The sequence below is a fragment of the Electrophorus electricus genome, chromosome 17 (assembly GCF_013358815.1).
Source record: "Electrophorus electricus isolate fEleEle1 chromosome 17, fEleEle1.pri, whole genome shotgun sequence".
Lineage (NCBI taxonomy): Eukaryota > Metazoa > Chordata > Actinopteri > Gymnotiformes > Gymnotidae > Electrophorus > Electrophorus electricus.
The window spans coordinates 14148492-14292670 of NC_049551.1; the positions used below are offsets into that span (position 1 = coordinate 14148492).

Genomic DNA, 144179 nt, shown 5'->3' on the forward strand with positions numbered 1-144179 from the left:
TAAAACTACGCTCATAATCTGCTGCACAACCGTGTCTGCGCTGAATGAACGGACGTTATAAAGGTAAAGCGCAATTAGAGATGCGCGCTTGGTGATATTGGAAAGCTGATAAATTGTATAGGGCAATTAGACATGTGGTCACAGGGATGGGGGGGTAGTATAGACCATTCATATTGCATTATCAAAGAAACGTACCGATTCTTTCATTTAAAGTTAAGGACTTGTTTCCACCAAAAGTTATAGTATGAGTTATTGCAAATATTGGACGTCGAGCTCCAAATTGCATTCCACCTCAATAACAAAAGGTGTAAGGTTAGCAAAAACACGCGAGCACAATAAAAAGCATTATTTTCAAACATTCTGTGCATGGTCGTTATCCTAATACCCACATGGAGCGGTCTAATTACAGTGTGTGCGGCGAACCGTTCTCGATTGTCATCTGACCGCGAGCTCTCTCCCGACCAAGGACCGGAGGCATGCAATGGGCGGTAATAGTCCGTTATCATATATGGTAAGTTAGCTGCTTTCTCACTACGGTCTTGTTGCTATAGGCCTAATCGAACCAAAATGTAATCGTGGGCCTCATTAGAAGTCTTTAAAAAAGTGTGCAGTCCAATTCACACACTTGTTATGTGGTGGACTAAACAAGCCAAAATAGACACATATCTGGGTCATTACTGAAGAGTTGAACTGACACATTAGAATTGGAGGTCTCGTCGACCGTGAACAATTAGCTAGCAATGATTTTAAAGCAAGTTCGTAGCGTTAGGTACAGTAAATTATACGCGCTCAGGACGGTTCTAGGTGTCCAACATCGTGGCCCGTCCATTTAACACAAGAGCGTTCAATATCAGCGATAATCGATAGCGTGGAGAGCCGCCTTAGCATTAGCGGAAGCCGTGTGATTAAAGTAGTTATCACGTTGAGAAATGGGGAGGATCAGGCTGCGAGTCCCACTGAGGCCCAGGCGGAAGGAGGAGTGTAGGAGTTTGGTGCGAAAAGCACTCCAAAAGCCAGAAGACTGCAATGGATAAGCGTCTATTGCCTGAGCCGGGCGCAAATATGTTAAAAGACTCGTGTTGTTTTTTATATATATATATATATATATATATATATATATATGATATATATATATATATATATATATTATATATATATATATATATATATATATTTATTTATTTATTATTTATTTATTTTATATTTTTTTTTAACTGATTTTATTTATTTGTTCAATATAATTATTGATTCCAACAATGTAATCAGTTTCACCATGCTGAAATGTATCGATGAGTCTCAAGCAAAAAGTCTTGAAAGCGAATGAAGTTTTTAAAATGTGCAGTTCACAAATACCAATGCGTCCGCTATTTCTCCATTCAGTGGGAGTGGATGTCTCCTGTTTGGTGTGTTACTAGACTGAATCTTTTAAAAACGCTTCCATTATTTTTCTACGTGCAGAATGCGATTGAGACTGAGGAAGAGATCAAAAAACCGTCTCCAGCTCTTAGACGGCGTGTTGACAAAAGCTTGAAGGTCAAATCAAGCCTTATACCTAATCACTCATCTGCTTGCAGCGCATATGTGATTGGTGCCTCTGGAATGAGCACTGGGCTTTTGGACGGAATTAGCACATTACAGAAATACCAGAGCAGAATTATTTATCTTGTTTTGCTGGTGTCACAACCTGAATGGAAAAAAAAAAATTGTATGTAGGACTGGGAGGGGAAAAACTGAATGTCTGCTCTCAGATCATAGGCACACACACACACACACACAAACAACAAACAAACAAACAACAAACAAAAGTACTTGCAACTGCCTTCTCACTGATTCTTATTTCAAAGTATCTAGTAACATTAATACACTTTTTAATGAGCACAATCAGGCTTTTGGTGACTTTTGTCAAGTTAGTTACTTACCGAATTGTTCCTGCTCTGAAAGACGAATCATCAGTATTCCTTTCTGCACTGCCTGATATTTTTTAACCATGTACAACCATATTGTTTAGTTTTATAGATCTGTGTTAACGAGCTGGATCTTAGAACTGCAGGGAACACTGCTAATTCACTGTAGTAACATTTCAGTGGGAGCCTTTAGCTTGTGTATTAGCATTCACCACTGAAACACAAGACCTTTATTAAACACATGATTTCATTTTGTAAATTCCAAATCCTTCAGAACTGATTGTTTGGTTTAATATGTGAATATACATTGTTTGCTTTACAGAGTTCAGTTATGGACCACAGCAGGCCATATATCTTAAAATAACTATTATTTAGTATGAAATAAAAATGGAGTAGTTAAAAGACATTATATGTAGCCAAGAAAACCCACATTCTCTTAAGCTGGACCACTCTTCAACCATGGCCTCTTATCCAGACTGTTTACAAACGCCTCTGGTGCTGTAGCTGTGAAGCATGTCAGATCAAAATCTAGGAACTGCCCTGAAAGATGACATCCCTTGGTTTAATGAATCTATACTTGAATCCATCCATATTTTCCCATACAGGTTTTAAACAGATTTGAATTTGCAGTTAAAGCAAGCTATTTGCTCAGTAAGCTACACTAGGCAGAGGACACAATAGAAGAGATGCCAAATGTTTGTATAGCAATGATTTCAAGGTAAATCAGACATTCACCATGGAGTGGTAACTAAGGACTTGTATCTTTCCCCCCCCCCCCACCCTCACCCTACCCCCATCCTACCCCCCCCCCCCTCATTTTTTTACTGTTTTGTGTTCATTTGACACACCATTGGAAATGTCAGATCACTTCACTGATTTACTTTGAAAGCAGAACACACAATTTATGCGTTTCACAGAACATGCTGACAGGTTTTGATGTTTGGGGTTTGGAACGATTATCTCACTGAGTTTCTTTTACAGCTAGGCCAGAATGAACCTGGATGAATGATGCCTGTATTTAAATTAATCTTCTGAGCCAAAACATTGCAAAAGATTGCCAGTTATATTTTTTTTATATTAACAAATATTATAAATATTTCCTCCCACCTTTAGCTGTGTCCTGAGTATACAGAGTTTACTGAGGGAGCAGTGCCCTGCAGAAATTCTGAGAATTTTAACTCGTCACAAATACAATTTCCTTTATCTTAATTAAAGGCTATATTAACACACATGCTACCTATACTTCATGTAATTTAGAATCAATGAGAAATTTAATAGGTTAAAACCCCGTAGATTGAAATTAGCAAAAGTCAATATGAAAAAGGATTTTTCTTACTGTCTCTTTGAAGTTTTTTTTTTCTTCCAGCCAGTGAAATGCCACTCTTTTATCTTCTCAATCGCTCTCATCTCTGCATTTCAATCACACACAAATCTTAAGGCTGTGCAGGGGGACCTGTAGCACTGTCAAGTCTTTCAACAATTGGATACAATATAACAAATGACTGTGCACTGTCAACGTGGAGTCCCAGCTTACCACATGTAGGCATTTTCCAAAACGCCAATAGGGACACAGTGAATTATCTTCAAATCCTGTTGAGAAGTGGCCTCTGTCAATACAGGCGGCTGATGAATTGTGTGGCTGGGCGCTCTCTCTTAGTGCACTGTAATTTATGTAGAAACCTAGGCATTTAGGCAGAACCTAGGTATCTGCTGATCTGTGGCCCACCAGCATTAGAAGTGCAGGCTCCAAATGTAATTAAACAGAAAACCTGCAGCAGTGAAAATTGCACAGCTCTTGTTTATTTATAACTCTGCTCATATTTGATTGGATTTCTTTTCCTAATTTCAGGCATTGGAACTTTGCGCTGTTTAAATTGGCCCAAAATTCATTTGTCATATGTAGAGGAATACAATCAGTTCTGAAAGGTATAAAGATGAATTTCTTGACTCGGTCTGCTGTTTCTAACTCTGCCCAGAAAGCCTGATAAGTCAGTCCAACTAGTCCATGATGGAGTATGTCATTAATTATTATGGCGCAGGTCAATGTGCACATAATGCAAATGGAAGATTGTCGGGGACAGTGATTGCCACTGTTCAGACGTGATAGAGCAAATTCAGATTACAACTCAACAACAATCCCAATTACAACAATCCCTAAACATCACTATGCAGTGATGTTTCCAGAAAGCACATATACTGACGTACTCGTTAAAAAATAAGTCCTGGATAAGAGCATCTGCCTAATGTTAGAAATGTAAATGTAAACTATGCCCATAACATAGAAACCGCCTTTGAATAACCAGGACAAAGAATGGTTTAACGAACCTAAGTGTTATTAAATTACCTTTCATTGACATATATACCTTCTAAAGGGTATGTTAACCTTTATGTTAAGCAAGACTGTTAATTATGGAGATACTCAATAATTAGCAGCTTTTTGCACTTTCATCAGGAGTTATTATTTTTCTGCCCATAAAATAGGTCAGTTGTTGGCACCTTTTGCGCACCACATATTTAATCTCTTTTTAAACACCTGTTGTTAAAAGTCCAAAATGTGATTTAGAACAACAGAGTGATTATTAATTATAAAGCAGGGTTTAGAGGTCTGCTAAACCTCTGTGTATATTGTTGTTTCTAGTCTCAAGTTTCTTGATATTGTTCTCAAAACCTGTCTGCCAAAGGTCACCACTGGCCTTCATTTTGGCATTCTTATATTTTCCTCATGCAGCAGATTTAAACAACAGTCATAGCATTGGGCAAAAGCCCCACTGGTGAACAGTGCTAGAGGTTAATCATCTCAGATCTTATCCTGAAGTTCTGATATCACTGCCTCTATCTGTAGGCACAAGGATTATTAATCACAAGATCCTTTAAGATCCTTCGGTGCAAAATGTTTAGATGTTTTTATATTAGGCTTGGTAAATATTTTAGAGATGACTTTTAAAAAAGATATAAAAAATAAGTCCCTTTCTCAGTCCACTCATGCAACTCGCGGGAAATGTCCTAATAATTTTGACTATTGAGGCTGCTTGGAACACGAGACCTCATATTGAGTTAACCTGCTTAAAGCCGGAGTAGAGCGCGCTGGTGGGCCAAAGGTGGCGTCGAAGCTGGCGTTCAAGTGTGAGGTGACTTTTTCTTAACACGGTTTTGGATGAAGGTGTCGTTAATACAAAGCCACGGTAGGGGGGGGTGGGGGCAGAAAACTCGCCATTTTCAGCCGGTAGTGGCGTGGCACGCCGCGTTGATGAAAGACGGAGAGGGTGTGTGAGGATCCCGCTGCAGCTTTCTTCTGCACTGTGGTGAGGAGCAGTAGGAATGGACCAACTCCTCCAACATCTGTCGTTCAATAAAGGATTGTGCGGGCGGCAGAACTTTGTTGCAGACCACTTTGAAGTGTCAGCGACAGACACTTTGTGAAGGATGACAAGGTGCAAGCACACCTCAGAGACGGAAATATAGGTGCTTTGAAATGACAGGCGCACTCAATAGCTACTGCAATGAAGCTCATTAGCCAAGCAAGCCAATTAAATTGGGAGCGAAAAAAACACCTGTGTATACATCATTATGGTAATTACCTTTGGATAATGATTAATCTACAGCAGAATGCTTTCCACCGAAAAGAATGACTAATTTATCAACATTATTAAAAATATGGCATGACAGCTAGGGAGATATATATTACTGAGATTTTAGGATATCAGTGAGAGCTGTGTGAAAAAAGGACAGATTTACACCGCTGTGGTTGGTCCACAAGGACTTTAGAGTCAAAATGTCACAGGCACATTTTTCATTTGGCTTATTCCCTTAGGTCTCACATTAATTGCAGAAGGCAAATAGCTAGACCAATCATGTGTGTGTCTATCATTTTAAAGGTCTGTGCTGGGACAAGAGGGCAAAGTCATTAGCCCACATTTTTCTTTTTTTCTTCTGAGTCTGGACCAGACCCAGAGCCACTGGCTTCCCCCGGACTGTCTGGGAAATCGAATTAGAGGGTTCGGTGATTCAGACAACCACGCAATGCCATTGCATTCAATTTATAGTACTTTATCAGGTATGATACTAGCATACTATTGATAGTCTAACACTATGGCATTATAGGCTATGCATTGCCTTTATGCTTGAGAATCTGGACTTAAATTACATTTCTTTACTGTAATATAGAGTTGGAAGTCCTCAGAAAGTCAGTCACCGCTTTCACAGTCCCAACAGACACTTTCTGCTGAACAGAATAATGAACAAGAAATAACTCTACCTTTCCTTGACGGCGCGTGTTTAAGAGCAGTGTGTGTATTTCTGCAGCACGGGCCTGGCACTTCGATCTTGGAAGACGCGAGAGTTTCTTTGAGAATGGTGTGGTGGCGTGATGATCCAGGCAGGAAACGTCAAGCCTACCTCACGCCATATCATCAGCACCTTCGCCCTCCTCTAATGACCTGGCCACGCTTTATCTGGGCTGCGCGTATATGTGTCTAAAGAGGCTGTGCGCACCCACGCCCATTACCACAGAAATGACTCTGAATGGGAGCTACGCTCAGGGAGACACTCCGGCCCAGAAAGCTATGGAAAAAAAAAACCAAACACGTCTTTGTTTTCTTGTTGCTTTCTTTTTTTTCCTGCTCATTAGCTCATTTTATGTACAGCAAAGGAAAAACAACATTGGTTACAGTCAGAGACAAGAAGAAAGAAAACATTTTCATAATTGGATGACTGTTATGTATCTTTTTACTGCTGGAGCAGAATAGTTCATGACGAATAGATTGATGTTTGTACGGTAATAAGTTCATTACACACGATACCAAAAACAAAAGGGACAAAATAATCTACTGTTAGAAAGATAAAGGTGTTTGTTGTCTGCTTCCAGTGAATTGGGGAAGGCAAATGGTAGCTTAAACTATCCAGCCCAAGCTAAGCGGACTGGTTACACCCTGGCGGATAAAGTGCACGGTGCTCGCAGTGAACGTTTTGAATGAAGTTCACTTTGGGGGACATTCATATTTATTACTACCACTGCGGGATGCCGAACACAGACTTCAAACATATCACGCACAGAGTGCCTTGTGTATCATGATCTCATCAGAAGTGCGCAGCTAGAGAAGTCAAATCTACATACTTTTGATTTAATTTGCAGGTGGATCTTATCAGGAAGCCCCTGGTTTTGCAGTTCCTTTGACTTCAAATTCGGGGGCCGTGTTGAAGACTAAAAGCTGCTTACTGAAGTTTGTTTTCTCTTCCCATTGTATGCAATTCTACCCTTTGACCAAATATACCCTCCATTTTAATTATGACCTTTATTTTTAGTGACTACAATTGTGTCATCCCCCCCCCATCATCAATATAAATATCTCCTCATTACAAATAATAGGTTAGGAATAATAGCACACTGTCACTACAGGCTGAGCTGTATAGTTGAATCTCAAGTGCCCTGTTAAATAAGAGATTCAGCCTCTCTGAAATATCTCTCTGGATTGGAGCAAATTTAAGATTCCATCACGACTGCCCTTATGCAAAGGCAGAAAAGGTCTTGGAAGTGTGCGCAGCAGTCATTTACTCACCATTCCCCACACATAAGCTACATCCAGGGGCAGCTCCCGAGCACTCTAGACAACGAGCAAGTCAAGAATGTGCTGATTAAGGCTTTCCCCAATAGATGCGGTTACAGAGTGTGTGACTCGACTTTCAATTAGGATGGCAATGCAAGGTGAGCGGCCCTTTTAAAGAGTTACAGTGGCCCCTGCTGCACAAACACCCTGCCCCCTATCCAGATGCGTCATCTTTTTGAAATCCATTTAGTTTCACGACAAGATCCACCATGGTTGAGCCAACCTTTAAAAGCCAAGATGATAGATTAAAACCATGCCATAATATCTAATTCATATGGGAATGTTATGAAGGTTCATGAAATATCCCTAATGTCCTCTTGGGGATTTAATATCTGAATGCTGAAATGTATCATCCCAAGTCATTAAGTCCCTAATGCAACTCAAATGCTGAACTGGGGGACTGATTGAGTAGAACTTCTCTAGTATGATGTTCTAATGAAACAATGAAATCCAGCTTTGAATCCAAAATTGGTACTCAATATGGATGAATCCTTGATAATGCATGATCTGACATTACTATGCATTATGCATGTTTACTGTCTATTAGAGCAGTATCCATGAACTATTCATGGCATGGCATTAATAAGAGAGTACAGCACAGGGTGAATTCTGCCTTTGTCCTCCACAGACATTTTTTGTTGTTGTTGTTGTCTGTTCACAGCAAATGACTGGAACAGAGAGTTAATTTCATGGCTTTACTGACCACGTAACCTTTTCCACACGCATTCTATGAACAGTTATGTTATAACCAAGCCTGATTGACTGATTAATTCTGTTTGCTGCTAAAAGGAGGCACTTGGCACTCTTACCGAACAGTGTCACATGGATGGTCCAGGCCTTGTGTCTACAGGCACACTTAGAACAGTGGCCTTAAGCACATGTCTGTCTTAGCATGAAAGAAGCTATCAAAAAAGCAGAAGAAAAGTCCCATCACTCCACCCATCACCTGGAGATGAAATCACAGTACACTTGCACGCAATGCAGGATTTACAAGCTCCAGTGTAAACGACACGCCATAAGCCAAAATTGGAGAAAAAAAATCGCTTATCTGGATTCACTAGACACACGTGTTCGATTTCACACTGGTCTGTTTAGAGAGTTCACATTAGGCAGGATATTCCATACGCAGATCACACACACTCCTTCCGCCGACATGTAAACATGAGCCCGGTGTTGCCGAGCTCGGGATGGGGTGTCAGAGGAGCCGCTTCTTCAAGCATGCAATCCGTGTTTTAACAATCTCGCAGGGTGCATTCAGACGCTGTCGCTTTCCAGGAACAGCGAAGCCAAACCTGGAAAAGTCAGGCCAATTTACAATAGTGTGAATGGACCGTTACGAGCAGGGGCCCATCGAACGTGATTTGGGATGTAGCCCTGGTAAGGCTGGAAAGGTGATGTTTGCTTGTTCGGGCCTCGCTCTTCTCTGAGGTCCTGGTGTTTGGGTGAGGGTTTTCTCTGTAGGCCAGGGAGGACCGTGGTTGATGTCCACAGTCACTTTTGTGCTTTGAATTACAGTTGAGTTACACAAGGCCGAGAATTTGGTTCCTCATAAAAAATTTATACAGCCCTCAAGGTTTTCCCAGTTCAACGTGATGGAGAAAAGGAATTGAGAGAGGAAAGTCAAACAGAGAATCAGTGGCAACTGTGAGGATGGAATCCTGATTGTCATGAAACAATGTTTAGGTTACCACATGCTGGCTTTGAATAAAAGTCTCTCTGCGGGGTAACTTACAAAATGCGATGTTCATTAAAAAATACAGGCGCATGTCACCGTCTGAATGGAAGGGGCCGAATTCCTCAGGCGTCGCTGTCAGGAGGGGGCGGGGCCATCGCACGGCACAGTAGGTCTTCCTCTTTCCTTGTGTTCATGGCTAGGTGCTGGCTACAGCACTTACCGCTCGCGCCCTGTCACCCCCTCTGGCTCCCCTCGCGCTTCACTCTCAGACGTGTGTCTGCATGCGCTTGTGCATGGGGCGCATCCCCTCCGAGCCCTGCGAGGACGCCTGTGAGCGCTGAGAAGAGGATGAGGAGGCCGAAGCCTTGCTGGCCTTGTCAAACGGCGCGCAGCCGTCCTGGCGGCCGAACGCCCCACCGCTGCCCTCGCCCTGGGCTTCGGTGAAGGAGACGGAGTCTCCAAGTGGCCCACCTCCTCGCTGAAGCTCGCGTTCGCAAAGCTCGATGGAGCTGCCGCCTGTGCCCAGCACGAAGCGCCCACTGTAGTCGTAGAGGCGGTGGCTGGGGCCAGCGCCCAGGGTGGAGTAGAGGTTGGTGAAAGACATACCCGTGGGCACCCGCTGCTTGCCCAGCGTTGCTGTGCCTGGGTTGCGTGCCTCCACGCTCTGACCCGCCGCCATGGCCACAGAGGGCGCCGCATGTTCCTTAAAGGTGTTGACGCTGTAGTAGCCATTGGTTGGGTCCTGTGGCAATGGAAAGAGGAGCAAAGACATAAGCCTCAGAGAGAGCATCAATGCCAAAGACGCCAATAGATCATTGAGTAGTTACAAGCCGTGTCTGCAGCTATTGAGCTGGTTCAGGATGCACTGGTTTTGTTTTTCTTAATCACAGTCTAATTCTAATTAACGACACCATTCACATTAACATCATCTGGCCAGACAATTACATACAGCGTAATCTTATTACAACAGGTCTGGCTGCTGTTGTGCAAAAAAAAAAAAAAAAAAAACTGTGTGAAAGCATTTTTTTTTTGTCTCATGTTTATCCACACTCAAAGCCAAGGTCAAGTTCAATTATAGTCAGCATGACATAAAAATTAGGGAACAGACTGATAAGTGCTCCATGTTAAGAAGATTACATGGTTTAGTAGTGTGAAATAGTCATCTCCAGCATAAACAGTCAAATCCTGTTATCAGCTAATTAAATGGGCCTTGATGATTTGTGTTCGCATTAGCATATGTAAAATAATCTCTTCAAAAAACTCACTGTTTATTTTTGGTGTGTGTACATATATATATATATATATATATATATATATATATATATATATATATATATATATATATATGTATATATATATATATAAATATTATATATATATATATATATATATATAATATATATATATATATATATATATATATATATATATATATATATATATATATATATATATATATATATATATAAAAAACGATATTGGCGATTACAGGGAAAAAAAAGTAACTGTGGTTTCATCTACACCTTTATACCAGAAGTATGAACATGACCCTATAGGGGCTGACACTTACAAGACCTGTTAAGAATATACAGTTGGGCATATGAAGGTGATTCTAGATTCTAGCAAGTCAGGCCTAGATGACAAATTCCAGATAACCAGAGATATAGAGTATAATAGGCCAAAAAAGTAATATTTCCCTAGACCTAGACCAAAAACATTCCCTAGACCTGTCTGGAATGTGATATAAGTAAAAGTGGAAGTACTTGAATTAATTTTTTAGATATTATTATTCCAGCTAAGTGCAAATGTAGTCTGTCAAATCTGTCATCCAAACCCTGGGGCAAAATGGTAATGAAATGGACACATATCAATATTAATCTTTTCGTTAAACAGACTGCACATACATGGGGCAAAAATGACCCCATTACTTTCCAGTAACCAAAACCTATAATAAAATATGGCATCGGGTAGATTTAACTGCTTATAGCCAGTCACGGTAAGAGCCTGTTCATTCAAAAGGTAACTTTAATCACTCCAAAAAATTCTCTGAAAACAACCAAACACAGGTATTGTTTAAAATGCTGAGGTGGCTGGCAGCTGTTAGCCTTCTCCTAGGCCTCCATTATAAATTATGTGCCTCTACAATTTTTCGATAATTGAATTTTGGATGAGTTTGATAAAGAACAGTCTGGCAAGGGTCCTTAATAAAGACGGACGAATGTGAGTGAGTTCTCCTGGCTGTGCCCGGAAGCCTGTGCCAGTCACCTTAATGTGCTGGAACTCTTGTTCTTCTTCTTGAAGCACCTCCAGCTGCTTCAGAACGGACTCCTGCTGGAACTCACCGCGCTCCATCTCCGGAGGGAGAGACAGGGACAGGGTGGGAGGGGAGGAGAGAGACAAATCGAGAAGGAGAGAGTGTGAGGGAGAGAGATAAAGAGTGCAACAGCTACAGAGCAGCATACCGCAGTAGTACCGATGCCTGTTTCAAAGCGTACAGAATACATATGGTGTGCGTGGTTCCTGAAACAGCACCAGACCACCACACGTACAGGTCTGCTCTGGTCCGGTTTGACTGGCGGACGGAGACCTGCACTGGCAGGACTCACCATCATTTGCTTCATGTTCGTGTGCTCGTCCTGCTCCCGAGTTGCGTTGTGGTCCTTGTGAACAATCTCCACCCGAATGTCATTTTTTGCAGAGACCACCCCTTTGAGACCTGTGAGACATAGCGCTGATTAGCTGGGCCCACAGATTCAGATTCTGTGGAGCTTCAAAAGAGCTGGCCTGCTCTCCTCCCTCTGAGCCGGTCTCGACTGTCCCTGTGCTCTAGTCAGATCACAGCACTCTACTTAGTCTATCAAAGAAACGGGCACTGGCGGTTTTCTCAGAGTCGTGCCGCTAATTTGAAAAAGAGGGAGTTAAAAAGGAAAGAAGAAGAGAAAGGACGTGTCAGAGGACTAGCCGTGTCTTTCATTCAGCCGTAATTGTGCTCGGGAGTTCTCTCTGTCAGGCATGTAACTGCACAGACAGGTGAGCAGGTGCATCTGGGTAGTTGCACACACATGCATCATGCAAACCAGAAAGGAACGTTTGGGGAAAAAAACTTAATGCTGGCTTGTCAAGCCTGCCAGGAGCAAATACAGCCAACATCGGAAAAAAAAGCCACGTTGCATGAAAATGTCTATCACGGGCGAATTTATGTGGAGATAATGTGTGAAAGTTTGATAAATGCAACTTAAAAACCATAAAAGGCAACATTGTTGGAATAATCACAATCACAGAAAGACCAAAATGTTGGTTCTGGCGATCTGACATAATGAATTAAACAGCTTTTGGGATGCAGGGTTGAAAGTAAGCCTTGGAACTTGAGGTTCGCGTCATCTGACATGCGAGACAAAAGTGATAATTGGAATCCCCCCCCCCAAAAAGACACTGTTATATTCATTTAAGAGTACTATCTGTTTTCATGGTGTTATAGAACACAGACCGCTCCGAATACTGTGTCACCATGCCCTGTGGAGTTAGCTTAAAACTCTGATCGTCTCCGAGGACGTGTTCTAAACTCAAGGTGAGGAGCTACTCCAGTGTTATTTTATTCCTTGCCCATTTATCAGTGCCGGAGAGAGTAAGAGAGGACGTGCAAGAGAGAGAGAGAGAGAGAGAGCGAGCAGCAGAGCTTGTGTACTTACTCCTCTGGAGACGAGCACAGCAGAAGGCCCCCAGGGTCCCCATGAGGACCACGAGAGCCAGGAAAGCTCCCACTGCAACCCCAATGATGACGGCCAATCGCAGGGACCCTGTAGAGAACACAGAGTCAGCGGGGGGTTGGGGAGCGGTGCGGTGATCACAGCCACCATGGTAGGAAAAAAAAAAAACCTGCATGCAATCTAGTCCACATGTCCATTTGTCACACGGGAAGATGTAATAAAGCCAGGTGAGAAGCCCTCCTGTGCATCTCGGCGCTGCACAGCGCTACAGGGAGAGCTGGCAAACTGACCCCTTTGAATAAGCCCTCTTTGCTCCTTGGGAGGCAGATCTAATAAATGAAAATGGGGCATCGGTTGAATGAGAAATCACCATCTAATTCCACATAAATATTTCAAAGGGCTCATAAATGCAAGTAAAAGTGATTTAGGGCAATTTAAATTAGATTACAAATTTAGACGTTAGTTCTGAACATCTAAATGCCATTATGGAATTTTGCAGACTTAAATTGTTGACATTTACCCAAGTAAAGGAGCTTATCAGGGACTCACTGACCTTATGCTTGAAATAATCAAGGCAGCCCTTTTAATCACTCTTAAGACAGGGATAAACCAGACTTCACATTCACACACACACATATACACACGTACATACGCACACACACATGTACCAACACACACACGCATACAGCCATACACACATGCGCCCTTGGGCCCGTGAGCATAAAACACAGAACTCCAACCTTGTTCCTTGAGACGGATTATCTCGGTGTCAGAGCCAAAGCTGTTCCATGCCGTGCAGTTGTAGATGGTCTGAAAGTCGGCGGGCACGATGTTGCTCATGGTCAGCGTGGAGATGACTCCCTCCTCTGTACTCACCGTCTCCACAGTGTACCTCCCAGACGTTCCTGACTCTAGCACCGTCTCCTTCCAGGACCAGGCCTTCAAGAAAGTGGAAGGGAATTTTTGGGCTGTGCTGGTCTATAAGAAAAACAATCATCGTCCCTATTCCCTTGGCTCCTCATACAGATGATATGAGGTCCTGGATGAATGCAAACAGCACAGAGGCATAAAACCAGTTTCTAATACACACACACACACACACACACACCCTTAACAGTACTCTAGAGGTACAAAAGAGTGCGGGACAGACATTTCTTTTAGGCACCATTAGTCGAGGGCCATAAAGTTAGCCATGCTTCATAGAATTGTATGTCATATATCATTGCCTATTATTTCCCCTTATTCTGCAGGGCACTGCCCAGCATTCCATATTGGAGGAACTTAGCAAAGGTTTCGTGACGGTGGTGGAGGCTCTTCCTGCTGCAGGCTGGCTGATACTGGGGAGGAGATCCATCTGAACATGAGTACAGACCTCCTGGCTACTGGCCCACCGCTCTATCAATGGCCCATGTTACAGAAGAGAGCCGTTTGTGGCGCAACACAGAGCCAGAGAGAGTGGCAGAGAGGGAGGAGAGGAGCACTTACGATGCGATCCGGAGGTGGCGTGCTGCGGATGAAACACTGGATCTGGCCCTTTTCTCCATACAGGGCTTGCTGGGTCTGGGTGCTGGAGATAGTCGGGGGGCCTGAAAGCACGTGCGACGATCAGTCAGCAAAGTTGGCTCAGATCTGATCTCCGCACACTGCCACACACTCCCACGGGCCCAACACCCTTTCACCCTAACACTCCACTGCCCCACCCTAGCACAACCCACCACCCCGCGGGCCCAACGCCACACCAGCCCCACCACCTACTGCCCCAAGACACCCCACAGTCCCAACACCCCATAGTGCCATGCACTATGGTAGCAAAAGCCAGCCCTCTGCAACGGCCTTTTTATATAAATAAAATGGTGGTTTTAAACTGGTTTTGGTTATTTTAAGATGAGGCCCAGTCTTGTGTCAGTTATTTATTTTTTGAAATGTGTAAATCGCACACAGGAGAGAGATAATGGTGGCAATGATAAGAGCTCAGAATGGCCTTGGCCAGGCACCATTCGAAGGATTGAGGGGTTTTTCCCCTTTACTTTAACCTTTACAAAGCGGGGATGACAGTACCTCCACTCAAGAAACATAATCTCATGAGCTCTCCGCTCTGTGCAAATTCAGGCACCGTTCCCCAGTCCCTTGTTTATAATGTGGATGAAGACTCTTACTTGAAATGATCACAAATGCACAATCACAACAAAGACGTGCATCTTCGTTTCGCCTCTTCCCCGGCAGCAGCTTATTATGTGACCCAAAAAGAAAAACGGATTCTCATTTAACCCGGAAGGCTGAGGTCTCCACGCTGGTCACAGTCCTACCAGTGAAAGCCCGGAACAGCCTGCTATGCTCTCCTGCCCGCTGCAATTTTGCCTCTCCAGAACACGGGGAACAATGTTCGCTTGTCCCCCTCTTAATTACGCATGGCCACAAAGATGCGGATTGGGAAGGGGGAGAGTGTGATAACATCCCACGGCTTTTCAGATAAAGTCCTCCGGGAGAGCCAAACCAATCTGACAGGGGACGGTGGCTGTAAATGAGCACTATAATTAGACAACTTTATCTTACGGCCCCAGCCCTGGCGTGGCCTCTGAACAGGGGAGGGCGAGAGACAGGGAGGCTGTAGAGATTTGTCCGCGCGAATAAGAGGAAAAGGAGGACACAGATCCGGAATCCCAACCATGCGGATATGCACCCCCCCACCCCCCACCCCTTCCCTGTTTCTGGTGCCATGACCCACTAGAACTAATGTTAATTACATGGTCTTTCTGGACTGGGGTTGAATGGGCTGAACAGGGGAGCCTGCTTTCTGAGTGGTTTTTTTTTACTCTTAATACTGCTGGATAATAACTACAGCAGTGAAAACAAAACCACAGATCTGGTGCAGGATCACAGTTCCTTCGTTGTTTTATTGGAATCATTTAGTACGGATGCAGTAATTATCTATACTGTTTTTCATGAGTGGGTATAAAAGGAACTAATTTGGTTATTTGATTAATTTTTCATTATTAGAACTATAATCATATTTTCTTTGCATCCAGATAATCCCTTGGATGTGGGCTATTTAAGCATTAATGTGTCCCTCCGCTCGGCTCTGTATAAAAACTCCATGCAAATATTTGATGAGAGTAATGTTTTCAAAATGACATTAGATACAGTCAAAGAAGCGCGGGCTGTAGCGTTTCGGTACTGTGTCCCCCCCCCAGAGTCACTGGGCAGCAGCCCAGACGGTTGCAGAGACAGTGCCCAGGGAAAGCAATGCAGATGAAGAATTCATACAGCATTAAAGGGACTTATTGCCTCGCCGAAGATGGATTGTGTTACTGCAGTGGCTTAAGGGTGTCAGGCTTTCCATCAGAACAGACAGAATGCATGCCCTGCACGCCTCCTCTCTACTGGTAGCTCGAATAAGTACAGAGAATAAAAGTATGGCATAAGAAATGCTTTCCTTCTTCCACTTGTTAGTATTTGATGCATTTGATAGTATTTTTTAGTATTTGTTTGCATGTTGCCACATGAATTTTATGATTCGGTCACCAAAAGACAATTTCTCCTAAACGGAGGGGTCAGTCAATACATTGAAATCAACTGGACAACCCGGTATATTCCTCAAGGTTCACTGCATAAATACATATGAATCTTGTTTAGGATACATTGATTACTTCGAACAAAATATTTTATTTAACCCAGGCTAAAGGTACCAAAATGTTTAAGCTAAAGCACTATCTGAAAACATCAAGCAAGGCCTAGTGCAGTTTGACTGTAAGAGTACTGGTTAAATAAGTGTTTATGTCAAAGGTGATGTTTTCTAGCAAGCCTATCAAAAAGACCAGTAGACTGCTTCTGGCCTTCGATGACCTCATCTCCCGGTTGCCAGACTAAAATTAGCATGTCATTTTTGAATCGCATAAGGCGTCGATTATGGAATTATGCTCTTGCTGCACTGGCCAATGAACACTCAACACTTTAGTGACCACCTGGGATGAGTTCAAGTGCGTTTACCGTTCACTGTAAGGGTTACTTCCTTCTCCCCAACTCCGACGCGGGGAACCACAGCTCGACACACATATTTCCCAGCGTCCTCTGGTTTCACTGCCTTCAGGGTCAGGGTGTTCTCATTGCTGAGCACCTGCACAAGAGCACGTTGTTTGAGTCACATCTTTGAGACTTTTTAAATATATTTCCTTTTAACTTGCTTGGTTACAGTATTAAGTGAAAATGGACAGATGCAGTGTGCTCTGTAAATGGGACACACATGTGCTGCATGTTTCCACAGTAACACGTGTATCTCCGAACTCTCCCATCTAATGACCACTGCAGTGATCTGCTTAATTACGCTTTAACAGTCAAACTCGGTTCCGTCCCACCATCATGCGTACCACTCCGTGGCCCCGTTTCATCCAAACAATGGTGAGGGAGGGATTCCCTGTCCATGCGCAGTTGAATATGGCGTCTGAGCCCAGGTCCACCTGCAGCGACTGGGGTTCGGCGGCTAGGCGGGGCCCAACTGCAGCGAGAGCAAAGCGCGAGGTCAGTCACTGAAACAGCCAGGCCACATCTACGCCAGTGCTAAAGCTATATCAGCATCACGCATCTATGTCACATCTACGTCAGGGCTGACGCTGTGCACAGAGATGGTGGAGAGGCAAAGTGATCTCACAGTAGACGTCCACGTTGCGGCTGACATTAGTGCTGCCCAGGGCGTTGGCCACCTCGCAGGACACGGGCTCGGTGAAGAAGGAGTGGTCCACCACCACCTCGTAGCTGTCTCCCACCACAGACCTGATCACGCTGCCCCCCTTCGCCCACCTAAGCGGCAACGAAACAATGATGCATCCGCACGCACGCGCACACACACAGAGCGAGAGAGAGAGGGAGGAAAGACAAGCTCCTGAGAACTCTGTGGATCAAAGGCTTTGTGGAAGATGCTTTTTCCCAACCCAATCACTGTGATCATCTCTTATTTACATGGTGTTCTGCAACCACAAAAGGGACATTCAGGATGTCTAATGTAATTTTCGAGACAGCATATACTTTCTTCCCCCCTCATTTGTGTTTTTTTTCCTTGCCATTGCCATCGACAGCACGCGTCTCCTGAAGGAAAGGAATCAAAGATCACATTACAAGATTCTCACATATTACCTCTGCAATTTATCTCCCTTTGATGCCCCTGCTGTTATGCAAAATATGCAAAATATATAAGTTGCCAGTGCAACCGCCAGCAGTAGGCTGGGTAGTGATGGGGAGTTCAGGCACACAGCCGATGGATGATTGGTTGTGTTTTATTAGGGACAAAAAACAATCTAGTGAAATGAAATTCGATTGTGTTTTTGATGTATGTTCAGACTGCAGTTTCAAACAACAGTCCGTTTCTGTACTGGTGCTGTCCAGTGGAGATGGATCCTCGATTAACTCGGAAAAGGAAGGAGAGTGAAAATAGTGAGCTAGTTTCACCTGAAGTAATAGTGTAGATGAGAAAAATGACAGCGTCAGTCTTAAGAGAACAAACACAAAAGACTTATTTTATTTTAAAATCAGGCTGATGGCAAAAATTTGTTTCATCCTTTATCCATATAAAAAATTCTATTTCATCATATCTACATAAGCTGTTTAGAATATTACTGCAAACCTTCGTATCACTGCTAAGAAAAAAGAAAATGTAGCTAACTGATTACTTGGATCTTTGACATTTAAATGTACTGCTGCCTTAGTGTAACTGAATCAAACCCAGAGCAGTATAAGAAATAAAAAAAAATATTCTTGCTCAAAGCCATAGCCGCTTTAAAAGGCTTCGGAAAATACACTCAAACTGTTAACAATAGGCCAATTTTCAATGTTTTCTGAAGCAAGAGGCTTCACACTGAAGAGTTGTGGCAAGCTGATCTCAAGAAAACAAGAAGAGAGGCAATACGTAAACATGGATTCATCTACATCACTAAATGCTGCACGGTGAGCGTGCCATCCAGCGGCGGCGCGACGGAGACGAGATGGGGTTGCTAACGCTGTGATTCAAAATTCAGTAATCTTTTAGTCTGCTCACTGAACCAGCATGGGCGTCTGGCGCGCGCGTCCTCTCTGCCGCGTGAATTATTCAGCGGTGCTCGTGCGTCTACGCGGGAAACGCCGCGACCAGAAGCGGCTGCCTCGGAAAGGAAATCGTTTGGCTTTTTGAGGTAGTGATGGTTCCTGATGAGTCCTGTCTGTCGCGGCATCTCCGTGCCCGGGAATGGGAATGGTGGGTGGCACCTACTGTCTCCGCTAGGACCCCTACACTTTCCCCCATGGGCTGAAACAAACAGCGTGACACAGGGAGGCTGACGCCCGCTGAAGGTGCACCTCGAATCCGTTCGTGTCAAAACCGTTGCACGCGCGCCCCAAACATGCATGACGGAGGAACAGGAGATGACAAATTCGCCTGCAAACAAAGCCTCCAGCGCCAGCGCCAACAGTAATGCATGGAGGAATCTGAAGTGTACTTTATTCGCTGGCAGAGACATAAAAACACACCTTGCCTTCCACCCTTGGGTCCTCTCCTCCATCACCCACACCTTCAACATGGATGAGGGAATCAACAGCAGAAAACCCATATGCTAGGACTGGTTTTCATTCACACAGTTCTCCAGACAAAATATTCTCCACTGGGTTCTGTCTTCTCTGTATAGAGAATCCAGCTGCATGGTTTGAGGGACCTTTTATTATTTTTGTGGTTGAGACTAAAGTGAACCTTCAGACAAAGTACCAACTTTATGGCCTGTCAGGAAAGAAACTCTTGGCCAGATGCATTTGTAGTTGGGCACTTTCCCTGCCCTCCATTCCGAATTCCTTCCTGGTATGTGCTGTTCCTCACTCCCGGAGCAGCGCTGATCCAAGCCTTTGCTTTTCTCTTTAGAACTTAAGCCGCATCTCCAACATGAAGCTAAAAAATTCCATTCCAACTTGCTGTTGGTTTCACATGAGGACGGAACGCCTCACGCAAATGCTATCATGATGAGAGCCATTAATCTCAGCCAGTGCGGCAGAGCAACAGCAAAGAGGACCGCGTAATTTCTTAGAATCAAGATCATATTTTAGTAATGCCCTTGTAAACAGGACAGTAATGGCTTCTGCTGTGACTGCTTCCCTACACGAGGGGCCTAATGCGCACGCCAAGCTGTGTCTCAAAAAACAACTCGTCCCTTAAATGAATGCAAATATTCATGTAAACAAAAATGTGCATGAATATGATATTGGGTAGTGAACAAAATCCTTCCTCTTGTTTTCCTTTCCACAGTCTAATCCCCTTTGAACATGAGTATAATGCCCCAGAGGCTTTCTCCTGCCATCAATAATTAATTTTTTCTTATTGTCATAATTAAATGGGTGGGGGTGGGGGGTGGAGTGGGTGGAGAGAGGGCGGATCAGTTTTATTAACACTGCTCTTGTGCAGCATGCAAATGTGAAGCCGCGCCAACTGTATGCACCCCGTGCTCTAGATCAGCACGGAGCAGAGAGGAGGCCCTGTCCAGCCGCAGGTGACCAGAGGGAAGCAGCCTTGCGGGACGTAGGCAGTCAGGCTAGGGAGAGTCCCGCAGGCCGACATGTCACCCCTGCTTCTCTTTCATTAATAATCAATAACTGCATTGGAAGGGAGAGAGGGAGCTATGAGTTCCTGGGGGGGGGGGGGGTTGAGGCTGTTCTCCTGTTTTAAATGGATCCTGGCTCTGATACCACTGCTTATGATGAAAGAGGAAATGCGTGCTCCCTGGCAAAAATGGTGGAAGACAAAATGTGTGCAGTGAAGGCACTGATAAAAGGTAGTGTAGGAGAGCAAGAGACAGCGAGCGAGAGAGAGAGAGAGAGAGAGAGAGAGAGAGAGAGAGAGAGAGAGAGAGAGACAGCGCACAGATAGTGAGAAAGAGTGAGAGAGAATCCTTGATCACATACCTTACATACCTAGGTGTGTGTGTGTGTGTGTGTGTGTGTGTGTGTGTGTCTGTGTGTGTGAATATACATCTGTGTGCACTCACCTGTAATGAGTGACAGGTGGATTAGCCTTGGCAGAGCAGTGGAACCTGACCAGATTGCCTTCCAAAATAGGCTGTGGCTCCACTGAGAGATTCACCAAAGGGAGGTCTGCATGAGACAGAGGACCATGTCAGCGTTGAGCAACCCCAGCACACAGACAGACAGACACACACACACACACACACACACACACACACACAAAAACAAGCACATCCCCTCTCTCACACACAACTGCTAATGAAACATTCATCAGAAATGTTCTTTGGAGGTAAAAGAACAAAACCTAACAAGTCATTTAAAAAACAGAAATGGCTTGATAATTAATTTTCTCTGTAATAGGAGCTACTCTGCATTAAGATTAACTGGACTTGTTCCTTGCCTGCTAATTGCCAAATTAGAATTTAAATAACTTTTAAAGCCCCTGTGATTAAAGAGAGTGCTTGCTGAAAGTAACAAACACATTGATTATACAATGTAAACAAATGGTGTCTAAATGTACCTGAATCAGGCGAGATATTCAACTGTCAGAACTTTTTCTGATGGCTTTCACAGAAATGAACCAGACCTTAACTAACATTAGCTTGGGACAAGAACATCCAAGCGGAGTGGAAAATGGACAAAGGGGGTATAATGTCTCTATAAATCTTGTTCAAAATTTTGGTGAAGGCTAATGAACGACTAAGTGAAAGGCATGCCTAAGGTGTTTTTTGATAGTGTGGGTCTCCATGTGAGAGGATAAGGCCCACCTGCTAAAGCTATTGAGCTGTCCTTCTGAAACACAGTGAGGTGACTTTAATCATAACCTTCAGACACAACAAAGCAGAGACCCACGGTGAAAGATGAGAACTACCGAAACATTATCATGAAACAGGCAGCGCACCGGTTATTCACAGACCCCACACCAGACTCCATATCTGATCCTACATCAGATGGCCACAGAGGATTCTTTATTCAAGCTTTACTGCCTTTTTTTCTTGCCGATAAAGCTTCTGTTCATTTACCGATTCAGTCAGAGTGATGGTGTCAGACGAGGCCTCTCCACCTGTGGAGCACCTGCCGCAATCACTCAACACTGAAGAGATGAGGGTTGTTGGACAGGCCTGAACAACTCATCACTTTATTAGGCACATCTGCTCTACAGCTTCTCGTAACAGGCTGTGATGCTCCTCAGGACGGACAAGGTGCTTTTCATATGACCTCCAAAGAGAAGACAACTCTTTCACTTGAGTAAGAATCCTGAAATTGATTACGTTTTTATTCCCCCACTGAGCTGGCGAAGAGCACCGAGTCAAGGCTGCCTCGTGTACAGAGTTGTATAAAGTACTAACCACTAGAGAGAAGAGGGAGACATTGTCATTGTATCTGCTGCTTCAGTTTGATTTTCCAATTATATGAGTCTAAACCAGGATAGTGCGCTGACAGGAAACTAATTTCAAGTCTGAGTCGATATTTATTTTACGGGTCTGGGTGTACCATTGACATGAGTGTATTAGTGGGTGTTAAGCGTTATCTAGGGCAGCTACGCCAGTAGCATCTTTCAAGTAAATAGTAAGAAAGGTAGAAGCTAGCAGGCATCTCTGCATTTCTACTTAAATCAGGGATCTCCAGAGTTGCCTTGTGTGTGAGCTGCTCAAGGATGAAACCTTTCAGAAGCTACTCAGTAGTGAGTCATAGGTTCCTTACATCTGGCCTCAGTTATGAGAGTCAGTCCTCACTAAATCAATTTTAAAATGCTTTGGTTGTTGTTTGTCTTCGTGTTCTTCTCAAGTTATTGAGCTGAACGGGCAGTTTCCTTTAAGATATTTTTAAAGAGGGTGAAATGCTATTCACAAAGCAAATTTCTTAAACATAGTAGTTAACCTAACCTGTAAAAAGGAGTAGCATTTTAGCCTGTTCTTTATTATACATATAATATGTTAATATATATAATAAATTATAATTATAATTATTTATACATATATTTATGTCTCATGTTTATTATGTCTCGCAAGCCTTCAGCCTTCTCTAATGACTAATATAAAGCTATCTGATGCCACTACAAGTTGATTAGATGATACAGACTGAAAGTTACAGGAACTGAAACACTGCTTTTTGTACCATGGGAAAAAAAAATATGTTAATAACTTTCACAAATGACTACAATTTTAAATGTTGTGGTTTAGAAGCTACAGGGTGGAGACCCCTCTCATGAAAAATCTTATTTCCTTCTTTCACACTCCTGAAAATATGGCAAGCAGGTCTACCAGCTCCTAAAGGTTTGAATGCGATTAGAGGCCCAATGACAACAGCAGTCGACAGCGTGCGATTTCTCATTAACAATCAACCGCCTTCAGTTGCAGAAAATACGATTGTACCTGAGCCAGCTGCTTCATTCATAGCACCCTGTGGTGAGGGGCTTCATCATTGGAGAACACACCTGCAGGCTTTCTGAATTAGACACTGCAAACTGTAATGTGTGCTGGCAGTGACAGTAATGGAAAGTGTTAAGCATAATACAATGTGATGGGGGGTGGGGGGGGGGGTACTAAAAAACAGCGAAAGGATCAAGTGTACAGGAGCCATTCATTTGTGTCCCCAAGGCGCTTATACACTTTCAATGGATTTTTTGTGATTGTAAGAACAACAAAACTCAGGGGCAATTTATGAGAAATGGAATATATGCCTCTGTTTTCCTGTCCAAATACACAATAAAAGTCATGTTGTTTTCCTTTTTTTTTTTTCATTCTTTTAACAACATTGCTGCAATACTCAGGGAAGATGTTAGGTCTCTGAATCTTCCTCAAGACCAATTACAACTTCTTTTTAGAAACCACTTTATAAGCCAATTTACACAAAGGCAGACAAATAAAGAGTGGAGCAAAGTGTGAACTTGTTAACAGAGTGGTGGCTCTTGTGACCGCGGAGACAGGAGTCTATTTTTGTGAGGGGGTTCTCGGGGGTGGAGGGGCCAGGGGAGCCGTTCCTCTGGCTTGATGAGGCGCCCCTCGTCACCTCCTCTCCATCCGGGAGATGAGGCATGGCGGCTGCCGAGAACGTGCAAGTCGCCCGGGGCTCTGTCATGCTGTGCTTTCGCCTTTGCATTTGGCTGTTAATTACTCCCAGCGAAACCGCAGTGTTCCGATGCTGCTCTCATCCACCACGCAGAGGTACGGGAGCAGAACGTGGCGCTGCCGGCCATCGATCCTGACTGTTTACCTCCCAACCCACACCCACCCCCCTCCACCCCCACCCACGATTAAGTTCGCAGGGGCTGAGAGAATGAGAACGCTCTGGCAGATGACACGTGGGACGAGCGGAACCCGAGGTGCAACAAGAGCATCTATGGGGGTGGGGGAGAGCAGTCTCACAAATCCTCTGAGCGCTGTTGAACAGTCTCCCACAAGCTCTGGAAGAGCGTTCGGTTAACATTCTAATCCTAGAAAATGTGTTCTACTGAAAAAAAAAAAGTAATTTAATAAGGGTTAATGGAGGAAATGTACTGAGTGCAGTTTGGAAGGCAGCGATGACCTTTAGAACACAGAAAATGCAAATGAAGCAAAAAATATTAAAAGCATATGCCAGCATTTTACTGGTTCATTTGTGATGGGTGGTGCTGATATTAAATTGGCTCAGTGAGTGGAAGGTACACCACATTTATCTGTAACGCCCAGCATTCTGTAGAAATAATCAAAAGTGATCTATAACAGTATTTCATCTCAGTGTAGTAGGGGATTATGTGAGTGTAAGCGGTAGGTACTAAAGCAGACAACAGGTAATAAATCTGACCGGAAAGATTCAGCTCACAGTATTAACTTCAGCGTCCATGAGGGTTCTGGTTGCAGTCCCTGAGAGATGAGTACTGTAGATTCTGGGCACTGTCAGGGGAAGAACGGATGAAGGGCTTATAAATGATTGTTTGCTGTCGGTTCCGTGGAGAGAACCAGCCTAGCGTGGGACACAGTACAAAGCAGTGCACCTACGTGGGATGCCCGCGACACGCAACAGAGCTGCACAGTACAACTTTATTTGCTCTTCGTTATTCGGTAGAGCGGTGACAAATATCAGCGTGATCGAATACGTGGTGAATAACAGACTTTGATGCGAACGCAACACATGCAGGAGGGAGGTCTATTACAAAAAGAAAAAGCTATATAAAGGGATCGGTAATGAGGCAGCCGTCGCTGAGAGGCCAGCGCTTCCTCATGTCTGCCTAATGAAGCCCATTAGTTGTTTCATGTTTCTCAATTTGATCATGCCCGCAGGTCTCCTCAGTTTCCCACAATGCAAGAGTGGCGCCCGATCTAGCACCTGCCCACCATTAACAGTGGCATGGAGGTCTGACAGGAATGTGCACACGCATGGGGGGGGAGAACGAGGATCTCGACCAAGGGGGCGGAGGGAGGCCGGGGGCACCTTGCAACACTCCACAGTTACCTATTCACCAAACACCAGTTTTTCTTGCTGGTGCACCCAAACAGGTCTGCCTGAGGTGTCCAGTGTGGTTCCTACTTCAGGACTACACCCTTGTGCACCACCCCAGTCCTCCTGCAACTGAGCCTAAGCATATTTACCCTGTTGCAGTTAAAACTCTGCCAAAAATGTACTTATGTCTCAGAGTTAATGAATCCCAACATCACAAGACACAGCTTCAGGTATTCAGAGAGAGAGAGTGCACACAAGCGGTAATTGGAAAGCTAATCTCAAGATAGCACATGTAGCCAGACTGGCTTTATTTTTCATGATAAGCCTCATTTATCTGCACATGAGTGAATTTAAAACCCAAGGTAAAAATCTGAGTTAAAAAAAAAGCATACTTGAGGATCCATGCACCCTGTTAGAAGGGGAGGGTTTAGAGTTTATTGCAACTCTATTCCAGTGCATGTGCCTCTCATCCAGAGTAACTTACTTATATATATATATATAAGTATATATATATACACACACACACACACACACACACACACTGATATAACAGTATATATCAGTATGACACTTTGGGAATTGAAATTGAATCCAGGATCCTGGTATTCCTAGCACCTGGCCCTACTTGCACTGCCAGGTGAACCACTCTCAGTTTTGGCTCTTACTTACCTGTGACCACACACAACCCTGCAGGACAATAAAGCAGAATTTACAGCCCGGAATACTAGAGCTGTCAAAAGTAATGGCTTCCTAAACACTATTTTATGCTATATTAGACATACTAAACATGTTTGAAAGGTCCATGACAATTGAAACATGCTTTGTTCAAAATGTTTCATTTGGTTATGATTTCCTAATAGAAATCAGGTACATTTTGCCCCACTTATCATATTTAGAGATGAATGTTTACTGACAGCTGAAGTTATATAAATGCAAATGATCCTCCCTCCAACATCAGGTAACGTGTCCTTGGTGAGTGATACATTAATACACTGACTTAACACCCACAATGAGCACGTCAACATTTATAGACAGCATTTGGGTATATGAAACACACACACACACATACACACATACACACACCGGCCACTTTATTTGGTACAGCTGTTCAACTGCATGTTCACACAAATATCTAATCAGCCAATCACATGGCAGCAGCAACTCAATGCCTATAGGAATGTAGATATGGTCAAGATGACCTGCTGAAGTCCAAACCAAGCCTCAGAATGGGAAAAAGGTGCTTTATGTGTCTTTGAATGTGGTGATAGATGGGATAGTTTGGGTATTTCAGAAACTGCTGATCTACTGGAAGTTTTCATGCCATCTCTAGGGTTTACAGAGAGTGGTCCGCAAAAGAGAAAATATCCAATGAGCAGCAGTTCTCTGGGCAAAAAAGCCTTGTTTATGCCAGAGGTCAGAAGAGAATGGGCAGACTGGTTCAAGCTTATAGAAAGATAACTCAAATAACTACTCGTTGCAACTGAGGTATACAGAAGAACTTCTGAAGGCAAATGTGTCAAACCTTGACATAGCTGGGCTACAGCAGCAGAAGGCCACAGCATGTTCCACTCCTGTTAGCTAGAAATGGGCAACTGAGGCTTGAATTGACAAAGGCTCAGCAAAATTTGACAATAGAAAATTGGAAAATTATTGCCTGGTCTTGATATGTCTTGATTTCTGCTTCGGTATTTGGATGGTAGGGTCAGAATTTGGCATAAACAAAATGAAAGCATGGATTCATCCTGCCTTGTATGGTTCAGACTGGTAGTGTAATGGCGTGGGGGACATTTTTTCTTGTCACACTTTGGAGCCCTTGGTAATAATTGAGCATTGTTTAAATGCCACAGCCTACAACCTGAGTGTTGTTGCTGACCATGTCCATCTCTTTATGACAACAGTGTGCCCATCTTCTGATGGCTATTCCAACAGGAAAATGCGCCATGTCACAAAGCTCAAATCATTTCAAACTGTTTTCTTGAACATGACAACCATCGTGTCAATATGGACCAAAGTCTCTGAGTAATGCTTCCAAAATGGGATTCAACCCGGTTCTAGCAAGGTGTACCTAATAAAGTGGCCAGTGAAGTGTATACACACACACACACACACACACACACACACACACACACACACACGCACACGCACACGCACAAACACACACACATACACACACACACACATACACACACACACACATACACACACACACATACACACACACACACACACACAAACACAAGCACAAACACATACACACACACATACATGTATAAATTTGGCTGAGAATGTGGGGCAGTGCACTTCTGAATTATTTATTGAAGAAGAAGTGCGGGAAAAAACAAAGAGCGCTATGCTATGCTAATGTGCTAGCCCAGAGAGCCACTCACGCTGAACATCGATAGTGACGGTGGCCTCTTTGCCATTGGGCGCCGCTTTGTTGGAGGCGCGGCAGGTGATGCGCTGGCCGCTCTCAATGTTCGCCGCCGAGATGAAGAGCGTGCTGACCGTGCTCTCCATCCGCCCATCCTTCTGCAGCATCTGCAGGAGAAACAACAAGAGCTCATTCAAAACAGCACGCGGGCGGGTGAGGCGAGAAAGTGTCAGAACGCATTTGATCTGCCATTCCCTCACGCTCCCCCGGAACAGAGATCAGAGACCCATTGCACAGACGTGTCATCAAATTGCTTCGAGGGAATCAGCCTCCCTGTTACTGGGCTTCCGAAGCACAGTGTGCCAAGGGCACAATGAAGAAGAAAACACCAACAGAGAGTGTGCCCCTCCGCAGACATCTGACTTTCGGCCCCGTGCAATACGCACGAGGCCTTTGGGTATTTACTAGTTTTGGCTGGGCAGATGCACTATGATGTGCAGAACACTAAACTCAGAACAAGAGTACAACCCGGGATCACTGAATCGCTTGCCTTAATCTGATATTAGAACTGTCGAGTTTTAAAATTACACTAAAACATAAGACAAAATTGCAGGCACAATTTAAAGTCATCAGCGATTATAGATGAACAGTGGTTTTTAGTCATGACCCCTTCTTATTGTAAGGAGAGTGGGGAGATACTAGGATTTTCATACCTCATTGGATACCGTCTAATTTAGAGTGAAGTGTCTGTGTGGGAACACTATTGCTCAAGCTCTCAGGGTGACCCAAAAGAAAATAAATAAAGAACAGGGCCGATTCTTCGAGGATATTGACTTCATCTATAACAGCCTGCTTCCCCTAAGCCGCAGCAGTTTCACACCCAGATTTAATCAAATCAAGCAATAAAGTGTGGCTGGGAAAATTTCTATCCTAAAGGAAGAAATACCACTATAAACTCTCCCAATTTTAAATGAGCGCCATTTTTTGTCGTTTGAATGCCGTTTTTCCCACTTTCATGTTTCTTCATTTAGAAGGACAACTGATGAGCAAAGTTACCAAATCATAAAACATTTATCAATTCTCAATTATGTTAAAAAATATCTCCTTAGATGGTTCCAAACCAAAACAGACATTTTGTCATCAAAAGCTTCCATGCTATTTCAGCATTCTGTTTAAAAAAAAAAGGAACGATCCCTTTTATCCCTTCTCCAAGTGCTTACTTGATTTACAAGACACTGCCCAAACTATCATTCAGGCTAATTGCTTTGCCAGGCGTTTCCTCCTCATTAAGGTGCTCCATCATTTCTGAAACGTTTTGAAAGTGGCTCCCGTCTGGCTGATTGGATTGGAAAGCAAATGTTCCCGTTAAGCGGCGGTAACCTGTGGCTAGTTTGCTTATGTCTAAATGAGGGCCGGATAATTAATGAGCAGGCTGTCTCTCTAGTGGGTTTCCGAAGGGTGAGCCTCACCACAAATAAGTAGATTACAACCTCCCATCATCGGGGGAACGCTCGCTCAAACACACCGCCATGCTTCTCTCAATTTCCTACCCAGAGCTGACAAAGTGAGCAAATTGCCCAGGAACACATCCATAATTGAGAGCTCTGGAATGTCTTCTTTTTTTGTCATATTTAAAGCAGAGTATTCGAGCTGCAGTTTGCCCTGAGGATTAAATTAAAAATTACTTGTCATTAAATTGACAGTGCCAACCTTTTTGAAGATGTGCAGGCGTGCGGAGATGGTTGCTTTATAAAATAGTAATGTTTCTCTGCAGTGTGGGTAGTGCATTCTGTATTTACATTACAAGTAGGCAGGCAACTTGTGATGTGATAAAATTTGTAATATATATACACCATATTATTTATATATATATATATATATATATATATATATATATATATATATATATATATATATATATATATATATATATATATATATACACACACACACACACACACACACACACACACACACACACACATATGAGGGAGGGACGGTGCGAATTGCAGTGAAGTACAAAAGGTGTCGGGAGAAATTAGTCATTTCGGACGGAAGTCCCTCATCAGCTATGCACGCCTAGTACGTGTGTATATGTGTGTGCATATTGCACTGACTGCACTTTCACAGCTGATATTTTTTAGATCCATTACCTTACATCAAGTTTTCTTCTATGCAGTTGCAACTTATTGCATAGATTGGAGTGGTGCAAAGCTCAACATGCAGCCAGTTCCATGCTCTGTGTACATAACGTGTTGTTCTTAGCGAAATGTGGGCTGGAGCGGTACCTTCGAGTACATAGCTCCGTTGAGCACTTCTCCGTTCCGGGTCCAGATGATGGAGGCGGCTGGTTTGGCGTTGTCGGCATGGCATGTCAGGTTCAGCGGGTTACCCGCCCTTAGGCTCACCACCGGGGCGCCAGCGATCACGGGGTCATCAGGAGGAACTGCGGAATGGGATGATGTTATATTTATTAGATCGTACTGCGTATGGCAAAAGGAATCTTCAAAGTTCGTGCAGAGAGGATTGCGCGTGCGGTGTACAGGGTGCCGGTCCATTATCTCGCGTGAGACAGAAAAAGAAAAAGAATAAGGAAAAAAAAAAAAGTCAGGCTGAAAGAAAAATAAAGAAAGAGAGAAAGAGAGAAAGAGAGAAAGAGAAAGACCTCAAAGGATGAGCGGGGGGGGGGGGGGGGCAAAATGTAGGTTCCTGAATAGCACTGATTGGGCCCCTCTCTTTAGGCTGCTCTGATCACCCTGGTTTCCATTCAAACGCGGGTGAATTATTGATTGAGCGCTCGGCTCATTAGAGAGCATATCTAGGGCAAGCCTAAATCAAAGGCGGCAAGCAGCTGGCACATCCTGACTACTCAAGAGAGACAGAGAAAGAGGTAGGGGGACAGAGAGGGGTGTCAAGGGCTCCAATGGGAGAGCTATTAAGGAGAGGAGGAGACATACAAAGATTACGAAAGAGTTCATTAGGAGGGGAACTGAGCTCCCCGATACCCAGCTCCCAGTTCTGGGCAAGTTACCGATGAGCAATTAATTGGTGTGTTGCCTGCAACCAATCAAATTGCAAGAACAATTAAGGCTTGGGAGCTAGAAAGAAGCACAAGTGAGGTGTTTACAGCTGGGCCGTAACGAACGACCTCTGTTTGTGTGCGGTGACTTCGGGAATGACGCCGAAAAGTTGAGAAGTGCATTCACAGCGCTGACCTTCGCTCTCATCTCTCTCAGCAGCCCTGCGGCGTTCGGAGGCTCGGCCTTGTTCTACGCGCTCATCTGTGAGCAAAGCCAGAGCTGATTTATTAGCCCAGATTACTTCACCGGAACCAATCAAGTCGCCCTCCAACCCGAGAACCCGTACGGTGCTGAAAGCGAATGAACAGCTCTCCACGCGGCTGCCACCATAAATATCGCAGTGCCGTCTGCGATCTTCCTGTCAAGGCTGCCTTTGGAGCAGAAGAAAGATAGAGAGCAAAGAGCTGAGAGGCAAGCACACCGAGTTATCAGTGTTCTAAAAAACGATTATTTCAAAAGAGGAAAACAAAGTGTACACTAGGAAAAAAGAAAACAGTGTCTCATGGTTACATCGACCGCTGCTGTTGGATGACGCACCAAAACCCCAGCAGGTCAAGACAACATCTATAGTGTGCTTCTTCATATGGTGATAATCCAAGGGAGATCAACCCTCTAAATCCATTTCTCTAAAGCCTGACAGTGCCTTAATCAACTTACCCATCATCATTACAGCCACGTTTGCAAATATGCCTCAGTCTAATGGCTCCAAATTGGTGATTTAACATGCCCAGTCAATAGATCTCTCTCTAGCAGGTCAACGGACTGAATTAATCGCCCCCGATTTAATTGCTGTTCAGAGCTCCAGAAACACTCCGACACTCCCTAACCAAAGCCTGGCTCCATGTCGCCGAATTACTTTTCTCTCTGCCCTCTTGATACATGAGGCCCCTGGGACATTTCCCTCACTCGTTCGAGTCTGTCTGGGGAGGAGGGGGGGCTGGAGCAAGGAGAAAAATGGAGCAATTTCATTTTGGAAAACAGAGAGAAAGGGGCGCTCGGGGAAATGTGACCTATTTTCTAATGTACCTGGATCCGGTCTTAGATCTGGAGATGTCTTTCTCACAGGAATAGGTGGCTGAGAGGATTAATCACTTTGGTCGTGGGCTCAGTTGCCGTGGCCCACAGCATCCTGCAACCCATGATAATTAGCCCTCTCTACCAGCAGGATGAGCTCACGGTAGTCATGACGAGAGCACCCCCCCCCCCCCCCAACAACAACATGCAAGTCCTGCTCAGGTGGGAGGTATGATAAACGCAGTGAGAACCTGTGCAATATACAGAGAGCGCAGAGGAACCAGGCAAATGGAACCAGTCTGTCATGAAGGCCGCTGTTGCCTGGTTAATTGCAGCCTAAACATAATGGCAGTCAGAGAGCTAATGCTTTCAGAGTCCCCACAAAGGGTCAGTTTGTGCCTGCAAATCTTACACCTGAAAATACAAAGCAGCGCTTTTCTGTACAGGAAAAAGGGCATCTTGATGACACAACATTCTAATGAGAGAGGGAGGGAGGGAAAGAGAGAGAGAGAGAGAGAGAGAGAGAGAGAGAGGGAGAGATAGAGAACTGCTTTATAGTAAGAATAATAATCAGAACATGAAACAGACAAGCAGATGCCTGTAACGTATTTGACAGTGTTTCATAATTTATGATATCATTGTTGGTAGCAGCGTCGATGAATGAATTTTTATCTATCTTTCTTTGGTCATTTCAATCACGTTGCCGGAACTTCAAAGAAAACACATCCAGTGAGTTGTGGTGCTTCCTGACTGATTAGTGGCCACTGAAAACTGATACAGCACAATACCAAGACATGAGAAATATGAGTATTTCTGGAACACGATTGCACTCCAGTGCTACTTAAGAGTAGAAATGGCTTCATAGCTTATAAAAGAAAGCAAATTCAAAATCGCAAAGCTTTACAAATGAAATAATGAAATACGGAATATGGGAACCTCCTGACATTGCTGCTGCGAGCGTGGACACATTTGCATGAAGAATAAGATGTGGGGCTTCATAGAGGATGCAGGGCTAAGGCAGAAATAAAGGCATTAGCAAGGACACGTCTCAGAGAGCACACGGCACGTGGTGCCTTTCGTCTTCGTCAAAGAAGGCACGGGCCACTGCAGCTGATGTGCACCAAGTGAGGCGCCACACCTTTGGGCATTTTGGGCCCGCCATAGATATTGCCGTAGATCTTGCAACATTTGCAAGACTGAAAGGTGTAGGATAGGTCTTACTGTTATATCTTAACATAATACAGCAGTTCTAACTATGAAATACAATGTATGGCCAAACAATATGTAGACACCATACTATCGCAGCAATTTGAGCTATATGAATGGGATGCTTCATTTTAGAACAGTAGGCATTAGTATTTCATTGGCTCTATCTTTGGGGCTATAACAGCCTTCACTCATCTACAGAGGCTTTTTACAATAATTTGGAGTGTTTCTGGGAATTCCTGCCTGTTCAGGCAAAAGAGCATTTCTGAGCTCAGGCACGAGAATGTTGGGATAAGCATTCCAGGTCATCCCAAAGGCTCTCTGCAGGTCACTGGAGTTCCTCAACACCAAACTTGTCAACCATGCTTTGTAGCATAACCATGCTGCAAATTTACCACAAAGTTGTAAGCCCAAACCCTGAAAAACAGCCCCAGATGTTGTCCCTTCCCACCAAGCATTAAAGTTATCTCTATACTTTCTGGTAGGTAGCATTCCTCTGGCATCCACCAAATCTAGATTCATCCATCAAACGGCCAGGTAGTGAAGCATGATTCATCAGTCCAGAAAACATTGCTCAAGAGTCCAGTGCTTCACACCACTCTAGCTGATGCTTGGCATTGCACAGAGCGATCTTAGGCTTGTGTGCAGCTACTCAGCCATGGAAACCCATTTCACGAAGCTCTCAATGCAAGGTCGCCGTGTTGATGTTGCTTCCAGCGGCAGTTTGGAATTCTAGTGAGTGATGCAACAGGAGAGGTGATTTTTATGCACCATGTGCTTCAGCGCTTGGAGGCCCTGCTCTGTGAGCTTGCGTGGTCTACTGCTCAGTGGCTCAGCTGTTGTTGCTCCTAGAATCCTTCGATTTCACAATAATCGTGCTTAAAGTTGACCTGGGCAGATGTAGCAGGGCAGAATTTGCACAAACTGACTTGTGGAAAAGGCAGCATCCTGGCAGTGCCGCGTTTAATGTCACTGAGCTCTTCATCTCTATGACCAACTCTACTGCCCATGTTTGTGTTTGGAGATTGCATAGCGGTGTGCTCGATTTTATAAACCTGTTAGCAATGGTTGTGACTGGAACACCTGAACCTGAGGGGTGTCCACATATTTTCGGACATACGGAGTACTCAATTTACCCCGGTCCTAAATAGGAGAAAAAGACATTTCCTTGAAATGATTATGGCTATTTAAGACTGGGGAGTGGATTCAAACACACTATCTTTCATTTTATATTCACTCAGAAGCTGGCAGAGACCTTGGTAACCCACACATTCAATGCCAATACGGCCTTGTTGCGTGTGGGTAAGTCGCGTAACAGCACTCTGTCTGTCGTGTTTTTCTAGGACAAGTCTTAATTGAATGATCCTGCCTCCAAACAGAAGCTTTTCACCACCTCGTTTTAAGGCCAGACTGCTTTAGATACTGTAGCTGGCTAAGTGCAAATGTGAGCCGCAGCATGTGCTCAGACACGGCTAGCAGTTGTGGCCCACTGGCCCCAAAGTCCCTCCGGCATGATCTCACCGGTGAGACACTGTGCTCGGCTCTCATCTGGTTCCTACCCCGCCGCTCGCAACTTACTGTGACAGTGTCGGAATAACAGCGATAGTGGAGGAGAGAGCCTGCTGACAGCTCGCTATCCTCTTCTCCCTCTCCCTACAACCCCCACCACTTCCACCGGCACCTCCAACGCCATATCAACCCCCCCACCTCCCTTGATTCAAATATAATGTTATTTTGCGGCGATACTTTATGATTTCAAAGGAGACAAATATAGACAAACTTGCGATTCGAGGACTGGGAGGAGGGGTTGCCGCCGACCATGAGGGGAGTTATTAAAAGAGGAGAGCCCGGGAACGGGGTCCAACCAAAAGTTGCCGTCACGATGGGCCGATCTGCGACAGCCTGGGTTTGCGTGGGAAAGGAGCGGAGCCGCAGATGTTCCTGCACGCTCGCTGCCTGTCCAACAAAGTGTGGCATTCAAGGAACGTGGACCAGCTGTTCCAGACTGTCATGATTTACGAAAGATTACGATCGCGTGGCGTATGCGCATATGGCCAGGCGCGGCATCTAAAGCAGCTAGCCTTCAAACGCTGGGGTGGCGCGAACAGCTCCTTAAGTAGAGGAAAGCGGTGGAAAAGGGAGCGGTGTCCAGGTTCAGCTCCAACTCCATCTCCGACTCGCTCTGTCTTCCATTTTTGCACTTCACTGTTTGCTCTGTCCAGTCCAATCTCTGTCTGGTGTGCCAAGCTGGAGGCAGTCTAACATTAGTCTAACATTAACATGAGGGAGAATGGGGTGAGAGGATGTTCACTGCTGTAAATATTGGCTTGCTGCAAAGGGGAAAACTCTCCTTCTCTCCTAAAAATTAAAAATGTGAGGGGAAGAAAACTTTCCCGAGTGAGGAGTTCTCACACCTTTGTCATTCTCAGAGGCAGTATTGTGGCCAATCCCAATGACTTTCAGGATTACCAATTTGGCTTTAAAAGAAAAAAATGTGCATTGGGTTCTCTTTTATTAGTGCTGGGTCACCCAAACGTCTGTGCATGTTAACACTTTGTGTTCAACACGTACTTAACCAGATGACATTGCGACCCGATTTAAGGACATACTGGAATTCAGCATACCCAGTATGGGGCTTCACATTTCATACAAATCTTTATTCCCCAAGAGTCTCATGTGCTCAACTCGAGATTAAAGTTTCTTTGTGCCAGTTTAAGTCTTTGTATCTCAGTGTAACTGTGCTAGTGATTGCCAACCTTTGAATATTTTGAAGTCAAACTCTGTTACTGAGGATGACTTTAGACAGTTTTGTTATGGCCAAGATTTGAAGATACCGCCACTGAAACGGTGGGCTTTCATTTTCATCTTTTATTTTTCATTTTCACACAGCAATAATTTGCACCATGGGTCACAGACTGAGGACTGGGATGTCATTGGCTGTTTACAGTACTAGTCATGGGGATACTGCAAAAAACAAAAGTGGAGAGGTTTACAAACTTTTCATAGCTTCTCATTACAGCTTCAGAAGAGACACTCTCTGCTTCTGCTCCGTTGCTCACTCCTTAGACTAAGTTGCAATGCACGACCTCAGCTGGGAGTTGTTCCAAGTTCTGCCTTCTTCCTCTATAGACTCTTTTATACAACAGTGCCCTTTGGCAGTCTGGGGCTGATTCCACTGTTGCCTTACTGGTTCTGCAGCATGGAAGCCAGAAGGGATTTCCCGGGATCTAATTAGCCTCGGGGGCCCAGGTTCTGGATTGGGCTCCCGCGCTGCCTCATGCCTTATTCAGTGGCCGCGCCGGCCGAGCACCTCCGCAGCTCTCCCTAAGAGGTGCGAGGTTCAAATGTCAATCAAGTGGGGTGGCTACGTCCCTCCCCGCCGGGGCCCTGGCTGGCGCAGCTACCTGCTGTTGACTGGATGGAGTGTAAACTGAAGCCTCGCCGTCGTGTTTGGATTCAGGATTGTTCAGGGCTGGTAGTGCAACAGTGCAGTACGGCACTTTGCCTTTCATTAAACGCCCAGAGACGACGAGGGGCAAGAATGCTTCAGCGCTTAGGCCAGGCCAAGCTCCAGCCATGGATGCTTTCAACACTTCAGACCGCAACACTGCTGATTAAACTCATCACTGAATTATCCAGCCAAGGTGCTGGAATATCAGAAGTACCCCAAACCCAGTCCAAAACACAGCCCTTCAAAGTTAGAGAACAGACAGGAAACGAGAAGGAGCAAGAGAGCAGGCTGAGACTTCACCTGCAGTGATCCAATCAGGTTTTAAAAGAATGCTGAGCCTTGAGAGATAGAGATAAAGACAGATAGAGAAAGAATGAGATAGATAGAAAGAGAAGGAGGGAGGAGAGACAGAGAGAGACAGAGAGAGAGACACAGAGAGAGCAAAGATAGTGGTCACAGCCCACTGCCCTCTGGGGTAGGGGAGTGACAGTGGGGGATTGATTGTGACACCACCCATACATTAACTTCATTACTTCACTCTGGAGCCAGATTGTGGCTTTGTATGCAACTTTTAAGAAGTTAGCCAGTTTGCCTGGGATTAAATGTCAGGCTAATGGCTGTGCCCATGGGGGCCTGATGATTTGTCTCTCCTGCCACCAGACCAGAGGAAAAAATAAAAAAATAAAAATAAAAACAAATGGTTGCCCTCTCATCTATAATTAATCATTTTAATGGACCTGAAATTACCAACATCTTCACTTTCCTCTAAGTAACCAGCTTTAGATTACTTGGCCAAAACACTGGTGCTCAGGACCTAGAATAATGAACTGATACCCCTGGAATATATCATGGTTTTAACAAGGAGGAGAGATCAATAATGATAATAAGCCACCATCCTTCGGCCTGCCGAGAGGCACATCTGATGCAGTACATTTGCATCAGAGCATCATTGATTGGGATTCACAGGAGATGGAAAACATATCTGAGGTCTTTTACTACAGCTGATTAGCCCTGATCTGAAAATGTTCCACATTTATCTGAATCAAATGTCTGTTCAGCACTTACCCCATAATTACAACAAAACAGGGAGTGCTTCCTTTATTTGTTCTTGCTGGCTGCCAGGCAGTTGCCATGGCATTTGGCTGTTACTATAAACGTGTGTGTGCATGGGCCAATGGGTTGATAGGTCAGAAGGTTGATAGGAGGTGGCGTGGCGCTTGAGGTTCAGCTCACCCAGCACGGTCAGACGGGCAGGCCGTGACCGGATGGCAGCTTGGATGCCCTGGCACTCAAACGTCCCGTCGTCTGCGAGCTCCGTCCTCTGGATCAGGAGGTGGTATTCGCCTTTGCTGTGGTCGCCAACCACATCGTAGCGCGGATAAACTGTGAGAAGGATGAACTGCTTTACAGGCAACATAGACAACGTCTTAACCTTTCATCTTACCCAAAACAAGTTTTTGGAATTTCTATAAGGACATGTTTACCGATATTTACAGATAATGAACACAACAAACTCAACAGTGCTATAAACACATGAACATAGTTATCAAACCTCAGCTCAGTTGTAAGGCCATTAAATGGTGTTTTCTCATATTATTCAGGATTTATTAAATTACTGAAGAACGACTTCAGTAGTCTGAAAGGTATCATCTGAGGCATTTCTGCTCTAGTGGCATGCCTCAAAGCTTATTTATGGCAATGTTACAGATCAAGACAACACAGCTAACACTTCCCTTAACAAACAGACCCACAAGGTTGTCCTTGGCTGTCTTCAGATACTTCCAATGAGGATAGGAGGTAATGGAGTGAGAAGAGTAAACATTTCTGTTCAAGTAGGTCAACAGTCATAGAGACAAAGTAAAGACACACACACACACACACACACACACACACACACACACACACACACACACACACAGCATATACACGTTTGTACAGGCACTACTGTACATGCATTCTTGCATCTCCCAAGGAAATTGCTGATTTAATACACACTCACTGAGCACTTTATTTGAAACACCTACCTTGTAATCATGCTCAGACAAGGTTCACTTTATAGGACAAGTTTACAGCATTTAGAGACCACAGCCCATCTGTTAGTATGCATGTCAGACGTCCTCTACCCCATTCACCAAGAACACAAAAGAACCTAGACAAATCTTCAGATTCTCCAGTCTCTGATTCTAAACACAGAGGATTAGCGTAAATGTGACACAGGAAATATATAGTGTTGGTGGACTTTGGTTTATGTCTAGTCCAAATCTAAATCCTATCCTTCATATTAGGGCGTTTTCATACGAGAGCCAGGTCCACTTGCTCTGCAAGTTCGATACGTTTGGTTAAGTGTGAAAGCAGTTTTCAAGCCCAGAAGTGTTTCAGGGTACTGATCTCTGGTCCTTCTGAAACCCCGTAGTCTGAGGTTCGCGTTTGTCGAGCTCTAGAGCAGTCACAGCAAGGGTGGAATCCATCCGCACCCGCAGTCATGTGTATACATACAATGCAGCAAAAATCTTCTCATACGAGAACGGCTCCTTGTTCGCAGGTGCGTCTGCATGGTGAAATTCCATCCATCCTGTTCCTTGCCACCTGAGTGTTTGTATCCCAGGAAAATATAACATGCAGAAAAGTGACGTATGGAAAAGTGCCGTACGCAATCGAGCCATAGTTCGGATAAAGTTATTGTGTGTAAAAGCAAACAAGTATAATGAGCCCCTCCTTCAAACAAGCACAAAATCGGTCCTGAGTGCAGACTCAAGTATTCGGGACAAGTGTGAAAACACCCTTACTTTTCAGTATGGTTAATCAAATAGCTACTGCCATATAAAGCTGCCCAGGTGCTTGTGCAGTCTCTTGTAATCACAAAGCTAGACTAGTGCAACTCGCTTCTTCCTCTAAGAGCCATCAGACCTCTACAACTTGTCCAGAAGGCAGCTGCATGACTGGTTTTCAATCTGCTGAAGTTCTCACACGTCACTCCACTGTTGCACTCCCTTCGTTAGCTTCCAGTAGTTGCATGCATCAGATTTAAAACCTTTATGCTCACCCAGCTACAAAGCCAAAAATGGACCAGCCCCTCCATACATGATGTCAACGGACAAAGTACTTAGAACCTCAAGTACAGCTTGGATTGAAACACCACCCTTCAAGTCTCATGGAAGGTAATCATCGAGACTCCCAGATGGCGGAACGAACTTCCTCTAGCTGTCAAGAAAGCAGAGTCCATTACAATTTTCAAGTGCAGACTGAGGACCCATCTATTTGTGGAATATTTAAATGACCACTGATCTTGCACCATTGTCAATTAACTGAAACTCTGGCACTTATTGTAGCGTATCATTTGTTATTGCACTTATCGTTGTCTGAGATAGAGCTTATATGTGTTTTGCACTTCTAGGCATCAGCATTGATCCCTGCAGTTCAGCAGTAATCTAGTTCAATGGTATCTTGAATGCTAACCTGCTGTACTGGCTAGGATACATCCTATTAGTAAATGACACACACTTTTGTAAGTGACTCTGGATAAGAGCATCTGCCAAATGCCATAAATGTAAATGTAAATGCATGAATTCTGGAAATTCTGGGAATTCTCTTTGAAGCATGGCTTGATGTAAGCCTATATAACATTAACAGCAGGTGATTCAGCAGGCCAGCAAAGCCGCTGAGAGATCAGTAATGTCACTCCCACCCCTACCCATTCTGTCTCTGATACTGCTGAGAGATCAGTAGTGTCACTCCCACCGCTACCAATTCTGTCTCTGATACTGCTGAGAGAACAGTGGTGTCACTCCCACCCCTACCCATTCTGCTGACTCCGGCTATGACTGAAGAGGAAAAAGCCCAACACTGCAAAGCCTTCCTGCGGCGTCTTAAGACAGAGCACCTTCAGGTGGCAACAAAATGTAATGGCGGATGGTCGCAGGCTAGCTGTGAGGCTTAACTGGTGCAGTCACTGATGTGTGACAACTGCATCCTCCCTAAACCAGCACTGGTTTAGGGAGGATGCAGTTGTCACACATCAGTGACTGCACCTAACAGGCAGTCTAGCACTTCCCTGATAGCCTCATCTAAAATCAATGGTGTTTCACTTTTATCATTTGATGCACCTTGAGATTTTCTTTCGTTCCTTTTTATTTTTTAAAGGACCCGTTTAATTTAGAAAACTCCTTTTATTAGAACTCCTGATGCAACTCGAGCAACACGGTAATTATTTTCCAATTTTCTTTACCGAAAGTCTTAAGACAATGGGTTATGAAAGGAAGCACACGGAACGAACAACGCGAGTCCTGCGCAAATGGCTTTGGGCTGATGGAGGAGCAGCGGAGCCTGCCCGTGGGCGCAGGGGCGAGGCGGGAGGGGGAGATTTATTTCCACAAGGAGAGTGTGGGCATCTCGTTGGCACATCAATGGAGAGAAACAGGGATGAATCTTGACTGAGTGAAGGCTGATCAAAGCAATAAACAGACGAACGAGGGGGCTGGAAGAATAAGAATGGAATAAAAAGAGACACGCACCGAGCGGCACCCAAATCAGCCCGGGCTGCTTCTGTTTCTGGCACTTTATGAGTGGAACTCGCTGAAGCTTCAAAAACACAAGACTGCAGAGTATGATTTATTTATTTGATTTTCTTGGCATGAGCACTTGTTTTGGATTTTGATAAGCGGGAATTTGCGTTTAAAGGACTACTATGAAACCCTGCCAACTGACTGTGGTGAAATATATAGTAAAGTACATCTGAAAGCCCTAAGATAAGCAATAACCATTTAATAAGTAGAGTAGAAAACAATACAATGCAAATGTTAATAGGAAAACACCATGAATGGCCTTTCACAGCAGTACCTAAACTCATTAGGACCAACACGTATTGAACTGCCAGTAAGCAAATGTACACAGTGGGGAAAGTAATTCTTGTCTCACAACAGCTCAACCACATTAATGCAACAGAGTCCCCCCCCAAAAAAAAACACCCCTCAACCCAGCCTTCACCAACTATAAAACACTGTCTGATGTGTGGTTAAATATCATGATTGTGTCTTCCATACTGCACCAGCTGGCCCCATTACACTACACATTAGCCCCTGACTGCCTGAAAACCTTTGCAGGCCAGGGTGAGACCGGCTGGACGTATGGGGACTGACTGAGACACACTGGACATAAGTAGATAGACTAAACATAAGGGAGAGGACAGCTTTCGAAGACACATTTAAATAGCTCTATCTGCATTTAAATGCTGCCCGAGGCTGGAGCTAAAAAAAAAAAAAAAAACAGCCAAACTTTCCAGGGAAACGAATGCATAAATTGAGACGAAGTCCATTATATGTAGGGCACCATATATCTTACCTGTGAAAGGCTGGACTCCATGGTATTGTTCCAACTGATATGCATCACAGCTGATTCCACTAATTAAAGTACTGGATGATGCCAAGTTATTACTCAATTACATAAGACGGGCTGTGTTAAATGGGTCTCTACACATTTTATTTATTTATTTATTTAAAGCTGTTCTATTAGAAAATATTGAAAATACTAGGTGGAAACCTAAAAAAAAAATAATCCAGATGTAACCTTGCAGTTTTTTTTAGAGGTATACACATGCATGTGCTAAAAAAAGAAGCGTCGGACACCAGTGTATGATTAATTGGATATAATCAAGGAAAACCCCACAGGGAGTTCAGGATCCCGATGTGAGGTGTTGTGTTCTTTCCTCCTCCCTTTGCCTTGTATTTTAGTTTTTTTTTTTGTTGTTTTTTTTTATATTGGGTGTTTTGTATTTTATACCATAATTATTAACCAGCATTTCAACAATTGGGGCCTTATATGTTTTGTGAACTGAATAATGTTAAAATAGCAAGCTCTCTGTCATAGAACTGACTGTTTGTAAAGCGGCAGGATCGGCCAGACGCTTGCGGATAATAAAGATAACATTTTTATTGACAGGCAGATGATCCAAAAACGGAGTCAAATAACAGGCCAAGATCAGAACTGAAGCAGTATGATTACCAGGACAAAAGAGCATCAGGAGGAGGGTCAAAGACAGACTGGGAAAAGCAGAAAAAAAAACAGTCAAAGAATACAAAAACCAGCCAAAACACAGAAGTACTAAACAGACCAAGCCACCACTCAGTATGTGCTAGAAAACAGAGGCAATGCTTCGCAAAATCATAGAAGAAACACATTCCTTATAAGGAGGATTAATGAGAAGCAGGTGAACCTCGATAAGTCCATCTGATTGGATGATTGCTGAATAGGGATGTTAACCTGACTCTGATTCTGGGAAGTGGAATATGGCACGCTAGACCGGTTGGCTTGAGCTACAGGGCCAGAGGGCTGCGTGACACTGTCATAGAAAACTCATTGTAGCAATCATAAGTGATTAAAAAATGCATGAAAAATAAAATAAATGCATAAGAAACATACTTCTGCAAGCATGAAATTGTTTTACCACTCTTATGCTGTCGGTGGTTTTCTACCCAGGCGTTTTCTTTTAACTGCAAGTTTTCATTTAATTGTTCTGTGATATTTGATTAAGTTTCTGCCAATTAATTTGTACCATGTGTCCTACAAGTATAGAACAGAGAAGCACTTTGTAGAGCTCCTCTGGAGAACTCCAGAGCCCTTAAGTGGTTGCATTAATTAATGATCAAACTGCAATTAGTACTTGATTGTTAGTACCTACTTTATAGAACACTTTTGAACACACATCAGATGAGAAGAAAATAGTTACGCCTGTAATTTAACAGCATGTGGCATACAGAGTACCTTGGCAACATACATGAGGATATTTACAAATCTGCATGTGTTTGAATCTGCATTAAGTCCGCAATCTTACGACACATTTCCATCATGCACATCAATGCATTTTGATTGGTGCCAGCGAGTCACTTACCTGACAGGTCCCTGTTCACTCCAAGCGCCAGTCCATCCTTCACCCACAGTACCATGCCATGGTAACCAGTGATGGCGCACGGCAGAGTCACTGGTTGGCCGGCCACCACCACCACGTCATGAGGGTGCTGCACTATCACTGCACAGGTCCCTGAGCCAAGGAGGTGGAGCAAGAGAGAAAGGGCATGAGAAACAGGGCAGTTGATGACTGAAGCTGCTACTAATGGGGCAATTCACTTCAGACACTCATTAGAATACGCTTCTTCAGTTGTAGATCTTCATTATGGGTTGTGCCTAAACAGCTAATGCAGACTGAGGTAGTAAAACAGCGAGGTGTCTGTCACTGTCAGATTATCTCTGACACTCCTACCCCTCTCATGGGAACAGTTACCATGACCGGCGCTCCCCGATACAGCCGGAATGCACAGCAGCGTCCAAACTGTGAACCAGGAGGAGAACAGGCCGGCAAGTCTGAAACAGCCACCCTTACCCAACACGCACACGCAGGACATGCATTTATGCGGAAGGGGTGATTGCAACTGTTTATCGCTTTGTACTAAAATGGGGCTAACAGGATGCATGGCAAATGTAAACTGTGCCCTCAAGGTGTGCACCATTTGTCTGAGAAGTGCTACCTCATTAAATTGCAGAGTAAGGAGCAAGCACAGAAGCTGGAAGCATGTCTAAAAAGAGGTGAGGCTCAGAGACGCATTGTCTCTGCAAATATATTCACTGGCATTGCTGAACAAAATTTTAACATTTTTCCAGGCAGACTCCACTACATGTTTACAAGAGCGGCCTGCCCTTTGCCCTCAGCCTCGATTTTTGTCTTTCAAAGTGAAAATATATGACATATCCAGAAAAAATGGAAGAGCTACCATAGTTCCCTAGGGACTCCCCTGGTCGATTCTGTCTTAAATTCAATAGTGCGATCTCTGAGATGGGCCTTTCATAAATAGTACCGAGCCTTACATTGATTTGAGCGAATGTCCACAGGACAGCGAGATGGAAAACGTGAGGAGAGATTTCCAGAGCCACTGAATTCTGCCCTCATCCTTGTCCTGGCTCTCTGGCTGACAGAAAGCTAGCACACATTTCCTCCGACACTCGATAGTGTAACATCCTCGCGTTTTGTCTCTGAGAGCAGTAGTACAAATGAGCACAAAGGGCTCAGGTGGGGGCTTTCCATTGCCCCTACGCTGAAGAGGAAGATGAGCAGGAGAGCACTACTGAAAAAAAAAAGACAAATGGGAACCAGATATGCGGCTGGGCTCTGAAGCATCTCTCACTTCCCACACCACGCAATAGCGCAGAGAAAACACCCTGACACCTGGCGCTTCATACAATAACAACATGGATTTCAGCCGGTCTGCTTCACTTCATAAAGAACAAAAAGCTGTGACTATGGAAGGAAAAAAATCAGTAGACACCTTTTTTTTTGCTAAAGAATTTCCAATTTGGCTTGGCATTTAAAAAATGAGAGAAACAGATTGCTGAAAGCCAAAAGGCCTAATATGCTCCCACATCACGTAAATGAAAGCCAGAAAACTTAATCAAAAAGTTCACTACAGAGGTGAGGTGATATGAACATAGCACACAATATGTGAAACAGATGGTGATAAATACTATAAGCAAAAGTAGTACCTGGCAGAGGTGAGGAATTTAGTATATGAAATAAGCATTCGAGTTGATGCCAGCAGTTCAGCACAGCAACAGGAGCAAGTGAGCAGCAAGAAATATTGAAATTTCAATTTGTGCTCCAGACGTGGTCCTTGGGTTTACTGCTGTTTTGCCCAAAGACCAAGTGCAATCAGTGGGTGTGCCTGGAAATGCACCACTGATCAGCAATGCATCATGGGGGATCGTGGCAGGCAGAAATCTCTGAAGAACAGTGAAATCATCACCCCTGAGAGGTCTGCATGATGCAGAGGAGCAATTCGATCAGGAGTCACAGAGCACAGGGAACATGACAACTGCCGAGTCTCACAGGATTAACCCCATCTGATAGCCAGTGTCACCGTGCCCCTGGAGAGCCGCTCCAGTGGGGCCAACCCCCAAGCAGAGTCACTGTGGGCCAAAGTTTCAGAAAAATCAATCCACTGATTACAGATGTCTGAGTCGACGCATCAGCACTCCTGATACTGTAGCGGTTTACTGTAACAAACAGCTTGAACCATCACTCACCCTGTTGTTCATATAGAATTAGAAGAAGAAAAAAAAACAACATTAAAATGTTTACTATAAAGGCTTAGTTTGCACAGTGCTTCTGGATTAGACAGACAATGATGAAAAAACTCAATTTTCCCTTTCTTTTCTTTCACGTAGAGATGCTTCTCTTTTTCTTATTTCAGGATTAAAAGTCCTTGTTCGGTTTCACAAAAGCATTCACCTAAGCATTTCAACAGTCAGTAGTCAGGTTTTCTTGAGGATACTAGTTTCATTTAACCAAGTCTCCCAGCTTAGCTCAGCTCATGAAGGCAGGTAGCAATTAGGAATGTCAGTTCAGGCTTTAGCCCTGCATGGTTCTGCTACAGCGCCACATCAAATTCATCAGCTTTTTGCATTTACTGGGCTTAGGCTGCGTAGCTGGAAGGATAGGCTGCACCACGGCTGCCAGACAGCCGGTACACCATAGCTTCCACTAGCTCATGTCATGTCATGAACCAGGGCTCTTCGACTCCAGCCCTGAGCTGAGCTGATTGTCCTGCCCTAGCTTCAGATTTTCCTTTGTACTTAAACACCTCCTCCAACTCAGAAAGGGGTCAGCCATCGGTGAGGACCCCAGGACTGCAATTCAAAAGCCCTACACTGAGTTCTGCTTAAAATAATGTTTAGAAATGAACGTCAGGGTCAAAACGCACTTTGAATCTTCGTGTCATTATACTGAAATCAGAATGGTAAGATGGAGCCCCAAGTACCTGAACGAAAGGAGGATGACTGCTCAAGTATACTTCCTTACAGCCAGGGCCAGCTGACATTTTCTCTCTGACTTGACGTGTTAAGAGACAGATTTTTCTCGCTCACTTTATCTTAAAGACAACATAACCTGCCCTGGGGCGGGTTAGCAGTGAAGAGTAAGTTACCCTGGTGACATGAGCTGATTGGATACTCAGCTATGGTCATGATCCTAGGAAGTCTGACTTCAATGTTAGCTCGCTAATACCAAAGTTCTGCTTCATGCTATACAATGTGGTACTCATTATATAATTATATACTTACCTAGAAAATCTGTTCCTAAGACAATACCTCACAAATGCTCATTTGTAAAAGTGTACAGTGACGTGTATAGTTGACACATTTGATCAAATGATTTCATAAAATGCTTTTCTGAGGAGGAACAACATTGCTTTTTACCCAAAACCCAAATAGTGCCCTTCCAGTGTGCATTGTTTGTGGATAATGGTGTTTCTGTCTCATATAAAGCCTCCAGTCTTGTGGCTTGTGCAAGACGGTTATCTCTAATGAGGACCCCAGTTGGATAGATAAATCTCATCATTGCATTCACACTTCTCGTGCCCGTCTTCTTAGCAGGCTTAGCCACCCCTGGTCAAATACAAACAAGTGGATCTTTCGTTACTGGATCACCGCATCTTTATTTCCTGTACCTAGAGTTAAATATGGGGGGCAGCAAAGAAGGGGGTCTAGTGCACTGGTCAGCGAATTAACCACGGCACAGAGACCTGGGGTTGGGGGGGGGGGGGGGCGCAGTGGGCTTGCCTGGCTAACTGGTGCATGTGTGAAGGATTAGAGGGGTCTATGTGTCTTTGGACACTGAACAAACATCAGAGTAATCACCGCATGATGCTTGCAGCTGAGTTCTGGTGCGCTCGGGAAACAGATCGCCTCCATTCATCTGACTTGATTGTTTGTGATTATTGTTCATGGGTAATTCGTTAGGACAATGCAGATTATTCAGTGTCACCGGTTCCCTTAATCCGTCTGACTAAACCGGACTCCGGGGTTCACAAGGCAGGTCTGCTTTCCAGAAATAAGAAAGACCATCGGAGGGCAGTTAGGCTCTATTGCAGAAGATGGAGCTTCTGTCTCATGTAAAGCCCACAGTATCCGGCACTGGGGCTCACGTCTCTAATGAAGGCCCCAGCTGGATGGGTGAAAGAACAGGTCTGAATCCATTCTGTGGACTGAGTAAGGGCACAGTGTAGTGTTATAGATCTTGCTACAGAATTGGCAGGTTCCCATAGTGAAGTCTGACACCTGTTCCTGTCAGACCAACTCTTTATATTAACCTCAGAACAGCATAGAAGATTCGAGGCTGAAGAAAAGCAGGAAAATTAAAACAAAGAGTATTGAGTGTTTTGCTGCTGGATTCCATAGCGGACACCATTTCTGGGCAGCAGCCAATCAGATTGTAGCTGTATGTTCTGCTGTGTTCTTTCCAAGTGAGCTAACACCAACAACTGTGACTCACAAACACTTTGCATCTTTGCGACAGTCTATATGATCTAATTCCTTCAAGTCTAACTCTGCTTCAGTTAGACAAAACTCTTAGAAAGTATAATTAGCTATTTTGGTATGAAGAAACATTGTACAAAAAAGTCCTATAAACAGCACGAAAATGGGTATGATCCACTTCAAGACCCTTTGTGCTTTGTGCAAGTGTATTTGTGTATTCAGAACTGTTTGCCAATTGAGTGTCGATGACCCGCTGACGTCATTGGACCAGAATAAGTTTTCTAAAAAGGCCACTGTTGAGGGGCACTTGGGCAACTCTGTTTAATTGTCACAGCGGAGGCTGAGAGGTTGACTGGGGAAATGGAAATGCCTGCACTAAACAGCATCAGCAATTTACACTCGAGTGCCTCAGACGGTTCAGCCTCATTAAAAAAATGGCCTTCCTGTATGCTCATCTTGCACTGTTGAGAGGGACTCTTCATCAATAAAAAAAACTTTGAATCCAAAGAGACAGGAAAAGAGAGAGGGAAGAATGTTTAAGTAGACAGCCAGTGTGTTGCCTTGTTGTCAAAGAGCTCCCTCATGCCTTCCCAGACAATTAGAACGTACATGTCCGGCTCTACAGTTACTGTCAAAATCAAACAAAGAAGACTGATTATTGCTGTTATTTTAGATCCCTCTTACTTTTCCACATGATTTAGAAAAGGGCCAAGCAGATGGACACCTGAGGAAAAATAAACAAGCTTTGAGTTAATCTAGCAGGTATAAAGGAATGATTTCCTTTCTTATGAATTCATAGTTGAAAAACATTACAAACCAGCTCATGACTGCAAATTTTATTCATTTTTGGGAAACAGCCAAAGACATAATAAGACTGTCTTCTCCATGGAAAAATAGTGAAGACACTGAAACATATCAAAGGGCGACCAACAAATACTTGATCTATTGGCCTCTTTGGGCCCTCTCTGTCAAGAGTGAGATTGTGACTTGTTAGGTTTAAGGCAGAGCTTGCAAGATAAAGCATATGTTTGGAAAAGGCTGTGGAAAATTGCACCTGCTTTCATGGACTAATAGGGTTCCTGTATCAGAAAATAGACCAATCTCAGCCACTACTCGCCAACTCAAGAGCTGAAGGGAGGAGAGGAGAAAATAGGGTCTGAATCACTTTGATTCCTGGATTGATTCCTTCAGCCTGATGTACAAAACTCTCCAGTACAAGGTCGTCAGCCGAGAGAGACCCAGAAGGGCGAGCCCGTTTCTCCATGTCTTTCTGCGCATCTTGACTCGATCATCTGAAAATGTTTTAAACCTCGCTGCCAAATATCAGTTCAAAGACAGAGACGGTAACACAGCAGACATTCATGACCCAGTGCAGCTTCCTACTTGTCGTCTTTCAAAGGAGCAAGCTTCTGAACTGGGCATTAAGAAAAGACACATTTAAGCCGATCGTTAATTAAACGGTCATAGAAAACCTGCTTGCGCAGCAGTATCAGCTGAAGTCACGGGACGACCTGCACTCTGAAAAGGCTTTCTCATCTGCAGACTTCAAGATGAGACATGTTCTGTTCTATCTGGTTTAAGTGTAGAATGTCATGTAACCTTTAAATATGTATTTTAAAAACGTTGCCATGTTATTGCTTGGTGAAACCCATAAATATGACTTATTAGACATTCTGTGTTTTATATTGATTCAGTTACTTCAGTGTGTTGCTAAATCCAAAATGTACACCACTAGTTTAGCAGTAGTAGTTTAGTGGTAATGGTGATTTTATCAGCAACATCAGTGCTACAAATCCCGTGGTCTACAATGACAGCTAGGAAGCACAGTGTGAATGTACCACAGTAGCAGTGTGGTCTACGCTAGAGCTTTCTGCGGTATTAAAGAACCAAAAGCCACGTCATCAGGTCTCACATTGTACTTTTTAACCAAAGGGTCCTGATAATAGGTTTTGTCAAAAAAAAAAAGACCTAAAAGATCTGACTCAGAAACTGAAAAGACTTTAAAGAATGTCTCTGAAAGCTGAATGGAACTGAAATATATTGTTGTGAATAAAAGCTGCACCCTGCAAAAAGGGAGAAAAAAATTATACCAGATGAGAAAATGGCCTTGAGACTGTACAAAACGTGCTTTTTTACAGTGTCCTACTACCTGAAAAGTTTTAGGTTCCTCTTGTAAAGAGACAAAAAACTTTACACCAGAATTAAACATCTTATTCAAATGCAAATGTTTAACCCTGACCTTGAAACATATCAGTAGATAAAAGCCAGTATAAATGGCATATCATCTTTCATGGCAAGGTCCGTCATGAACAGATGTGAAGGTATTCAGAGGTTTGCTGAAAAAACTATGAAATTTGGCTTAAAAGCTAGCTCAAGGACATCCGTATGGGTTGAATGTTGGTGGGGGCAGAGGGGGTCGAATATTTCTGTAAGAGTTCATTTAAGCCTTTCTTCACGGCACGCAGAGGTCTTCTTAGCAGTGTTGTACTTTCCTCTGTCCCTGAAAGTAGAAAATATTTTTGCCTGCATGCAATCAATAATCAAGAAAATAAAGAGGGAGATTAATAAACAAGTCAGCGAAGAGACTGCATAGCAAGCCACTTGTCTGAAACATGCTTTAAAGTAATGAATAGTAACCAAACAGCCACAGAAATGAAACTAATGCCTAGCCCATGCCACAGGATTTTAAAAATTCTAACTGATATTGAAAACATAAAAGACACTGTAATGGCATTTTTCACAACTTTGTTTTTGTCCTTGATCACTTAGTGATTAAGGTCCACGCATTGTGTTATGTCCCAACCAATCGTTCTCAAAACCTCAAAGGAGTGAAAGGTTCTTATGAACTGTTATATTGCGGGTCTTCTTGCAAACTAATGCGACTTTTGATTTAAACATGCTGGATGACTGTCACAGTTACTGCCCGACTTCTGTTATAGTATGTTTCATGGCACACATGACACAAATCTACGCTGTTGCCACAACCTTTAACTGACAGTTTTTCAGGTATGATGTCACCATTGTATTTCACACCAGAGAATCAGCATTCACCCCACACCACAGGATACTGAGTCAGAAACATTGAACATGTTTAATATTTATGATTCACCACAGAGGCAGTCCCACCTGGACTGGGAATAGATCGGAGGAGTAAAGTTTGGATTATAGACACCCCCACACCACAGGATAATCTGGGAAGATTATCATTAATTTCACCGTGATTTTCAGGAGGAGCAAATGGGCCTTAGGGTTGGCCGTAGTCAGGCTGTGGTGTAGGCTGTGCATAAGACATCAATAATAGTTCAAAACTTACATTTAAAACATGGTTTTGTGTGAGCACATTAAAGGCGATGCAGCATGTCTTAATCATGTCTCTCTTGGCACTACTTTACATGCTAACTTGGTATCAACTCCTACCTCTAGTTAAAATGCAAAGTGATAGAATACAAGGAGAGTCTAAAAGGCAATAGTGTTTAAGATGCAGGAGAAAGCCATTGCTTACCACTGAGGATTACAATGTTATTAACACCTTTAAACTCTGCCGACAGCATCTATTTTTGGACTAACAAGTTGATGGTGGAAGAGAGCAGTTTTAGGTGTTAAATGACTGAATCTAGTTAGTGAGTGAGTGAGAGAGTGAGTAAGAGAGAGCAAGTGAGTGAGGGAGTTAGTGAGAGAGTAAGTGAATGAGTGAGAGTGAGTCAGTGAGTCACAAGTGTAACATGCGGAGCTTCATATCTAAAAACTAGAACTAACAATATGGAATTTTTGCCTCTGAATGAAACATCTATCTTGATCTCGATCAGCAACAACTGAAATTGTGGTAAATGTTTCTTTCCCTATCATGCGCGCCATTGTGAAGCCACTGGTGTAGAAAATGAGGTCAGTGTTGCCCAGCATCCAAGGAGAAGATGACAGCCAGCTGCCAATACCCAACGCACCTTTCCACAGGGGTCTTAGGAGTCGCTCGGAAAAATAAAGCATTCCGCCACAGCGCTCCGGATGAAGCAAAGCTATCTGCAAGGAGGGGCAATATCCTATTTGGGAAACAAGACTAGGCCATGTAGTGGAGATGATGAACTCCGTCACGCCACTGTAGCTGCATCATGAGAGCTGATGGTAAACAGTGGCGTGCCTGTATGACTTCACCCTGGCAGCCGTCCTCCCACTCCGTGGATGCTGTTTACTGGCACAGCACGGAGAGAACCCAACAGATGTGAGAGAGAACCCAACTGTGCGCTGGCTGATGTGATGTGCCACGGGTTTGTGCACTATCAGACCAAGCATGCCGGGTGGGTTTTTTGCTGTTATTTTTTTCGATTACTCACTATAATTTTCTTAATAGCGTGAGTACACCAAAGCAGACGAATCAAGATCAGGTTCAGAATTAATGTTAATCATGTAGGCCTGGCTCATGTTAGCGAATGGAGGGGGGGTTTTTTTGGGGGGGAGGGGGGTTCGGTCCACGTAATAAAGGCAAATTTTCCCACTGATCCGAGAAGAGCCCTTGTTAGCACTTCATGAACAATACAGCTCCAGAAAACAAACCATCTCTGACCCTCTTTTGCCAAACAGGTTAAAGACTCAGTAATTATTACAGCCAGCAGGACAGATTTTCCAACTCCATCATCAGAGGTTTGCAAACAATAACACGGAGCAGGGAATACTAAACGAAGGTGCTCTCCTGACCTCTCAGCTTCCCCGCATCCATATACAGGTAGCGCTGGAATGTTTATGCAGCATTGAGAACCGTGTGATGTCAGCAAGATAACTGCCTGAGTCTGACCTGCCCCATTATGCAATAACACCAGCATGGGAGTAGGCTTTGTGCTGCCACCATAATAATGTACCCATCTGTACATAGAGAGGTTTGAGCAAGAGGCTCCAAATGGTATGCAACTGCAGGCTAATTGTGCTGTCTACAAACCCCCATATTCAAAAGGTTAGTATAAAATCATATATGATTGTATTTATGTATGTTTGTTAGACATGCGTGACAATATCTGAATCATATCCATATGGACAGGTTCCAATTGCAAATGCTTGATGGACAAAAAACTAAAACACTGCATTTGTCTGTCATACTGCTATGGATGGCTCACTTTGTACATTTTAAATATGTCGATGTATTGGCATGAGCAGATATGTAGTTGGAAAATATTGGCATATCGGCATCATCCCAGAATTCCTATGTGGATGCATCCCTAACGCTGATAAAGGAAACATATACTGCATATTACATGATTACAGCCCCTTTGATATATAGAAACACATATTTCATATATGGCCTCTTACATATAGTGAAGGTTTAGTGCCAACACACTAGGAACTTTGTATCTAGAAAACTCAAATAGATTTTTTTACAACATAAATGTTTTTTCTTGGTATGTACGCAGCACTAATTTTAGCATGACATATAGATGCTAGTTCTGTGCCCCATTTTTATGGTATATGGCTGATATGATCCTTTGAGGTTTTCACAGACCTATCACACATGGGACACCCACCAGCTCCACTGCACGATGCAGTTTAGATATCAAGCTTCCTTTCTACTCTTTTCTTCCATTGTGTGCTGCGGATGGTGGGTGGGGGTCATCCGTGGGGCGACAGGAGTTAGCCCAGTACTTGTGCCAGGTCTGGCCTCACTCTCAGTCTCCCACCAGCGCTGGTGCGCCAAGAGAACGATGCCGCAGCTGAACTCCAGGCTTGCTGCTGTCGCTCGCCTCTCTGAACTCTCTCCACCCCACACAGTGCCGCCCGGGGCCACGGCGCTGTTATGAGCCTGCCTTTGCCCCGACACCTCCCACCGAACCAGACGCAAACTCTTATCCCGGCGAAGGTGAGCATGCAAATGCGGGGGGAGGGCGGTAGAGTGCCGTTGCGGTTTTGCTCCGTGCCAACAGGCCTATACATGCAGCTGATAAACGCTCTCAGGTTGCGCAATACGGTTGCCACTCCTGCTGGAAGAATAGAGAGTTTAGCTGAAGAGGAGAATGTCAGCTGTCACACGCGTGCATGACAAGTGTTAATTGCAACCGTCGTACTCCCGTAAAACCCATGCAAAAAAAAGGAAGAAAAAACCCCCCACAGTGTTCCAATCTCATTAACACTGGTGTGCAAGCGTGGGTCTCACACAGTCAGGGCAGACCACACTCCTCTGCAGCTAATTAGAGTGGGGACCTGGGACCGCAAGGTACTGTGGCGGAACTTCGCCAGCAGCTGCAGGGCACCCGGCCCATCTCCCCAGTCCCTGTACAGTTCAAGGTAGACCCGCACCCAAACCACGATATTATTTAATGAGCCATTTCTCACAGTGACAGGCTGCCTGAAATTGCTTGGTTCCCATCATCTGGACCTAAGATCGAATAAACACATGGGTATACAATCAGCAATGGAAGCAAACAGAACGATGCCAAATGTGTTCTGGTGTGCAGACTTCTGCTTTAGAATCACCCTGAGCTGCTTGTGATCCAGCAGCTGCGACTTATCGCGCGAAGCTACATCTGCACGCCGAAATCAAATTTGATGTGTTTGAATTCCACCAGGCAGGTTAATCGCCCCAGCCCCACGCACCACGCGCCCTCGCCATGGCGGCTGATGCACAAGCCAGCGCATGTGTGCTACCTGCAGCCCCTGTAGCTTATGGGAGTCGTGTCCGACGGAATTACCTCTGCTCTGAGAAGCTGGCACCTAAAGGATGAATCCCACCTCATAGTCAGGGTCCGGAATGGGATTTTCCTGAATGGGTGAATTACTGTGCTGACAGGTCGCTCGCGCTGAGGTTCTCCTCACTGAACTAATGGACCTAATCTGTGGTGTAAAGGTCAAGTCAGGGAGGATTACAGTGTACTCTTGAACTGACAGACTGACCTTATCATGACTAATGTCCCTGCAAAGGACTCCGCTATCAGCACCTGACTCGTGCAGCTTTACCTTTAGCTGTCTCATGGTAGATGGGGGGGTGGTTGTGGTGTGTTCTCCAGATCTCCCAAGGAAAAGCTTTCCTGCTGAACACACTCACACAAGCAGGCTCTGGCATTTGTGTGCCCTCCCAGAGGACATTGTAGCTCCATTTGAGAAATCACAGCACCACGTTCCATTTCAAAGTGGGAGGGACACTTAGTGGGGTGCTAAACACAGGTCATCTTTCAGGACCCTTCAGGCTTAACCCAGTAGTCTGAAAGTTAATTCAAGTCCTTTTAATTACTGCTTAGGTTTACCAGGGAATATGGTCTAAATGGTAAGAATTAGACACCTTCTGTTGTCTTCTGTTTTCTCTCTCCTTTTCTCCTCCTCATTCTCCTCCCCAGTCCTGGCACTGCAGAGCCCAGTTTGCACTAGTCTAGCACATCTGATTCATGGAAGCCATGAAACACTTGCTAATTAGCTAACGAGGTCAATTATGCATGTTAGATCCAGAGAAACACTCAGTCGGGCCGTTTCAGAACTCGTCCAAGAAAGGGGCCTCAAATCTGCACATCAAAGGCTTCCTCAGCCAAGGTAACATGCACCTCACCGCAGAGGCACCCAGAGTACTCTCCGCTGCGACGTGGCTTTCATCTGGCCCTGACACCCGTGCATGACAGGAAACGTCAGCGCTGGTGGTTGAGCGCCGGTCATGTGTCCTTCCAGGGCGTGTGCAGTGCTACAGTGAGTGGTATCATAACCACGCTCATCAGAACTCAGGCGATCCATGCTAAGCAGTTCCCTGTCCTGTGCGTCTTTAAACAATCCCCAGGCGACATAGGAGTGGATGCGGAAACCACAACCTCCCACCACCAGGACTGCAGACGGGAAGAATGGAGTAGTCACCTCCAGTGCAGTAACCCTTTCAGTCATTCTCAGGTACTGTAACATTTTAATGATGGAGGTGAAAAACAGCAGCGATAATGAGCCAATGGGCCAAACAAATGTCAAGGACAATGTGTTATAAATATGTGTTCTGAAATGAACGCATCTCAATCCGGCAATACAATACAAAAATGGGAGACCACGTGGATGGACAAATGGTAGGGCTCCACAGGCTGTCTGTATTTTTGATAACACGAGTGAAAATTCTCAATGAAACATTTAAACATTGCCATGTTTGCTGCATTTGAGGAGGTTGGCACAAGTTATTAGCATCTATTTAAATGTAAGTGTAACTGAACAGGGAGCTGTTTTCCTACCGATCCACAGAGATGCCATTAGCCAGCTGCATGGCCACGATTAGCTGGCCAGCCACAGTTGATCTTAGATCGCACACATCCAAATGTGTGTTAAACGCATTCCAGCAGAATGCAAGTCTATACCAGACGGAAATTACACCTCAAATCCTTGATTTGAGCACAGACTGCAATTGCCATCAGGGACGATGAAAGTCAGCAATTAGACACACGCATTTCAGTGATTAGCTGGGGCTCAACAGCCTGGCAATCATGTCACAATGAATTGTGTCAAACTCTGATGTTTTCCCACGTTAAAGAGGCTTTTCCGAAGCAGGCTGAGCCTTGCCGACTGCAGATGCTTCTCCTATACATCTAGCGATTTGTGTCACATTCCTTTCATTAAGTGCAGCTTGGTATTCTTCACGTATCGAGCCGTTTTCATTTATTAATGTTAATTACTTCACATAAGGTTCTGCCCGAGAAAGTAATAAGCTCCATATGTCCCTTGGAGCAAAACCTGGTTCATCGTTACTTGTCATGATGTGGAGACAGTCTTGACAGCTGACTTGAGATTTTGCTCACTTCAAACATGACCAACATCGTGTCCATGCTAATATTAAGCTTCAGATAATATTATTTACTAATTGCATGTAAACCGCTTTAAACATCAATGAGCAAGTACAATACTAAAGTTGAAATAATGTTATTTTCCCAGTAGGAGGCATTTTGTTTGGCATACTGCCTTGGATAACAATCCAGTTATTTCAAGTGCTGGCGTGGTGTTGATAAAATGATCAAGATTCCATTTCTGAAGACTCCCTGTTCCTGCATTCTGGCTTTCATTAATTCTCACATGCCAGGTCTGTCTCCACGAGGGATACGGAGGTGTGAAGGAAATAATAGAGTCTCCCTTTGGCTCCGCCATCGCGCGGATCTGCAGCTTACATTGAATGGATGCAATCCAATTTTTGTGAAACAAAAGGGATTAGGACGTAAAAGATGTAAGTAATGGGCTAATTTGAGATGGGCTCGATTAAGGCGTAAAAAGCTGTGTGTTACATGAACGCCAACTGAAGCCATGCGGAAAGTAACGGCTGGAGGAATGAACTGGCTTGCTTTAGTGCACAACCAGGGACTACTACAAAGCTGGCTTCATTGGTTGGCAAGATAAATGGTTCCATTTAAAGGTGAAGTGAGTGGAAAAGTCACCCAAATGCCATATATACTTTATTGCAATCAGAAACTAGCTGCTTAACTCTTTTTTCATTACAAGAGTGGCTCCGGGAGACAAACTTGCAAAGGAGCTTTAGTCTCTATAAAAGTTACAGCAACAAAAAAACAAAAAAAAGGATCTTCAACGCAACATAACTACAACCCAACGTTCAACGCTGCCTTAAGCTGTATCCAAAGAGTGCAACCTACATTGTCATGTATCAAGAACAGTATAGCCCCCTGGTCTAACAGTGAAAATCCTCTACAATGGAGACCCACAATCCTTCAGCACTGACGGCTCTCCTCTAGGGGGGACTCCAGTGGGACAGACAGTAAGGTGGCATCATAACGGGAACGGTCAGCGGAGGGCGGCGTCCCCTGCAAGCCCCATCAGCATCTGCTCTCGCCCCAACACAGCAAATGAATGAGCTCAAACATGGGCAGCAACAGAAGGGCTCTGCAAAAGACATGCCAACACCACCACCCCACACACACACACACGCGATCGCCCACACACACACACACACACACACACACACACACACACACAGCCCTTCCGAGCTCTCGTTTGAACACAAGAGGAGCATGACTTTAGCCTTTTATGTCTCCTTCTGTGTTCTTATTACTGACAGTCAGGTATGAAAACAATTAAGACCAGTAAAAACATTTACAAAAATGATCAGAGTAATATTTATAGATTATACATTTAGCAAGAGGCAAGCTGCTATTTTCTTGTCTTCACTGTCAATCAGTGAAGGTTTGCTTGATTGAGTAATAAATGGAAAATTCTAAAGTCAAAACAACTTCCCATTACCATAATACAAGTAATTCACAGATATTCCTCTGTATCTACCATAAGCATTTGACACGTATAGGGAAACACGGGCTACCATACTTCCAGACATAATATTTATGAGTGTTTAAGTGAGATTAGAGACTCACACTGATGGATAGTTAATGGTGGCGATTATGTCATTGGCGGTGGCCGTCTAGTTTGCGGCGCCTTTGGTGCTAAAGGTCGGCTCAGACTTGATTATTTCTTATATGTCACAACATGCCGGAGCTTGTGTCCTGACCGACTCGCTGTAATTAGACACCCTGCCTTGCACAGCTGGGGAGGGGTGACAGAAGGCAAGAAGGGGAACGTCACTGGGGCGTCGGGGTGAGTTAAGAACACAGAGGTACCAGGGAAATGGCAGACCTAGCCCCAAACACTCATCACTGCCTGGCACACAACTAATAGTGGCCATTCAAATGGTTAGGCTAAACAACTAGCTAAGGTTTTATAGATTATGGAAGGAAGGGGAGGGGACCCCTAAAAGAGATTTTAAAAAAGAGTATCTGTTCTGTTCTGTTTTCTCAAAAGCTCTGGCAAAGTCAGAGAAGTGATGGTCTCATTTTTCAGTCAGGGCTAAACGAGTCATAATGCTGTGTATTATGAGGGAGGTCTTAGGGATCATCTGTCAGCAGAGCGCCCCATTTATAGGGCAAAACTGACACGTGTCATTCATTTCTCCTCCTGTCACGTCACATCTGAGTGACGGTGTGAACTGCTTCAGACCCGAAGCCTCACCTCATGCCCATCGGACGCGATGGAAAACTTCAGACACAGGATCTTCATTACTGTCCAGCGACAGGAGAGACACCAGCTGGGTGTCATTAGTGTACGTTCAGTATGAACTCTTTTTTATTAAAGTATTCATCACCTTGGCTCACTGTTAGCCTGCGTGCGGCAGACAGCGGCACAGCATTGATCGTGTGGTTTTCCAACCACTAAGTTACTGTTGTTGTTTTTTTTTATTCACTCTGAAGTTGAACTTGAGTCAGCACATTGTTCTTCGACACCTCAATATCCGTATGATCGTTACGGCAACGGGGCCCCTGGTCTCACAGGAGCCGGGCCATTAGCAGCGTTCCGTCCGAGTCGGTCTCACTGTGCAGTTCATTGGAAAGCGTTTGTTATTACCACACAACTAAATTGCAGAAGGACGAATGAAAGCGAGGCGAGGCAATCGGCACAATGTGCTAAATTCCTGCGGAGAGTTTAACATTTCATGTAAAAATGTTTAAAGGTTGGGTTGGGCCAGAGTTTGGAAAACGCATCTGAAATGCTGCAGGTTCGAGTTCCATTATCTGCTTAGTATCATCAGTGTTCTTCTACTCAGCTCAGCTCTAAAAAAAACCCACATATTTTAACACAGTAGATTTATTGTTTATTTCCATGAGATCTATTCTTATTGCAGACTTTATTACTTTACAGCACTTAAATGGTTTCAGTAACTGTACTTACTGTCCTGCTTCCCTGATTGAGGCTGTTAAGTGTAGACATAGGGTGATACAGCTGTAGTTTCGGAACACTAATGGTGCTCTGTAGTTTCAGAACAGTAATGATGCTCTTATTTTGAATGGTCTCACATCCAGCTTTTCTCAGATCGCGGTTTCTCTACATGCATGCCACACTTAAAGCAATTAGGGTTACGAGCCCAGAGAAGCTGTTTGAGGAATTTCTCAATTCACGTCCCCTCGTCTTCTCCAGCCTGCCCATCTATAAGTAAGGCCTGCTGCCACAAGCAGTCCAGTGAAGTGAGTGCTGATTCTCAGTGTGGTCCATGGGCATAGGAGAGGTGAAACCCTCACCCGCGCTCCGACATGAAAACCCAGAAGAGAACCTTCAGTCATGACAGCATGGGGAGAGGGAGGGAGGGAGAGTGACAGAGAAGAATAAACATAAGAAAAAACATGTTGAAAGAAAGAGGACAGTGAGAGAGAGAGAGAGAGAGAGAGAGAGAGAGAGAGAGAGAGAGAGAGAGAGAGAAACAGAAAGAGGATTTGGAGTCTGAACTTTTCTTTACCACTTCCCGGGCATGTACAGCAGTGAAAGTGATGCATGAATGTTTCTTACAAAAGATGAAAATAAATTGCTAAGTTCCTCTTCTCACTTCGCAGAGTTACCCATTAGTGTCTGAGCAGACATGAATCCGTAGCATTTGAGCGTTCCGCAGATGATCTGAAACTGAGAGAGCTGCACTGAAAACTTCCGTCTTCCAAGTGTCAGACAGAACGGCGCATTAATATGAAATTACCCATACACGAAAGGGACTGCAGTGAGCACGTGCCACTTTACATGTGTGTGTGTGTGTGTGTGTGTGTGTACGTGTGTTTGTGGGAGTGAGAGTGTATGGGTGTGGTTGTGTGTATGTGTATGCGGTGGTTGTGCGTATGTGTGTGAGTGTGAATGTGTGGGAGTGTGTGTGTGGGTTTTTACAGGTGCGGTTGCGCATGCGTGTTTGAGTGTGGGTGTGTGTGGTTGTGTGCTTTTGGGGGGTGGTGTGTGTGTGTGTGTGCACACCGTCTCTATGATATTAGAAGGTCTGTGAGCTCATCACGCACGGGTGAGTGCTAGGCGCAGGGTCTGCGGGGTGGGAAATAGCTGGTTGCCGTGCGAGTGTCACGGCGTGATGGATGCGTTTGGACAGAGGACTGCCGAGCCTGCCACATAGCATTAGGCTCAGGGCAGCGGTGCGGAGCGCACCGGAGGCCCCACAGTCAGCCAATCAAACGCGTAATACTACATCACTTTCTCAAATGCACAGCGGGGAAGAGGAGGTCAGCGAGAGGAGCTACAGTGTCAGGACGAATGAGGGCTCAAAGCTGCTGTTTGGGGAGTGCACAAACTGCATGCTGGACACTCACAGAGCCTTTCTAAGATGTAGTCAACTGAACAAACAAACAAACAAACAAACAAATATATATACATATATATATACACACACACACACACACACACACACACACATACACACACCCATATGTATGTATGTATGTATGTATGTATGTATATATAAACATTTCAGGTCCTTTAACAAATCATATCTCTCTATAATCATATATATATAACAATCATATATATAACAATCTCTCTACAATCATATATATATATAATTATTTATATATAAACAAACAAACTAAATCCACTGGATTCAAAATCACAGACTGAACCAATTTGCGTGACTCTCATCACGGCAACTCATAATGTGACTCAGTAGTGTGTGTGGCCCCCATACCTGTGCCTGTATGGGCCTGTATGTATCCTGACGTCTGGGCGTGCTCCTAAGGAGATATCTCCTCCCACAGCTGGATCAGGGCACCAGTGATTCAGGTCCCAGTAGATGACATCGGGCCGGCAGCCCACTGGAGGTCGTTTTGTAAGGCTCTGCCAGTGCTCCTACTGTTCCTCCACACACAAAGGAGCAGATACTGGTCCTGCTGTTAGGTTCATGTCTTTCTATAGCCCTGTCCGGCTCTCCTCGTGTAATGGCCCATGTCCAGGGATCTAGCTGTGCAAACAACCACCTCACGCTACTAGCAAAACGCGAAACTGTAGAGTGCTATAGAGAAGAATCAGGAAGGATAAGGAGAGAGTAACTGTCTGTGGCCACCTCCTGCAAATCCATCCCTTTTGAGGGGTTGCCTTGCTGTTGCCTCGCCAGTGCACCTGGAGTCACTTTCGCTTGCACCAAAGCAGGTGAAATTGATTCACAACCGCTTTTAAATTCAAACTAGACAAATTGATATCTCTGAAGTTTAACTGATTTGGTGTCATACTGTGGTGTTTAAGTGTTCCCTTAATTTTTTGAATATTGTAGATACACCTCATTTCTATGTGCGCTTTAGAAGTGTGCAGTTATAGACTGTAGCCCATCTGTGTCCATATGATGGTTTCGCCGCACCCCATTCATCAATGGTTAGTTTCTGACTATTATTCAAGTGGAGGACTATTTAGTAGAGCATTAACGATGAACTTGTTTTTAGATGCGTCAGTGTTACTTCTGGGTTGAGAGTGGCCTGCCACCCAAATATATCCAATCAGCAGCACTCCTGTGGGCAGAGAAACGACCAGAGATGAAGGGCTCGAAGAGGGATAACCTGAATTGCAGCTGGCAACCAATGGGTCCTAGCCTCTAACTGTACGTCTACAGGATGTAGCCTCAAGGTAGGTGTTTGCTGAAAAGTGCCTGGTGCATGTACGTTTTTTTTTTTTTGTTTTTTTTTTGCTGGGTTCCATATTTTTGCTGCCCCAAAATGTGTTTAGATGTCAACATCTATTTCGTCCGAGAGTAGATCTTGCGCACAGCCCGGGAGCAAAGGAGGGAGGTGAGGAGCGCAGCTAAGCCAAGGACTCGGGAGGACTCAGACGTGCCACAAATCCTATGCCACCCCCAGACACCTACGCCTGCAGCGCTACACACAGGTGGAATGTGCATGAAAGCGGGGGAGGGCTGTTAGTAGCAAACGCGAGTGGCCGCCAAATTTGGATGAGCAAGCCACGCTCGCGGTTTTGCATCATGGGGGGGGGTTGTCGGGTCCGCGATGAGCTGATAAGATGTGCCACCGCCGTGGAACAACGCAAACCAGGTGTGTGTGCCGATAACATGCTGCCGTCAGCGGGAGACAGCAGCGGAGTTTGATGAATCTGATTAAAGGCTTAGCAAGTTTCTATCTGCTCTGACCTAATTTCTTTCTCTTCTTTTTTTTTTTTTATTTAGAGGTAAAAAATATGGCAAACTTGTGATAAGTCACATGTCACATGTGTTTGATCACGCCGTAAAGAAACACACCCAGGTAACAGCGTTTTAAGCACAACTGCATCCCTAATGCTGTATCTCAGCCCAGGACTTGTAGGTTGCGGCGCGGGCCGCAGAATAAAAGGAACGCAGAGAAATGGGCCTGGTTTTTCCACTGTCAGTGCCGTGGGATGAGGGCCACTGTTGAGAGCAATTCGAGCGAGCGCGCTCCACTAAAACATTTACGGCGGTTGATACAGCTCGAGAGTACACACAGCCGTCACACATGCAAATGGGCTGTATTAATGTGCGGCTCTAATGCTAGGGAATAATCATTTGTTATGTGGCGCTGGTTCATTTTTTTTCCCCCTCTTTTCTGCCAGAAGTGAGAAAGCTAAGTGATGAGCTTCTGTGAGGAGTCGTTCTCTGCGAGTGGTCGGAAAGCCATGGGACCTGACAGTGAGTGCAGGGCTTACACAACGTGTTGTGCAAATGTTTTCCCCACTCACTAGGAATGAAGCAGGGGGGTCCACAGATATAAAAGCAGAGCAATGCTGTTTGTCTCCCAGCACTGGCTTACTCTCAGGGCTGTCTGCCTCTCACAGCTGGCTTACTCTCAACAGTTGTGTCTGTCTGTCTCCCAGACAGCTGTTTGAGAGATAGACACAACTCTCTGGGCTGGCTGTCTTTCAGAGCTGTTTTACACTGAGCTGTGTTCTAAGAGCCGTTGTTTACACTCAAGAGATGTCACAACTGTTTGTGTCTCGGGGCTTTCTCAGTCTTATGAAATGTATGTTTCTCACATCTGTCTATCAGAACTGCTGTTTTAAGCTCAGGAGATGCATGTCTCTCACATATATCTGTCCCTCAGAGTTGTCTTACTCTTAAGAGACATATATCAGTCATCTTTCTGTCCAGTTACAGAACTGGACAGTTACTCTCAAGAGATATACGTCTTGGACATCTTGCTGTCTCTCTGAGGTGTCTTGCTCCCATGAAATGTATGTCTCGCAGCTGTCTCAGTGCAATCAGTGATGCTGTCTTACCCTCATGAAATGTATACCTCTCACAATTTCTGCCTCTCTGATCTGCCATCTTTTTCTCTGAGCTGTCTTACTCTCAAGAGCTCTCTCATATGCATCTCCGTATCAGAACTGATGTCTCCTTCTCAGGAGGTACGTGACCCTCTGTCCATCTGCAGCTGTCTTACTCTCAAGAGCTCTCTCATATCTATCTCCGTATCAGAACTGATGTCTCCTTCTCAGGAGGTACGTGACCCTCTGTCCATCTGCAGCTGTCTTACTCTCAAGAGCTCTCTCATATCTATCTCCATATCAGAACTGATGTCTCCTTCTCAGGAGGTACGTGACCCTCTGTCCATCTGCATCTGCCTTACTCTCAAGAAGTGCATGACTGTCACATCTGTCAGACCTATCTTACTTTCAACACTGTCTTACTCTTTGCCACGCCCACACAGATGAGTAGTTGTCAACAGGCTGTGGTAGCAGCAGTTTGGTCATTTATATCAGGACCAAGGAGCAGAAGTCAATTCTCTCTTACCCCAAAGCTTCTGGCTGACATTCTAGCCACGAGTCCAGTTCGCTGGCAAGCACTCTTTCGCCAACACACGGCACATATGGCACCAAGCGCTTCGTTGTGCTGCGAATTCCACCCCTATCCAGCCTGTTCCAAACTTGCACACTGATTCAGATGCACCAGATCTCTCTGAAACCGAGCAGCTGTTGCTGCAGGACCGGCCGACCCAGGCACCCACGATCTACCCGCATTAAAATGCAAACAAGAAACAAATCAGACGGCCTCAGCACACCGAGGCTGTGAACAGGCTAGATTGCCTTGGAGGAGGGAGAACTTCCCCTGGGACCCTTGCTGCTCTACCCAGCCTTCCGTGACCTTGGCTCCGCCCCTACAAGCGCTGCGTCCAGTTCCATTAGTAATCAGGTGCCATGACAGGCACCCATCCACCAGCCCCTGCTGTGCTTGAATACCTTTGACCTTAATTGGTGGTTTGAGGGTTGGCGTTCCCTGAGTGCCCCTTGCCACCACAGTGAGGACAGGCCTGGCCAAGGGAAGCCACGGCACACACTGGCACACGGGCCAATGACGCAGACCTCCTGTGTCTGGCCAACTGAGGAACGCTGTTACAGTCTGCTGCTCAAAGTTGGAGGCTCTAAAAAAATATTCCTGATATGTTGCCAATTTAATCAAATCGACTTAAACAGGAAAAGCCTTAATTTGTACTGTATGTAAGTGCATGGACTGCACTGATCTCTTGATTTCTCCCCAAGTATTCTACAGCAGAGGCTATTTAACAGAAAATGTGGCTTTTGTTCAGGATAAGCAGAAGTTTTAAGCATAGCTTGGAATAACACTAAAGTCACATACAAGCACGTGTAGAGAGAAGAGAGCAGGCTTATGTGACATTTATTTCATTATTTATTTTGGCAGAACATTTAAGGACGCAAATGACTACACGATGAGTTTCCTGTCATTGAAGGCTTAGAGGACTTGGCCCATTGTACTGTGTTTAAATCCCAAGAGAAGATGCAGCACTGGAGAAACTTTCTCACTACTAATGCTATTGGCTAGGTTGTGCTGTACATGATTATAAATGTTAGGGAGAAAAAACATTTTAATAAGGTCTGGGTTTAAAAACAGCAGACCCATCCTTTTAAAAATGCTTAGGGTGGGAAATACTATGCAGACAAAGTCTAATTGTAAGTACTGAATGCCTCAACAACTGTCAGCTTTTTTAATTTTCAACAAATACCTCACTTGTACTTCTGCAGATATAATGCTATCCCAGATGATTTCTGCTAAAAGTTTTATACTGCAAAAAACCAGGGTCATTAAGCGAGTGTGCGTGTGCATGTGTGTGTGTGTGTGTGTGTGTGTGTGTGTGTGTGTGTGTGTGTGTGTGTGTGTGTGTGTGTGTGTGGGGCGGGGGAACGGGGGGACCCATCCACTACTCTCATCTGTGGTGGAATCATTTTCATGGAAAAAGGGGGTACCTCCTGCATCATTACCACACCACGCAAGTTTGTTTGTTAGTGTGTGTGTGTGCGTGCATGTGTGTGTGTGTGTGTGTGCGTGTTTGTGTGTGTGTGTATGTGCGTGCGTGTGTGTGTGTGTGTGTGTGTGTGTGTGTGTATGTATGTGTGTTTGTATGTGTGCATGTATGTGTGTTTGTGTGTGTGTGTGTGTTTGTGTGTGTGTGTGCACATACGTGTGCTTGTGTAAGACACGGAGAAAGAGAGAAAGAGAGGAGGATAAAAAGAAAGAAAGCATAAAAGATGAGGGAGGGAGAGAGAGATTCAGATCGGGAGTGGAGAGGAAAGTGACTACTGCACAAACACACAGCACCTCTCCGATGAAACGCTGTCAGTAGCACTGCCGGTCTGAGCACCATCATTTTCACACTACCCACAACTGGTTTGACGTAAAGCAGAAAAGCAGGTCACACCATGGGTCACATTTACTGAAACCTCCTATACGAGAATGCTGGTCTAGCATCTAGGCCCGGGCTTTGAAATCTTCATAAATATGGCATTTCAGCGGTTACTCCCAGCCACTCTCTCGCCGTTTCATGATAGCAGGCCTATCGGTTGAACGTATCCTCCATCGTTTGCCAGGAGGCGTGGGACGATTAGTGCTCAAGCGGAAAGAGATTTCTTTCAGCAGCCTGCGCTCCGTGGCCATGGCACTGCATGAGCCAGTTTTGTGTGATGACCTTGGTGCAGCTGGACCGCCGGGTATCCCTTTTGTCCGGCTCAGCCTCAGAGAAGAACGGCTCTTTGAAGCGCGCTGACGCTTGGAAAGTCACCTACTCTCAGTGTTTGCTCTTTCCCTCTGCCTCTTTCAGTTAGACGGACAGACGAGCCTCGGCAAGTGGTCGGGCAAGTGGCGGGGAAAAAAAAAAGTGATGCATACGATTTTAAAGATGCAATCCATGTTCTCTCTGTTTTTCATAAACCTTCCGAAGGAATCGTCGGGGTTTTATAAGATGCTTCCTTCAAGATCAATAAAGTGTTATCTTATCTAATCATATCTTATCACAGCATCACTACTCAGCTTCAACATCCGCTTCTTGACAGGGAAACATTGTTTTCAGGAAGGCACATTTCACAAGTCGATCGGACTTAAGAAGTAATCGCAGCGCAATAAAAAATATAAAACTATAATTAATATCAAATAAATATTAATAAAGAATATCTATGAATAGGCTACTTGGGGAATGAGTACTACAGCAATACTAACAGAAAGTTACCAGTGGAAATCATAAAAACTAAAGTGGTATTTGATGGACGCTGATTTTTGTGCTGAATGCTGCTTTGATTTGAATTCATATGTGGCCACACGTAGGTTGTGCAAGTTCTACAACTGCTCATTTAGATAACAGGCCTCCTCTGTGCTGTCCAGTGGAGTGCAGACTGCTGCCTGCTCTCAGACGGTTCTAATCTGTAAGGAGAATCAGGGGAAAGGCTTGGAGTTACTGAGCAAAACACAGCACCCTGTGGTTTTGGGATACTTTCAGGTCAAGTGGCAGCAAAGAGTGTAACTGCTATGACAAAGCGTGTAACTGCTATGACAAAGAGAGTAACTGCTATGACAAAGAGTGTAACTGCTATGACAAAGAGAGTAACTGCTATGACAAAGAGTGTAACTGCTATGACAAAGAGAGTAACTGCTATGACAAAGAGTGTAACTGCTATGACAAAGAGAGTAACTGCTATGACAAATGGCTGTCTGCGTTAAAGCATGAAGCTTTACATTTATGGCAATAAAAGTGCCTGATTTTTTCAGAAACTGTCACGGGAGGGCCCCTCCTCCCACAAACGTCTCCGTGTGTGTGTTCATCTGCTTGAGTCATAACCCCTTGTGTTTCTCACCCGATCCTTGTTATCGTACGTGTATATACGTCTCTTGTCTTACCATGGATGTTTGACCCATTAGACTGTGTGTTACATAGTGTGTGTTAAGTGTGCACATAGATGTACGTTTATGTTCAGCGTGACTCATCCCCGCATCCTGCTGTGCCTCCTCCCGTCACAGAAACATCGACCGCTGAAGGATGCCTGGGACGAAAGGAAAGGAAAGGAAAGGAAGGGGAAGATAGGATGCAAACGCCATCCCACAGCCCCCGCAGGAAACCCCTCCATTCTCTTGGGCCCCCTGCAGACCCCCACGACAGGGGAGAGTCCTGCAGGAGGATTTTGCAGGGGACCTGAGTGTGGTCTGGTACAATGGGGCCCAGTACTCGGAGTCGGACTCCGCAGGGCTCTACGAACCTGCCATGGACTACCACGAGGGATACATGGATTCTGGAAGGAAAGAGGAGTATATAGACGTTATCCTGCGGTCGGACTTTGAGTCTGATCGTGAGGAGGACCCATCTAAGGAGGTGGAGGAGATCCTCCATATGGTCCCGCCCTCTATTAGCGACACTGTAGACTCTAAGAGCGACGAGCCTCCAGCACCCAAGGCTCCACCTAAGTCTCCGCCCAGGGCGCGCCGCTCCAAAGCAAGCAAGCTGCCCCGGGTGACTTGCAAGGAGCGATCGTCGTCGTCAAATAGCCCCAGAGCACATGCGCCTATGCCTAAGCCTCATATAGTCAACAACAAAACAGCTGGTACACTTCCCGACACGCATGCGCCTAAGCCAAAACAGCCGCCGCTACCCAAGCCGGCGAAGGACAATCCCCCCCAGGCTGGTCGGTCTCCGACCCAGCCGACGACTGGGGGACTGGCTGGGGTTCCGTCTCCCTTTCCTGGACTATTTTCCAACCCTCTGTGTGGTGTTCATGGGCCTGTCTCTGTCACCTTGCCTGTCCCTGTTACACTTAATGTACCCCTTTGTGTCTGTGCCTGTCCCCGTTAGTGTGTGCGTCCCTGTGTCCGTCGTCGTCCTGGTCCCTGTCCTTTCCCCGCTGTCCTCTTCGCGCTGGCCCGTGTCGGGTCGCTCGGTCCTCCAGCCTCGCCGTTTGGTGTTGGTTTCGGGGCCGTTAATCAAACGTTAATCCCCCTCTCGACCGGCTGCCTACAAACTCAGTGGTATATGCAGAGAACTGAACGGCGATGTAACGTTTTAAAGCAATGAATTTCTTTTCATTTGCTAATTTCAGTTATCGGTGCCAGAGCGCTAATTGTTTCAGATGAGCAAAGCATGAAATGGAAGACAATAGAAAATCATTATTCTCAAAAAATGAACATGATCTAATGTGAAATGCTTCAGCTGGGGGGAGTCTGCCTGCAGTGCAGGGCAAAAAAACAATCAGTGGGTTTTAGCAAGCCCAGGCATTCAACCGCTAATGCAAAACCATCAAACTTGAGAGGAATCAATACGTATATGCAGGCTTTTGAAACTATGAAAGGAAACACAGTAATTTAATGAAACCAACCTCTTATTGTATTCTGTCAGTTGCACAGAGGTAGAAGACTAATTCCATTATTGAGCAAGCCACTTGTTGCAGTGTGAAACCTTTAAAAGGTAAAGCTAAAATCCTACTACTTTACAATAGCAATTGCCTTTGTGTCAGTACATTTATGGTCTTCCTGTAACCCTACTATGAAAATCCACATATAACACGTGAACTTCAAAATACCAAGTGACATAATATTGGGCTACGAATTTTAGCTAATTATGGAACTTTCTTTAAATGCTGGCGTTAAAGGACTCGACTAGTAATCAGAAGGTTGCCAGTTCAAGCTCCACCCCTTCTAAGTTACCACTGTTGGGCTCCTGAGCAACACCCTTAACCCTTTGTAGCTCAGGTTTTATTCAGTCATAATTCTAAGTTGCTTTGGATAAAAGTGTCAACACACAATACAACCTGATAAGAAAATAAACTGCAATGGATACAGTAAGCTATTAAGTCTGCATGGATGTGCGGCGTGAGATTCCCCGTGGCAACATGCAGTAAAACTATCACTCCTTCTTACTGAAAACTGCTATTCTTTGGTTCTGGCCTCAGGCCGCATGTGGCACAGCTGGGCTTCTATCCCAGCTTTGGGGTGCACCTCAGTACTGCTGATCAGCATTTTACTACGTGGTTGCCACAGGGGATGCCATTCAGTCATTAAACACCCATGCTGGCGATCATTCAGATCAATGCCACTGCACACCGCAGGCTTAATAACTGAGTGTAAGTGCTGAGTCCATGGGAGTTTATTTTCTCATCAGTCTGCACTGTGTGCTAAGACAGTCCTCTGCTTTTAGCAACCAAATGACAGCATGAATATACCGGTGTACTTCTTTTAGGAGAAGGACTCATCATAAGACCAGCAGAACAAAGTACCTCTCTGAGATCATAATACCTCTATGTGGGATGTTTTAGCAGTAATGTGTCCTTCAAGCACAAGCACTGCATTTTAGACATGAAAGCATTCCATTTTCTTTCATCATATGAAAGTAAGGTCCAGTGAACTATGTCAGGGACAAGAATAAAAAGATGCATATGGAATACACACTCATACACACTTTGCTGTTCAGAGCATTGGCTAGTGGCAGCAAGCTAAGAGTGAGAAAGCTGGATGCAAACGGGGCATGACAAAGGAGCATGCGACTTGCTTCCACTCTGCAGAACGTAACTGACACACACACCCACACCCACACATGTGCACAGGCCCAGTCACATGTCTCAGACAAACTGCACCTTTCTTTATACAGTACAACTGAAGCGACTACACCAAACCCCACACCACCTTTACCCCCACATCTACCCCCACCCCAGGCAGTAAGGAGCTGATGGAGCTCTCTGTACTGTTAATGGAGGTCTCCTGGCGCAGACCTGGACCCTGGCGTGCCTGGTCCCTGATGAGCACCAGAGTGCATGCAACTGGGGCCCACAAGCCACAGGGACTCGGGCTCGGCACAGTGCCACTTCCCGCTCAGACACATTTCCATTCCCACTCATCTCCCAGCTCCCAGACAGGCTCAGCGGGGAAAACCTAGAGTCCTTTGGCCATGGTGCCTTCGCTCTTCTGTAAAATCCCTCCAGGCCCTGAATAAAGGATCTTTGTGTCCCGCTGATCCCATGCTACAATGAGCTGTACTCTGACAGTAACTTAACTGAGGAGCATCAGTTTCCATAGTAACCTTAAATTTCCTTGGATAAGTAAACCTCCATGGATTCTACCGTGACTCATTAATGTCCAATGGGACAGACAACACTACTGAAACCCTTCCAAGTTAGACGCAGTTGTACTTTTTGTGTGTGTGAGTGTGTGTCTGAGTGTTTTGCGTGTAGCCAAAAGTCACCCAGTAGTGCTCGTTTGGATTACCAGCCACACATGGCTGTGTTGTCACTGGGATTCAAACCCTGGTCACAGAGATATAACACAGCTCTCTCAGCCAACCCATTCCTGAAAACACTGTTCCTAAAGAAACACACACACACACACACACACACACACACACACAAAAAATATTTCACCTGCTTCTGTTGGTCCCACACTGAGACCCCTGCCTCCGGTGAGATCACTCTCAGGCATTCCCACCTACACCGGCACTTTCACACTCGCCGGCTGTCATCTGTAACACTGGGGCTCCAGATGCTATAACAGGTATCTCTCCCTTCTATACACCACTACAACCCGGTCCTTAGAAATCACTTACTGACAAGTCGTTGTTAAGGGGCAAGGGAGGGCAATATGGAGAAGTGCACAGCCGCACAAATCGAATAACCTGGCATCTCAATGCAGCTTAAATTTCATTACTCCTCATTTGCATAATGACCACATCATTGGGCAATATTAAGATACCTGCTGTTAGGGAGGTGCAGCTTTCCTCTGTGTATAAATATTTCAGCTAAATCATGTTAGTTTTACTGTTGCTTTCATAACATTTAAATATAAAACGGAAAGTTAGCTTTTTAAATGAGAATTAGGATAAAACTGAATTTTTTAAGGTGACAAATGTTGCTGATTTCTGAATGTGCAATAAATACCAGAATTAAAGAAAAAAAAAAAAAACACAGCTACTTAGCTTCATATAGTTGCAGCATCTGCTGCCTGACACATTTGCACTGTCTCAGTTATGTCAATCTTCCCTCTGTAACAAGTTCCCTCTCTGCCTTTCCCCATGTAAATGGCACTGAGAACTCTGGAGCTGTATTGCACCATAATCTTATAAATTTATTGGTGAATAGGACATTTCAATTATCTCATAATTACTTGAGTCAGATATAATGTTGTTCAGCCCCATATTTATCTATTTATTTTAGCCTCATCTAGCATAAGCCTTCAATCTCAGAAACTAGAATAACCTGCACATAGGTCAGATCCTTTGTCCTTTAATGAGGTCATTGTACATTTATTGGCCAGTCACATCAAGTTGTGGAAGCTAAACGAGTGTGTAAAGGACCTCCCTTAACCCTCACCGGTGATCCAATCAGGATTGCCATTACAGGAGCCCGCCACTGGTCCGTCTAGCTTTGCTTTACGGCCCATTGCTTGTGACCGGCCTTCACACCACTCACCATGGTGCTTGGAATATTTGTTTGGGAATTATGACTAAGCCATAATTAAGACAATAACAAAACTAAGAAGAAGAGGCATATCAGTACATCACCTGCTGAACAGAAATAAGTGAGAAATATATTTGTCACAAGCACCACACCACACAGCTTAAGAGTCCACAGACACTGTGTTGCAGTATTCTGGTTTGATTTTGACTGCAGGGTCTTAGCTAGCTGTAGTTTTCTGGGTGGCTGGCCGAGCTCAGCAGCGGCACTGACACCTTTTGTTTAAAAAAAGGAAAGAACCTGTACTATCCCTGATAAACTTGTACCAGTGCGACACCCACAGTCATGCCACAACCGTGTCAGTGGCAGTACAGAGAAGAGCATGCTCTGCTACCCAGGTAACATCCAGCTGGCGGTGGAGTTCGGGTCAGAATCACTGACCAGCGCTGAGTGTGACAGAAGAATTGTACAGCGCAGCGAGATGGCTTGCAGCCTACTGTGGCAGGCTTCTAAATCCTTCAGCATGGCCGTCGGGTGTAGGTATGCAGTGGGTGCCTCTGATGAACTGTGCGATGGTGTATATTTATTGGCGACCGACCATGAGCTGAATTCGATGGGCAGGTGAAGACCCTCCCTGATCCTCGCGAAGGGAAAGGGTGAGGACCAGGTCCACAGATGCCAGCCAGCAATTTTGCCAGTTCTGCTGGCATCTGGTTTCATCACTTCTTGCATTCCTCTCACCAAGTCTGCGTTTCGGCACTTAACTATCACTGGAGCATTACTGAAGAAACGCGGCTCATCTGCGTGGAGTACGTATGCTCTACGCGAATATAAAAGCCTTCAAAGAAGAGGAGAAAATTGAAACCCAGGCTGCTGCCCAGGTTCTGCGAGCAGAGAGCAACACGGTGGACAGCACTGGCTCCTTAGCTCGTTACGATTCCATTACACACTGCATCAAGACTCCATCATTTACGAAGACAAAAAAGCCCAAAAAGCAAGAAAAGCCATTAGCGCCTCCCTTCCATTCGTCCGGCATGCATGGCTGTGAGCTTTTGTTTTTGAATACCCCGGTGAGTGGCTACGAGTACAGCCTGCTGAAAGGCGGCTGGAAGGCTCGGTTCCCTTCTCTTCGTTATGGCCGCTGCAGTGGTGTTCCGCGCCAAACCTCGCCTCATTACACACCGCTGCCACACGCTCGACTTTACTGGGGCATCTCCAGCTCAGCCATACGCCCATTAACATACCCGCTGCTTGTTTTCTATTTTCGTTTGAGATAATGACTCATTAGTTTGCACTCCTTACAGTTCACCTAGAATTCACCAAAAAATAACCCCCTTCTCTCTGCTGCTTCATTTCACTAACTGAACACTACTTGTTCAAATGTTCGAATGTTTAATTTGATTAAAATATTTTATTTAATAAACGATTTTAATAAGTACAATTATGTACTTGAAACGCTTGCCCACACGTTTGTGCTGTAGCTGTGCAGGTCACCTGTCAACACGGCCGCTCATTGTGACGACACAGACCTTTCAGCCTGGACCCTAGCACGTCTACCGCAGCAGTCCAGGAAAACCCTTTGATATGTGAGGGATTTTAAGGTCAACTTGAACTTTAGCGGGGATTAGCTTGGAATTCAGCACATCCATTTTGGGTCAGTGGTGCCAGACCACTAATTAGCATCCCACGGCTGCCAACAGGCGTTAAGACTGCTGCTGCATTCGGCGGTATTGTGCAACCTGCCCGTCTGTCTTTGTGTGTGTTGTGCTTCATTTTGTTGCTGGGGTATTTTTTTTGTTGTTGTTCTTTGTTTGGATGCACCTGCTCAGGCATTGTGGTGCGAAAGGAAAGCCGCGGTTGGCACGGGGTGCCTGTGGCCCCCTTCGTGGGGCTGGGGTAGAGCCAGGGCGCGGGCTAGCTACAAGGTAGCGGCAGGGTAGCGGCAGGCCCACTGGCTCCGTGCAGCTGTTCTATCAGCCCGGAGCAGGAGTGAAACGCGGACCCCTGCCTGCCGAGCCTTCGAGGGCTCTCACCTCCGAGACAGCTGAATCCTGGCATGGGCGGCAAGCCTAGAATTACCTCAGCAGCTGGGTCCATGAATGGGTTGGAATTACAGCCATTAGGTTGCTTAATTAACAGATTGCTGTCAGCCTGAGGAAGAAAAAAAAAAAAGGAGACCGGGCAAAACACCCTGCGCTCTCCTCCCCCGGCGGCTGCGCTTTTAGGAGGCTCCACACGCTCCCAGCAAATTAACGAACTCTCGACTCGTTCGCAGGCCTTCATTATAGTTGCTGTAAAGGCGCGTGGAGTTCTTTGGTCTGAAAGGGCAAGAAAGTTTCACGGATCAGAAAAAAATCTTGACCCAAATGTGAGGAGAGATCAGCTCCACGTCGTGGTCACTCGAAATCGCCCGTGACTCTGCCCACAGGGGAGAGGGGCAATACATAGACTTCATGCACTTTCTCAAATACCTACAAACAGTGGCCAAAAATGAAGCCTTTGGCTCTGGATATTTAAAAGAATGTTGAAAGCATGTAGGCATTTGATAACCCTTCACCATTATGACTGAGCTTCCTTGAGCTGGTTACGACCCCTGAGAAAGCTCGTCCAAGGCACTCAAAAATAGCACAATTATCAATAAAATTATAAATAATAATAAAAATTCTCTCTTTGAGACTCTCCCTCTGCTGCCATTTATGACACACCAGTCAACATAGTTAAAAGCTCTTCAGAGCTACTGCCATCATTCTCCACGCTCGGAGAACGGCTCGCACTACACCTGAGGAGAGGGGGAACAGCTCGTCCCGCACGTGTGGGGAGGGGGAACGGCTCATCCCGCACGTGTGGGGAGGGGGAACGGCTCGTCCCGCACGTGTGGGGAGGAGGAACGGCTCGCCATTTAACTGAACCTGGACTTTGGAATTAGTGTGACACGTTACGTCAGTAGCTGGGCAGGGGGTGTAGCTTAACTGTGATTACACAGCTGGACACCTTGGCTCCACCTGCTGAGACCTCCTGCATCACTCCACCCACTGACCCCCTGACTCCCCCTCATCCCAGTCCACTGCACCCACACACACAACACGTTTTGACAGTGAGCTGCATCTCAGAGTGGCCAGCAGTCTCCCCTGTCAATAGCGTTATAACACATCTCCAACTCCTCTCTAATTAATTACAATACGCAAAGGCTATTTATGTCAATACTAGTAGGCTGGCAACATGGCCAATTACTTCAAGAAGCGGAAATCCAGGAGCGCAGGGACAGAGATGCTGGGGGTTGTTTTCTCTGGGACCTGCCATTGGATGAAGGTGAATTCTGGGTTCTTTTCGTCCTGGATTGACATCCGATTCCAGCGGAACGCCGAGCACCCCACCCCTCGGATGATCCCCTATCATGCACGGAGCTCTGTAGCACTGCAGGCAAATTGCACCAAAAGCTCAGACAGAGCCTAGCTAGTGTGTAACCCAGACAGAGCCTAGATAGTGTGTAACCCAGACAGAGCCTAGCTAGTGAGCGACCCAGACAGAGCCTAGCTAGTGAGCGAGCCAGACAGAGCCTAGATAGTGTGTAACCCAGACAGAGCCTAGATAGTGTGTAACCCAGACAGAGCCTAGATAGTGTGTAACCCAGACAGAGCCTAGCTAGTGAGCGACCCAGACAGAGCCTAGCTAGTGCGCGACCCAGACAGAGCCTAGCTAGTGAGCGACCCAGACAGAGCCTAGATAGTGTGCAACCCAGACAGAGCCTAGCTAGTGAGCGACCCAGACAAAGCCTAGCTAGTGTGCAACCCAGACAGATCCTAGGTAGTGTGCAACCCAGAGAGGGCTTAGCTAGTGTGCATCCATTTCTAGTCACCAAAAGTAAAACGAATTTAAAAAATGTAAATAAGTTTTTTCTAACAAGCTGTAGGTTGTGTTCACACCTCAGCCCACACTGGTTACCAAGACTCTGCGGGATATGTCTATTACGTCTATTATTGGGAGTTTGGAGTGAATGGGAGATGTGGCTTATGAGCTAAACAAAGTACTTGACAACTCACATCTGTTGCCTCTGCAGAGCCTGCCAGCAGCCGCACAGGAGCAACCGGGAGTCGAGCTGTGGGGTCAGCCCGCGGGCCAGGAGCAGAGCAACACCCTGGCCACCGTCAGCTCTACTCACATCAGACCGCCCACCCACACGCCACGGATGCAGGCAGACTTGCGTGGTGTGGTAATAACGCAGGAGGTGCCCCCTTTTTCCTGTCGCATATCCAATAGTGAAAGGCGAGAAATGAGGACCAAAAAGCCCCACATCATGAATGATTCCACCGCAGATGAGAGCAGTGGATGGGTCCCCCCGTTCCCCACACACACCCACACCCACACACACACACACACACACACACACACACACACACACACACACACACACACACACACACCAGTATTCCAGAATTTCCACAGTGTTTATATATATGCACATGGGGCTTCACCACATGAGTGACAGAGATCTCTCCCACTCATTTTGGTTTTAATGAGGAGAGAGAGAAGAATACAGACAGAGTTGCACAAATGGCGCTGTCCTGTCAGTCAGGAGACCATCACTGTGACAACATCACATGCCTTCTCGGTGACAGCTGACTGGGGGGGAGGTCATGTTAGCCCTCTCACAGCTGTCCCGGGGAGAAGGTTGTCTATGCCTGGGTCATGCACCCCCCCCCCCCCCCCCCCCCATCCCATCCATGCTCCCTCATTAGAGAGCCGGATTCCTGGCTTCCTGGCTGGCTTTGCCCGGGCAGCACAGCCATCGCCGAGCTTCATGGATGCGGTGAGCTTCTAAACATCCCTGGCCCTGTGACATGAGACGGCATCTGTCAGAATCGAGATCCCTCAGCGTGCTCCCGTGGTGGAGGAATGCGTCACCTGGAGTTTCAGCGAGGTGTTAAGAGCAAAGCGTAAACTTTTGTAGCCCCATTTTAATTGAACCTGCATTTATATAACTATCAGGTTCACATGACAGCTGCCTTAGCTAAATGTTAGAAGATTTCATTCAACATAAGGAACTTTAACGTGTGTATGTAATCGATGCAGATTTGCAGACATAATTGTTTATATTTATTTGTTTATTTATAGTGTAATTATGGTTCGCTAATTCCTGCTGGCCAGCACCAAACTGCAAATGAACATTTCAACAAGAACGTGGCGCACACACCTGCCACACTTTGCAATTTTAGCTCTAAATATTTAAAAGCTCTTCTCACATCCAGTATAAAACATGTTGGAAGAGGTTTACTGTACCTAGGATCAACATACACCCAAGAAGGCATCAAATGATTGCGAATTAATTTGTCATGAGGACCAGGCACGCTCATTGAGTGGCACTACGTGACGTCTTCCGCCTCCCGCCGTGCAAGACTACGGCACTCCATCACCCAGCGGCATCATATGGACATGTGACAGTAAAGTTCTCTCCTGTGAGAACACCTTTTTTTTAAAAAGCCACGTTGTTAGGATGTCACTTGTGCTCTGCGCATTAGGAGACACTCAGCTGTGCGTTATAGCCAGCCACCTGGGAGCACCGGTACCTGGGAGCTTCCTCCCTCACTGGGAGAACTGCACAGCGACCCACCCCTCCCCCATCCCCCACAGGAGCGTCGTCAGATTCTCCCACGAGTGAGAATCCCCAGCTCCCCACCCCTCCCTCTGCGTGGCTGTCCTTCATCGGCCTGGAGAGGCGCGTGCACCTGCATGGGCTCCAGGCTGTCCCTCTCCGCTCCGCATCTGGGTGTAACTAAAAACAGACCAGGTCTGTCTGCACGTCCCTGATCACCCAGGAGCACGCTGCCGATAAAGACTGCGATTTAAAAAAAAAAAAAAAAAAACCTTCTGAAATCCACTTTGGAAAGCATGTAGAAAGTAAAAGGATACACTGGTTAAGCAGCAGAAGGGCATGGGTTTGGCAAAGAGGGGAGCTGGGAGAAATCCGAGCTGGCCAGACCTTCAGCGGGCCTGGCAAAAATAGCACTTTTCTCCGCCTTTGTTTGTGTAGTAATCTACATTCTAGGGAGAGACTCTTATTAAGTGCATCGGATGCAAATGAGGAGGCAGTGAGACCCACTGCTATGGAGCTCCCCGCTATCCAATCAAAAGAGCCTTGGCTGCCGTTCCTGTTCGTTTAACCCGCTTCAGTGCGTTTTTTCATTAGCAGCCCGTACTTCTGCCACAGCCTCCCGCTGCTGTCATCAACACAAAAAATGGAATTGGCAGACTCTGCAATGCCCCTGCTACTTTTGTTTGTCAATGGAGAGGACAAAAACAGGGTTTAGGAATGGCAGGTTGGACGTAAAAAGTAACAGAGCTGAGTTTTCCCCAATGCTCTGCAACTATCCTGCTTTTTCCTTAATTACACAAGAAACTATTGCTCTCTATACTCTGAACTTCTGTTTCAATGTTTGGCTTTTCTAGCATGTTAACCATCTAAGAACTTTGCAAATTTGGATGGCATACTTCTGAGGCTACATGACTTTATTTTCAAATTCCTAATAAGTAATTGCTTCAATAGGAATAGGAATATCTTCACATCATGTAATCACATCAGCGTGTGCTTCAGGGTCTAACGCAATACCGCTGAGTACGAGAGGTCCGTTCTTTTCAGAAAAAATCCTTCAACCACGGGTTCACACATTCGGTTATGAAATTCATCGCTGGCATCGTCAGCAAAACGTGCCGATTTCAAACGTCACTCTCATCCGAACTGACATATCGAATGGTCACGTTTGTGGCACGTTAGACTACAGTTCAAAGGGTTGGGGATGTCTAGGCAAACATCCAATGTGCAATCGCAATGTGTGCTCGAGTGGACACAATGTGTATGTAAAGGCAACCCTCTAAGGACACGTTGCCCGCTGCGCAGTAAGAGTTTATCAGCCTGACAGGTAACTGATGCTCACCTGAGAGGGGTTTGCAGGGCTCCACTCAGTCGCTTCTGTGCACCACTGGGCCGGAGACGAGAGGAGACGCTATTGGCCGCGAGCTGACATCAACTTTCGTGCAGAAGCACCTGGCCCGCCTGGCCCTCTGCCAGATTTGGAGATCAGCGCTCAAAGCACAACAGGAAGATGGCTTTCCTAGATTTCCCGTACGAGGAGTGGGAAGGACATGAGGGGCCCAGGGAGTGGGGTTGAGGAAAAATATGCCTCAAGAAAACCTGTAGGGCCAAGAAAGCAGGGGAGCAGAACGGGCAATAAGAGATTGAATTGTCCTGGGAGAAACAGCTGTAATTCAGCTCAAAAGTGTTCAGGCTCTGCAGTAAAATGAATGCAAAGCAAATACTTAAGGAAATTACCCGCAGATCGACAGATCACATTTTTTGTTGTTGTTGTTCCTGAAAAGCGCAGTCGGATTTGCACAACAGCACGATTGTGCTAACCCCAGAGCCAGTTAACCGGTGGTTCATTCCGCCCATACACACAAAACTAGCGGCACAATAGTCCCGCTTTAAGTCACTGCTAGTGCAAGGTCTTTTCATATGCAAAGCGAGAAGTGGAAGACCCGAAGTGCAAGATTGCGCAAATTACTGCAATTCTCTCCGAGCTTTCTTTTGATGATGTGGCGGATGATGTGGCAGCCAGACAGATCGTAATTATCTCAAAATAATCACCCCTTTCTCGTCGACGAGTTAAGCTGTGCAGCAGAGGATCAGCTAAAACAATACTTCAGATTGGGGAACACGCAAAAAGAAGACCCAACTGATTTTAGTTCTGGAACGCAGAGCGAGAGATGAAGTCATTTAGTAAACGTCATTTAGTAAAGGGCAGAAAGCCACTCACTGTGCCTTGCGTATCCTTAGACACTTTGACACCCTGGGCTTCATTGAGAGTTCCATAACGGGGGTGGTGAGAGGCAGGTCTTGTACCTAAGGCCGCTTAACTATCACAGACCCGCTCGGCAAAGAGCCTGTCTTTCTGCTTTCTTTTCCAGCCAGGATTCGGACAGCTTTTTTAAAAGGGGGGGGGGGGGGGTTGGTTAGGGGGAGCTTAATTATGCTGGAGAGTGCGGACATCTAAATCACCTGCTGTGATATGCTCGTGGAAGCAAAAATCGCTGGGCTGCCTCCAGAGATCTGAGCCCGAGGAAGAGAGGAGCAAGGTAGGCCAATTCAGAAGATTCAGATTCAGTTAAAATAGCTTTAGCATGTCCTGGGTTTTACAGGCATGACCACAGCCCGCCTACACGGTCCTTAACACTTGCATTCTGTGAAGTGTTAACATGCGCGGGCTTCTGAAGACAGGACGAGAGAGGGAGACTCAGCCTGGCCTCTGTGTGTGTGTGTGTGTGTGTGTGTGTGTGTGTGTGTGTGTGTGTGTGTGTGTGTGTAATACACACATCTGGCACTGCCGAAGGTTTGCTCTGGATTTCCCTTTCATCTGCTGACCTTAGCATGTCAGATCCCAAACCTTCCTGCAGCAGGAAGCTTGCCTTCAAACGCAGGCGCTCCGGGTCGACATTTGGCAGTGCTTTCTGCAGAGGAGCCAAAGGGGCATGTGGCAGGAACTGCCGTTCTGAGGAGCCGCCGAGGTCCTGTCAGCTGCCAGCCCGGGACCTGCGGGGATGGAGGTGCGTTCTCAGAAGCGGTGGCCCAACTTCAAATGACTGCAGCAGGCCATCTCTCATGTCATTCTCTGCCCCATTGTCTGAACTGCATCGATTTTTGCCCAAACGCTTTCCTGCGTCTCTCTCATCCAGCACTCTCCAATTTTTCTCCCCACAAAGACACTAAAACAGTGTGCACAAGATGTGAAAAACGAGCCCGAATTTAAGTGGATGACAAGCTCTGCTCCCCTGGCAAGAGTCTTTCCAAATCACAAATGAATTGCAGTGTGCAATTCAGTTGCCACGAATGACAGATACTATATAGATTGCAACTGCAGGGAGCTAAATAACACAAGTTATTGGCTGCTGGGTGGAATAACACAAATCAATAGAAGTCTGGTATAAACTGCTTTCGTTGGAAGATCTAGCGCGTTACGTCTTCTTTGGGATATTTGAAGAAACGCGCGTCATGTATAAGTCATGTGCAAAAGTCAAGTCAAATTTTTAAAAAATAGATGTAAATCAGCATTTTTTAAAAACCTGAGGCTCATATTCTGGACCATTTTGCCACCATAACCTCTCACATCCTTTCATGTAATGATATGCTAGCTTCCTACTCTACTTCCTGACTGTGAATAAAGAAAAGAAGCGTTTCCACGTCAATACACGTCTGAATTTTTTAGTGTAAGCGGCGTGATATCCTCCACCTCCTAACCACTCCTACCACCACCATCCACCCACCTCCACCCCCTTGTCACGTGCAGTACATCTCCTGCAAAAAGGCCTAAGGGCCCACGTCTCACAGCGGTGGTGTAAGTAACATGCAAATCAATATTGATGACCCTGATTTACATCCTCCATCACTATTACATGAGCCCACAGTTGGCGATGGGCAAACACACAGGCAGCAGCGTCCGAGAGTCGGGTGTCGACGCTGGCAGATCAATGAGCGTAGGGAAATAACGCACGCAGGGCCAGCCCCCATAAATATACATTAAATACTGATTGGACAGACCTGTCCATGCTGGGAAAATGGCACTTAAATATTAGTTTAATTCATTTCTAATTTCTTCGTTCGTCAAACTCATGTCATATTTCATTTTTTTTTTTTTTTACTTTATGGCTGGGCTTTCAATATTTAAGTTGAGGTTCTCCAATTACTTAGGATCCCATCCCAGCAGAGTTATATATTATAATTAGACATGTGAGAAATCAATATTTTTCTCTGGGGCTAATTGTTTCCAATATCTTGGGTAAAGTGCATGATTGTTCTGCAACTTGAGAGAATAAAATGATGGATGAGAAGTTATTGTATTAAATGTATGTGAGCAATGTCTGAATAAGCCACGGGCCTGTTGGAATTAAAGATTTAACAGCTTGGTCAAGTGTCACCAGCAAGTCGTGTTCAAATGTTCACGTTCGTACACACACAGACACACAAAACACAGCCCATATGGGTTTCCTCAGAGCACAGTAAAACTCGTTCAGCACAGAGCCAAATACAGAGACCTTTTTATAGCACCATAACAGCTAATTGTGCTTTTGCTGTGTTTGCAAGCGGCATAACCTCTATATTCTACCAAGAGGCTTTGGAAGTAGTTCCGAGGAAGAGTGCACTTGCATTAGAATTCCCTCCGGTTTCAAAGCACCATTTGGATAATAAATTTTAAACAAATTTCCGGTTATTCACACGTTCATTAACAAACCTTGTTATGATAGAGAGGACCCAGGGTGGACGCCTGTGCTATCGATGTGCCCGGAGGATCATACCAGTTTCCAGCAGTTTCGACATGACGCTAATATCATCTCCACCCAAGCATTGCACGCAGGCCTGACAGCGCTAGTGATGGGGTCATTGAGGAAGCGCGAGGTCTGGCGCGTCGGGCGGAGGAGCCGCCTTCCCTGTGGACGCAGAAACTAAATTCATCCAAACAGGATATTATATGAAGATGGGCACATTATTCCTGAGTCTGGGAAATAGCCAATCACAATGCGGTGAGCTGCGCGCCTAATCCATTTTGTCGAGCCTGACAAGTTACCAGCAGTCAGGGAAGGAGCTGCACTTAATAAATCAAACCTGACAACTCCTTCTGCATGGGTGTCAAGCAGAACTTTTACTCTCTCTCTGCTCTTTCTCTGCTCAACGCAGTGGCAGTAGAATTAACCACACCACTGACCCACCAAGCATCGCAGAATGTGCCGGCAGCAACCCAGGGAGGAGGGAGGGAGGGAGGGAGGCACACAGACAACACAGGAGACGGTCCCACAGCGTGCACACTTTAGCTTTGGGTGAGTAAAAACATGCAACATGCAAGAGTGAATACAAGACAACATATAAGAGTGTGAGTAAAACATACAACATACGAGAGTGTGAGCAAAACAAACATACGAGAGTGTGAGCAAAACATACAACATACGAGAGTGTGAGCAAAACAAACATACGAGAGTGTGAGCAAAACATACAACATACGAGAGTGTGAGCAAAACAAACATACAAGAGTGAGTAAAACACAACATACAAGAGTGAGTAAAACATTACAACAAACTGGTTGAAGGACACGGTATGTTTTGAAGACACCTAGTGTAAGTCAGTTTAAAAGAAGCATACCATTTTATGCATTCATGTTCAGTCATGTCATTATGAATAAAACAGCTGGACCATTTTGCTTAATTACAAATGATTAAGCAAAACACAGGCACACTGTAACCACTGATGACACCATATAAAATAATATCTGCTAAGTAGCTAGTGGGTTGAGCCGTAGCTCACTGTGGTGTAATGGTCTCTCTGCAGAACTCTGATCTAGCAGTAGGTTATTCGAAGCATGTGTGCTCACTGCTCCTGTAACTATCCAGAAATCCTGGCTGCGAACCTGGTCAGGTGACTGGTTTCTGCTAATAAACGATCGCAGCTGTACAGCATCCCAGGCGTCCTCATGCGTGCTTCGCTGGGAGACAGAGCTGTCCCATACAGCACTGCTCCTCATGTTACGCATGGCAAAACTCCTACCGACATAACCAGCTGGACTCAAAGAGACACCGTAGGTGTTAATTCAATGCTGGAGGTTTTTTTGCCGTGTGCACACACACACACACACACACACACACACACACACACAGAGGCAGCCGCCATGCACATACTGACAGCCCTTTTCTCGAAGAATGCACGAACATCTCACTTTTTCAGATTGACTTCCCCCTGATATCCATTTTCTTCTGCACTCATTGCACAGTCCACATAATAATCATTCCAGCAATTAAGTAGCGCTGTTATTGCACAGGTTCATGCATTAACTGAGAGGGGCACCTCGGGGAAAGGCTATGAAATCAGCCAAGCAATTACCCACACAGATGTTTCACCGCAGAAAATGAAAGCAATGTTAATTAAACACTGAACATTTACAAATACATTCTCCTGTTAAACACAGAGGTTTATGCCAAACCCGCTTCTTCTCAGTTGGGGTTATCATTGTGTCTTTTTCAGACTGAACGTGTAAAACAAATCTTGTTAGGAGCGGCACGGTGTCTCCTTGCAAGTTTCTTTTGAGTCCGAAACTCGCAAACTTTGGAGCCGCGTTATGCTGCTTCGTGAGAATGATAATGAATATCACTGGAGCAGATTGCTTGATTTGGCAAGCCATCGGCGACGTGATGGAGGGCCTGAGTGTGTGAGAACAGTCTGCACTACTCATTTAGATCAGCGTGGCCCGCTGTTTGGCAGTCGCTCACAACACCGCGCATTTCCATATCCACCGGCTTCTCACTTACTTACTGGCCCGCGCGGTTGTGCAAGATCGATGCCGTCGCCAGCTAAAACAGCAGAGAAACCAACGGTTAAAAGAGGAAATAAGCCCTTACGCCGCGCTTCCGACAAACTCGCCGGGTTTCGCCTATTTTCCGTAATTTGCCGCGATATCAGTCAGGGTGGTCTGGAGGCTGGAGATGTGATGGTGGGATGGGTGGACGCGAGCAGAGATCGACCTGGCACTGGACGGCAGCGAAGGAGACAGGACAGGCGCGCTTCCTGGACTGGCCCGAGGCTGGAGGTTCCAGCAGGAGATGCACTGTGCTCACCGTGTCAGGAGTGAGCTGGTGCCCAAGGTATTGTAGCTTTAGCCTAGAGGAGCACAGCCTACTTCTTAATATAAATGCGGCTCTGTATTTCATATGCAAAATGAGGGCTTCTCATGCACACGGAGCCAAACGCATTCATCTGCAGTGGAACAGGCTGTGGTTATAAAAACAACAGCAGCTGAGAAGCGTACCTTCGCTCGGGCAAGCGTTCCCTTTTCAACTCCAGCTAAGGTAACTTTCTGTTTACGCAATGTCACTGTCAACACAACGGCATGCCAGAGTAAAGTAAACAAAATCCAAATAAACAAAGCCAGATAAAGGAAAAAGTCGCTGCCACAAAATCAAATTAATTTTTTGTTTATTTTCTTTGGGCTTGTGAATGCCAAATATAATTGCGTTTAGGCAACAAGGACAAAAGAGGAATTTGAAATATCCAAACTTTCTGAGGTTTCCGAAAGCCACATGTGAATCAGTAAAGTGATTGACATTCGCATGCAGCTCCTTATACAGTACAGCCAAAGAACATCTAAAATGTACAAAGTAAAAGCAGAGTATTAAAATGTGAAAAGCACCATCATGTCAGCAACCTGAAACATGTAAGACTTCCTTTTTTCTGAACGAGTGCTGTGTGCCATATGGCGATGCACACCAGTTCGTCGCCTCTGACTTCAGCTGGGCAGTGATCACAGTTGCCCAGAAGGACTTCATGAGTTGCTGTAATATGCTTTATTAATCAAATTCCAAGAGATTTTTTAAAATATTGCCCACACTCTCCTAAAGTCTCTTAACGTCCACGATTGCCTACATACAAAAAAAATTCATTATTCAAGAAAGGCCCCTTTGGATCCTACAGCTCGGCTTTATTCGCAGTCTGTGCTTTGGCTAGAGCTAATTGACAGCCTGCTGAGACTAAGTACCTAAAAAGGTCAGTCTTTCTTTCAGTGGGCAAATTGCCCAACCTCTGTGTAAAGGTCAGAATCCAACCTGAGAAGGCCCACACAAAGTGCCTTAAATGATGACTGAGACAATCTCAGCTTGACACTGTTTATGGAAAATCGAACAGCATCCGAGTCTGCTGCCGCAGAACAGCCAGGGTGAGCTTCCCCGCCGAGCCGGGCGTTCGCTGAGTGGCTCGTCGTAGAGCCACCGGCGACACCTGGGTGTCCAAGGGGGCAGCGGGGGAAAGGATGGCTAAAAGGGATGTGGCAAACCCTCTCCACGTCGTTTCATCTGAAACTCACCAAGTTCTGGAAAAGTGCTTTCCCCTCACGCGCTGCCAGAAAAGGAGTCATGGCAATCTCACTTACCACCACCACAAACTGCCCCCTGGCCACTGAAGTTCATTATTCCTGGTACGCGTCCACTGTTAGCCCACGCCAATACACACTTGCCAAGTGCAAGAGACAGACAACTCATATGAAGTAATAAAGATTTTGTGATGAGACAAATGTTCTTGAATCAAATTTTAGTGGGTTAGAGCAACATAATCGGATTGTGTTTGATGCTAATTGTTCAGGCGACAGCTTTACTAGAGCAAAAACTGTGGCCATGATGGATTTCATTTTCAAACTGCAATAAGCACCATCTTAATCCATTTATGTCACATTACAATGCAATTAAGTTGAACTCAAAAACAAAGGAAGATAATGGTCCTGATATGCAACAACCAAAGCACTGAACTGTATTCAGTTTGTATGCACTAGTAAACTGGTACAGAGCAGTAAAGACGTGCAAACATATTTGTTATTTCTCACTTTAGAGACCGACTGCACTGTTTAGAAATGTTAATGAATTGCATAGCGCAATGCGCCTTTTGGTGCCAAAGAGTGCCGTGCATGTCGAGCTAGATCACGGAGGTTAACGTAGCATGGTTAATGTGCCTGAATCAGAGCATCTGAAAGGGCAAAATCTATTGGCTTTTTGAGACAGAGCTGCTTGAACCAAAGAATGTGACAGAATACTGTAAAGGTGTAGTATTCACAGCAGATGAAGTAACCCCAGTCAGTTTGGGTGGTGGGCTGGGGGGGGGGGTGCACTTTCTTCTCATCTGAGGCTTATTGTTGGCATTATTGTTGGAGACAAGGGTGCCAGAGACAAAGAGGCCTGAATAGAAGGTATTACCTCCCCTGTCTAAAATAGAGCGCTTGTGGCGTTCTACGCCACTGTTAAATAGGAGTGTCAGCTCTCTTGCGGTTTCTCATCTGTCCTTTATAAGGCCACGTCTGCAGTTACTCGTAATCTCGAATAATAACTGTGCCTGACAATGACAGCAATGAAAAAAGATTTTTGTACCAACAGTATCTTTTGAGAGTAGCTAAAATAGAGCAGTTAATTATCCTTTAGGGGTCTCCAAACTGAGGTGACATTCATTTGGGAGGATGTAGATAATTACAGTTACACTGCATGGCTTTATTTTTTTTGAGTCATTATGCATAGCGTGCGCGCATGGTTTTCAGATGAAACAGCCACTAGTTCTTGAATTACTATACCTGAGAAATCTATGGTACACATCATGGGAAAATGGAGTCAATTTTTGTGACCACTCCAATCATGAAAAATGTGAGGATTAACAGCATGAGAGTAGAATGACTGAAGTCTCTGCTGGACTGATGGACTCTTTGATACACACTTTTAACATGGCATAAGTTTCTTTTGAAATGCTCCCTTTTAAACCAAGCCTCTTTTTGCAGACAAGGATCAAAGCGTGCACAACTGCAAGTGTACTATAATTGAGCAGAGTCTCAATGGTTTTGTGTGACACCTGTGACTAATGAGTCAGACCAAAAAAAAGAGAGGGTTCGCAAGGGGGCGTGTGGCGTGGGGGCGCAGGGTGGGGAGGCGCGACTAATTTCCTGGGCGTCCGATGATGACCCAGTGGCAGGAGTCAGGCGAGGGCTCCAGGCACTGTGAAATACGAAACGCAGCTCATAAAACTAATGAATTCTTCTGCCTCAGTGAAACAACGCACTGAAAGAGATCTTTGAGAGATCGCTCAGAACTCAGAAATCTGTCCTCTTGTTCCCTTCATAAAATTCTTTGGACTCAGTACGACACATTTTTCTGGTGGGAAAAAAAATAGATATTTGTGCTGGCTGAGAGAGCGGGAAGTCTTTTTTCACTTCATGTATTGATATATGTTTAATTATGCAGCTTTCTGAGCGGAGGCTCAAGGGCTCACTCTACCAAACCCTTGGTTCTTTATTGAGCATGATATAGTTTGAGCTTTGCAGGCCACGAGCGCCTAACAGAACGAGGCTAGGATGGAATGGCTGAAACGTAAGGAAAGCTTCACAGCATCAAGGTAAAAAAGTAAAAGAGTGTTGTCTGGGAAGCCGGGAGACAATATTAGCACGGTGGATCTCTTTCCAAGCTAACCTTCAGAATAGCAACAGCGCTGATCGCCCTGAATAGCTCGGTAATCGCCAAGCCAGTACCACAAAACAATCAGCTGCCTAATTGACAACAACAGCTTAGGCGGCCAACGCATCTGGCCCAGATGAAGTAATTAACAAACAGATTTTTCTTTTTTGATGAGAATTTGTTAACAGATACAAGGTCAGTGTAATCCCGTGAGAGATTGGCAGAAATGAGGATGTGCATTCCCTCCCAATCACTTACTAGCACACCCAGATGAATTTTAACATTACTGCTGTAGCATGCGAGCTGAACATTGGACAAAACTAATCTAAATACGATATTGCAGAAAGGTAATATAAAATGCTATTAAAATTAAGAATTCAAATTAAGCAGATACAATTTTCAGCTTCTGGAATACATAAAGCTCATTTATGTGGCATGCGGAAAGCTAATTTGCCTTAGTTGCATATGCAGACTCATAAACATGGCTTGTTGTATGATTAATGTCTGACTAGCTTCCTCTCAGCATCTTAAATCACTGTCAAATTTCCAAATGCAGTAAACATCACACGACGGAACAGCTTTGCTCAAAGATGTAAAACAAATATCAACATAATTGTTCGGTGTTGCCAAAATCTCCAGCAGATTCCACTAAAAAGAAATTAAAAGAGGGGCAATGTGTGACAAATCGGAGTCGGTGGTGCGACGTAATCAGATGGAAATGAGAAGATGAAGAGGATGCTCGTTAAGCCGCACAAACCAGGACAGCCTCCAAATTCACTGAAAGAGGGATGCTTATTCAAGCAGGATACAGCGACGTAAAAGGCCTCGGTGGTAGGCACCTAAGGCCCCGAGAGACAGAGAAAGCACACTAGATATCCAAGGCTCGAGAGGGCGGCCGGACCCTGAGGAGGACAAGGTGACTAGAACATTTAATGAGCGGTGAACGGTGGAGCCAGCCCCTGTTCCCGTGTGACTGAACTGCATGGCATCAAGCACATTTTGGACTTTGCTTGCTCTAGGCTACGGTTGCTGTAAACAGTAGCACTGTGTGTGGCCATGTGAACTCCCTAAAAATTTGCAGGAACCAGAACAAATGTTGGGGGGGATTTCAATATCTGCTTCACATTCAGCGTGAAAATGCCTGATTGTTAAATCAGCCCCAAGACCTGAGCCACTCGCAAGCAAAGGAAAAGGTTACTCTCTTACTTCTCGCTGTGACTACCATGCACAGACGTCTGGCTGAACTGCAACAAACCACTGTACCCACTGTACCGCTGTAACCTCTGTACATAATTCAGTGTTGTGCTTGTAGGATTGATTCACTTAAAAGCCAAAAGACCAACACACCAGCGCTGCATCGGTGGACCAGATTCACTGCAACACTCTCTCAAAGCTACAGAAGGAAATAAGTGTGCTGCTGTACGTAGGAGACACGTGCTTCAGACCTCCCAAGCCCAGCTCCCCCACGCAGCCAGCAGGCGAACTGGAGGCTGCTTTCGAAACATGCACTGTGTTTAATATTCATGCAATCCGGCAGGCATTTTGGAAAAAACTCAACTGAAATGGCAAAGGGTAACGAATGCCCCGAACAGAAGCTAAGTCGGCCTGGGACTCAGCTTTTTCCATTGTTCTAATATTCAGTGAGAGAATGTTCAGAGATCTCTGTGTTTAAATCCAGTAAAAATCTCGGAAATGTACAGAACTTACTTATATGTCTCGTAAAGCAGGTCTCTCAAAAGTCCCAGTTGAAACATTTAGCCTGAATATGAAAAACTGGCCCACAACTGTAACGCAATCACAAAACACAGCCACAATCAGTTATAACATCTATGGCATAGCAAGAGCGCAAGTGCACTGTCTACAAGCCGAAGCCATACATGGGCTTGCCTTCAGCACCAGGGGATACATTAAAATAGCTCAAGAACATGACGTGCACAAAAACCTTGAGAAAAGGCCTGCACTGAGGTGAACGCAGCCCCCAAGGCGAAGGTGGGAGGTGGAGGGCCTGCACTACCCCCGGACGTGGCCTCTGCCCGGAGCGAACTGGGAAAGGTGGGGCTGGAGCATGTCACATTTCCCCGGCGAGGTCCTGAACCTCGTGATAGCAAACCGCTGGCGAGGACTTTCCGCATCACGCTATCAGGTCCACAGTCCCGCGCAGAGCGGCTGCCTAACGCATGCCCACACGCATGCTAAGTAGCAACCCAGGACGAGCCCGAACGTTAGCATAATTAAAAGCCATCATCTGCCACTCGCTCTGCATCCTCTCTTTAATGAGATGGGCCTGAAGAACTAGCTCTCACGTTTAATCTCACATCGTCCACATGACAGGGGTTAAATGGAGACCTAATTGTCTATGCACTACGAGCACTCGGTACAAAGCAAAGACAGTTTGCGAGGAGATGGGTGGGATACACTAAGAGATTTTTGAGACGGACAAAAAAAAAAAAAAAGCCATTTAAGAAGATGAGCTTTGCTTTTTGTAATTCATTTAATTCCGACCATGTAGAGAAGGATCGTCAAGCACTGACATATTGGCTAACCAGCACACGCGTTCCTCTGCAGACATGCTCAGCGTGCTTTAAAGACAAAACCGGCTTTTCTTTATCTGTCCTTGTTAAGTCAATCTTAAATCGATACTTCTTTGCTCAGCCCACCTGTCCAATATCTGCATGTCTCACAGCCACCTTGCAAAGATTAGATGGTGAGCTCCCTGAGAGGATAGAGCTGGTTAGATTGTGTGTGCGGGGCAGTCCTTCTCCCTCCTATCCACCAGTCACCGGTGAAGTGGGGCCATGGAGATATAGAGGCAGAGGCTGTACCGGGGTTTAAGGGAGTGGCACGCCATGCGAGGCAGACTGTAAAGATTCGCAGATTTCAGGGGAGAGATTGCAAGCTGTTCATAGGGATCTGGGCGGAGGCAGAGAGCAGATGGCTGTGGTTTTGGCACCATTATCTTGCTGCATTGCCACTAACCTCCATCATTCTGCTTCCTGCCCCAGGAAGCCCAGCCCACCTAGGATGACCAGACGCTTAGTGGAAATCCTTTTAACGTGACCCAACTGAGCATGCCAGGCAGCATGCTGGCATGTGCTGGCGTAACCTTTAGACTAGTCGTATGGGACAAGATGGAGTGTGAGTACGAAGCAAGTTGAAGTCAGAAGCTCAAAGTTACTGCTCACTTGGCACTTGTGCCTTCACTGAAAACCAAAGAGAAAGCAAGAAAACTGATAAGAAAGAAAGGACGAAAGAAAGACACTTATATTTCTAACCCCTAAACGCTACATGTACCATGTCATAATGGGTGCACTTATCTCAGATTAAAAGAACTAACGTTTCAGCACACTCTATCTCACAGCATCCCATTTCATGTTTGACATCAGAAGCATTCAGAAAGAAACTGGATGGCTGTTGGCAAAGCCAGTCAGTAGTAATGTGAGTGTGAGTAAACAGCCCAGGAAGGAGAGAGGATAAGAGGAGTGAGAGACAAATTCGCCAAAGCCATTGAGATCCAAGCCCTCAGAAAGCAGCCGCGGAAGATGAGAAGACCAGCCGCAGATGGACCTCTGGAGGCCTCGCTGAAAGAAGACCTGTTCCTCAGCTCTGACATCCGAGAGTCCCAAAAAGGTCAAGGACTTGAATCATACGTGACAAAAATAGTTCCTTTATATTATCGCAACCACTGCCGACTAAGAGTAAAAAAAAAAAAAAAAGTGTAGTTACGTGATTTTGTAGTTTGAACTTGTTGATTTAAACTTGTAAAATTTATATTTATTTAACCCCCCCCTTTTTTTGGAGCTAAAGCAGATATCGCTTGTGCACTCATCTTCCACAAGGTGGAAAATGACATGAGGAGTCAGAGCAACAGGTATGTTATACGTATATACAGACAACTTTCATGTCTGGTCTCTGAGCTGAGGGAAAGGAGAGGAGAAAAGGGCACACACGAGGGTAAAGAGAAACAGACCGAGACAGGACGAGACTGTTTTCCTTGTCAAAATGGGAATCAGATTCTTTCTGTTCAGTATAATTATTTAACACTTGAACCCCCGAGTCTGAAGTCAACAAGGTATTTTTCATTTTTATAAACAAATTATGCTGCCAACTAGGAATACAAATGTTAAAAAAAATAAATTACAGTAGGGTACACTCTTGCTAGAGATATTAAGCTCATGAATATACTGCCAAGCCATATATATATATATATATGAAATATATATGATAAGTGTACAATTATCATACTAATATCAGCCAATATCAGGTTCACATATTGAATGGCGTGACCCTGAAGACACACATATTGAATGGAGAAACCCCAAAGACACACATTTCCATGCACGTCCGCTTTAGCCATATTCAGTTTTGCTGGCATGCCCTTATCCCCACTCATCAAACGTGGCACAAAAAGACCCCCAGACAGGCCCGTCTGTGCTGGTGTTGGTGGGAGTGGATGGTTCAGGAGGTCACATGATAATACTGACATTACTAGTTAAAGTAGTCTGAAATCAGAGCACTCGGTTGCGAATGTGGTAGCGGATGACATGGGATATCATAACGTTTATCTGAGAACAATGGTGAATGTGTGCAGCAGTGTTGCCGGCAGTAGTATTATTGTTCAGCTTTGTTCAGGCGTGGGGGTGCAAGACAAACTCTCCACAGGAAAACATGAGACCATCTTCATTTCAGACGCAACACTAGTCTGATTGATTTTCCACGGTGGTATATGTTGTGTCTAATGTGCCTGTAAATGATCTGTTCAGATGTTGTTCCGCTGCCTTCGGCACTAGCGGGAGGTTAAAACAGAATTAAAAGCGGTACATTTGATTGTCATATAAGTCAAATTTCCTCATTAGGCTCAGAGGCTGCTTCGCTGCCTTGCAACTGGTGGTGTATGTCCAGTCACTGACCTTCAGACAAACCCCACACACGCTTGCTTCCCTTGGCTATTGTTGTGAGTCTGTCACAGCTCGTGGGTCACAAATCAAAACACATTTTTCAGGTCTTGAACAGAAATGATTTGGGGTGACTCAGAGGCCATTACTTGAAACTGATGGGACTTCATTAAATTACTTAGCAGACCATGTTTTTGTAGAGGCTGGAAAGCTCGGTGAAGCCTGCCTAAGACAATAGCTGGCTGTGGCACGCACTATTTCGCTTCCTAGAACAGTGTGTAAGAGCACTAATTACCACCCAGAAATGTAAGTTCTTTGTGACAGCTTGCTATGACAGAAGGGATGAAATATCCTAAATTAGACATCAACCTATGAGAAACACACGGGAATCACATTTGTCCAGCCTTTCTCATCTTCACCATCCACCTAATCTTTTCCATGCATCTTATTGTCAGTTTACATTTTAATTTCCATCAGCTTACCTATATATTTCACTCCGGGGATGTATCTACCCAAGCTGTGTTTACATAAAACACTTCTATTATTGTAAGCCTGCTGTTCAATTCAGTTCGATTTTATTTATAGCACAGACAGCTTTACAGAGACCAGGGCCAGCCCCCTAATGAGCATGCCAAAGGCAACAGCGTCAAGGAAACACTCCACTGGTCACAGGGAAGAAACCTTGGCAGGACCAGACTCAAAAGGAAAACCTTCCTCCTTTGGCCCATAATGGATAGCAGACATAGTAGCAAACATTCTAGCTTGTCCTTTAGGTGGTATACCTTGCTACCACAGAAGGCATGAGTCTAAAATTAGACCTCAACACATGAGAAACACTGGCTGTGTGTAAAAGAAAGCAGTTTTATTTGCTTAGATCCTCTTCGAACCAACGGGTAGCGACACATAGCTGCTCGATTTAAGCAGCTTTCCCTCAATGCTTCATTAAGCCACACGTAGTTCGTCCCGCCTTGTGTAGGGGATAATCAACAGTGGCATTGCAGGAGGCCAAGGACCCTCGGCCGACCCGGCTGGTGGTCATTGACCGCACCGGGCCCGTGGTCCACCAGCGAAGACAGTCCTCCAGGGCCGGCCAAGCAGCGGAGGCTGCGGTCTTCCGTGGGCAGGAAGGTTAACAGAGAGAACAGCCACTACTGAGTGTGGGGGGAGAGGGAGCGTGGTGGAGGGGGTGGGGTTGAGCGTGAGAGGGTGCGGTTGGAGCGCTTTGGGTTGAGGGGGGTTGTGTTAATGAGTGTTCCCGAGCTCAGTGCTCTAGTCTACCAGAAAAAAGGCCTGTCTTAAGATGCTGCAGTTATGGAGGACAAGGATATGGCAGCATACGGGGCTCACCCAGGCCCATGGCTCGTTCGTGCCGGAGATGACTGGCCCACGAACTTCCCGGAGTGGGAAGCACTGTGAGTGACAGGTGACACTCGCAGACACTGCCTGTCAGCAACTTCAAAGAAACCATGTGTCAAAGCCACTCTGCCACATCACATTGCCTCACATTCAAATGTCCTGCCAGCTCCTGTGGTGCCTTAGGGAAGAGAGCCACACTCCCTGCACTCTTTGGTGCAGCTATAGGAATGTGTGATGCTCCTGAGTTTAACTAGCCCCCTTTTTAAGCTCATGCACCCCATATGGTTTCATATTTACACTGACTCCCTCTTACGTGAGAGACGCTTCTGCAACGATTTGTCGCTCACACAAGGGACGAAGTAAACAACGCAAGACTGTCTCGGCACCACTTTCTTCGCTCTGCACGCCTGCTCTTTTACACGTAACGTGACCGAGACCGCAGTTAAAGCCTGCCACCATGCCTCGGTGTCTGTGCACACTCTTGCTCTGTGGACCGTTTTCCGAGGAAACTTGCCTCGGTGCCTCGGTGCACCGAGCACCTCCCGCGCCTGTCGGCCCCTCCGTTGGGACGGGGGGGGCTGTCTCTCCTTGACCGCCCTTTGTAAGAGCCCCAGCTCTATCACTGCCCTCCGTAGCTCAGAGCTTCGCGATAGGAGGTCTGCCGAAGAGACGCAGGCGTTCCGGGGCATCTCGCATTCGCCCCACTTAATGCACACGGGGACCAGCTCGGGAGACCCTGCCAGGAACCACAACAACCTTGCCGCAGGCTTCCGCATCTAGCTGATAACGTTCCCATTGCAGAGTCCACCACCTCCCCACGCTGTTATCGGCCTTCCCTGTTCAAAGAAAAATGGCTGAATCCTTTACACAGCTCTGATTTGTTCTCTGGGAAATGTTTTATTATATATATATATTTATTTATTTATTTTTGCGAGAACAGAAATGATTAAACTGTTTAATGAGCACCATAGCAAATCCTTGTTTCTTAAATTTTTTTTTATATGTGCACTGCTTATGTGAGGAATGAGAAGAGAATTATCGGAGCGGAAAAGCTTCATTATGTACCAGCAATTCCAGATTCACCAACATAACTGCACCTGACTGGATAGAATATAATGATATGCACCTGGCGATTTCTTCTCCACTGCAAAGGTGGCAAAGGTGCTAAAGACACAAATTACACACTATATGTTGTGTCTTGATGGATCTCAAGAAAGAGGTCTGGGGGTGTTGGGAGCCATTCTAGGTTATCCTTCTCCCATTTAGACCCATTTGACAGTAAACTGTAATCAGGCAAACACTCAGCACGAAAAAGCTAATGACGCCCAGGGCCATTGTGTCTTCATCTTAGCTCCCTTCCATCCCTCGCACTGCAGGCTTCACCTCGGTGATGATAATTTACACCTGATTTCCATTAGGGATGTTTCTGTGCAGCGGTCTGCCATCTCCACTTACTGAAGATGCGTGTCGCAGCAGTGATGACCACCAAGCCCCCCCCCCCCCCCCCAACCCCAGCCCCATATCCCCACCACCACCACCACAGTCTGGACCACAGTCCAGGCAAGGCCGGGGCCAGTTCATTCAGGTTGAATGGCATAACCCTGCCAGCCCGGGACAGGACACCACGCCTGCCTTTGCAGCCCTGACCCACAGAAGGGTGACCCACAGAGGTAACCTTTTCACCCTGAAGACCTCCGACCACTTACTGGGAAGATGATCAACAATAAAGTGCGAGACTGGGAACGCTCGGTTTAACGGGGGGTGACTCGGGAGTCGCATATACAGACTTGTGTAAGTTTTTTTTCCCTTACACAAGTCTGAATATGCGACTCCTTAGTTCTCTTCTCATCCAAAAACTGCAATTAAAACTACGTAGAAATGCCTGGAAGATTTACACAGCAGATTTCTGTGACATTTTTGGAGTTTTGACATTTTTGCATTACCATCAAAATAGTACCTATCTCCTAGGCTATATAATGGTTTATAATGTCTATAAATAGTACAGAAAATGTATGTGCAGGATTAGGGAAGTAACAGTATACATGTAACGGTGTTATGTAATCACGATACAAAAAAAAGAGAACTGTACACTGTTACAGCTACAGGAGAAAAAGGCAGTAATTAGATTACTGATACATTCTAAAATTATGGTGGTTACTACAGGATTATATTACAATGATATGCTCACTCACTCCTTTTTTCCTTTATGACTGTTTTTCCACTTTTTTAATGGCTCTAATGGCATGGAAGGTTCCCACCACTGCTGACACTCTGCAACAGCATCAGCAAAAAAAAAAAAGCCCAGCCTGCATTTCTTTAAAGGTTTGAAACATCTACCACATGCGGTATGTGGTAGATGTTTGGTGTGGTGGAATTGCAGTGCGATTCATGACTTTCTTTGCTTTCATTAATGGGATTTGTCTTATGTGGACAAAATATTTGCTTATCATGAACATGAAATTTTTCCAACGTTAACCACAAGATTTGTTTTCTGTGGCTAGGGCGACTTTATACGCTTTCAGTTAAAGTTGTCTTAATAAAATGTATTTTCATTTGTGTTTATATTACTGCAATTCAACCAGTCAGTCATTATTCTCATGTTATGTTTTGCAATCACTATCAGATGATAAAATCCTGTGTACATAGTTATAATACAGGGGGAGTGGAGAACTCCAGAGTGGAATTTACCCCTCCTCATCTGAGTGCTACTCAATTTCTAAAAGGAGTTTAACCTTCAGCAAAATTTTTAAACAATCTCCTATCTCAGAAGAGTGTTTTTAATTAGTGTATTCCAACAAAGTGCCTGAGGTTCAGTACGAAGAACTGTGTCCACACTGATGCCAAAACATCCCATACCTGTCTGGTTTCACGGAAGTGTAGGGACTAGACGATCTGTGGCAAAGGGCCTTCTCACCAGCGCTGGACTGTTGGGGAAGGTTATTTATATGGACAGGTTTTACACATCTCCTGAGAAGTTCAAGAACCTACACCGTGAAAGTGCAGGAACTTGTGGCAGCTTGCTGGTGACCTTACCGTCCTGCGTGGTGAGAGAGCAGGGCTCCAAAACTCTTCAGCAGTTCATGGGTTATAAAGTAATCCGAAAGTAACAGAAAGTAATCAGATAATTACCGGTAATTACCTTACTATTGTAATCCTTTGGATTAGGCTACACATACATTTTTTCATTAGGTAATCAGTAATCTATAACTAAACAAAATTTAGAATAACACTCTCAACCCTGAAGGCAAAGCACTTCAGAAAGAAAGTGAATTCCATATTAATTATGGGTTATGATAGTAATCAGAACAACTGGTATATCTATCTGCTACTTTTGTAAACATCTCTTGCCACATAATTGCATTGGAAAAAGCCATTACTTGATTTTTCCCACTGTCATAACATCTCCCTAAAATAGACACATTAGACCACAGACAGCACATCCAAACTAATGCAACATTTTTATTCAGTGCTTCTGGGATAATTAATAGCAGCACAGCTAAAGTGCATTTTGTCATTTTTATTTTGTCAGAATTCAGTGATGAAAATATAAACATTTGAAAAGAGTTGCATAGATTCATATAGTACATTCATGTGAAAAAGAATTAATTAAAAAAAGATAGGTTTGGTAGCTCTACTTAAGTGAATTAATATCCAGCGCCATATCTAAAACCAAGGAAAGATTAGTATGTTCCACTAAAATCTGAATAACATAAAACTTTAAGGCTTTAATGTCAATCAAACATGGTGGACAAATTGTTGTTCATTATCATATGTATTTATGATATTTGTTAATATTAACGAAAACTGGCAGGAAATAGGAGTCACAGGTCAATACCATGTGAGCAGCTGTGCTGTTTCTGTGCAGTGCTATATTAAAGGTGGCACCTTTGATTACGCCGAGTTCCACTGCAGCGCGTCTGTGACCTACGATGCACTGCAGAGCTAATTAAGAGGGAAGCAGTCTTATCACAGATCGTTTCCTGATGACTGACGGCAGAAAGGATGAGACTGGAGACAGTACTATTGCTCAGTCATTGGTGTCTTGTTTATTACTAACATAAGGGAAGGCCATGAACATTCACTAATCAGTAGACTCCCAATTAGCAGACACATGATTTACTTAATCTATGTACTTAATCTATGTTCTGCATAATAATCTTGGTCTGAAATGCCAGGCGAACCGTTGGCATCTTTCATCTTTTCCTTTCTTGCCAGAATAGAATGTCTATTACCTTTCCAGAAAGGAGCATTTTTTTAAATGGAAACAAAGCTTGCATTGTGCTGAAGGAAGTGCCAGAGGAAGTTATAGTTCGGTCTCGAGTGCCTGCCGATCCTGCGACAGGACTGCCTGACAGATGCATCGTTCTCACGCAGCGCTCTCAAATTCTCGTCTTCGCCCTTCGGCGAAACGCTTTTTAAAATATTTTCCTCCCAGCCACTCAGCGCTAGCGTCTCCCAACACCTGATCTGACATGCTGCTGTTAGAAGGTTGCATCCCACTCCGCCCTCATTACCATGCCCACCACAGCCCTGCTGTGGCTTTAAAATAAAGCAGAAATAAACGGCACTTAGCTCCGAGGTTTTTGCTGGTTATCCGCTCACCCCTAAGCCCTAGGCAGCCTTCTCTGCTCCTGTTTTTGCAGCCCTCTGAGCACGTGGTGCGACCCCCCCCCCCCCACACACACACACACACCCCCGACTGCCTCAACAATGGTTCGTTCTTCTGAAGGAGAATCAGTAGATGGCCACCTTTACAGAAGGCCTGGCTCATTTGCCCCCAGGGTTGTCGGGAGCCTGGATTGTTGACAACCTCATTTGGTTTTGGTCTCCGGCCAAGCAGCCTCATGGCTGGGCTTGGAGATGTGATTTGTGATGATGTTTCGGCGCATTGCATGCACGTGATTGAATTATAAGCGTGCCAGTATTACATTTATGGTGCCATAGCAATTTACCTAGTTACTGAGAAAGTCTTTCTCAGTGTACAGATGGCATCCTTCCATGGCTCGGAGGGAGCAGAAGCTGAACTCCACAGCACTAAAGCACCAGTGTTTACTCGAAGGGTAAGAAAACTAGATGGGTAATGACATTCCCAAAGCTGCAGAGACAAATACAGATTTCATCTTTCAACTCTGATTTTGGGATATTCTATTTCAGGATTTTTCCATCAAAACAAAGGATTCTGTGATAAGCAGTATCATGAAATATTGATATGTCCTCAAAGGATCTGTGGGGTTTTTTTAAGTAAATTTTTTTCCTTCAGGAAATCTATGGAATTTTCTCTGCATTATTATTATTATTATTATTATTACGAACAGCATACAAAGCAAGTTTCCCCAAGCACAACAACAGTAGGCTACGACGTTTACTTCCTGACAAACGTGATTGAATCATTTCAAAAGCCGCCATGGCTGCTACTGGAAATTCGAAGGCATTTGTAAGCCTATAAGCCCTCCCAGTAAATCTCATGTCGGCACTCCAACAAAAGTTTCCTCTCATCTAAGTTTTACAGAATAAACCTCAGAATAAACCCCAGAAGTAAACCTCCTGGCAGTTTACTCAAATTTGACCTCAGCGGACCTCTCTGAATTGGACCTGCGCGGCTCGTTCTGGTGCTCTGTTCTGCTCTTTCCGAGAGCCAGACCTTGTGCGCCGGCATCCTTCTCGAACGAACGTTATTAAGGATCCTCTTGAGGAAAGGCTCTTTACAATGCAGCTCCTCGGCTCCAAGCTGGATGACGTGATGGAGTTCAAACCCTTGCGCTGCAAAACAATTAGTATCAGCTCCCGATGCAGTTGTGCTTGCTTCCTTTTAAAAGAGGGGATCGAAGCCCATGATTTGCCAGGGCTGAATAACGAGGCCTCTATGGCAGCTGCGGCGGCAGGCACAGCCGGGCAAGCCACTCCTGACAGCAGTGGCCAGCTGGTCGATGAGGAGAGCTCCCCTCCATGGCTGGGTCGTGTGAGTTAAAAGACATGGCTTAGGTTTTCGCTTCCCACCTTCGTGGAGGGATATGTCATAATGGGCGGAAACTGAACATAATTATCCTCCTTCCCCAGCCACGCTGCACGGAAGTTAAAAGGCTGATTTACATTTATATTGCAAAGCCGGACTTTCATTTGTTATTGTTGTGATCCCTCTCTCCTCCCAACCTCCCGCTTCCCCTCCACCCACCCTGCTCACACTGAGGTCCACCGCCCACCTGCTCGGGCTCACTGAGGCGAGTATTCTCTGCCTTCACCGGGCTGGCAGGAGACAAAGCCGAGTCGGCCCGGGTGGAATTCTGAGTGGTGCCGCAAACTTCCAAGCCCTTATCAGATCGGAGGCTCGATTCTTCAAGATGCCTCCCGTCCAGCAATGCAAAATACATCTTCCTTGCGGTGCCCCACAACGAATTTAGCCACCTGTCACTGCACTTACTGGCTTACTTACTCACATCTCTCAACCACTGCCAGGGAACACAATATAACAATCATTTGCAATACTGGGCAAATATGTGAGAGCATCACAGTGATTCATTGCTGCAATATAGCGCGTGAAGTGCAATAAAGTGATTCTGATGTTTTCCCAAACTAACCCCTGCAGCAAATGAGGGGGAAAATAAATGATCAAATGATTGATTGCGCAGAAAAGGGGAAAAAGTGGACTCGTCCACACGCTCGAGCAACCTCGCACGGATCCTGGGAACTTACAAAGACATCCCACATAGACATACGTGTCAGCACTGAGATTTTTTTTTTTAATTCTTAATTACCCAATTAGCCTATTCAAAGCTTCATGTTAGGTGTGATGCAAGCAAGGGGAAAAAATGTGATGCAAAACGTGCTAATTGAAGCTAAAGTGTATGTGTGCCATGAAGCTTTGATTCCTGTCGCAGGTATGTTTGTACGCCATTTTTTGAATGCAATGAAGTGGCATAATTGCAAAGGTAAAAACCACTAGTGAAACCTGAAGAAAAGCCACAAGGAAACATTTTTGATGACTCCCATTATCGGGCTCTGCAGGCTTCGCGCTCATCTTAGAGTTTTAATGGTATTGGCAAGCATCTGGTATTACTTTTGTTTTATGTGTGTTTCACATCAATTTATGCATTTATCTCTCCCATACTGCACTTTGCGAGATTCAGAGGGACTCACGGATTGCACAAAAAAAAAAGCAGCCACTACTTCACCGGCTCTTCCTTCGTTATTTTCTCTTTATTTATTTGTGGGCCGATCTGACTGGCTGGTGTCAAATTGCCCAAAAACAAACATGGGAGACCGGATCATCCACAGGCTGACCATGTCACGTCCCCAAGGGAAGTGGAGAGTGTGTGTGTGTGTGTGTGTGTGTGTGTGTGTGTGTGTGTGTGTGTGTGTGTGTGTGTGTGTGTGTGTGTGTGTGTGTGTGTGTGTGGCATGGGCACAGCGGCATGCTTGCCTGGGCCGGGCAGACTGCGCGCTGCTCCCTTGGACAGCCGGAGGGATGAGTCAGGCTGATGGGGAAACTGGAGCACGGATTAAGCTTCAATCCCACCTTCCAGACCCAACACGGACAAGCCTGTTCCTTGACCCACAGCTTAAAGGCAGCTTCAAGGCTGTGACAGGTTCAAGGACAAATTAAACAATAGGCAGAAGATTTAAGCCACCTTTTAATGTGTTGGAGCCACAGACTGCTGCGTGAGTCGAAGACTCGCTGGGCTGTCCTTGAAAATGGAGATTGCCTGAATGAGGCCATTATTTCAAGAACATCAATAGGATTCCCAGTGTTTTAATAATGAGGTGAACTAACAGCCAAGCTTATGGGGTGCCTCACTATGGCAGGAGTGTTGGAGATACACCCTGACTGTCTGCGCACTAATGGCACCGCAAACTTTTTTTTTGTAATACGGCATTTCTGTGGTAATAACAACAGAATCAGAAGAGGACACTTAGAGGACGCTGGCATTGATTGTTTAGTTTGTGTTGTTATTCTCATTTGTAGAATTAGAAAGGTCATATGTAAATGATATACACATTCATCAAAAGCCTCTGACAAGCCTGAACGATGTGCGCCTGACGGTAACGACTTGCTTTTCCCTCAAGATGCTGGAGCAAGTTCCTGTTCCATAAAACCTCTTATTGCAATATGACTGTTGGAAAGAGCCTTACTGCCAGGGAATGCGTGGGCTTCATGTCACACGGCACGGTCCAGCACAGAGTGCAGTAGCACTGCTGACGCCGCGCGTGTCGTTTACGACACTTATGCAGTTAACACGATCCCTTTAGGAACCAGGTGGCAATCACAGAGCTGCAGAGGAAGGAAATATAATATTTGTCGATTCCAGTATAGCTACCCTGGCTGCATACGTGAGATGATATGGTGACCGCGGGTGACAGCAAATATGTCAGTCAGTACATAGAGAGCTGTGTTCACTCACACACAGACACATATACTGGTCACATCATTAGTATAATCACCCTAATATTGTGTAGGTCCTCATTTGCTCTCAAAACAGACACAAATCTTCATGGATTCCACCAGATGTTGGAATCATTCCTTTGAGACTCTGATCCATGTTGACATGATGGAGTCACATAATTACTGCAGATTTTGTTAGTTTACCACATCCCCAAGGTGTTCTACTGGACTCGGACCTGGTGATTGGAGAGACCAATGAAGTACACTGAAATCATCACCTTGGTCACAGAACCGGTTTTAAAGGACTTGTGCTTTGTGACATGGCGCAAGACTGTGCTGGCAAAGGCCTTAATAAGATGGTAAATTGTGGCCATTAAAGGATGTGCATGGTCAGCAACAATAAGCAGACAAACCATGGGATCATAACGATGGTATTAGGAGGCCCAATGTTCACCAAAAAAATATTCCACACACCAGTACAACACCAGCAACAGCCTGAACAAAGTACACAAGGCAGGTTGGGTCCATGGATTTCTGATGTTTACATTAAATCCTCAGTCTGCCCTATACACGTCACAACAGATACCGAGACTCATCGGACCAGTCCACACATTTCCAATCTTTAACTGTCTAGTTTCACTCAGCCTGCACCCACGGTTGCCTCAGATTCCCTTCTTGGCTGACAGGAGAGGAACCCAATGTGGTCTTCTGCTGTTGCAACTTATCTGCCTCGAGCTTCGATGTGTCGTGTGTTTTGAGATGCCTTTCTGTTCACCGCGGTTGTAGAGCAGTTGAGTTACCACAGCTTTCCTGCCAGCTCACCCCAGTCCAGCTTTTCCCCTCAGACTGCTCTCCTCATTTCCGCAGGACCTCCACTTACTAGATGCTATTTGTTTCTCACAATCTCCTGTGGAAACTCGAGAGACAGTTGTGAGTGAAATGCCCAGGAGATCGACGATTAAAGCAGACCTAAAATAGTCAGACCAGCCCCGACTGGCACCAAAAATCTGCTGCCCCGTAATTGGATGATTTAATAATTACCTGAATGAGCAGGTGTACATGTGTTCCTACATGTGTTCCTAATAAAGAACCCAGTGAGTTTTTTTATTTATTTATTATGGACTTTGCATGCATAGCTGATGAGGGAGCACTATAATTTTTACTACCTCTACATCTTTAACTGCAGTACAGTGCAGAACTACTTCCAGGAATCACCATTCGAGTGGCACTAGCAGCCATGCAGCAGATGAGAGGATAACATGAAGGGTGTCTCTGGAAAGGATGTGATGGGGGTTGATGGTGTCAGATCTCACAGGCTCATCTTCCTCTTGTGTTTCTCCAGCCACAACGCTCTGATTCCCCTGTCAGCAGATGCTAAATAAACCCAGCCTTCATTTGAAACACAAGCACTTGCGATGGTAAGGGGAAAAAAAACTGTCCCCTGAGGTTGGTGGAGACACAGACTGTTCAGTCATGTACACCTGATAGTGTTTCATCACACCAGTAAGTGCTTGTCGCACTCTCAGCTGCTCTGATGCAGGATGTGGGAAGCTGATGTTAGCTCCCTGAGTGACAGGCAGCGAAAGATCTGCGTGGCGTCACAAAGGTGAGTCCTCCCCCTGAGCTTCAGCTTCGAGTCCCAGCAGTGCCATGTGTTGTCAATGAAAGGACGTGCAGACAATATGGTTAGCCACGAGTACAGCATGTTTTACTGACTGCCAAACCTGCACACTAACCATCCAGTAAGCGGTTAGAGCTAGAGTGATTTCTGGGTATCCAGAACATCAGCATTACCATCTGCAGAAAAGGGCTCATACTCTCCACTAAACCCTACCCCACCCATTTCGCAGTGGTATCTCGGTGCAGTACAGATATCACTGCGAATCCGAGGAAAGCGCATTGGTGAGGTGAGTACGTCTCTAGAAAGAGACAAGCAAACTTTTGCAGGTGGACGCGGACGCCACCACCAACGACTAAAAAAAAGGGGGGGGGGGGGGGGTTGGCTTCAGCACAACCATGAGTCCTGCTCCTGCAGCTGACAAGCCAGACAGCACATCCGCGTGTTTGTTTGTGCATTTGCTTCCCGCCACATGCCTGCGTACTCGAACCGAACCCCTCCTGAGGACACATGGGAGAGACCCACACAGCTGCGCAGCGTTACTGCGGTGAGCACGTGCAGACCCGTCTCCTCTTACCTGCATGAGTAGAGTAATCGGCACGTATTCAGTAGGAACATCAAACATCAACCCTCGTTGTTATGGAGTCAAAACAAGCTACTGTATCTGTGTCATAATGTCATCGCAAGAATCGAATCAAAATGGTTTACAGAATTTAGTCTAACTAACCTGCGATTTTAAAGATGATATAATTCCTCTAAATTGTAACAGGTATGCTGCCGTTACTTTTATAGGGAAGCAAACAGTAACAGTGTCAGCCTTTTACTATTAAACATTTACACATTTAACCTGTTTCATGTCATATCAGCTATTGGCCAAAGACATGCAGGACAGTAGATTCTCCAGTTTAAAATGGTTGCCCCAATGAACTCTAAACCACTGTAATGTTCAGCTAGTGCAGAACTGCAGCTGTGTCCTTTCTCCACAGCATCCTCTCTTTTGCATAATAACACTTTAAAAGGAAAACTCAGAGTCGTGATACGATGCTGGTGGATTTAGCTGCCATAACAGTGCTACTGATGAGCCACAGAACCTGGAGGAGCTGCAAACACATGTTGACAGCACATGGTACGAAGTGTCTTACTGATGCAAACAACTGTGGAGTTAACTAGGTCTCCTTTCACATTCTGCCCGATTGTAACAAAGAAGACACTTTTGCAAGTCGCTCTGGATAAGAGCGTCGGCCAAATTCCGTAAATTTAAATGTAAATGTAAGATCACAGAGCCCATACATGAGACAAATTCTGTCCTCCTTTACCATACAGTGATAAAAACAGACAGCTTGGTTTGTTTGTGTCATTCATCATAATGAAACAACAATTTATCTCCACTGAAATTAAAATACACATTTTTAAAAAAATAAAATGATAAAAAGTGACTATGAATATGATGAAATAGTACAATTTCTCTATACTTCAGTAAAATTCTACCATATAAGACAGACTAGCCAGCTACAAAATACTATACATTGAGGGATTCGCATGTTCTGCTCAAGACTAGACAAGTCCACAGAATACCAAAGGTAATGCTAGAGTTAAAAATAAAGTTTATTTATCACAATCATGTCTCATTATGAGATTGCTCACATACTAATATGGTGAGATGCAAGACGGGCATGCTTTTGTTGCTGATGTTGTGACTGACACATAATTGTAGTTCAATATTTCATTTTCTTAGTTGTGAACGTTAAAACACTTTGATACTGTGGCTTAGAACTTTAAACCATGATCAATTTTTAGTTAGTGATTTGAATTCAGATTCAAGGTATTGAAATGAACCTGCATCTTTCTGGTCTTGACCTTGACTCAAACTCTGACCTAACCTCTGTTTTGATCTCAGTCTTGTCTCATCTCAGTCTCACCTTGGTCTTGTTGAGTTGAGGTCTTGTTCTTGGCTCAGTCTCATGTAAGGTTGTCTCAAACACAACACTAAAGTCTGACCTACATTATTTTGATCAACATTATACACATTTGTTAAGTCATGTAAATGTATTAAATCACCTTCTCAACATGTAACTGGAAGATCTGAGATTGACCAAGATATTCACAGTACACAACAAAAAAAATGCTGAGATTGGTCACAATGTTCACAGCACACAATAAAAATGGTGCAATTTTTTAAATGACATATTTGTGCACTGCAAAAGCTAATACTGTGTTAGCTATATGCAAACAATATATATATACTGCAGATGGATTATAAAAATCCTTAAAAAATATGCTGTGAAATAATACAATATTGCTCATTATTGTGAGCAGCTTTATGCAAAATTACCTTACCAGGAGTACCTTAATGTTTTGAAAGTGACAACTCAAAAGAAGGACATTACATAAAATAAATTAAAGATGGACTAAGCAGTAGACTATGAGTAGTTGAATAACCCTTAAGTGTCACTATTGTGTAAAAGGTTTTACAGTGTACAGTGATTGCTGGTTCAATTTGCAATAATTCGAGTGAAAAGGTCGAATCTTTCATTTAATGTTGAACAAAGCTGTCAACACAGTTGAGTTTAAAAATCAGATTGGAAAAAACAATTTCGTTTGCTTGTGTATTTGTTATGAAAAGATATTTTGATCTAGAATCCTGAATAAACAAACACAAAAAACAAGGTTTCTATTTTTCTGTGGTGGTAGTGATTGCATAAATACATATGAGTAAAAGGAAAAGGTAATCTGGTTCCACAGTGTTTATGAAATAACAGTAAACAGAAGTCTTAACAGTCTTAACAGTCTTGCTTAAACTAAACTTTTCAGCAAAATCCTGTCAGTGTTTCTTTCTAGGTCACAAAACTGATTTTCACAACAAGAGCAGTCTCCTAACATGGCCTCTTCATTTCAGCACATATACAGTCATAAAATTGGTCATAAAGCTCGCCTTCTGAGATTTGATGGGGAGTTCCTGAGACAGTGAGCAGAGCTTTATTAAACGCTTCATTGTTCTTGTCAGATTCAAATTAGGAGCTACTGTGTATTGGTCCTTCCTCAGTACAGAACAAACCCATATGATCGACAAAAAATATCAGCAAATGGCATATAAAATACCACTGAGAGGAAAAGCAATCTAATGAACTGCCATAGTTGGAGGAGAAAAGCCATTTCAGAATGAGATTAAATCAATTTAACCTGGAAGTATTCCATATTCTGGGCTGGATATTTAGATCATGTCTACTTTAAAGTATCATCAAGGGAACATGAAAATATATCTTTCACCTGCTCACACAAACACACACACACACACACACACACACACACACACACACACACACACACACACACACACACACATCGAGCATCTTGGCTACTCAGTAAAAGCAGGGAGCACAAAGAAAAACAATAACCTATAAGAACTTTCAAAGTCAGAACTACTCATTGATTTGTTCTGAGTACATGTGGGCATATGAAAACATACATCCATATTGATTTAACCCATCAGCGATCAAAAGACAGAAGCCATACGTGGATATATGACTAAAGACTAACCGAGCACCAACAAGCTTAACAATATAGTAACGCTCACTATAAAACGGAACTCTGAGTCATCTCCTTATAGCCGTCACTGATTATTCCCTGCCACTTTGTCATATCGATGCAAAAATGACAACTATGGATATTTGATTCTTGAGTATCTGATGTGTATTTGAACTGTTACCTCCAAAATAAGCACCGCGCGTCTTTGACTGTGCACATTGCAGTTGCCAGAAAAATTAAGTCACTCTAATAACAGATCGAATTTACTAAAATCCCTCTCCTAGACTAATGAGCCTTTGAACAGACAAAAAGAGACATAAAACTCATGGTCGTTCACCACTCTTTCCACTAAAGCTGAGCTTACAGGTGAACGCGCTCGCGATGCTAAAGACACAATTTGCCAGCCCTTTCAAATAAATCCGTTAATGAGAAACCTCTGTGCACTTACCCAAACCCAGAAGACAGGAGAGCAGTAACGTCCCGGAGAGCATGGCTGAACTCGCCGGAAAATCTCTTGGATACCGTGCGGGACTAAGGCAGCGATGCGCGGAGGGGGCTCGAGCCACCTCTTTCTGAAGAGCTTAGAGTTGCGCGCGCCTCGCCCGCGTTCCACTGCTTTCTGCAAACGTTTCCCGTCCTGTTTTATAAGGCGTCCTCCCTTCTTTCCTGCTGTTCCGCCGTGCTTTGCCTACACTCTTCGACTTAACGCTCAACGCTCGCGTCCTCTCGCTCCAGCTTGCCGATGCGCATCACTCTTTCCACACCGGGTCGGACTTCCACTCTCTCGCAGGGGCAATTCGGGGAGTCGCGGAGAGGGGCGCGATCGACGTTTTCGCTCCTCCTCTTCTCCACGCGCCTTGGACACGGCCAGGGCGAAAGAAAGAGGAACGGAATCAATTATAACTCCTACTTGGCTGGTCGAACGGGCAGGATGAGTGAGATAGCGTTTTCGCATTTAGACGACCTTAACTACACGAACTCTGGATTTTCAGTCGAAATTTAAGAGAATCTGAAAGTATATCTGAAAATGTCTCAAAATGCAAGAGAAGCTCACACACGCACGCACTGGTGTAAAGTTTGGTAAAAAAAAAAAAAAAAAAAAAAAAGTTCCAGCACTTTTGACATGCAACTAGTGTCAGTGATACAGAGTAATGATAAACGCAGAAATTATACTGAGTACATTATAATAACGTAATTAAATGCCATGCAATAGTTCGGATAATTTGTAGCCTGTTTAATGGAAACGAATTGGCATACAATTTGTAATCACATTAATAACACACATTAATAATAAAATCGGCAAAATACAGAAAATTAAATTTCTGCAATCAGTATAACAGCTTTTGCTGTTCTAGCCTTTATTTAAGTTTATTAACCGAAATGAAAATTAATGATAAACCTCAACTACCACCTGTTTGTGACTCAAGGGTGTCATCTCACACAATGAATACTTTCATTTAAATTCAATTAACTGAGCAGCCTTTTATGTGGAAGAAAATTTGAATAACAATAAGTATAGTTAAAACCACAAAGGAGTCTAGTTACATTATGAAGCTGTGTTAGGTATTCTGACTCTTAATAGTGCTCATACAGCATGGATTCGTTGAGAGAGCTGTGCACCCAAATGACTCAAATCCCCTTTTCCCTGGCATTCTCCATGAATATGCATTTGAATGAACACAATACATGCATGGAACAATATCAAACAATTTTCTTGTGACTAAACAGTTTATGTCCCCAGCTAGTCATTCTGATGTTTCTTTAAATCTCAACAATCGATGAACACCACAATCATGTCTTTGGAGAGGTAAGAGAAGGGTGGGTGGGGAGGGAGATATTTTTAGGTCAAAGTGGTTAAAATGCCAAAGATGTAGCATTAGTTGTGTCTGCAGATCAACTAAATTATGCAAACAGCTTGCAGGCTTTTACCTCTCGAAAATAAATGACAACATAATTTATGTAAGCAGTGCTTTCTTTGTGCCATATCTTAAGGTGCTTCAGAGAGGGTGCATACATAAATTTGTAATGGGTAGGTCGCTTTAGTGGTTCATAGCATATTGTTATTTGGCTCTCAGAGGATTATGGGTAACCATGCTACCCTTGCCAAGAGACTATCCCTTCAAGGGTTCAAAATTATCGTAATGAAGAGCTACCGTGGAAATCAGCTAAATTTCATAAGACAGCTACTGAAGCAAAAGACCAAGGGACTAGCACTTATACGCTCCCAGCTAGGAATCTGTATTTACATGGAGATCCAGAGTGTTTCAACCCCACAGGGTGCTACCATGGTCAAGACTGTGAAGCACATGTGATATTCTGATGCCCACTTCCTAAATGCAAAGCCCAGCCAAATATGCTGTTTAAACCACTGCCCAGGACAAAATTCATTTGGATGTAGACAACATACCATGTGTAAATATTACTGCTGCAATTGTGATGTAAAAGCTTAGTTTGCTTTCAGTGATGATGAAATCCTGCAAGATAATTATCTAAAAAACTGCTTCACCTGGCAAGAGATTTCCCATAGGGAGACAGACTTTAGTGCATATCTGTTTGCTCCTATGTTAAATGCCTTGAACACTTCTTTGTTGTGTCATTCTCCATAAATATAGTCTTAGTCCCCAATAAAAGTATTAGCCAATAAGAGTCCTACTGGAGTATAGGATGCATAAAAAAAGCTTGTAAGTACCTTGATTCTGGTTCTTGTGTTCCCATGGTAATGATTTCCCACTGACACCTTCCACTCCAGTAAACAATGCAGCAGCGCTGGTATATACTAAAAAAAAACTGGCTACATTTAAGGTTCAAACGCATATATGCAAATAATGTTTTATTATAAAACTTAAGGTGAAATATGTCACTAGGTGGGAAGAGAACTTTGACAGGTGTCTGCCTCGGTGCATCTCTCAGGATGGACACATCTCTTGTCATTTGGATCTTGTCTAAGAATGATAAATAAAATATCAGTAGATGGTTAAAAATCATTGGTAGGCCTGCAGTAAGATTTCAGAGCTAGATTTAAAGCAGAACCGTCCCATTTCTATAGGAAAAAGACCAGGATTTTTAACACATGGGAGGCATGCTTCATCAATAGACTTTCTGTCATTTTTGTGTTGTGACAGTGTTTACATACCACAACAAAAGAGGCCTCACTCCACCAAGATCCTGCACTGTCGGTTCTTATTGGAATCATGGAGAACATCAATACTGCATCACTAACATATGAAAAAGGTTTCAGAGATGTCAAAAATCATAGAATGAAAAACACTGCTTATTGTTTCAATTCACTCAAAATCCACTCAGTTCAGTTCAATTCAATAAAATTCAAATCAAGGTTTTATTTGTCACGTCTGCATTAATGGCAGGTACGAAGGTGCTGAGAAATTAAATAATTTCACTGAAACTCCTAAGACTCTGCATAGCAAAACAATACAAAGACTATGCAAACAATGCAGACAGAATAACAAAGGGTATAGGGTGAGTGGGTGAGTGGAGGCGTAAGACAAGAGCATAAAAAATACGCAGCTGTAGTATGTATGAATGTATTTATAAATGTCTGTACCGATTAATGAAATGTTCCTTACATATGCAGATGAGCTAGGTGTACCTTACAAGTTATATGTGTTCCAGAGTCATACATGTCATGTTCGGTATCCCCTCCTTCTCTGTATAATGCTTATCATAGCAGACTCACTATTGTTTGTAATACTGAACCTGCTGTAATTGTAAAAACACTGACATTTTATCTGCAATTATATATCTTTGTCTATAACAGCGAAATTAATTCAGTCTGTATTTGTATTAGACTGATTATACCAAATGCCAAATGCCTTCCCCAGAAATAGCCAGTAGATGTCTAAGCTTTGTTTGTATCCATTATTTTTTTTACCCGCCTAGATATTACCGAGACTGCTGCCCTCCTAATGACGAAGGACAGGTTCCAGTGCCCATCACCAGTGACCACCTCCTCGTGCATGTTGGAAAGCGCAAACATTGGCAACTCTTCCTCAGTTTCTCCCTGCAGCAGCACTGAGTGACACTTCAATTAGCCACCTATCCTCCTTTGCCTGTGTTAATAGCACAACCGCAACCCATGTGGGCTCAGGGCACGTCATTAAAACATCTTTAAAACGTATAAGGATTACTCAAGACCAGTGGCTAAGAATCTCTGCCCTGACAGGTAGCCGAGGGTCCACACTACACTCACCAGAGATAAAGCAATTTCAATCTAATTGCAAAAGGCCAGCCAGTGCCACCTGGTGAACCCACTATCTCCCCAATGCCTTCTGCTTACATTTCGCTTTCAAATGCATTGCAAGTTCAAATTTGCACAAGTCCCTGTTTTTTAACTTCATGGCATAATCCAAGACCGATGGCCTCCTTTCAGGTTTTCTTGTTTGTGTTTATGCTGTGGTTTTGTTTTCCTTTAAAGCCTTCCCTGGCACATTTAACGGGTGTCTGCTGTGTATTTGAAGTAACCTCAAGCTGGCATTACGGACACCAGCTCCGCCCGTGCCTCTTCAACCCTTTGACGTTCTCACTCCCTTCACCACAAGTGGCAGGTTCCTGGCATGCCTGACAACGCACATCAAGATTGGTATATTTCCCCATTGTGCAGGTGATGTGATGTTTCATCCTCTTTCAGAGCTAAAAGATAAAATTTAGCATTTTATGTAAGCCAAGAGACCTGCGTCTCACAGTGTACCCACTGAACTTTCAATAAATCATTAGATTACAGCAGCATCTGGAGCACACTTAACCAGACAATCCTAAATGCTGCAGTGAGCAACAGTTTCTTAACAACATTGCAATTCGATGTTTTAAAACGCGGCGGGATTATGAGGTGGACGCCTACACTGAGAACAGCAAGATTTATTAAGGGCAAATTCAAAATCAGAGTTGTAATCATGGTCCAGGGTCAATTTACCAACACAGAGACATCCAGTATACATGATAAAACAAAAAGTAAAACATAAAAACAACAAACAAGCAAAACAAGGACGTAAAGCAAAACAAAGACACAAGACAGGGTAACTATGGAGACAGGTCGGTAGGGAGGGCAAATCATGACAATTGATTTCATCGTAGAGGTTTTAGCATTTTTCCCCTTTTCAAAGATCAAACTCTAGCAGATTTAAGGCAAAGACAACCTAAAATGAAAAGAAATACAAAGTGCAGAACTATTACATTTACTCTTAGAACAAAGCTGAAGAACAGAAAGACAAACGGGAGTCCATACGTGATCCTTCTGGAAGTGATGAGCTGTGTAATCTAGCGTTTTTCATTAATTATGTCAGAACTTTCACTTTCATGTTAATGTAAATGGGATGTTATACTTACATAATGAATCTCCCAGGGCCTTCACTTTGAAAATCAGCCCCAACAAATGCCCTGTCCTCCGTTTAACATTTATATGTGCTGTTTAGTAAAGAATCACAACTACTAATGAATTATGCTGATACTTTTTACAGAGATATATGTGGGAATAGGAAAAAAAGTGTTCAAATATATATAAATATATATCTATATATAAACAAGATCCACTTCCTATAACTTCAGAAGCACTGGCGTAGGACCTTGGTCTGCGATGTCCTGTTTCTTTGGAAACCTTTTGTACTTCACTGCAATTTTGTCAATGTTTGACTATGTTTTTCTATATGTTAAAAAATTCCCCACTCACCCTCCTCCAAGCAGTCTCTTTTTCTTTCAAGCTCGGGTCCTCTTCCACCTTCCATATCTTTTCTAGCTCTTGTCTCAATCTATGGTATTTCACTTAAGATTGCTGTTTGTCCATAACTACTATGACCCGTCGGTTAAGCAGTAACATTTTGTCAGTCTGTATTTGGAAGTCCCATAAGATCCTTGCTTGGTTGTTCACAACCACCTTCTGGGTGTGTCCCACCTTGATCTCTGAACTTCCACCCCATACATGGCACAGATGTGTCTGTATACTATGTCAGCCATTTGGTTATGGCAATCTATGTATGCCTTGTGCTTTTCTGGGCTCCACTCATGTATTTAGCCATGTGCCTACTCATCTTGGCTGCAATGATGCCCAACAGGAGCTTCCATGTTGTGCAGAGGCAGGTTATCAGTTGGTAGTTGGATGGAACTGCCCCTTTCTGGGGGTCCTTCAGGATCAGGACTGTCCGGCTTTTCTGGGTGCATTCCATCCATTACCAGCTGGTTCGTTTGTGCTGCCATGCACTCATGGAATGCAGCAAGCTTCTTCAGCATGTAGGCGTAGACCATGTCAGGGCCTGGACCTGTCCAGCTCTTCATACTAGAGACCCTTTCTTGGATGTCTGCTAGCATGATTTTCTGCATTTCTGATAGCTGGCCAACTTCACTTCATTCTGCCCTTATCTTGGCCTCCAATCTCCTTGACAAATTCATCTTGCAAGCATGGCAAGCATCTCAAGTATCCTTGTTGCTGTGGTGTATATCAGGTGGTTAGTCCTAGTGATGTTCAAAGTAGTGATTGTCCATAATATGTGTGTGTGTGTGTGTGTGTGTGTGTGTGTGTGTGTGTGTGTGTGTGTGTGTGTGTGTGTGTATGTGTCAGCATGTAAGCTTGTCTTAACATTTTAAGATGCTGCTAACCCCATTATCAACCCCATTATCTAATAATTCAAGACAAAGGTTTCATTGCACATATGATATGATCAGTGACTGTTATTGAAAAAGTTTTGTCCAAAGCATTGTTAATTAAAGGAGTCATGTAACATCTGCCCATAAATCATTTATATAGTATATATTAGTCATAGAAAGGCAGAGAAACTGGGTTTCATATGAAATCTAGGCTCTTTGATGCAGTTAGGGTGAACAGAGCTCCTATGGGCCATCAGTCATCAATCTATGGGCAGGAGTAGATGCAGACTCTACACAGAAAGATCCACTGGAAAGTTTTAGATATTAAACATCTTCATTATGAAGACATGTGCCTTGAAGCTCTCTAGTAAAGGCAATGGGTGCAGCATTTGTCAGTTAACTCACTAATAAATAAGGCCACAGCTTGAGAGGGTAATCATGACCTGCTAGCTATGAAAGAGGGATCACTAACAGAGATGTGTCCATGTAAACTGCAGAGGCTTCCCTAGAACCCCAGGACAAGGCTCGAAGAGACACCTCAAAAGAAAGCTCAAAACTTGTAAAATAATGATTGACACAGTCATCCTCTAGTGTGTGCTTAGCATTCATCCCTGAAGCAGCATTTCACCTGTCAAATTCCAAGAAATTTCCATCTAAGAGTACAATATCTCTGTTTGGCATATGTAAATTCATATACTCATTCCCTTCTGAAGGTCTAACTATGACCTCAACAAATGTCTGCATGGGAAACATCAGACCACGCTCTGATAATGATTCAGTTTTCTGTCTCTTTTATAACTTTGCCTGATGCACCCTGGGGTTACCGACTTGAATATACCGCCTGCAGTGCAAGGTTAAATTGGTCATTCCAACAGCGTCACACATAGGCTCATTAATCTGCTGTTTCAAAAGTTTGATAATGAGTGTCCTGAAAAGGAGACTACGCTCAGTAGTGGGTGTTCAGTACATTACTCCTGAACACTTTGGAAATGCCAAAACAGTTTCAGAAACCAGCTTGCATTTCCACAGTAGCAATGATAGCCTAACAACTTACACTGGCTTTAACATTCCCTAGCATAGGGAGATACAACTGCAAATACTGTAGTTATACATGTGAAAATGTTTTATTCAAGCTTATACACTGATAGCGGTTACTTAAGAACTTCATGAAAGTCTAAATTGTTACATAAAAAGCTCATCTGTATTGTTTGAGTAGGGGATGTAATCAGACGTGAGTAATACTATCTGTCAGAAAGCTCTTTTTTTAATGTGTTCATTGTATATGCAGTGACACAACACAAAAGGTTTCACAGTAACTATAAGTCATCTTCATCATAACTGGTAAGTTGATATACTCAGAGGCTTCTCCTAGTGCCAGCTGATGTGGAAAACTGTCACCCCAAAGTTATTGCGCTGCTGTAGTAATCAGGGTGATCCCATTGAATTGCTTTTTTAAAAAATGATTATCTATTGATCAGAAACAAAACCAAATTTAGTTCCCACTGGTTAATTTTAGGAGCACTACAAAAGAAAAAGAAGAAAGAAAGCAGTACCCACTCAATAAGAGAACAAAGAGGGCCCTTTACCCACATGATTTGAATCATCTGTCTCAACCTCAGTTCCATCTGCAGACCTCAAAAAAAGCAAGCTTCCATTAGCAACTATACTTGATGCCTAATTAGTCTGTCAGTTTTGTGGAGCCTTTCTGAGTTCAGATAAGAAACTCAAAGTGCTCAAAGTCCCCAAATTTAGCATATTAGAACCATAAGAGTCAGTAAGATAGACATTTCTATAGATATTTATCATTACCTATAATTGGGAATTATTAACTTACACTCTGGCAGCAGAGTAATTTAAAGTGTTCTGTCTGCATGAAATCATGGAGAGGAAGAGTGCTTATATGAATATGTAAACTCTAATGCAAACCAATGAGTTCGATGCATCAATGCATTCCTGTCCCCAGTGTGGGATGTGTCCAATCAGATGCTGACGACCAGACTATGAGTCTGAAATTTCAAAGGAAAAAAAAAAAAAAACACTTCATAAAACAAACAAACAATAATCAGAAAAATACATCAGCACTCTTTAGAGTAAACCATTGCCCACAACAAATGGAACAATGAAGCCATCAAAAAATAATTTTAATGGGGAGAATTTTTCAGAAATTGGAAGGGGAGAAAAAAAAGCTTTGTTGACAATACTTTGGCAACAAATCATGATAAGCTGCCATTTGTCAGGCTGAGTCAAGTTAAACTTTGATGAGGGCGTGGTTACCCAAGGGCATGTCACCTGAGTCAGTAAGATAGACATTTCTATAGATATTTATCATTACCTATAATTGGGAATTATTAACTTACACTCTGGCAGCAGAGTAATTTAAAGTGTTCTGTCTGCATGAAATCATGGAGAGGAAGAGTGCTTATATGAATATGTAAACTCTAATGCAAACCAATGAGTTCGATGCATCAATGCATTCCTGTCCCCAGTGTGGGATGTGTCCAATCAGGGCATGTCACCTGAGGGCGTGGTTACCCAAGGGCATGTCACCTGAGGGCGTGGTTACCCAAGGGCATGTCACCTGAGGGCGTGGTTACCCAAGGGCATGTCACCTGAGGGCGTGGTTACCCAGGCTCAAGCAACCACTGGTGCCTAAAGGCTGGACTAAAAGGAAAACCAGTAGTACATATATGGTAGGTGTGTTTGAGCAGATGACACTGCTGTCTCCCCTCCCCGCTGCTCAAAGAATATTGAATATTGAATATTGCTCCCTGAGCTCAGTTTGCCTGACACAAAACCAAGCTCATTGTACTAAGCGAAATTCATTTCATGTTTCAGTTGAAGTCTGGATAGCAGCAGAGAGTCAGGGTGAAGCGTATCAGATCCAACACCTCGATTTAAAAAAAACGTATTACCAGCACACAAGGCCTCTAACTTGGGGTTTGAATGCAAGCACCGATCTCAAATATATGCAGTAGCAAATATGTTAAAAATGGGTTAAAAAGGTATGGTCCAATACAAGTTGGTCTCATTTTGATATTTAAAGTGGTCTTGTCACTGAGCTGCTCTGTACTCCAAAAGAGCTATAGGTCACAAGCAATGCTTCAAATTCATCCTGAAAAGAAGTGGAATGATAAAGGATACATAAGAACCCCCCCTCTCTCTCTCTCTCCCTCTCTCTCTCTCTCTCCCTCCCTCTCCCTCCCTCTCTCCCTCTCTCTCCCTCCCTCTCTCCCTCCCTCTCTCCCTCTCTCTCCCTCCCTCTCTCTCTCTCTCTCTCTCTCTCTCTCCCTCTCTCTCTCCACTGTCAGTGGCATTGCTTGTCATAGGAGTAGACAGTCAGACTGCGCAGAGCCAACTTTCCAGCTCATGGGATGCAGCGAGCAAGTCTTTATCTCCCCAGAACAGACACATCCGATTGCATCCGGAGGGCTTTTATGGATAGGTATGTGGGTGTGTGTTTGTGGAGGGGATTTTATTCTGAGGTTTTATTTGCAAATTACTCAAATGTCTCCTTCCCAGGAAGTAGGGGTCTTACTACTCTCTCTGACAAATTGCCTTTTTTTTCACAAAAATGATGTCGAAATGCATTTTTTAATCATTCTTACTGTATGTATATTAATTTCCGCTTGAACCGCCTTTACTAATGCCTGCCATGGCTATTACCTTCGGCATGCAGGGATTTTTTTTAGCATGTTAGGGATCCTTTTACCATCACATCAAAACCACATGAATAATGACAATGTCATTTGAAGCTATAGAGCCTCTGGTTGACTCAGCTCTGCGGATCAGGCGCGGGCATGAATGATCACTTCTGCCCCTCTGGTCCATGTTCTCCAAAAGGTGTTTGCTAAAGGGGGATTTCAAAGGTACATATTACATTATACATCTTATATCCTGACCAGATATATCAGAAGTGGAGCATTTCATTGATGTTCTTTGCCAGGGGATCATAATGCCCTCATACTCTACACTAAAGTATTTCAAAACCCTTTCTGGGCAAAAGCCCCCGTCTAATACCACAGCTGTACTGTACAATACTATTTTATAACTAAGTAATTCAAATTGAGTACGTTTGACTATTCACCTGTTGGTGGCACAAATATGAATGGAACCTGATAGATGCAGATACGAGAGAGATGCCGTGTTTCCTGACTTAAAACCTCAGATTAATTTTAAAAGCGGTGCTTCAATTAAATCATCCAATTCAGAAATAGGCATTTCATGTGTACAACACTGGTGGAGAGAGCAAATGAAATGATAAATATGTGGCCAAGACCCTGTTGTGAGATTGCTGACCCAGCTATGAAAAGAGGTCTTCTCGCATACTTCATATTAATTGAGATTATTTCCACTTTTCAAGTTCCATTCAAGTGGGGTGCTGACAAAGTACTCACTAATTACTTTAAGTGTTTCAACCTTGAGCCATCCTCTTTGGTAATCAGAGCATTTAAAATTGTGTGACTACACTAAATACCATCATGACAGAGAGTGAAACCTTTGAGCAAAGCTGGATCACTTGTCAAATATCATCTAAACACTGCAGTCTGGACTTTGTTATGTGGAGTGTTTGTTACATTACATCATGCTAAATCACAATATGAATTTTAAAAAAGTTTAACAACCAAAAATGTAATTTCCAGGTGAGGCCAGGTGAGGCCAGTGCTAGTGTTATTATGGAAGAAATCACTGCTGAGTTCTTCAAAAATGACTTTTTCATCATATTATAAGGGTAAACCTACAGGACCACATTTGTAGAGTAATGTTTAGTACTCATTAAATGAATCCTTTAATGAGTACTGGCACAACTGTACATCTGAATGTCAAATAATACAACTCCACATGTGATATAACAATGGCAATTAGTTACTTCTAATTAAACTTTACTACAACATTCTAGAGCCATTATGAGAACTCTAAAATCACATTTTCCTAAGCACTAACTACTCAAGGTGTTAATAAAGTGCAAAAGGGGTAATTACCTTAACTGAAACATTGTAAAGCATGAGAAGGTAGAGTTCAGTCAGCTTTCAGCTGCGTGGAGCATTTAAACCTCGTTAACCTTTAACTAAGGATCATTTTTTCTTGGATCTCTTGCAATAAAAATAATATCAACTGGCATAATCACTGCTGTTTGTCACTAGCTATTAAATAACTTATATATATATATATATATATATATATATATATATATATATATATATATACACACACACACACACACACACACACATACATATATTCTAACTACTGACTCACATTTGATTTTCAGCATGGTCTCTCAATTTAACAGACAATATACCTTTGTTGCTTGGATCCTTGTGCTGAGATATAATGGAGGTGTTGATATTGTAGGTTTCTCATAAGTTGTCTGGTCAAAAGAATCACACAGAGAAAAGCCAGCTTTGTGTGTCAGAGACTAAATGCTAACTGTAGTTCATTCCAGCTGCTTCTCTGGAGAGCACCCCACCAAGCACATTAGCAGGCCTCTTGAATGAGCCTTGAGCAAGCTTATTCTTCTCCACTTCTTTATGGCTGGGTTGCTGCTTATAGATTTAATTGAATTTTGTATTAGTCATAGTCAAAGTGCGGAATCCGTTTTTCCCCCTCTCTCTAAATAACTAGGCTGTGAATGAGCTGTATTATCCGTAACAGTTCCGCAGCTTCCTCGTCACCTCAGCGGGGAACATGCAAGTCACAGGGCGGATGTGCAAGCGATAGTTTCACATTTCTTTTTCCTTCTTGGCGACTGCAGAATGAAGGGCAGGTAACATCACCTGTTAGATCTCAGAGATGTTTAACACATCTGCACTTCCACAAAATTGGCTCTAGCACAGAGATAACAGGAGGCCACTAATGACAAGAAGCACCTCTCGATCCATAAATACGTGAATACAGGTGAGGATATTACATGACATCAGTGGAATACTACAGCTAAACTTCTTCTGTCGTACACTTTGTCTCCAGGATCACTCTCCCACAATCTGTTTCTGGACAGATTCTGCCGGCTGAGTTTATTTTCTGCCTGATACAGTTCTTGCTCCACCCTGTCACAACGGCGTTTCCTCCGATTCTCCAGAGGCCTTTCTCTCTCTCCACAGGTGCCTCGCTCATGTCTGACAGCTCCATCCTGTCTGACCGCTAGCTCACCTGAAAAGAAAAGAAAAGAATGTCACACGTAAATTAAAAAGTATGGCAAAGTTTCCCTTAGAACAAAGTGTGCCCTCAAGGTGGGGGTGTGAGAGGTGGGGTAAAAAAAAAAAAAAAAAATTGTAGAAAAAAATGATCAACACCTGTCTCTGTCAGTGCAGCTGCTGAAGTAGCAAACTCTTATTATCAGCCCAGGAAAGAAAAAAAAAAGTAATTAGATTGTGGTAATTCAATCTGTAGGCCATGTGGTCCAGTGGCTTAAACACGGTAGCTTAGACAGCAGTTACAACCCATTAGAAGAGCCCACACCCACATGCCTTTTTCAGTGACTCTCTCACTTACCCCTGACAGCTCCTCTGGACCACTCTGACACATGTTGGTCAATAACCAGCTTTATTCAGAAAGAAATGGCTAAGAGGAAAAAAAAAAAGTTGGATATTTTTACCTTAGAAAGACACAAATTAAGGTGCATAACTACAGGATTTACATTCAAAATCTGCACACATGTGAACTTGTCAGTGCTGGCTAAAGAAATAGTCCATAGCTCCAGAAAGTAATTAGGTGAAGTTGGCTCTATATCCGGATCCAGTAGTCTCCTTGTGAAGGAATAACCTCCTGCACAGAGCCAAAACCGGACAGTGGCGAGCCATCTCAACACACAGGTTAATTAAGTGAAGCACCTCCAAATACCAAGTCTGCCTCAAAACTTCAGATGATGGTACAGTCTAGAAAAAGAAAGGAAACCATTATGGTTTTAAAGGTGTGTCTACAACCCCTCCCCCCTGACTCTCTCTCTATCTCTCTCTCTCTCTCTCTCTCTCTCTCTCTCTCTCTATCTCTCCCTCTCTCTCTCTCTCTCTCTCCCTCTATATCTCTCTCTATCTCTCTTCAGCTATGGAGGATAGGGACATCTTTGAGGGTGAAGGTTCTATTTCCTCTTAGGTTCCTTAATTACCCTTCCATTCAATCCCCATGTTATCAGGCAGCTGCAGCACATCTTAATACTGAACCTCATAAATGGGGGCTTTTTGGGATTAATGGTAGTCAGGAAAAGTTCAGCACTGACAGTTTATATTATTTCCCTTGTTTGCAAATATGTGGGTTTCCTTTTGCCATAGATATAGAACCTAAAGACATGTGCATACCTCGTGTGTGTTTGTGTGTGTGTGTGTGTGTGTGTGTGTGTTTGTGTGTGTGTGTGTGTGTGTGTGTGTGTGTGTGTGTGTGTGTGTGTGTGTGTGTGTGTGTGTGTGCATGTGAAAATGAGAGAGAGATGCTGACCTATGTTATATGTCTGTTGCCATCTCTCCATGTTATGCATTATGTACCAGAGTCTCCCAAACCGGTGAAAATGGTTGCTGACAAATGTGACACCAAGAAGTCCAAACAGGAAATGCTATTGTCTCCCGGCAGATATGAGACATGCGTCCACTCACTTTTCACTGCTAATGACTCTGTCTGGAGAAAAAGCATTTAGACCGACTCCCATGCAATACAAATATCAAGGAGTGCCTCAGGCGGCTGCCGTGTTCCAGCGAGGCAGCGTGCCATTACTGTTATTTTCCCTTTTTCTTTTTGAAAGGGAAAATAAAACAAAGGCAAACAAACAAGCCATTAAAAGGCATCAGTCGGTCAGGAGCAGGGGTGTGGGGATGCTGGGATGTGGAGGCTTTTGGGGTGAGGTGGATGGGTGTTTGAGTGGACGTACCTCTGTGAGGGCAGAGTTCATTAGCATGTGCCAATGTCGGTGCGCACCTTTACGTGTCAGTGCCATGGTGTGGGGGAGAGGGGTCTTTCGAGTGGAGCGCGGGAACAACGGTGTATACCCCAAGCGCGCTGATGGACCCAGGCACAACCGCTCAACGCTGGCAATTAGTGCAAAGGCCTCTGATGGCTGAGCCAGAGTGGGGAGGAAATCAAAGCTTTATGCAGGGACGCTTTTTTAACAAGCTGCTGCCTGGAGAGAGGCGCCCCTTAAGAAGAAGGTGTTTTGCCAGAAGTTGCTTCCAGTGTAGTTGTGTGTCATTTTCTCTTTCTCGAGAGACTGTCGGTGCCTTTATATTCAAACATGTGTTAGGCACCCCGGGAGGCGCGGAGCTGGTTTTCAGTGTTGATTATTACACCCAATTTGGCTAACACATTGTTGGAGCTGTGTATATATAGCTTCATATGTCCTATGGGTATATAAATAGCTGAAAATGGAGGAGAATGGTTTTTTTTCTAATTAACCAGGCTCTTTGAAAGCATACCTAACCAATACATCTGCCATAAGTACACTATGCTAAGTACCTTTAAAACCTACCAACGTACATGGAGAGACACAGCAAACAGTAATATAACTAATGTAACATGAAAGCCATTCATATAAAGCTTTTGTGCTGTGTCTTTTCAGGCAGAATGTGATGATTGTTGTATCCATTAATTATAATACAAAAGAGGCTATGCTAAAGGTATTTTGTACGGTTCTCTGTGTCAATTTCACTGTGTTTGTGTGTACGTGTGTGTACAGTACTGAGGTTAGGTGTTATACCATCTCTAGATAGTTCTAACCCTGTAATTAGTGTTTTTCTGCCTTTAATGACACATGCTTCTGATACAATGAGGCCACTCTGGGCCCCCATTTGTCCTCAGGGATATTATAAACTGCTAATTAACTAATACCCTCAAATATAGTTTTGCTCGTCATATCAGCTCACCAGTAACAGATTATACAAGAGAGAACCTTTAATCAATTTTCAACAGGTGAGTGAGGGAGACTAAGAACTAGGATCAGATGGCTGAACTGTAGGGTACAACTCTATACCTGATTAAGAACATCATTACTGTGATATATAAGTACTAATTGACATGGTAGGGTACTATAAAGCACAATTAATTGATACTGGCAACTGCACAAGACAAGGCTACTGCATTGTTTTGGATGCATGTGTTATCTATAGCGATGTGTGGTGGTGCTGCCTGAGTACTTAAATGTTGCGTTGAACATTCAGTTGCAGTGCAACCTAACAAGACTCGACTTTTATGCAAATAACCTGCTTTCTCCCCACTCCTAAGACTCTGATCAAGCATAATTAAATGTTCATATGCATGTGCTCCTGTGTCCAACTCCAGAATGCTCCAGATTCATGTGATGTTTGTAAGTTTATCTTACTCTTCAAATGCCCGTGCAAGGTGAGAAGGTTCAAAGTCTCAATAACATTTAATTCCAGAAGACAGAGCTTCTCTAAGTGGACAAACACCGTTGATATAAACATATACTAACATTGTACTACCAGATGGCCTTGGAACCACACATCTTGAACACGTCTTGAACATTGTCTTGAACACGTCATTACAGTTACCTGCAGTGTTTGGATGTTGGAAGTCTTTCTACATCAATTGCAACTACAAAGGTGTCCCAGCTGAGATCAAGGCTTGTCTAAACAACACACCATTGGCTATGGATCACTCCTTTCGCACCTTTGCACCCACAGACGTCTCAGCATCTCCTCCTTACCCATCTCCCATGATTAGCTGTCTTGATCTAGTCTTGACTCGAGGAGATCAAGCATGCAAAGTCCTGTGCTGTTTTTCAGCGAGCTCCATTGCTCTGTCTTGCTCACATGGGGAGCAATTCTTAGCCTGGGCACCCAGGCAGTTTGTGCCACGGTGTTTGGGACCGCTGTCTGCCTGACAGGCTTTTTGACTAGTGTAGGAGGAAGCTGAGGCGTTCTCTTCCCCTGCACATCCGGCTCAGGACAGACTGCCTCTGCTCTCAGTCCACCAAGTGAGGCCTCTCTAAGTGATTCCGCAAAGCGAAAATGGTGAAGTGCCCTCCTGAGAGCTGTCACATGGCTGCTCTCCCTGCTTCCTGTTCGGTCTGTGTCAGCTGTTCCACTTTGTGGGAATTATGATCTGAATTTCCAGTGCTGACAATGAATGGTGTAGGAATCATTTAATGGTAAAACTTATCCCAACTTGGTTATTGAATTTTAAAAAGTGTGAGGCGATGCGCGCCAGGGGAAAAAGGATGAGACACAGGCGCCCAGAGCAGAGGGTTCGAGGGCAGGACATTTAATAAAACAAAAGTGTAACACTGCAATCGATGTGCAAACACTCACAGTTAACACTGCACCGGCAGTCTGGACATTGAGCAGACTATGACCGACCATGAGGTAGACTACACAGGGGTAATTATGTGCACTACTGAAGTAGGTAACAAGGGGCAGGTGGAACACATGACAAGACTAACAAGGTACATGACAAGAGACAGGTGAAACATGCATCACTCTAACAAGGGGGCATGTTACCAATAAGGGGAACATGGACACACACACGGGGAAATGCCAAACAAAGACATTGACAACATAACAGCAATATGGTGGGTCAGAACCTAGGGTTGCGTGGGGTGTACTGTGACAAAAAGAACCCGGCTTTTTCTACATTGATTTTAGATCAAATAAATACGTTTGCAAATTGGTACAGACACGTGATTTTCTTGTCACAATTTCTCTGGATTAACATTTTTCATAGGAAATATAAGAAGTGTGATCTTTGCCATAGCATTAAAATTTCACTGCGGGTGTTTAATGGCGATTTCAAGCGTGCTGTTTTTTTCAGCCTTTTCACTCGTTATTTTTAGTGCCTTGTATGTATAATGTATTCCAGTGGAGAGGATACCCTGAGGCAAGTGTTTGGGTAACGGTGCCCTCATGACAGAGGGCTCTCTCTAGTGGAATGAGACTTGTCGGAAAGCATCAGTGTGACTTACCTCCAGAGAACAGGCAAACACATCAATGCGGCAGCCTTGGCTGGGATATCTGGGCCTCCATATGAAAATGCACAGGTCTGTAATAATTATTTTACTTCTTTTTTTACTTATTTTACCATGGCTGCCACCTACAATTATCCTTTACAAAACTTGCATATTTAGGAGAGTTTCTCACCATAGGCTCTCCGAACCTCAATGAAGATGAATTTTAGGATACACTTTTGTTCTTTTTTTTCCTTTACTCGGTGCGTATCCATTACGGTGAGCTGCGCAGTGCCTAATTAGGCACAGAGGACCATGAGGAACGCTAGCGTTTCAGTTCCCCTGCAGGAGTATGGGCAGCACGCGAGTCTCTGAGTGGCTGTCCCGCCTGCCTCCCCGTGGCATTCTGGGGGAGATAATGCCTCCTCTGCACCTGTGCTGCATGCTGTCCGAGGCCCTTGGCAAATAATCACAGCCACTTCCGAGATTCCCTTACCCCCTACCCCCATTCCCGTACAGTGGTAAATCCATGGTGAAATCCAGGCCAGTTGTACGCGTAGTGCCCAATCTATAGACGAGACAATTCCGTTCTTTCCGTTTGCCACAGATTTTAGTTCTGGGCTGTTGACATATTATCCTCCAATTTCCAGACCATGAAAAACAGCAACACATATTAATGACTGCAATTCCAACTTAACTTCAGCATAAGTGACAGTCATCTAACCCTGAATCAACATATATAGTATCTAACGGCTTCAGGTTGAGAGGGTACATGATGTGTTGTGTTCAGTGATGTATTCAGAAAGTGCTTCCTACCATGTGTGTGAGCCAGTGCAGTGCACTTATGTAGTAGGTGATTTGTCTGCAGAAAATGCTTGGTCTCGCCGTGTTACAGGCTGCTGAAGAAGAAAGGTGACGAGCGACATACAGCATACTCCCTTCCTGGTGGCATCAGTATCTCAGGAACAACCGAGCAGCTTTAACCTCTCCCCAAACTGTCATCAGAGCATCACTTTCTCAAGCCATTATCCTGTTACACTGTTCAAAATGTCACCGAATAGCTTTGACTAATAATAGACACTACAAAAGCTACAGCGACTGCCTCTGTGCATGTGCTCACGCCAAGCTGTTCCTTGGCACCAGGGCCTTGCATAATTCCCAAGCCAAGCTTCATCTGTTTGATACCCAATACCAGCTCATATGCTTTGAGCTCTTGTTACTTTTGCTGACCCCCAGCTGTGGTATAAACTTGACCTTAGCCTGTTTTGCTTGTCCCAGTCATTAACCTTCATGTAGCCATTAGATATTGTGAGAATGCGATCCAAAGGGCAAACTGCAACTAGTGACAGGTCTGCAGATGGAGGGTGGAATACCTGGGTGAGCTTGGAACTTTTCTCTCCAGAGAGAAGGGAAAGGTGGCTTCTTAAGGTGGATGCCCATCATTGTGTTTCAAATGATTACAGTCAAGTACACTAATGACAACAGCGACTTTCCGCAGGGGACCTTATCTCCACCAGTCTGAACCATCTGAATCTTTGTTTCTTAATCATTGATGAAGTTCCAAACAGCACTCATGTGGTCTTCAGTAAAACAAATGGACCTCTTTATGGTATACTGAGTTAAACAGTTTGTTAAGGAGCTTTTAAAGCTTGGCACATATATTTCAGGCACATAATGAGCGGCCAGCCACATCACACAGTCATCCTGGTATACTCCAGACATAATTTGTTAGACCAGTACCATGGTAGCTGAGGCTTGCTAATGAAGCTGAGTACTGCTAATAACATACTTTGTCCCTTTTTTGACCTCAAATGAAAATCATTAACCATGAAATGTGGGCATAAAAAATTCTTTATTGTATGACATAGAATTCTTTTTGCTGTTTTAAAAAGGTAAGCCCCAGCTTCCTGTTATGACACTGCCCAGATACCATCTTCCCCACGTGCTGCTTATTACTGTCTGACCTGTTCTCTTCTTCTTCTTCTTCTTTTTGAGCCAAGGGGTATAAGAGCTTCCATTAACAGAGAAGAGGAAAATATTGATCAGTGTCCATTATTGTACACTGTAACCTTTAGTGCACAAGAGTTACTAGTCCCTGAAAAAAAATCTGTTGTGTGCTTCTGGAATCAAGTCTCTCCAGACAGCTTTGCTCCAGAGCACACAACCAAAATGTGCAAAGGCAGACAGATTGCTTCTCTCTTTCCCGTCTGTTTTTTTCTAATACAAGATCTCCTATATGTTTACCATGAGATTAGTTTCAATATCACTGCTCTCCACATTGGGGGGGGACGCTGTGATGGAGAGCGAGACGGCTATCCAATCTCGCCTTTGCGTAAATCCTCACTGTATCTCCTGCTCACTGTCCTTCTCCCCTGACAGATACATTCAACCTTCACACCTGGGACTGGGCTTCTGCTTAGAGAACAGGGGATGTTCTACTGGGCTGCAGTCGGACTGCTAATGTGTCTTCTGTTCCTCCCAAATTGGCCATCTAGCAGAGTTTGCAGGCCAGCAGGATTCGGGTCATTTTGGAGGCGTCATATCCAGTTGAACTGGGTTGTCACTGATGGGCACTGAATGTAACGACAGATTTCCTGTAGCTGTATTTATTTCTGCGTGAAGACATGGTGGCTGATTTTGAAGAAAATGTTTCATATCATCTTGAAAATACAGTAATGCTGCTTTTTTCAGTGTCTGGAGAAAAAGAATGGAATGGCAATCGTTATCTTAAATGGGATATTCAAAGAGAAGAATTGCATTGGGTAAGCATCAGAATTCACATGCCAGCACTTGCCTGCACTGCAATCCATCAGGAGGTCTTTATTTCTTACCAGGCATTTTTGCTAATTGAAAGTGACAAAATAAGGCCATGTTCACAAGTTGGGGGAAACGATTGGGGATGCAGAAAGAACAGGAAAGGAAGAGATGACATGAGCCAAGTATATATCATTACAGAGTGACTGATGTGTTTTCAAACCATCTTGTCATGTAAACCGATTTTGACAGCATGTTCTGAAAATATTTCCGAAAATCCTGGGACTTGATTAAAAGTGACAAAAGCTGATGCACTGTTTTCCTGTTGGAGTGAAAAATGATGAAATACAGATTGAGTTTCAGTGGGGGGTGAAATGGCATCAGTCAAGCCATGCATATCTTAATTCAGACTGAACAAATCAGGATACTTACAGGTAATATGCTCTCACTGTGAGTATTTTCTGATATTTGTATTCTCCATTGGGCAGAATCAAATGAAGTGTTTACATATGAGGATACATTCAAAGATACAACAGTGGCTCAGGAAAGATGGCTTCAGACAGTGCATGTAATGAAAATAAGATTTTGAACCTGCCCCAATTATTGAATTCTCCGTATGAGTTCCAGTGGACTCTGTGTCCAAAAAATAAGAATAATTAAATTTCCTCCTTCAAAGAAATCTCATTTTCAAACACAAAAGTGGAGTCTAATCGCTGGTGCAGGCAGACATGTGAAATGTGGCAAATGACGAGACATACCTTTTACTGGTGTTTTTTCATTGCCATAAAGGAGACGGGCTGAATTATACTTCAAGTGCCTTTGATCAGAATATAGATAAGCAAATGATTCAAAGTCAGTGAAACATATCACATAAAAAGCATAGTCCTAGACCAGCACATATGATGACTGGCTAACATGCCCTATAATGTATAATGATGGGTGGTGTGACCATAGCTACATTAACATCTAATATTCACCTTGACCTGTGAGATTTATTACACCCTTCACTTTGAGCATATTGAAACTGATGCATTTAAAGCAAATTGTTAGAACTCCACTTTGTATCAAGATTAGCTCTGTGAACAGTATGGACCACTTCCCAGCTGTCTGACTAAGTCCTTAAGTTCCCACTACAACTGGCTTACGTGAAAACTCACTTTGGACAGTACAGTGCAGTGGAGTTTCTGGCATTCCAGACAGCGTTTGTTCCTTCACGGGTGGGGGGAAAGGTGGAGGAGACCTGTAGGACAGGAGTTTGTGCTTCATTGCTTGACCAGTTGCAGGACATTCATGGCTGGTAGAAACTATTCTGTACAATTATCCAACTGATTAGAGTGGTCCACAACCCCTGTTAGCAGCTGTGTGCATGCAATTATCATGTGAGGACCGCTGCTAACAATAACATGGGAAAAATATAAAGAGGTTTGATTCATGCTGTTGCTTTTCATGCTAAATTATTAGTAAGATTTAATACATTGTGGTTTCTTTCATTCTGCATGTTGAGACCTGTCAAGAATATTTTGAAAGGTCTGACTGGGTTTTGCAAAGATAAAGCATTGGCCACAGTTTCCTGGAGATAATTTGAGTTACCATGACAGGGGTGATTGTGCAATTAATTCTGCAAAAGAAAACAAGGAATTCTTACTGAGAACGACTGTAAAAACATTTTAAAAGGTGGCCGACTGGTCATTGAAAAGAAATTGATCCTGCTGTAATCCACAAATGTCTGAATAGAGTTTGTGATTAAAAGGCTTTTACCCTTCCTGGCAGTTTGACGCTGCATTCCTCATTGTCAACTACATTCTTTATTGGGATATTCCACTCTCATTTTTCCAGACATGATTTGAGATGCTCGAGCAAAAATGCAAGTGGAACCGGTGATCCAGCTCCCAGGCAGGTGGAAGACCCATCACAGAAGCTCTCCCCCCTCACTGAAGTTTCGATCTTGCTTTTTAGAGCATTGAGTCAATAATCTGTGTGACGAATGGGATTCATCCGTCCCTCGCTGGTGCTTCCTGGCTTCTGTTTACATCAATATGTTCCCAGGTGGAATTCCACAACCATGTCCCATAAGCAGTTGCACTGATGTGAGGAGAACGGCATGCCCGGCTTTCAAAACATAATCTACATATTTTACCTGAATCACTATACCTGTTTAATATTGATGCACCTTGATTTTTTTATGCAAATGATTGCTCCAGCAGGAATTAAATAAGAGACATGGAAACCGGCATATACAGCCTGCGATTCAGCCTCCATTTGTCGATGTATTACCTTATCATATATAAATCTTGAGAAGTCTGCTCTTTTAACAATACTGAGCTCATTGCTGACATCCATTCTCCCCAGAGTAACACTATAATGTGTTTTACTTGCCTTACTCTGGGGGGCAAACTGGAGACTCGGGTTAAGTCCAATTCATTGTCATGCCATCCATATAAAAGGACAGAGTTAGATGGAGTGGGGCATCTCCAGGTCCACAGTGCAGTACACCTGACAGGCAGGGTCTGTGCACACATCCCTACATGAAGTGCAAACGACACTACACTCTTGACACGACGAGAGCTAAATGTAAAACAGCTGCATATACGGAGATTTCATCGTATTGTTCCCAGTGCAATACAATGCAATAAACATCCAGAGCTGTGTAAATTGGACGACAGTATGCCTAAGTGAGCAGAACATTAAAACTGTAGGGGGTGAACCAGACAGCATAGACTTAAGCAAAAGTAAGCAGACAGCTTGTCCAAGTGACAGTCGACTGTAAACTCATATAAGACCGTAGGAGCATTAAAAAACATCAGTCCCAGAAGGAGAGGGCAGTGTGACAGAGACTGTTGCTCAGGGGGGTAAATGTGTGTTCTGTAAATGCGTGTGAGGCTATGGTTGGAGGAATCTCCCCCGCTACGAGGGAACTGCGTGAAGCCCAGTGAACCCCACCCCCCCACCCCATGTGGGTGTTCTCTTCCACGGAGGTTGGATACACGAGCGACTCATGTGTAAATCACACTGGTAGGCCAATCACGAAGGAGAGGGTGGTGTAACGGATAGTGTCACTCCGAAGGGTAAATGTGTGTTCTGGCTGCTGGGTCAGAGAGCCGGTTCTTTGTTTTGGTGGTGAAAGCACAAATTTGCCACCTCACTGCCCTCCAGCTTTGCTACATGTAGGTACGCATAACAGCAGCAGGGACAGCATCTAAGTGATTAAAGAAGACCGTTCGGGAAGATACTGCTGAACTACAAAGTGCTCAAGACGTTAAGGGTGCAAGGGGAACTCGCAGTGGCCTAAAGCACCAGCCACAGCATGCCCAGGCACAGTGGCAGACTAATCTCAGTGTACCACTTGGAGTGCCATCTTCATCTCAGTCAGATCCTCTCCTGTCATTAGCCTCCTAATTGTGACAGCCAGGTGCAAACAGCATGTGATCCTGTTTGTCACTCCCCGTTCTCCATTCTTTGAGTATTTCACCATAGAGGCCAGATAAGGGATGTTGGAAGAGGACGCTGGGTGGGGGTATGAGGGATGCAGAGGAGCTAAGAGGGAGGAGCGGAGAGGCACAGAGCAGAGTGAGCCTTGTGCACGTGCTCCGTCGCCTTTTGTCCATAGCGAGCAGTGTTCCCACACCACTCTCCTCCGCACCGTGCATCACATGGAACGGCAGTGCTGCCGTCTCTCAGCCTTTGATCCCCCACTCCCCTGCCCTCCCCGGAGAGACGCGGCACACTGCCACTCCAAGAACGAGTGCTGGCAGTGGCTGGCAGCCGGGGTTTGAGCGCGGCTCCGGTGGAAGAACTGGGCTGCTTCCCTCCACTGGCCCCAGGCCCCTTGCAAAACATATATAAATAAATCAAACTGCTCTAAAGAGGACGAGTCAAGAGACACACTTTAAGTCAAGCTTCTGAAGTTGGTTGCATGCTTTTGTTTTTTCTAACCACAGTAGCAAAAGCCTTCCTGGTTTAATTTTTTAACCTGGGTGGCATTTTAAATATGCTTTAACATGAGCTCCACCCTGATGTGGAACCGGGTTTTCCAGAATGAGTTAAGGCTTTCATTTTGAGCCGTATGATTTCGAGATGGAAAGAACAAGAATAGGCATTATTCACCAATGCTGTTGAGAGCTTCTGAAAACGTTGCGCAGAACTGCAGGCTGTTCTCAATGGAAAATCTCAACTGTGCAGCCATTTGTAGTTAGATAAGATCCACACAGCTGGCACAACTGGGGAAAAAAGGTGCATTTCACAAGTAAAACTACAAAATCTTTGCCGTTAGATGATATAATCATAAAAATGGAGAACATTTTGCCTGTACACCACTAGCAAATCACTGTATATAACACCCTGTAGCCGGGAATTGAGGTTTGAGTCCCAGTTGTGCTACACTATGTCCTTTGACTCCAGAAGACATAATTGGCCACATGCTCATTTGAAGAGGAGGACAATAGCGTCTGCCTATTTCGGCACACTGACGTGTAGCACTGCTGAGTGACCCTTATGACCAGATGTGTCTGCTTCACCCTCTTGGACCTGTGGTGGTTTGATACAGCACAAACATACAAGACCGAAGATTAGCTTGTGAAGTGGGAAAAAATAAACACATTTGAAGGAAACAGAAGGGAAGAAAGGGACAATAAAAATAAAGATCGTCACGAAGCAGTGTCCCTTGATAATTCATCCAGGCTCCAGCTGTGAAACACTTCTCATTGCAAGCTAACAGAGCGATATCTCACGTGAAGTAAGCAGCAATTCTGCAGCTTGCACTGATCTGGAGCTGCTCCAATTCCCTTGTATTGTCTCCACTCTCTCTATTGTTGGATTTAATTGGTTCTGTGCTCCCACGCCAATGGCCCTTTTCTGTTCTATCCCCAGGTATTCGGTCCTATTCTCACACTTCTTGGATGTGTCTGTGTGTGTGTGTGTGTGTGTGTGTGTGTGTGTGTGTGTGTGTCTGTGAGTGCACATGTGTACCTGCATGTGTGTGGTGTGTGTACATGTGTTTGTGGGCGTGTGTGTGTGTGTGTCCACACGTGCCTGCATGTGTGTATGTGTGTATGTTAAGACACCTGCACCTGCCAGTATTGCCTGGGTAACAAGCCCTTTTCCTGTGAAGAGAATGTTCCTCCTCTGCTAGGCCCTGGAGAGCACAGACCAAGACAGCATGCTTTGTACCATGATTGTTGGTGCATTCTTTCTTTGTCTTCTCATTTTAACAGGAGGTGCACAGTGTTGGAAGTTCCTCATGCCTGCCTGCAATTTACCTGGAATGGTCGGCTTAAACAGGCTCTAGCTGCTTAAATCTCCAGTTCATTTTCCCCGCCATTTCCATCAATCTATGAAACAACACAGACGCAACCATGAGAGGTGAAACCCTATTAACACAAATAAAAAGCTGCAATTTTATTTCTTCCCTCTTCCAATTATTCATTGTGATCAATAAAAAGTATTGACAAAGATCCCAAAGAAATAATCCAATCCAGCCTAAAATCCAATAAACACATTGCTTTAAAAACCAAACTGCTTAAAAAAGGCCCCATCACCCAGACATGTGAAGACTGAATATTTCAGAACCAATGTGTATGTTTATGCCAGAATTCAGACTCATAGAGGGAGGGGCGGGGGGTACTGTAAATGCCACAGAGCTTTCAAATGATATTTTCTCAAACCTTTTTTTCATGAGTGCTGCTGGCTTCAATATATCTCTGAAAAGGGGATAGAGTTTTATTCTTTGTATTGACTTTTCCCAGTCCCTGTAGCCTTCTTCTATCTTTAATTATTAATTTCATGGAATTTTTATTGTATTCATTGAGAGGATTCAGCCTTCGCCTCAGCTCCATGGAAATTGAATCTCTTCACTGTCGGCACTGAGGCAGGCAGTTCGGTTCCTAATGGGCTGAGTGCATATTGAACACTTCAGGCCCTCCTCAGGGTAGGTGCGGCTTAGCGGAGGAATTAGCTCAGCCACTTGAAAGTTGAGAGGAGAAAAGAGTTGGGATGGAGAAGCCTCTCCATCTTCCAGGCCCTTCAGAAACACCGCCATGTGATCAAAAGGCAGACAGCTGGCGGAACTGCCTGCCCATGACACTACACTCTCATTATGTATGATAACAGTAACCACAGGAAAGCTGGAAAAGTTGTAATACCCTCCAGAGTCTCTCCTGCATGAATGGTATCTAATATCAGTGGCTCTATTATACACTATCAATGCAATATTTAATATCTGTGCCTGCACGAGATGTCCTAATAACAAAACAGATTGTAATTTATAAGATTATAATAGATATCATGGCTGCAATCAGTGTTTCTAGCAGTTTTCTCTATTTTATTCTAAATGTTATACTATCCCATTCACTATATTTATAGGACATTAATGAAGGGAGATGATTCATTGCCCGTACAACAGTTATCTTTTGCTATTTTCCCCTATCTCTCTGTCTCTAGTAGGTTTGCTGTTTATGGATCTATCTTAGTCCTTTTGTGACTAACCGACTTCTTGTGTATCTATGCATCAGTCAGACAGCTTTGAAGCCTGCGTGTGTTCTCTAGCCCTGTGCCCCAGTGGGATAAATCACTCCGGATAGCTTTCGATACCGCCTCAGTCCACAAAGCAGCCTCTAATGAGAGCAGCGGAGAGCCGAGGTGGAGCGGTGGGTTGGCTGGAGGGCCCTCGAACGCGACGGACGCAAATGGAGTCTATGCGGGGGCTGCGGAGAGGGAGGCGATGGAGAGGAGGAGATGGAGAGGAGGAGATGTGACACAGCAGTGCAAGAGAAAGAGGCAGAAGGAAAAACACTGCAGCAACAGTGGGAGAGAGAGGTCACTTGTTCACACACACTATAATTTGCTGTTTCGAACGCTAGCGAAGATGGTCAATTCATTTAAAAGTTGAAAGAGGCTTCCTCTACAGAAGATTCCGCAAATGTACTGGGGACATTCATGGAGGAAATGTGACGTGTATTAATACACACCCAGCTATCCTCAGCTGCACCTCACCTAAACATGTATTAAGGCATGATGAAGGCAGTATGCAACATTTTATTCTTGAGATGCAAGCTACTCAGGGTGAGACAATCAAACACTAATGGTGAAGCTTCAGCACTAAGAGAAGTTGGGTACAACTTAAGTTGGCCTGGAACAGTATCAGCAGTCTTTCTGCTACATTAAACCTGACTGGTCCATAATTCCAGCCAAACCAGATGTTTTTTTCCTTACTATAACCACAATCAGGATTTGGTTATATGTATAAACTCTCACGTGTCTGAGTGAAATGGACTGCCTCTGTAAGAGACACACAAGGAGACAGGATACAATTGCAGACACTTTTTTAAGTAGACAATCCAAAGGGGTAAGCAAACTCAAAGTAGAGAAAGTCAGGAGCTCAGCAAACAGCAGGGGGTAATCTAAGCAATAGCTGGTAATGGAAGCTAGAAATCACTGCACCAAAAGAGAACAGACACGATAGTGCAGATGACTCAGAAGCAGGGATAGACTCAGGAGACTTGGCAAACTGTGAAGGGAATAACCAGACTTAAATAGTGCAGGTAATGGGGAACAGGTGCAGGGATGTGGCCAATGATCAGAAAGCCAGGCATGCAGAAAGAGGACATGAAGGAGTCGAGGTAGGGGGTGTGACAGCTTTATTCTAGTAAGAAACGTGATTTTTTTTTTTTTCCCCAAAAGCTCATAAGTAGAGTAATTTCTTGATGCAGTCTTACTTGGGTTGACAGTGTGTACAACAGGAAATTATAGGGTTGATTTATGTGTATGATTAGCAAGAAATCTCAGCTTTTCTCCTTTCAGCAATGAAAGGCCAGCTCATATTCAAGTCCAAGTCAGGCACATGATCAGGGTGGATGTTTTTACATTATATTTCATTAGAATAAAGCTCAGTGATGAAGTATGTTTTTACACTGGGACCATCATTTACTCTGTGCTCCTTACCTGATGTAAGAGATATAAAAAAAACAGACTTGTGACAAAAACTCCTGCATTAACGGTGTTTGAGCATAATTTCCACTGCACCATCGAAAGGCTTTTAGCACCTCAGCAAATTAAGATGATTTAAGTGTGGCTTACAAACTACAAAAGGAAGGATATGGCTTCTGTGATTTGTCTACATCTGTCTATTAAAGCCCAACTTTTTTTCACTTTCACGTTCACAAACACTATCATTAGACATCTCACCAGAAGCACTAGAAGAAAACACTTCCCCACTGAAGCTGAGGGATCAGACCCTACCATCTGTTATTGGTTGTTCTTATTTTTGTTGTTGTTCTTTGATATTCTCACCTCTGAGAGGTTATTTCGTCTTGTTAACACACTTCATTTGGGGAAAAAATCCATATATCGCCATATGCAGCGTATGCGCGAAGCAATCATGAAAGGTTTATGTATGTGTAATGATGGTAGCAGGGCCTCCTCGTTCTTGTCTGGACTGGGGAATATTAAAGTGCCTAATGGCGTGGAGCTGTTGCTCTGTTTTATTTCCATGCAATTATTCAAACACGCCCTATTAACTTGATGAATTACTATAATGAATGGATATTGCTTTGAGTGGCCTGTGCACACACATCAGGTGTGCAGCGAATATCTAACTGTTTATTGAGCAAACTCCTGGAATTCCACGCGCCCTGTGAGGAGGCTCTGCAGCTGTCAAGTGTCTTCGTCTTTGCCTTCCTTTTGTTTGGGTCCCTACTGCCTTGTTTGTCCTCGCCCGTGATTTAATTACGATACGAGACATACATTCAAGTGCAAAAAGTAGCTATTTGCCATTTGGCAGTGGACCATCAGAGTGGCGGCTGAGATTCAGTGTTGTTTATTTGATTATTCATTTTTAGCTATTTGTTTGAGTTATATTTTTTTCCTGGTGAATTAATTTGCTACTGGATGCTTTGAATCAGAGTAACAAAAATATTTATCAGAGCGTTTTATTCCATTAGGGGTTCGTCTTCATGCCGGTGGTAGCCGTTGTTAACGCACGCGCAGCGGTGCCCGTGCCAACAGGACAATTCCTTGCATGAGAAGGCAGTGCACTGCTCCATTTGCAATAACTGGCCAGGCAGGGTAGTATCTGTTCCCACATTTGATTCTGCTCCGGACTTGGCACGGCTTTTGTCTTGCGCAAACCTTGGAACGGGAAAGTGCTACACGGGAATTAGCACGGAATGCAACGTACGGGGCCAACTGTGTGGTGGCCGCCAGGAGCAAAAACAAAACTGAATGTTTGCGTGCGGGGCTGTTTGGGTGACGCGGCGCCGGAGGGGCAGTCGTCTTGGCCTAAATGCCCAGGTCCTGAGTCCTGAAACAGCCCACGGGCCTCCGCTGCAACCTGATTCAGGGTCGATCCGGACGAAGTAGATGTCCCAGCCCCGAGCTTATTCATCTGGAATCTTCTACCTCTTGATTAGAGATCTCGCAGAAATAAAGGAGAACCAGCCTCGTGGGCTCCAGTTTGATGATGGTCAATTATTTCGAGATCTCGTTAGCTGTTCCTCGGCCCTTTTTAAAGAGCTGCCTGTTTGATGGAAAGCTCTTGAAATATCTGCCGCCAGACACTGGAAAAATGTTGCCTCTTCTGCGAGCTCAGGAACAGTCCGTAGCCGTTATCAGACCTCATAAATCTAATCACCTTTAGATGATTGGGAGGCTTTGCTTGAACATAAGACATCACCAGGGAAATTAGTTTGCCAAAGCAAGCAGGAACGAAACTGTTCGCACTATTGAAAAAGCTCAGACGTGAAGACATTAAAGCCCTACCAGAAATGATATATGTTCTCAACATTTTGGGAATAAAGTTATGATTTATAGACTCTGAACACAGCCTAACTGAAAATAATACGGCACGCCGTCCCTGTTCATTTTATACCTTTAGTGTGCCTTTTGTTCTGACAGACATGCCTGATAGGCTGGAACAAAAGACGTAATGTGTGTTCACACATGCCACTAATGCGACATATTTAAGCTGATGAATGTCCGCTCCAGATAGATGGGGCTCGTTTCTGAGCATTCGTTTAACTGAACACTATTCTCCTACAGATGTCAGTGCTGTAGAAATCTTCTAAGGTGAAAAATAATGTAAATATTTATTTAGGTATGGCCATACGCTCCCGTCCTCGTTAAATCACATATTTATTTGTTTACTTGTTTGATTGCTCTCCTACTTGTGTCCGAAAATTAACTTCACAGTCTTTACTGCGACATTTAATCTCAGCACAAATAAAGATGACCCATGTGCGATTAATGCCAAAGCTGAGGTCTAGTTTCGCTCTGGAAAAAACATCCTCGACTTTTACTGCCACCTACTGTCTATGACACCAGAGAAAATGAAAGGAAAAAAAGATTCAGAGAAGTACAAAGAGAGCTTAAAGATTGTTAAAATATTTTGTCAATTTTCTAGGCTTTGTTTATGGTTCTTATGGGTTTCTTGAAGGACATACCATAGCTCAATAAAAATCACTTGAACCCATAGTCATCCACAGCAGTTCTGGCACAGTGAGCTCTCTAGAGGAAGATCACAGGGTAAACAATGCAGGTCACACATCTTCTCCAGATGTACTCAGATAACAATACCAGGGACTTTTATCACAACCTTGGCTCATTGCCACAAGAACCTCACATATAATAATATTATAAAAATAAATAAATACATAAATATATAAATAATTATAATAGTAGGAGGAGGAGTAGTAGTAGTAGTAGTAGTCATAGTAGTAGTAGTAGTAGTAATAATAATAATAATAATAATAATAATAGAGTTTAGACACAAATTATGTGTTACAGCCAAAAAGTTTTCCAGCCATGATCTAAATACAATGGCAAAACAAGGCAAGATTATCTGTATAGCACTTTTCATACACAGTGGTTACTCAAAGTGCTTCACATAGACATAGATGAATGAATGTCTTTCGTAGGGCAGTGGTAGCTCAAGTAGTTAAAGTACTTGACTTTTAATTGGAAGGTTGCTGGTTCAAGCCCCCTAACTGCCAACTTGCTACTGGGCCCCCTGGGCAAGGCACTTAACCCTCAATTGTGCAAGTGCACTCAGTCATAATTGTGAATTGCTTTGGGTAAACGCATCAGCTAAAAGCTGTAAATTACATCCTCAGATCTATCACCTTGGGAAGCTTTTGAAGAAACATTACAAAACCACTTTATCAAAATAAAATTAAATATAGTTGCTTTAAATAGAAAACTAAAGTTAACTAATGGTAACTAAACTGTTCTAGGTCTATGCTGATCTAATCCTGTGCTAGGTTTACCATCTCCTCCTCCTGCAGTATTACCCTGCTGCCTGCAGCTGTTTCAAAGCGAGCAGCAAAATCGAATGTACACTCAAAACGAGCTTCCAGAGGAGGTGCTGGGGTTATGTTCAAATGGAGGAGATGCTCTCCATCAAGCCTGCACTACATCTTTCCCTTTAAAACACCCAGCTTGGGCCTGAGGGCAGAGGATCCGGCATTCCGAGTCATTGCTCATGTGCAGGTGGGCTGTCACATGGGAAGCCAGCACTGTGCTTCCACTCTCCCTGGCCACGCTGACCTTTTCTCAGTGCTTGCCCACTCCCCTATATGAATGCCGGGGGCTTGTTTGCCCATCTTGTCAGATGGCCGGGTCTCGCTCCAGAGAACGCTTGCATCACTGCCATGCTAAGGAAAGCGGTGTGTGCTTGGGTAGAGAGAAAGGAGGGCCAGGTGCCCATTTACACTCCCGCCCCTACCGGCCTTTCCACAGGGTGTTTTCAGGGCAGTCCGTGGCCAGTGGTCCCACTCTATCGAGGAACTTATTTCAAATGCTATGAAGGCACATTGGCATGGCAACTGCATGCCTCGGTTGTCCCAAAATACCCAGAGGCCCCGTGGTGATAGACTTTTTATTGTTCCAGAGGATTAAATGGAGTGGCTGGAGCACATATAAAGTGGGATTGTTTTTATTACTGCTGTGTCAGTCATCGCATACTTCAAATAAAGACAATTCATTTCTTACTGAGTGGGAGCCATCAAACATAAGCTAAAACCAAGACAATTAATTACAAAGCAGCCCCACAACAACTATGCAGCAGTCTTACCACTGTGGTTATTAGCATATTTCCTGTCATGTGACACAGCAGGTGTCGTACATAATATAGTGCGTGTATATGATTCGCCGTGTATATAATTAGCTGTGCGGTGACATGGTTGCTTTTATTTTGCCTCTGGGTTCCACAACATCAGATATGAAATCAAACACTGTCGATGAAGCTAAAGTGCAGAATGTTTTCATGGATAATTATGTCTATACTGGGGGACCCATATAGAAACCACAGCTGTTCCCCAATGTTCAGGGACCATAAGTAATTAGACATTGGGCTGCTATGTAGTTTCTTGGCCAGATGCGTATCACTGCATCGTGAGTTTATGCACAACAGAGCCAAATAAAGGCCTAGATGTTGATTGGAGATGTAACATCTGCATCTGGAGTTGGTTGCCAGTAAAGTGTAACAGGCCATCATCAGGACATTAGAGCCAAAAGTTTTGTTCTGTCAAAATCATTTTTTCACATATTAAGTATCAATAATACACAGGTGTGTTTAGCAGTAGCAAACAACCTGGCAGCCCTTGGCCCAGCCTGATCATCTAAATCATTCAGAAACAAAGAGTTTAAAAGTTTAAGAACATCCTCAAAGATGTAGGCAGAGATGTGTCAAAGACTACCATAAAGAGAAGAATACAGACACAGAAAGATATGAGATTTCTGTAATACGCAAATGTAAGCCTCAAGGTCAAAATGGCGGCAAGATTGCAGATTTCGAGAAAGTAAACTGTACTGAGTATAGTAGACAATACTTAAAAGCCTTGACTTTATTGGTGATGTAACTGATGTTGGCACAGATCATAAACTCACAGAAACTTCCTAACTTCTCAGATCTACTCAAACCCAATCAAGTTCCTCCAAACTCTTTAGATGGCACTTCTCGCAGCAAGACAAAGACCCAAAAACATAAACATTAAAGCAACTAGAAACTTTTTTCAGAGCCAAGAGTTTTTATGACTATCAGTCCCCCAGCCTAAATGGTGGTTCCTCCTTTAATGTTTCTCCACCTTTGCGGTTTCATATGGACAGAATGAGGATGGTTATGAATGATAATATTCCTAGGAAATCTCCATCTTAAAATGCTTCTTGTATGGATCTTCTGAGAGGCATCTCTGCATAGCTTGACATGCAGAAGGAACAAAAAATTTTTTCCTTGACGATTAACATTACGTGTCAAGAACTTGCGCTGCTGAAAAAAGTAGTTACTGTTAAAAATGCAAGTGATTTAACAATCACATCGTTGTGCTGCATGTAAATGGATTGACCACACTTATGCATTTGTTTAAAAATTTTGCTAAAACATATACCATAAAAATAAATCTTTAATGGAATAATATCTTTAATGTGTCTGGTTATTAAGTGAAAGAGCAAGAGAGAATACTGAAGGACACAAAGATCCTCAGAGCCGAGTGCTCTCCATATTCTCACGTGCTGCTTTCTCTACACATCTAAACGCCTCTGCTCATCGGAACACTCTCAGACTAGGGCCTGTTTCTCACACACTTCCTGTCTGGTTGCTCCTGTCCCAATAACAGTTCCCAGAAGGGCAGCGGTTTTTGCATGTCCCCAATTTTTGCAGGTGTGGGATCAAGGGCGCACATGGGGAGTGAAGCCTGCTGACTGGGTGACGGTGTCATTTAGCTTTCACTTCACACGCGTGTGCAGAGAAGCGGCAGTTACTGACACCTGTAATGGGATTGCTATGCAGGTGCTCTACTGATCATTTGATGCCCGGAGCTTGTTGAGATAAATATGCAGGACTGCCTCTGTTCTAACAGAATGAAAAGAAAAAAAAATACAATATTTTGCTCTCTATATTATACAAATGTAAAAAAATCTTTTTATTTATCCTCAAGCCATACTATTCCTAAAGTTAATTTACATAATTTCCTATGCTGTTTCAATTTTTCAAAACATTTTTTATACTTTGTAATCTGTTATGGTAATACATCAAGCCAAACAATTCTGAGTGTTCTTGGTAAATGCATGTTTGTAAATATATAGATATATAAAGCATTTCTCTTCTTTTTCTGCATGTTTTATATTATGTTTCTAAATGATAAATGTATGGCAAAATCACAAATGTAGTTCCATTACCAAAAGATTTTACTGGATTTAACATTGTTGGAGGGTTAAACCACTAGTTGTTTTCCAGTGGACACTCTTTTGCGTCAGAAGACAAGGTAACCTGGAGGTCAAAAGAACAGGGACACCTAATCCCTGGGAGACCTTCTGACTGCATCCAGAAAAAAAAAAAAAAAAACACTCCTCAGAGTCTAGGAATGACATACTATGAATACAAAATTAAACATTGATGTCATCACAGAGATCGCATTTAACTGCACTAATCTCTTTTACATATGTTTATGTGTAAAGTTCCTCGGGAGTTTGCATATTGGGGGAAAAAAAGGATTATTGCAAATTGTACATTTGATGTTACTTCCAAGGGTATTCTCAAGTCAGGCCTCTATCATCTTCATTTCATGGTCGTTCTGGATGAATACCACTGATGAGCTTATTATAGAGAGCATTATTACTGTAAAGGCAGTGAAAGAGCTGTCTGCTCTGCTTGGCCCAGCAGTACAGAAGTAGGAATCTGTTGGCAGATTTTGGTCATGTTTGATGAAGCAACCCAGACTCTGAAGACGTGAATGTCCTTCTATTCTAGAACAGACAGACCATCGATATTTCTTTTAAAATAAGTTTAGACAGGCATAGTCTGTTCTATTGACCAGTCCAATGTGATTATCCAAAGCTTACCCTCAGTAGGCTCCACAAGGCATTACATAAACCACAAATACTTCCACTTCTCACTAAACACTTCAATCACAAAAAATGATTAGTATAATGACCTGCAGGCTTGGAAAGACAGGTGCGATTATGTAATCTGGGCCTCTCCATTACTGTAAAGCATTCAACTTTTTAAAAAGGGGGTTCAAACGAGTTTAGTCAAAGTTATGACTCTTTGGTAATCTTTATCTGGGGCAAACAGAACATTCATGTTTGACAGGATGAGGTTTACCCATACTCTGTTGATTCTTCTTGCTTCATGTCAGAGCGGAAGGGGCATGCAATTTTAGCCCTTATCTGAAGTCTTCACATTTGTCATGACTTTGATGACAAACTCTTCACATTTCTTTTCATATTGTTATGCACTGGATAGTCTACTGCAGAGGTCTTTAACTCTGGACATCGAATCCATAATCCGATCCTGGATTTTGTATTCACTGGTAATTAATTAATGTGGTAGAACACAGGTATTTAAAATCACAGCCCTGGAGGTCCAGATCCGCCAGGTCTTCCACACACCTTGACTTAGGAGACAGGTGTGCTGAGTCAACTCCCCTCAGCTCCATTAATTGTTCAATTAACAATCAGTGGTTACAGAATTCAAGACTGGGATTTGGCTATAAGGATATGGAAGAGTTTTTACTTTTTTGTACAAGTTTTCGAATGGGTTTTGGTGTCCAAATAATAGTTTTTGTGTTATTGAAATCACTTGTTAGTTATCTTAGTTCATCTTACTCAAAAAGGTGAATGCAGAGTGCTGATTAAACTTAACTGAGTTTGCATTGCAGTTGGTGTTATAAGTCACACTGATTGAATAATATGCCTACGCAACTATGAAAACACATGCTCTAACCATATTATAAAAAGAACTGTAATATCCACCTGCCTGATTATGTAACATGCAAATATCAACATAAATTGTGCAAGATTCCAACCAACCTCATATTTAGGTGAATTGGTTGTGATTGTGTTGTTGGATCTGTCCTGGAGTCACATATTGCTAATTCCAGAAATATTCCTGTTTCGATGTGCCTGTCAAGTGTGGGCAGTAACTCACATTTACTCTGTGTACATGCACAGAGTTGATAAAAAACGAAAATCATACTTTTACTTACATTTTTACATGGCCTTCTTTATTAGATACATTTAATTAAAACACCTAGTAGGTGTACAGTTAGAAATGATTTTCATATCCAGAATTTGCCTGTCATCTTCCTACTAACTGGTCAAT

The 144179-nt window shown here is 44.1% G+C and overlaps 1 protein-coding gene across 1 annotated transcript; it reads right to left on the minus strand.

Moving 5' to 3' along the window:
- Positions 1-6508: 6508 nt before the first annotated feature.
- On the minus strand, positions 6509-108639 carry kirrel3a (kirre like nephrin family adhesion molecule 3a). Its single transcript, XM_027015469.2, has 15 exons — positions 108320-108639; positions 43285-43434; positions 37635-37784; positions 29939-30096; positions 27667-27817; positions 20881-20986; positions 17535-17683; positions 17254-17381; positions 16877-17003; positions 14375-14475; positions 13630-13828; positions 12872-12979; positions 11789-11898; positions 11448-11534; positions 6509-9924 (listed from the first exon to the last, which is right to left on the minus strand). Exons 1-15 carry the CDS (start codon positions 108360-108362, stop codon positions 9448-9450), a joined length of 2244 nt encoding a protein of 747 aa, XP_026871270.2. The 5' UTR covers positions 108363-108639; the 3' UTR covers positions 6509-9447.
- Between the last annotated feature and the right edge of the window lie 35540 nt (positions 108640-144179).

Coding starts and splice junctions, on each gene's coding strand:
- kirrel3a (XM_027015469.2), bottom strand. CDS start 108,362: ATGCTCTCCGGGACGTTACTGCTCTCCTGTCTTCTGGGTTTGG. Junction 43,435..108,319: donor CTCCTGTCTTCTGGGTTTGG/GTAAGTGCACAG, acceptor TCCTTGGCTCAG/GGACCTGTGCAGTGATAGTG. Junction 37,785..43,284: donor AGTGAACAGGGACCTGTCAG/GTAAGTGACTCG, acceptor TCCTTCTCACAG/TTTATCCGCGCTACGATGTG.